This window comes from Oncorhynchus mykiss, chromosome 17 (assembly GCF_057628025.1).
Source record: "Oncorhynchus mykiss isolate SJ-2025 chromosome 17, ASM5762802v1, whole genome shotgun sequence".
Classification (NCBI taxonomy): domain Eukaryota; kingdom Metazoa; phylum Chordata; class Actinopteri; order Salmoniformes; family Salmonidae; genus Oncorhynchus; species Oncorhynchus mykiss.
In genome coordinates this window covers 32,476,939-32,621,117 of record NC_143038.1, presented here as the reverse complement: position 1 = coordinate 32,621,117, position 144,179 = coordinate 32,476,939, and the positions used below count along the sequence as shown (strand labels likewise).

Genomic DNA, 144,179 nt, shown 5'->3' with positions numbered 1-144,179 from the left:
TTTGTGTCCCTGTCCATTGATGCGTTCAATCTTGGACATGTAAAGCTGCTGCCAATAGTAGTCAGATATTGTAAGAGATATGGTGTCAAAACATCTGTGGAAACAAAACTGCTTGATTTTGTTGAATTGAAAGGAGAAACAGCAGAGGAAATTGCAGCTGAGGTCCTGGTGGTCATCCAAAAATGTAACCTGGAAAACTTTCTCTGCCGACAACAAATACCAACTTTGGAGGACTGAATAGGCTGGGGAGGGTCAATGTCCATACCAAAGTTAAAAATGCTCTGCAGCGGGAGGTGATTGGCTTAGGTTGTCCTGCCCACATCATTCATAACACGGCCAGAACAGCTTTGGATGTGATGTTGAGTACCTGCTCACAAAGATATTCGGATATGTTCATATTTTCACCGTCAGAGTAGAAAGACCGAAGGGCTATTGTGAGTTTGTTGACCAGGAGTACCATAACATTTTAGGACACAGCAATGTTCGCTGGCTGTCCATGCTCCCTGCTCTAGAAAGAGTGCTGAAAATGTATGTGCCTTTGAAATCCTTTTTTATTTCTGAAGACAAATGCCCTGTTGTCCTGTGTACAATGTTCGAAGATCCACTGACTGATCTTTGGCTGGCCTTTGTCCATGGAAACTTGACCGTATTCAGTGACACGATCAAGATGCTTGGAGGCCAGGACCACTGTGCTGTGGAGTCCGCACAGAAACATTGAGGCAAAATTGACTGCAAGACGTGATGACAACTTCATTCCAGTTTTGGTCAGAGGACTTCTGAGAGAGCTGGAGCCATGTCTAAAGAGAGCTTTCTCAAAACATCCCAATCATTCTACACACTGCCTGTGTTTGCAACTATGCCTGTGTTTGCAAGCATGGGGAAAGCACACAGATAATCTAAAAGATTTACATTGTCTCCTTTTAAAAAGGCAACCTCTGCGTGAAGAGATCCAGAAGGCAGCAGGCACACTGCAGGATAAAATGCCCCAATGTGACCATCAATGAGGATTCATTGTGTGACGAGGTTACTGGCCTGCAAGAGTTCCTAAAGGGGGGGTCGCTTGATGAATGGAAAACATCTGAGACAATGCTTAGTCAAAGATGGAGCACGGTGGTTACCCACTTAAAAGAGAATCACATCCCACACACTAACCTGGCTAGATTAGCATCTGTTGTCATGTGCTTACCTGGAAGTAATGCACCAGTCGAGAGAGTGTTCTCCCAAATGAATGATCTATGGACAGCAGCAAGAAATAGGTTCACTGTTCCTACCATCAAGGCCATGCTTATTGTGAAGACAAACTTCAACCTCCTGCTAGGAGTTCATGGAGAAGCTGGCCAAAGACATTATTCTGAGAAAAATACAGATTAGGTTGGTATAAGTATATTATCTAGTTACTAATCTCATCAGCATCTTATTTCTTTATTATGTTGTTAAGTATTTCACATATACTATTGTCTGTTTTTTCAATTTTGCTCATGTTCTCTTCTGCTCTTATTCTACCAGGACCACAGAATGGCTGTTCAGATCGGACAGTTCTGTCTTGTCTATAGTGTTTCTGTAGTATAGTTTTTTTCTCTGCCTATCAGAATGTGCCTGCTAGACTCAATACATGAAACCGGAATTGTCCCCCTTTAGATAATAACATTATATATTTTAATTATGTCACGAACCTCGCCGAAGATGGTGCCTCTTCCTGTTCGGGCGGTGCTCGGCGGTCGTCGTCGCCGGCCTATTAGCTGCCATGGATTCCCTTTCCGTTTGTTTTGGGTTATTGGGTAATTGGGTACACCTGTTTAGTATTAGGTTTTGTTTGTAGGGTATTTAAGGGCACTAGGCCCGCTGGGTATTTGTGCGGGCTTGTCATTGTTACTCTGTGTTTGATGGTGTGATTTATTTTTGTGTATTTATTCTCCGGACTATTTTGTCCTGTTTTTGGACTGGCAACATATATACGCCCTGTGTGTTGGCGTGACTGTTTTGTTGTGCTGGGGAATAAATTGGAAGAAACGACTGAACCTTGCTCTCTGCGCCTGATTCCACCCACCACACCTAGTTGTCCGTAACAGAAGCCCGCACCACAGAAATGGAGTCAGCAGGAGCAGCGACCACCCCTCTCCCCACTATGGAGGAGCGCGTCCATCACCATACAGCGGTTCTCCATCGGATTGGTACCGCGATGGACCAGATGATGGAGAGGATGGAACGATGGGAGAGGAGTGGTCTACCGACGTCTACCCCAGCTCCACCACTGCCGACACCACCTATTTCGTCCTCTGGGTCCGGCGCACTGCGTCTCTCCCCCCCGAGGGAGTACGATGGAGCAGCGGCTGGGTGCCAGGGATTTTTGCTCCAGCTAGAGCTCTACCTGGCTACCGTGCGTCCGGCTCCCTTGGGTGAGGAGAGGGTGAGCCTCCTCGTCTCTTGTTTAACGGGCAGGGCCCTGGACTGGGCTAACGCGGTCTGGAACAGTCCAGATTCGGCTCGGGACAACTACCTGGAGTTCACCCGCCGTTTCCGAGCAGTGTTCGATCATCCACCAGAGGGTAAAGCGGCGGGTGAGCGACTGTTCCACCTCAGACAGGAGACGAGGAGCGCGCAGGACTTCGCGTTGGAGTTTAGGACCCTAGCTGCTGGTGCTGGGTGGAATGACAGGGCCCTGATGGACCATTACCGGTGTAGTCTCCGGGAGGACGTCCGCCGGGAGCTAGCTTGCAGGGACACAACTCTCTCCCTGGATGAACTAATAGACATGTCTATTCGATTGGACAACCTGCTAGCTGCCCGCGAGCGTTCAGAAGGGGTCCTGTTAATTCCACCTTCCAGCTCTCCCACTCCGATGGAGTTGGGAGGAGCTGCATCTAGGGGGATCAGAGGGGGCTCCTCCTGCTCCTAATGTGGACGGAGAGGACACACTTCGGACCGGTGTTGGAGGAGTCCCTCTGGGAGTCGAGATGGTCGGCGGAACACTCCTCGGCCACCCCAGGTGAGTAAGCACCAAACTCATCCAGAGCTCCCTGTTGGTCACATGTTTTTGTTAATTTTTTTCCCTGTGTTTTTCCCCTCTCTTCAGCATAAGGTGCTAGTCGATTCAGGCGCAGCTGGGAATTTTATGGATCGTGGACTCGCCCGTAAATTGGGTATTCCGTTAGTGCAGATAGACCCACCTGTCCCCGTGCACTCCTTAGATAGCCGACCGCTAGGGTCAGGGCTGGTCAGGGAGGCCACGATTCCGCTGGACATGGTAACGCAGGGGAATCATAGGGAGAGGATCAGTTTCTACCTTATTGATTCACCTGGGTTTCCGGTGGTGTTGGGGGTTCCCTGGCTGGGTATTCACAATCCCCTTATTTCATGGAAACAGGGGGCTCTTAAGGGGTGGTCAGACGAGTGTTCAGAGAGGTGTATAGGAGTTTCCATCGGTGCCACGACGGTGGAGAGTCCAGACCAGGTTTCCACCGTGCGCATTCCCCCAGAATATGCCGATTTGGCTATCGCTTTTCGTAAGAAGAAATCGACTAAATTACCACCCCATCGACGGTGGGATTGCGTGATAAACCTCCTGGAGAACGCTGCACTTCCCCGGAGTCATGTGTACCCACTGTCACAGGAGGAGACGCTGGCTATGGAAACATATGTCACGGAAGCTCTGAGACAGGGGTACATTCGGCCCTCCATGTCACCCGTCTCCTCAAGTTTCTTTTTTGTGAGGAAAAAGGAGGGAGGTCTGCGTCCGTCCATTGATTAACGAAGTCTCAATTCGATCACAGTGGGTTTTAGTTATCCGCTACCTCTCATCACTACGGCGGTGGAATCATTCCACGGAGCGCGTTTCTTCACAAAACTGGACCTCAGGAGCGCGTATAATCTGGTGCGTATTCGGGGAGGAGACGAGTGGAAAACAGCGTTTAGTACCACATCAGGCCACTATGAGTACCTCGTCATGCCGTATGGGTTGAAGAATGCTCCAGCCGTCTTCCAATCCTTTGTAGATGAGATTCTCAGGGACTTGCACGGGCAGGGTGTGGTGGTCTATATTGATGACATCTTGATTTATTCTACCACACGCGCCGCGCATGTTTCCCTGGTGCGCAGGGTTCTTGGGCGACTGCTGGAGCATGACCTATACGTTAAGGCTGAGAAATGTGTGTTCTCCAAACCAGTCGTTTCCTTCCTGGGTTATCGCATTTCCAGCTCGGGGATGATGATGGAGTGTGACCGCGTTAACGCCGTGCGTAATTGGCCGACTCCGACCACGGTAAAGGAGGTGCAGCGGTTTTTAGGGTTTGCCAATTACTACCGGAGGTTTATCCGGGGTTTTGGCCAAGTAGCGGCGCCCATTACCTCACTGCTGAAGGGGGGCCCGGTGCGTTTGCGGTGGTCAGCAGAGGCTGATGGAGCCTTCAACCAGTTGAAGGCACTGTTCACTGGGGCTCCCGTGTTGGCGCATCCGGACCCTTCGTTAGAATTCATAGTGGAGGTGGATGCGTCTGAGGCTGGGGTTGGAGCCGTGCTGTCTCAGCGCTCGGACACGCCACCGAAGCTCCGTCCCTGCGCTTTCTTTTCTAAGAAGCTGGGTCCGGCGGAGCGGAACTATGATGTGGGGGACCGGGAGTTACTAGCTATGGTAAAGGCCCTGAAGGTGTGGAGACACTGGCTAGAGGGGGCTAAACACCCTTTCCTCATCTGGACTGACCACCGTAATCTGGAGTATATTCGAGCAGCGAGGAGACTGAATCCGCGTCAGGCTAGGTGGGCCATGTTCTTTACACGTTTTAGATTTACGATCTCTTACAGACCAGGTTCCCTCAACACTAAGGCCGACGCGCTGTCCCGTCTCTATGACACAGAGGACCGGTCCATCGAACCCACTCCCATCCTTCCAGCCTCTCGGCTGGTGGCCCCAGTGGTATGGGAGATGGACGCGGACATCGAGCGGGCGTTGAGGGTTGAACCTGCGCCTGCACAGTGTCCAACTGGTAAAAGTTACGTACCGCTTGGTGTCCGTGATAAGTTGATTCGGTGGGCTCACACACTACCGTCTGCGGGTCATCCGGGGATTGATAGGACAGTGTGGGGTCTTAGGGGGAAATACTGGTGGCCCACCTTAGCTAGGGATGTGAGGCTCTATGTCTCTTCCTGTTCGGTATGCGCCCAGAGTAAGGCTCCTAGGCACCTTCCTAGAGGGAAGTTACAGCCCCTCCCGGTTCCACAACGGCCATGGTCCCATCTCTCGGTAGATTTCCTTACTGACCTTCCCCCATCTCAGGGGAACACTACTGTTCTGGTCGTTGTGGATAGGTTCTCTAAGTCCTGCCGTCTCCTCCCATTGCCTGGTCTCCCTACGGCCCTACAGACTGCAGAGGCTCTATTTACCCACGTCTTCCGGCACTATGGGGTTCCAGAGGATATCGTTTCCGATCGGGGTCCCCAGTTCACGTCTTGGGTTTGGAAGGCGTTTATGGAGCGTCTGGGGATCTCGGTCAGCCTTACCTCTGGTTATCACCCCGAAAGTAATGGGCAGGTGGAGAGAGTAAACCAGGAAGTGGGCAGGTTTCTGAGGTCGTATTGCCAGGACCGGCCAGGAGAATGGGCGAGGTACGTCCCGTGGGCAGAGTTAGCCCAGAACTCTCTTCGGCATTCGTCCACGAATATGTCGCCATTCGAGTGCCTACTGGGCTACCAGCCGGTCCTGGCTCCATGGCATCAGAGTCAGACCGAGGCTCCTGCGGTGGAGGAGTGGGTACAGCGCTCTAGAGAGACCTGGCGGGCAGTCCAGGATTCTCTCAGGCAGGCCAGTGAACGGCAGAAGAGAGACGCTGACCGCCACCGCAGTGAGGTCCCGGTGTTCGCACCAAGGGACAGGGTCTGGCTCTCGACCCAAAACCTGCCCCTCCGCCTGCCCTGCCGGAAGCTGGGGCCGCAGTGTGTGGGGCCATTTAAAGTCCTGAGGAGAATAAACGAGGTGTGTTATAGATTGCAACTTCCCTCTTATTATCGTATTAACCCCTCGTTTCATGTGTCTCTCCTCAGGCCGGTCGTAGCTGGTCCCCTACAAGACAGTGAGGTCCCGGAGGTCCCTCCACCCCCTCTGGACATCGAGGGGTCCCCGGCGTACACAGTACGAGCTATTCTGGACTCGAGACGCCGGGTGAGGGGCCTGCAGTACCTCGTGGACTGGGAGGGGTACGGTCCGGAGGAGAGGTGCTGGGTTCCGGGGAGGGACATTTTAGATCCTTCCCTCTTGATGGATTTCCATCGCCTCCACCCGGATCACCCTGCGCCTCGTCCTCCGGGTCGTCCTCGAGGCCGGGGAAGGCGCGCTGCGGGAGCCGCGCGTCAGGGGGGGGGGGGGGGTACTGTCACGAACCTCGCCGAAGATGGTGCCTCTTCCTGCTCGGGCGGTGCTCGGCGGTCGTCGTCGCCGGCCTATTAGCTGCCATCGATTCCCTTTCCGTTTGTTTTGGGTTATTGGGTAATTGGGTACACCTGTTTAGTATTAGGTTTTGTTTGTAGGGTATTTAACGGCACTAGGCCGTATTTGTGCGGGCTTGTCTTTGTTACTCTGTGTTTGATGGTGTGATTTATTTTCGTGTATTTATTCTCCGGACTATTTTGTCCTGTTTTTGGACTGGCAACATATATACGCCCTGTGTGTTGGCGTGACTGTTTTGTTGTGCTGGGGAATAAATTGGAAGAAACGACTGAACCTTGCTCTCTGCGCCTGATTCCACCCACCACACCTAGTTGTCCGTAACAAATTATATATTGACCGCCGAACTGGAAATGTCCCCGGTTTTCATTTCAGAAATCTGGTCACCTTAAGTTATACTGAACACTAACTGCAGTTAAACTGCAAAATTACTGCAGTTTATACTGTAGTGTACCATATGAATCACCATAATTAAATAAAAAATCTCAACAGCAAATTATTGCAGGATGTCCAAGGATATGCAGTAACACATTTGCTGTTGGAAACATCCACTGAAGTAGTTAACAAGTTTACTAGATAGCTACAGAGATAGTTACTAAATAGCTGCAGTAGCTGCCTTGGTAACAGACTTGCTAGAATAGCAGAGTACTCACTGCAGGACTTGCTACAAAAGCAGAGTACTCATGGCAGGAGGACACAGATCTAAAGACCTTCCTACTGTACAGAAGCTACACCAAACAGACAACACACAAAAGGACACAGAAAAAGCTTTGTATGTGTGTAGATTACGTCTCACATTCCAGTTTTCAAAATAAATTGAATGGGTTTTTCTCTTCATGTGGGAAAGGGGATACCTAATCAGTTGCACAACTGAATGCATTCAACTTAGATGTATCTTCTGCTTTTAACCAGAGAGGAGTGGGGGGGGGGGGGGTGGCTTAATCAACATTCGAACCAGCGACCTTTCAGTTACTAGAATCCAATGGCAATGTGCATTTTAGGTATAATTCCAGGAGCCGCTAGTGGATTTGACAGCTCTAACGCAGTTCCACCTCTGACACGTGAAAACATCAGCTATGTGGATGTCGGCTAAAGCAGATCTGATTGAATCGGGCCCTAGGTTTGTTCCACCAGAGCAAGTCTGACCACAAGTCAAAGACCACTATGACACACCAAATGCATTTCATGGATCCGTTTTGTCTTCTTCTAATGCCTCTTAAGGGGAAAGTAGTCAGATTATGTTACAATTTTGGACAGGTAACTAGTAATTGTAATGGATTACATTTAGAAAGTAACCTACCCAACCCTGATCTACAGTGCCATTTATTTAATTCAAATTTAAAAAGCAATAACTCCACTTTAGAGGGGAAATCTGCAGTATTAACAAATTTAATCATTCTTAAATTCATAGACATATCTATGGATTTAAGGACTGACCATCCATGATATCAACATTTTGGATTCTGATGGGGAACGACAGTTGATATGACGGCTCTATTCAATTCGTATCGCATAAATTCAACTTTACAGCGTGATTGAGATTTAAAGGCAATGTTCCCACATCAGATGGCACTGCATTCACGGTAAACTGCGCATGTGTCTGCTCAATCAGAAATCACCTTTACATTTCAATCGCACAATCTCTAACGCTTCAGCGATACAGGTTGAATAGAGTCCTGAACTCATAAGGCATTGAAATGCTGGGTCATTCTAGGACTTGTCTCTGTGCTGCTGTGCTGTTTGTGGCTACTTGGCTACCTGCCAAACTTTCGGTTTCAATCAAAATCTGCATCTAACACATTTACCAATGTCTTAGTTTTCCCTCGCTCAACTTTTTTCATACAACTTTATCTGGACATGGTTCTACAGGACCTTCACCAGCCAAAAGAGCTAAGTAGTAACATTAACACTCTGCAATCCAATTGCAGTTGCTGTTCTCGTAATATACAGAACTATCGCCTTATGGTGAGGATAGCCGTGTTGCAAGCCCAGCTTCAGATGCAATCGTTTGGCAAAAAACGTTCAACCGGTTCTCCCCATTAAGCCACAAGTTAGAAGCAGAGGTCGAGCCTTCTCAGGTCTCTCCTACACCCGTTATGGGGTCTGAGCCGCCGAAACCTCCCACCATTAGCTCTGACAAATGTAAAACCCTAGTCATTGGCGATTCCATTCCCCGCAATATTAGACTTTAAAAGAATCATCCACGATCACACACTGTTCACACCAGGGGGCAGGGCTACTGATGTTAAGGCTAATCTGAAGATGGTGCTGGCTAAGGAAAAACTGGTGAGTGTAGAGAGTATAGGGATATTGTTATCCACATCGGCACCAACAATGTTAGGATGAAACAGTCAGAGGTCACCAAGCGGAACATAGCTTCAGCGTGTAAATTAGCTAAAGAGATGTGTGGTCATCAAGTAATTGCCTCTGGCCCCCTCCCAGTCCCAACCATCAAAATAATAGAACATTTTGAACATTTGTAAAAAATTAAACACAAATATCTCTTAATTAGAATTGTATTCACACTCCTGAGTCAATACTTTGTAGAAGCACCTTTGGCAGCGATTGCAGAGGTGAGTATTTCTGGGTAAGTCTCTAAAGCCGGGAGTACACTACACGACTTTCAAAATCGTAACATCGCTAAACCTCTCACATTATAAATGACCATCTTTCCTGTAGTTTGTTTTGTCTTGCCAACGTAGTAGTGTGCACACTAAACAATGTGGCACAGACGGTGGTCACACACTACAAGATTCTACACTTGGTCTTGACGAGTGTCGATACAACGCTGTCTGGCAAAAACAATGATGTGATTAGATTTAACGTGCTGTAGCTACAACGAGCTGTGGCTCAAAGCAGCCTAAAATGTTTTCTGTCAGACATTCATGCTTGCCATAAAGAGTTGAAATATCTAATCAAAATTTTGAATTGAATAACATCGTTAGCTATCTTCACAGCTGTAACAATGTGATGCTTTAGCTATGATTAAAGGCAAGTACAAACGCAGACTAGTTATAGTCATCGCTCCTTCTCGAGAGTCTAGACATTATGGGTGATGCGAATCAAAGTCATCTTACTGGCTTCATCTCTGGCGAGCTCTCATTGGTTATTGCTCATCACCGTTCTAAAACCTGCCGTTGCACATCTCACACAAGAGCATTGCAGAGACAAGAGCATTGCAGAGACAAGAGCATTGCAGAGACAAGAGCATTGCAGAGACAAGAGCATTGCAGAGACAAGAGCATTGCAGATTTTGTGCTGATAAAATATTGGGACTTCTGGGACTGTTCAAAGACAAAATCGATAGCCCACAGACTGCAGACTGAGCCTCTCACATTAAATGAGCCTCAGTGATGGCTGAGCGCCCCAAGTTGACAACGACATGGGGATTTTTTTCTCCGATCTCAAAAACTTGTCTGGGACAGATTAATCGGGTGCAAAATCATGTAGTATGTGTGCACCTGGCTTGAGCTTTCCACACCTGGATTCTGCAACATTTGCCCATTATTATTTCCAACGTTTTTCAGGCTTGGTCAAAAGATTTTCAAGAACATTTAAGTCAAAATTGTAACCCTGCCACTCAGGAACATTCACTGTCATCTTGGTAAAAACTCTAATGTATATTTGGCCTTGAATTTTAGGTTATTGCCCTGAATAAAGGTGAATTCATCTCCCAATGTCTGGTGGAAAGCAGAATTAACCAGTTTTCTCTAGGACTTTGCCTGTGCTTCGCTCCATTCAGCTTCTTTTCTTTCAGGAAAACTCCTCAGTCATTAAACCCCCTAAGGTTGATGTCTGTGCCCCCGTGGAAATCTAATTAGGATAATAAAAACATCCCCATAAAAATGTGTCAGTTTAAGCAAGAGATATATATTGCAATGGATGTCTCAATCCACCACATCCGCCTATGTCACACTTCCGCATCTGTTGTGAAAGGTGACAGAGGTAGAGTTGTGTTTTTCAGACCATTAGACAACCTAACAGTCAGTGTTGACGAGTGTCCTGATGAGAAGGCAAACTTTTCTAGCTATGCCAGGCAAAATTGGGCATTATAAGCTCATTGTTATGGATGTATTCAAATGAATGTCAACAGATAACAGCTACTTTGCTGTTATTCTGGCTGCAGAAGTTGTGACTGTGTTAGCCGTGGCTAGCTAGCAAGCAAGGGATAAGAACGTTGCCAGAGAGCATGGCAATTGAACATAAAGAACAAACGACTGGGTCGCATCCATAAATATCAATCTAATCGAACGAATGACTGGGTCGAGTCTCTAGCAACTAAAATATGAGAAAGTATGATTTCTCTTATATAAATGAAAATATTAACAAAAAATGTCAATTCTACCAGTAAATGTGTGCTTTGTTTATTGTTTACTTTGGCAACTGTGGTATAAGTGGAATAAATGGCTTAAACAAATGCAACGGAATGAACTTCAATGTTATTCTGGCTGCAGAGAACGTGACTGTGTAGCCGTAGCTAATTGGCTAGCTAGCAGCAAGCAAGAGATTAGAAAGTTGCCACTAAGCATGGCAACAGAACATAAAGAACAAACGACTGGGTCACGTCTGTAAATATTGAACACCTTAGAACAAACGACTGGGTCTTGTCTCTAGCAACAAAGAGATTAGAAAGTATGAATTTTCTTATAGAAAGAAAATATAATGAAAAAAATATATATATACCGGTAAATGTTTTCTTTGGATTTTTGTTATGCTAATTAGATTTTCACGAGTGCACAGACATCGACTATAGGGGGTTAAAGATAAATATTTTTGCTAAGAGTATAATTGTTTTGTTGATGAATTGACTGTCTTTTCAAATCTTCCAACAGTGGTATTTGTAGGGTTCATTTTAAATTAATGTTGTGATTTTTCAGCCATTCCTGAAATTATTTTTTTCTCATCACAGCAAAATCTGCAAGGCTGAGATGGTATATGCTGCATATATTTAACATTCTGTTCGTAGCAAGAATTTTGAAAAGCTGAAAGTGTTGAATCTTGCACAGCTGTCAAAATGTTGGTCTTCAAATGAAACTGGTATATAGTTCTATTTATGCAAATGATTTTCACCAGTTTTGGTCCTTGATATAGAGCAGACAGACCAGTTCCCTACTTCCTCCCCCTTCTACTTGCCTCCTCCATTTCTGCGTTTGTGCTGCAATCAATTGGTTGTAAATTTAGATTGAGCAAACCTTCTCATATATTTCCAATAGCTGCAGGTGTGACATAACTTTACGATTCCTATTCATAATTTCTTAAATATAATTCCCTTTTAATAATTTTTTCCATATGGAGAGTTTCTTTTATCAATCATTATTTGAGTTTGGCTATAATATTTGTTATAATGTACTTTGAAGAAAGCTTCATTTACAGTTAACCCGAAAATGAGAGGTAGCATTCTGTTTAAAGGCAAAAAGGTATAAACAGACTATTGCATATTATTTGTGAACAAATAATGATCCCTGAGACAAAGTTTTATTTGAAAAGCTTTAATAATTAACAGTGCTGTGTGCAACTTGCCTTCAACACTATCATGCAGTCAATTTCAACAAAGATAATAGAAAGGAAACCTGATCACATAAAACAGTGTTAAATAAAACATTTAAAATAAAATGTGTGTGTGTGTGTGTGTGTGTGTGTGTGTGTGTGTGTGTGTGTGTGTGTGTGTGCACTGAGTGTACAAAATACTATGAACACCTGCTCTTTCATGACATAGACTGACCAGGTGAATTCAGGTGAAAGCTATGATCCCTTATTGATGTCACTTGTTAAATCCACTTCAAGCATTGTAGATGAAGGGGAGGAGACAGGTTAAAGAAGGATTTTAAAGCCTTGAGACAATCGAGACATTGATTGTGCATGTGTTTTACTCACAGGGTGAGTGGGAAAGACAAAACATTTAAGTGCCTTTGAATGGGATATGGTAGTAAGTGCCAGGCGGCACCAGGTTGTGTCAAGTACTGCAACGCTACTATGTTTTTCACTCTCAACAGTTTCCTGTGTGTATCAAGAATGGTCCACCACCCAAAGGAAATCCATCCAACTTGACACAACTGTGGGAAGCCTTGGAGTCAGCATCCCTGTGGAACGCTTTCAACACCTTGTAGAGTCCATGCCCCTAACACTAGTTAGTAACTTACTTAAGACTGGGGTTTTGTACAGTCAACGAATGAATGTACATTAAGTTATCAACTTGCAACACCATCTGTCACGTTGTGTGAAGAAATCAGGAGACAGGCTCAGGAATGTGTAATAGGGTTATTTATTGTTTACCCAAATAATAGCATGTCATGTAAGGTACGGGGACGAAGACCAAACAAGCATGTATACAAAACACAGGGTTGAGTACCAAAGGAGCATCTCAACTAAACACACGTGACGAGACCCGAAAACACAAGTGCACAATGATACAAGGGACGAGATCCGTAATCATCTGCACAATACAACCGGCCTCGAATGCCTAAACATCAAGGCACCAATGCCATGATTACTGTATATACGTGATAACCTTTGTATGCTTGCAATGCGCAAAGATGGAAAAGTACTGGGTAATAGAGATGTACTGCTTTAGTTCTCAGGCTGAGAACTGCCTGCACCTGCTGACAGTCACGCAGCCTCAAGGCTGGTTTACAGAAGATTGAGAAACCACAGTCTAGACATGTTTTTCTCATCGTAGATAAATTGTATCTAATCCAATGCAACAATGTTAAGGTATGATTGACGGTAGGTTGTCCACATCCAGTAGTATAAAGAGCGTTGTCTCCTGTTTCGCCACACAGATCTTTCCTATAGAATACTGAGGTATTCTGTACGTGAATCTCTGTCTGCAATTGCATTTTATTACTAAAGATTTGTATTCCAAGGTGCCTGTGTCTGTGTCATCTAAAATACTGATTGTTAAAGGAAACTTACATCAAAGGGCCACCCAACATTTGGCGAGCTTGCCTGGAGTGAGTGATCTTCGTCCCACTGTGCAGCGCATCAAGTTATAAGGCGAGCAGACGCCTGTTAATCCAGAAGTCTGAAATGTGTGATTGATGACTCATTCCAGTATGTAAGTGGCACCTCACTCATGGGGTTGATAATTACAGGAACAGTCGATGCCACAACGTATGTTCAAGCCCGTAATATGATGTATATGTAAAAATGACAGAGAACCTCTGGTGTAATAGTAAGAAATTCCTGAGGGTCTAATGGAAGCTTGTGTGAGGAACTTGGTTATATACAGTGCCTTGCGAAAGTATTCGCCCCCCTTGAACTTTGCGACCTTTTGCCACATTTCAGGCTTCAAACATAAAGATATAAAACTGTATTTTTTTGTGAAGAATCAACAACAAGTGGGACACAATCATGAAGTGGAACGACATTTATTGGATATTTCAAACTTTTTTAACAAATCAAAAACTGAAAAATTGGGCGTGCAAAATGATTCAGCCCCCTTAAGTTAATACTTTGTAGCGCCACCTTTTGCTGCGATTACAGCTGTAAGTCGCTTGGGGTATGTCTCTATCAGTTTTGCACATCGAGAGACTGAAATTTTTTCCCATTCCTCCTTGCAAAACAGCTCGAGCTCAGTGAGGTTGGATGGAGAGCATTTGTGAACAGCAGTTTTCAGTTCTTTCCACAGATTCTCGATTGGATTCAGGTCTGGACTTTGACTTGGCCATTCTAACACCTGGATATGTTTATTTTTGAACCATTCCATTGTAGATTTTGCTTTATGTTTTGGATCATTGTCTTGTTGGAATACAAATCTCCGTCCCAGTCTCAGGTCTTTTGCAGACTCCATCAGGTTTTCTTCCAGAATGGTCCTGTATTTGGCTCCATCCATCTTCCCATCAATTGTAACCATCTTCCCTGTCCCTGCTGAAGAAAAGCAGGCCCAAACCATGATGCTGCCACCACCATGTTTGACAGTGGGGATGGTGTGTTGCTTTTACGCCAAACATAACGTTTTGCATTGTTGCCAAAAAGTTCAATTTTGGTTTCATCTGACCAGAGCACCTTCTTCCACATGTTTGGTGTGTCTCCCAGGTGGCTTGTGGCAAACTTTAACCGACACTTTTTATGGATATCTTTAAGAAAAGGCTTTCTTGCCACTCTTCCATAAAGGCCAGATTTGTGCAATATACGACTGATTGTTGTCCTATGGACAGAGTCTCCCACCTCAGCTGTAGATCTCTGCAGTTCATCCAGAGTGATCATGGGCCTCTTGGCTGCATCTCTGATCAGTCTTCTCCTTGTATGAGCTGAAAGTTTAGAGGGACGGCCAGGTCTTGGTAGATTTGCAGTGGTCTGATACTCCTTCCATTTCAATATTATCGCTTGCACAGTGCTCCTTTGGATGTTTAAAGCTTGGGAAATATTTTTGTATCCAAATCCGGCTTTAAACTTCTTCACAACAGTATCTCGGACCTGCCTGGTGTGTTCCTTGTTCTTCATGATGCTCTCTGCGCTTTTAACGGACCTCTGAGACTATCACAGTGCAGGTGCATTTATACAGAGACTTGATTACACACAGGTGGATTGTATTTACCATCATTAGTCATTTAGGTCAACATTGGATCATTCAGAGATCCTCACTGAACTTCTGGAGAGAGTTTTCTGCACTGAAAGTAAAGGGGCTGAATAATTTTGCACACCCAATTTTTCAGTTTTTGAAGTTTGAAATATCCAATAAATGTCGTTCCACTTCATGATTGTGTCCCACTTGTTGTTGATTCCTCACAAAAAAATACAGTTTTATATCTTTATGTTTGAAGCCTGAAATGTGGCAAAAGGTCGCAAAGTTCAAGGGGGCCGAATACTTTCGCAAGGCACTGTATTAGGATGAATCAAGTCAGTACTGAGGTACTGGGTGACAAGTGATTGGGGGAAGGCACAGGTTTTTAAATACTTAATGTGTATGGTGTTCTTACCTGAGGGAAGACACTGGATTTATGTATGGTGTTCTTACCTGAGGGAAGACACTGGATTTATGTATGGTGTTCTTACCTGAGGGAAGACACTGGATTTATGTATGGTGTTCTTACCGGAGGGAAGACACTGGATTTATGTATGGTGTTCTTACCTGAGGGAAGACACTGGATTTATGTATGGTGTTCTTACCAGAGGGAAGACACTGGTTTTATGTATGGTGTTCTTACCTGAGGGAAGACACTGGATTTATGTATGGTGTTCTTACCAGAGGGAAGACACTGGTTTTATGTATGGTGTTCTTACCTGAGGGAAGACACTGGATTTATGTATGGTGTTCTTACCAGAGGGAAGACACTGGTTTTATGTATGGTGTTCTTACCTGAGGGAAGACCCTGGATTTATATATGGTGACCTTACTGAGGGAAGGCATTGGTTTTGTTTTGATATATGTATAATTGCTGGGAGTATAGATTTGGTGTGGGACAATTGTTGTGTTAGATGAGTGTATTTGATAACAGTGAATGTATATATGCTAGTCAATATCAAGAATTTCTGTACTGAAATAAATCTAGACTGGTATAGACAGCAACTAGTACAAGAAGGGAAACATTTGTTAATTGCGTTTTGGTAGAGTTTACTCTTTCATTACATCCACAAGAGAGGAGACAGGGAGACCACCGTACTGAAGTTAAAATACAATTGAAACTAATTGTGGTTATTTACCAAACAGACAGTATGTGGAACCTATTTACAGTAGTGTGGTTAGTGAATAAATGTAGTGAAACTAAAGAAGAAGAGGGGTTAGAGAAAATAGAACTGCGTTGGGTATATCATCCTATATTAGGTTCTACTACCCGTATACGGGGATAGAACTGGGTTTTTATACAGTACCATACAGATAAGTCACTCAGTCCATATTACATAGAACCTGATTAAAACAAAATCATGGGGCACCATGACAGATTCAACCATGGGCAGTGCAGAGACAGTGGGTCCCACACCAATGAAAAACATTCATCCTAAACAATATTTACAGGACAAATATCCCTACTTGAAAACCGACCTGGACTGGGTGTTTTGTAAATGGAATAAATGCACAAAGAAATTAGAAAAGTACAGATATCCGGTCACAGGAGCATTTGATAAAACTAAGTGTGATGTTATAACTGACATAGTCAAGGGAAGGCAAGCCAGTAAGAAGAAGAGTAATAAGAAGGTTACCATACTGTCAGCCACTCGGGACTAATTCAGACTGAAGGACAGACGTTTTATGCTCAAAGTCAGTTGAAACAGTTGAAGAGTCAATGGGTGGCTGGAACAAGGGAAAAAGGGAGACCCAGGATATGTGATACTTCACCCTACAGCTCCCCTACCTTATGAAGATAAAGAAGGAGGTGTGGAAGTGAGAGAAGGTTTACACCCTTTAGTAGCTACTGGTACACAGGTAATTATTAAGTGGGAACTAATGAAAGAAGATGAAGAAGGAGAAAAGGCTGATAGTCTACAAACGGAAAAAAAATAATAGAACTAGGGAGAACTGCCAGAAATATGATGAAAGAACAAAGTTTGGAACGAGTAAAAGGATACTGTGTTTTCAAAGCACAATGGAAAGACTTAAGGCGTAAAGTCCGCGAACAGCAAAAAACAACTGAGGGAACTACAGGATGATGATTCTGAGGAAAACAGGAGACCATATGACGAACTAAGAGAACAACTCATGGAAGAGTAAAGAATGGAAGGTGATATAGAAGAGAAAATGGAAAGAATGAAACTGGAAAAGGAAACATTTAGAAGTTATAGAGCAAGAAGTTCAGATGATGACCCAAAGGGCGTGTTCCTTCTAGTGTTCAAACAAGGGGGGACAAATGTATGCTGAATACAAGCCCCGGAGTTTCGGAGATATTGCAATTGCTGCTAAATCCCTACCAAGAATGTCGAAAAGAGCTGAAGTCTGGATAAGATCATTTGAAACAAGGCACGGCCACCAGATCCTGTGCCTTGGAGATATGAAGGACATTTTATCCCGGGCACTCACCCATGGACAGTTCACTGATGTAATGATTCGATGTGATCCGATGTGGGTTACTGATGTTAACTCCCGCTGAGCTGGCGTTAACCTGTGGGACTGCTTGAGAGATATGTTCCCTACCATGCGAGACATGAGTAGAGTATCAGACTATACATTTGGACCCGACTCAGATTTCGGAGATTGGATAGATAACATGAAACAAAAATGGCTTGAAGAGTTGGGAAAGGAGGATTAGAGGATTATATGAGACACCCCTGCCAGAACTGGCTTTGTGATAAAAAGGCAGAGCAATGAAGAAAACAGGGGCTTGATGGTGCAGTAAAAAAGTCCCAATTGGCTCAATTGAAAAGTAATAAAGGAGGTGAGCCTGACATGGTGATGATGAACACTCCTGCTCCTACACCGCCCCCAAGTGGACATATGCCGCAACCACAGCCCATACTACCTTTTGCACAATTTCCCCCTCAGACCTGTGGGAACCCACAACCATAGGGCCTACCATCACCCAGAATGCCACCTATGCAATGCTGGGGGTGTGGACAATTTGGACACATGAGGAACCAATGTCCACAAAATTCTCAATATCAAGGATGGGCTACAACACCTGGAGTGAACCAAAGAGGGAGAGGACATTTCAGAGGAGGAAACAAACGAGGATACCAACAACAAGGTGGACATCAGCAGCAACCCAAAATCTATGGAGCACCTTCCCAGCAGGCACAAGGAGGTTACCAGCCTGGTCCTGGCCACCAAGGAGGATGCGGAGGAAATCAACCACAGAGAGGAGGAAGAGGAGGTGTCTGGTCACAAGGAAATCAGAACACAGATGGGAAATCAGATGGGAAAAAGGACATGACCTCTCTGACACTGTCCTGACTGATGCTGACTTGGACCTTTCCGTTGATGGTTCTGCATATATAGATCAAACTACAGGGAAGGAACATGTAAGGGTTTGGTATTGTGACAATTGATAGAACCACTCACATACAACAACCATTGCCAGATACTTTCTCAGCTCAACAGGCTGAACCTTTGGCACTAACCACTGCCTGTAAAATGAGAGAAGGGAAAAGGGTTACAATTTTCTCTGATTCTGCTTATGCAATAGGGGTTTGTCTCTCCTGGTGTGGTGTCTGGAGGAGTAGGGGTTTTTACAATGCTTGTGGAATTCATAATAGAACTATGGTTTTAGATCTCTTGGAGGCTATGATGCTGTATTCTGCTTTGGCTATTGTGAAGGGTGCTGCTCACACTGGGGGGAAGATTTTGTGAGTATGGGTAACGCCATGGCAGATGAGGCTGCTATATTGGCTGCATCAAAGTGTCTAGCCACTCCATGTTCTTCTCTGCTCCTCAACAACAAGTGTATCTTTAAAACGCTAGCGTCCCACATACCCTAGTGAGGTTAATGGACATATTGGAGTACCAACAGAAGAAGATCTTCAAAGGTAAGGCATGAATTATATCGTTATTATTTCGACTCTTGTGTCGAACCTGGCGGGTTGAAATATGATTTTCATGTGTTTGTTTGAAGGGGTGCTGTCCTCAGATAATAGCATGGTTTGCTTTTGCCGTAAAGCCTTTTTGAAATCAGACACTGTGGCTGGATTAACAAGAAGTTCATCTTTAAACCAATGTATGACACTTGTATGATTTATCAATTATTATTATGAGTATTTCTGTTTTTGAATTTGGCACGCTGCTATTTCACTGGGTGTTGTCAAGGGATTGGCGCGCGAAGGGATCACTAAGAAGTTGAAAATTCAGGAAACTAGATCCTAGCCTGAAGAAGTTTTAATGGTTGATTATTCTGTCACATCGTGGGAAGGAATCGGGAGACAGGCGAAGGAATGCGTAATCGTTAAAAAAAAATGATTTACCCAAATTACAGCGTGCCATATAAAGGCACGGGGATGAAGAACAAACACACATATATATACAAAACACAGGGTTGAGACTCAAACAAAAGAGCGAGGAGTACCTCAAATAAATACACGGGACGAGACCCGAAAACACAAATGTGCAATGATACAACACAGGACGGGATCTGTAATCATCTGCACAATACAACTGGCCTCGAAAGCCAGAACAACAAGGCACAGGTACTCACACGACCAATGGACGTTAGAACAATAAATCGACAGGCCAATGGTGAACCAAAGGGCACATTTATACCATAAGTGGTGGATTCTTAAATTCAGCAGGCAAAGCTGGGTCTGGTGATAAAACATTCCAGTGTTTCTTGACCGCATCTCCCACTTTTCGCAAGTTCAAAGTATATGTGGTTGTGAACATTACAGAGTGTTCTTTAGCTTTAGTGGGTCTTGTTTGTAGCAGTTCATCTCGTGTTTTCCCCAATGCCAAATTAAGAGCTTCATCCACACAATGGAGAATAGCCTCTTCTTAGAAGCCTATTGCGCATCTCCTCTGCTTCTTTTAGAATGAGTTGAGGGGGGAAGGGGGTTAACACCAAGCTCAAGTTGGGAAGGGGAGTGGAGGGGGGGTTCACACCTAGCTCAAGTTGGGCAAAGGAGGGGATGGGGGTTCACACCAAGCTCGGCTATTAGACAATTCTTTTTGTAAACGTTGAATATTGTTCAGCCAATAGCCCATCCTGCTATGCTTGTGAGAAATGAATAATAATACTTTTTCCCCTTTCCACGTTAAAGATTCCAATTGATAAAGTGTTTTTAGCCACAATCGGCCCCAACCACAATTAATACATTTGGGCACAGTCGATAGATAGCGTGCTGGACTTCGGGCAAGAATGTAGAGGGTTCGAAACCTGCTCTCTGCTTGTTTCACTACATTATTATGCTTGTCTCAGAGAAAATAGCCTGGATTGTTATTCCCATCTCATTCCTCGCTCTCTTCCACGCGTCATTCAACACTCTTGTGGGCGTGCTGGCAGGATGTACTGTTTTATATTCTGTATATATGAATTACAAATCAGTCTTAACTTAAATCATTTTTGCAGTCGCTGTACTCATAACATACAGGATAACTTTTGCTTCATGGTGAGGATAGCCGTTCTGCAAGCCCAGATTCAGATGCAATCGTTAGGCAAGAGCAATTTTAGTGTAGGAAATTATGAAACAGCGTCTGTGTCACCAGTAAGTACAGATAGTAGTATAAGTCCATCCGCACAGTCCCCATAGATGGAACATTTTCTCAAGGCTTCTGGAAAGAAATGCTGTCTTCATGCTCAACCTGTCTGTAATGCTCCGGGTGTCGTGGGTGTGGAGTCAAACGCAGGAGACAGAGAGTGCAATGCTGTGCTCTTTAATTGCACCAACGCTGACAGGGTGCTCACAATAATAACGGCCCCAAACACAGGGAATGAAAAATGTACAACTGAAAAATGCACGACCAGGCACTAACACGTACCTCTACTACAGAGCCGAAGGTTACAATGAATAATCCCGCACAACAAACAGGCGGGCAGGCTGTCTAAAGAAGCCCAACTAATCATCACAAACAGGTGCTACCAATAAACATACAAGGAGGGGGAGGAAAGACAATCAGTGGCAGCTAATAGGCCGGTGACGACGACCGCCGAGCGCCACCCGACCGGGAAGGGAAGCCACCCTCGGTCGGACTCGTGGCACTGTCGCTCATTCAGCCAACAGAAATGTTCAACCTGCTGGTGTAGAGAGTATAGGGATATTGTTATCCACGTCTGCACCAACAATGTTAGGATGAAACAGTCAGAGGTCACCAAGCGCAACATAGCTTCAGCGTGTAAGTTAGCTAGAAAAATGTGTCGGCTGTCAGCCAGCCTGCCAGCTTAGTGGAGTCTACCACTAGCACAGTCAGTGTTGTCAGCTCACCTATCCCCAGACGATGTCTGTTCCTCGATCTAGGTTGAGCAAAACTAAACATGGCAGAGTGTTCCCCTTAGCAATCTCATTGGAATAAAGACCTCCATTCCTGTCATTATTGAAAGAGATTGTGATCTCTCACTTCTCAAAATAGGGCTACTTATTATTAGATCCCTCACTTCCAAGGCAGTCATAGTCAATGAACTAATCACTGATCATAATCTTGATGTGATTGGCCTGACTGAAACATGGCTCAAGTCTGATGATTTTACTGTGTTAAATGAGGCCTCTTCTCCTGGTTACACTAGTGACCATATTCCCCACGCAGCCCTCAAATGTGGAGGTGATGCTAACATTTACTACTGAACAAATCTGTCTTTTAAAAAAAAGATGAATGTGTTTTCATCTTTTGAGCATCTAGTCTTGAAATTCCCTGAAATCCTATCAGACTTTGTAGTCATGGCAGATAATATTCACATTTTTGATGACTTTAATATTCACATGGAAAGAATAGAGACCCACTCCAAAAGGATTTCGGAGTCATCATCGACTCAGTGGGTTTTGTCCAACTTGTCTCTGAACCTACCCACAGTCATACCAAAGATCTAGTTTTGTCCCATCTGCTCAGACCCCAACCAAGAACCATCAAAAGCCTACCCAAGGACGTCAGAGTATAAAAATCTGTTAACTTCAGTGTTTTCACGTCCGGATGAAAAGCATGCCCAGAGTAAATGGCCTGCTACAAAGCCATAAAAGTTAGATTATGCATATTATTGGTAGATTTAGATATCAAACACTCTGAAGTTTCTAAAACTGTTTGAATGATGTCTGTGAGTATAACAGAACTCATATGGCAGACAAAAACCTGAGAAATGTTTTATTTGGACATAAATGATGGACATTAGCGAACAAAACAAACATTTCTTGTGGAAGTTTCAGTCCTGGGAGTGCATTCCGACGAAGATCAGCAAATGTAAATGAAGATTTATAATGTTACTTCTGACTTCTGTTGACTGCATTATATAGCGGATATATTTGTGTCTTGATTGGGCTCTGAGCACCGACTCAGATTATTGCATGGTTTGCTTTTTCCGTAAAGCTTTTTTGAAATCTGACACTGTGGCTGACTTCTGAAAGTTGACTTCTGAAAAACTCAAAAGGAGGTAAAAACAAGTGGAAAGAGGAACTGCTAACAAGGGGATCCACCAAAAGGGCAACACAGAGTATCTTTAAAATGGTGTAAAATACATGTATGTTTGAGGGATTTTAATTATGGGATTTCTGTTGTTTTGAATTTTGCGCCCTGCTGTTACACTGGCTGGGACGCTACCCTCTCACCTACCCTAGAGAGGTTAACCACCTAACTGAGGATCTACATTGAACCTTGCGAAATACCCTAGATGAAGTCGCATCCCCAAAAAATATAATTATTTGTCAAAAGAAATTTGCTCCCAGGTATACAGAAAATACCCGAGCCTTGAGGCAATCTTCCAGAAAACTGGAACGGAAGTGGCGCTCCACCAAACTGGAAGTCTTCCGACTAGCTTGGAAAGACAGTACCCTAATTGAGGAAAATAAAAACAATCCAAAATGTATTTTTGAAACTGTCGTAAAGCTAACTTAAAAGCAGCATTACCCAAGAGAGGATGCCTTTAACTTCAGCAGTGATGAAATCAATACAGGAAGACAACAAACTCACGCTACTTTTCAAGTCATGCTCCTCTCTCAAAAAGTAGATTTCAAATGGCACTCATTCAAGATGGCCGTACTTCTTCATTACACAAAGGAATAACCTCAACCAATTTCTAAAGACTGGTGACATCCACTGGAAGCGGTAGGAATAGCAAACAAGGCCCTTAGAAATCTAGTTTCCCAATGCAAACACATTGAATAGACAGTGTCCTCAAAAAGAAAATCTGAATGATTTGTCCTCAGGGTTTTGCCTGCTACATAAGTTCTGTTATACTCACAGACATGATTCAAACAGTTTTAGAAACTTCAGTGTTTTCTATCCAAATCTACAAATATGCATATCTTATATTCTGGAGATGAGTAGCAGGAAGTTGAAATTGGGCACACTATTTATCCAAAAGTGAAAATGATGCCCCCTATCCCGAATAAGTTTTTAAGGAGAAGTTTATCTAAAGTTCCATGTGTAATAGTCAAATCTTTATCAATGTTTATTAGGAGTATTTCTGTAAATTGATGTGGCTCTCTGCAATATCACCACATGTTTTAGAACTACTGAACGTAACGCGCCAATGCAAACTCAGATTTTTTTAAATAAATAGGAACTTTATCAAACAAAACATAAATGTATTGTGTAACATGAAGTCCTATGAGTGTCATCTGATGAAGATCATCAAAGGTTAGTGATTCATTTTATCTCTATTTCTTCTTTTTGTGACTCCTCTCTTTGGCTGGAAAAAATGGCTGTGTTTTTCTGTGGCTTGGTGGTGACCTATTGTTTGTGTTGCTTTCGCTGTAAATCCTTTTTGAAATCAGACACTGTGCCTGGACTAACGAGAATTGCATCTTTAAAATGGTGCAAAATACTTGTATGCTTGAGGAATTTTAATTATGAGATTTGTTGTTTTGAATTTGGCACGCTGCCCTTTCACTGGCTGTTGTGGGAGGGTTCCGCTAGACAGTTTAAACAACAATGCCGTCTAAAACAAATACCCCCCCAAAAAAGTACTACAGCCCCGTCGATGTTATTGGGGGCCTGTTCTGCCCACCTTTTCCTGTAGTCCACGATCAGCTCCTGTGTCTTGCTCACATTGAGGGAGAGGTTATTGTCCTGGCACCACACTGCCAGTTCTCTGACCTCCTCCCTATAGGTTGTCTCATCGTTGTCGTCATCAGACCCACCACTGTTGTGTCGTAAGCAAACTCAATGATGGTGTTGGAGTCGTGTTTGGCCACACAGTCGTGGGTGAACAGGGGACTAAGTACACAACCCTGAGGGGCCCCCGTATTGAGGATCAGCGTGGCAGACGTGTTGTAGCCTACACTTAAAACCTGGGGGCGGCACGTCAGGAAGTCCAGGATCCAGTTGCAGAGGGAGGTGTTTAATCCCAGGATCTGTAGTGATGAGCCTCTTTGGCACTATGGTGTTGAACGCTGAGCTGTAGTCAATGAACAGCATTCTCACAAGGTGTTCCTTTTGTCCAAGTGGGAAAGGACAATGTGGAGTGCGATTGAGATTGCGTCATCTGTGGATCTGTTGGTGGCGGTATGCAAATTTCATTTCTACCGATGTGAGTGCTAGGGATAGTAATCATTTAGGCAGGTTACCTTCACTTCCTTGGGACTATAGTTGTCTGCTAGAAACATGTAGGTATTACAGACTCAGTCAGGGAGAAGTTGAAAATGTCAGTGAAGTCACTTGGCAGTTGGTCTGCGCATGCTTTGAGTACACGTCCTGGTAATCCATCTGGCCCCGAAGCTTTATGAATGTTGTCCTGTTTAAAGGTCTTACTTATATTGGCTACCGGGAGCATAATCACACAGTCATCCAGAACAGCTGGTGCTCTCATGCATGCTTCAGTGTTGCTTGCCTCGAAGCGAGCATAAAAGGCATTTAGCTCGTCTGGTAGACTCGCGTCACTGGGCAGCTCGCGTCTGGGTTTCCCTTTGTAGTCCATAATAGTTTTCATGCCCTGCCACATCCGACGAGCGTCAGACTAGGTGTAGTAGGATTCAATCCTAATCATGTATTGACGCTTTGCTTGTTTGATGGTTCCTCTGGGGGCAAAACAGTATTTATTTTAATCAATCAATCAATCAAATGTATTTTCATCAGCTGATGTAAATGTTGCCTGTAATCCGTGGCTTCTGGTTGGGGTATGTACGGTCACTGTGGGGACGATGTCGGCGATGCACTTACTGAAGAAGCCGATGACAGAGGTGGAATACTCCTCAATGCCATTGGATGAATCCCGGAACATATTACAGTCTGTGCTAGCAAAACAGTCCTGTAGCGTAGCATCCGCGTCATCTGACAACTTCTGCATTGAGCGAGTCACTGGTACTTCCTACTTTAGTTTTTGCTTGTAAGCAGGAAACAGGAGGATAGAATTAGAGCTTTGTATACATCTCTGTGTGTGGAGTAAAGGTAGTCTAGAGTTTTTCCCCCTCTGGTTGCACATGTGATAAGCTGATAAAAATGTGCAAAAACAGATTTAAGTTTGCCTGCAATTAAAGTCCCCGGCCACTAGGAGCGCCGCTTCTGGATGAGTCTTTTCTTGTTTGCTTATGGCCTTATAGAGTTGGTTGAATGCAGTCTTAGTGCAGGCATGGTGGTAAATAGATGGCTATGAATAATATAGATGAGAACTCTCGTTAGATAGTGTGGTATACAGCTTATCTTAAGGTACTCTACCTCAGGCGAGCAATACCTTGAGACTTCTTTAATATTAGACATCGCACACCAGCTGTTATTGACAAATACACACACACCCCCACCCATCGTCTTACCAGCTTCTCTGTTCTGCCGGTTCTGTTCTGCCGGTGCATGAAAAATTCCGATATCTCTATATTATCCGTGTTGTCGTTCAGCCACGACTCTGTGAAACATAAGATATTAATTTTAAATGTCCTGTTCGAAGGATATTCTTAAATTGGAGGTCATCAATTTTATTTTCCAATGATTGCACGTTAGCCAATAGAACGGATGGCAGTGAGAGTTTACTCGATCGTCTACGGATTCTCAGAAGGCAGCCCAACCTGCCCCCCTTTTTCCTCTGTCTTTTCTTCACACAAATGACGGGGATTTGGGTCTGTCCCGGGAAAGCAGTATATCCTTCTCGTTGGACTCGTTAACTTTTTATGGCTGCAGGGGCAGTATTGAGTAGCTTGGATGAAAAGGTGCCCATTGTAAATGGCCAGCTCCTCAGTCTCAGTTGCTAATATGTGCATATTATGGTCTCTCTCTCTGATGACTGGAGGACACACTGTCAGACTAGGCTGAGGAAGGTCTGTGAGATTAGAGGAAAATAATATTTCGCACTACGTCAATTTGTTAAATCTCCAATATTGTCTAAGACTTAGGTTCACTTCTTTAATATCATTGTATCCACAAACAGAGAACACAGAGAGACAGTGAATCTCCATATTAAGTTAACTAGCCTTTTACTAAACAGATGAGTGACTGACTAAAATATTGTTTGCACATTTCATTTAATGGGGAAACGAAAATCGTTAAAATCAAAAAACTACTGTAAAACGAAAGTGTGTGGACATCTTACTATGTCACCCGTAACAATGTTATCTCACGAACCTTGAGCTTGGAGAGACGAAACAGCATCTAGCAGTGACAAAAAGTCAAACGAGCATCTTACTCATTCTGGGAGAAAAAAAACATATTTTATGTGTCTTCTGTTGTCCAATTACCTTTATACAGATGCAGTATATTAGTAAAATGGAGATTGTTCATTAGCAGTAACACCTCAATCACACAGTACACAATTACTTACATTCCACAGGCTGATCATGTAATTGTTTTATATACAGTACCATGAATGCACATTTGTACAGCATGGTCAACCAACCAGCAGGTTAGTTTTCTTAGGTGACGAGAGGTGGCTATAATACCGTAGGAGAGGTATCATAGCTATGATACATAGTGAAAATATGCATGTGTTCTCAGTTCTTCATGTGTAGTTTATAACCAGACATACAGTACTATATACATAGAGACCAGCCCTCATACACGTCTGAAAGAAAGTCACCTTTATTGAATGAATATAAACAAGCTGGCCAACACTCATTAGTAATATTCTGATACAGCACATACAATAGCAAACGTCTGGGGCAGTGGACACAGCCTCCTACAGTAGGTTTTAAAACACAGTATCCATGCTGAACATAACATTCTCTCTCTTTCTCTCAGGGCGTTTCCTGCAACAGAGTGTTTTGATTCTCTCTCACTATTTCTTTAGCTCTTACACATGCGCGCACACACACCTACAGTACACATACACACGTATGCATGCGCACACACACACACACACACACACTTCACAGATTTACACGCGTAACACCCCAAAAATATGCCGCCTCTCTCATAACACTGCACAGGTTGTCTACTAGGGGGACACGGAAGGTGAGGAGACACACACCACTCTCAAACACAACATCACACTGTCACGATGCAGAGGCAATTCATGTATGAGAACTGGAGCATCATGGGAAATAAGCCCACGTTCACACAAGTAATCATTCAGCATGCTGGACACACATTTATCTTGTTCCTAAATCTTTACTGTACAGCAGAAAACATTTACTATTACAAATAGTACAGTCCCAAACTGACATATTCAATAAGCCAAACTGATAAAAAAAATGTAATCAAGAAAAACTTAAATACAAAAAATTAACGCAATTGTTCAGTAAAAAAAGAAAAATCTGCCGTTGGTCACAGTGTTTTGTTTCATCCAAAGGTTTGCATTTTCAACATCATACAATAAATCAAATGCAACTTGTACATGACAAAGAAAGTTAATCTGTTTTCCTGTATTAGGCTTCTCATACTCTGAACCAGGTCTTTTACTCCTTCAATTACTATTGGTGATGTCTGTTGGCCTTCAACTCCTGGGTCGTGTTCATTAGGCACCAAACAGAAAAAAAATGCACTGATACAGGGAAGGATTACTTGGGACTTGTCCGATGAGAAAGGCTCATTCTCATTTTCCATTGCTAAACATTTTAAAACATTGCGTGCCCTAATGAACACAACCCTGATGTATGTTAACTGATAGGCCATTGATGAAACCTTAACAGTTTGATTGTACCTCAAGATCTCACTCTGCATAGAGGATAGGAGATTCTCCCCAACCTTTCACACTCAGTTGGCACATTACGTAAAAATCTGCATGCATCAGCACAATGAAGTGTTCCACGTGTTCTACCGTGTTCTATATACCAAGTGCTGGATATTCACTTCTCATAGTAGGAGAACCCCCTACTTCAAGTATTCAGTTGTAAATGACCTGAAAATTGAGGATTCTGAATCCGTTCCCCATGATGGTAAAGTCAGAGGTTATTCGCGCCTCCATCCGTGTGCTCTTCTGGATTGCCTTTCCTTTTACAGATCATTAGTACCAATCTCTGACATTGAAAACACAAATACAACATCCACACAACGCCTTTATTTTCTTCAATTTGATTTAATCCGAACTGGTGATTGTTAGTCAATCGGAGGAGGAGTTGTGAGGCAACTGTCCTGTCTGTATTCTGTGTTGAGGTGACGATCGTATAGGGATCACTTCTGTTTGGATCCCAATGGAGGATGGGGCACTTTTCTACAACAGTTATGATATCAGCCACAAGGAGGGAAACACACACACACACACACACACACACACACACACACACACACACACACACACACACACACACACACACACACACACACACACACACACACACCATGGAGGACGGAGGGGGGCAGGTGGTGGTGGTGGTGGTGGGAGTGGGGGGATGTAACAGTCTTGGATGTTTTCTCACTAGAAGTGTGGTTTTCTACACACTCAACTGTCACATATGTCACCACATCTGGGTACACAACAGCATGAAGACAACAACAAACAAAACACAGAGACCGCTGGACAATGCATATGCAACGACAGAGTCACTCCAAACCTCCTTTTTAACAAAGGTAGTGATAGTCCTCACTCACAAGTGCAAATTTCTATCCGCTGTGCTGCAGAAAATAATATCTTTGCTACTTTAGTGAGCTGCAAAAATAGAATGTCTTCCCCTCTGTGAGAAGACTAAGGTCTCACTAACCCAATTGTGTGTGTGTATGTATGTATGTATGTATGTATGTATGTATGTATGTATGTATGTATGTATGTATGTATGTATGTATGTATGTATGTGTGTGTGTATGTATGTGTGTGTGTGTGTGTATGTATGTGTGTGTGTGTGTGTGTGTGAGAGAGTCTCAAAATAGATTTCTCACACTGCAACAGGAATGTAACATTAGCTCTTCTAAATGAGAATGGAATCATTTTCTCACTGCTTTGCATTGGGCTGTGTCTCAAGGTTTCTTAGGCCAGACTATCCTTTGTGAGAACCACAGACAGGGAATGTTGCTTGCTGCTAAGGAGTTTTTTCTTGTACAAACAGAGGAAAGTCACATACGTCACTTCACACACTGAATAAGGGTTTTCTCTATCCTTTGGACAGTTAGAAAAATTAAATAAAACATGTATTTTTATCCTCAATATGTTTTGTTACTGACAATATTCTGACCACACATAGACACACTACATAGACCTTTCTGTCTCTCTCTCTCTCTCTATATATATATATATATATATATATATATATATATATATATATATATATATATATATATGAATGAGGCACAGGCCACCTTGTTGAGAAGGACAAAACGAGTCACTAGGTTTGGATTTGGGTTAGCATAGACTGCTGAAAGAGAAGAAGAAAGGGGAGATGAAGAAGTTGAGGAGGAGGAAGGAGGCAGTCAATGAGCAGGAGAGATGGCTGTAAAGGTATGGCAGGAAATCTCATGGGTGTCCATGGATGGCATCAAACATATAAAATCTATAGCCTCCTTGCACCATTTCCTCAGAGTCTCTCCAGCTGATTCTATGTACAACACAGTCTTCTACAGTTTATAAGCACATCAGGTTTTGGGATCAACTCCCTATTGAATGACATGGATGCACAATGTCCAATGGCCATGTCTCTCAGCTGTTTCTCTGGTTGGACACCATGTTGTGTGAGCACCAGTGATCTAAAGCACCATTAGAAGTATCCCTGCAACAGGGGAGGAGGAGGTGCATAGGTGCATATCACGCTGAGAAACACATTATAACAACGTTATCTGATTGGTGTATGTTCTGAATAGACCATTCTGATTGGTACTCGTGCTGCTTTAATACATCTAAACACTTTTTGATTGGTGCCCTTGACTCATGACTGGATTCAAAGTGGCATTATTAGTTCTGACGTCTGCATAGATTGGAGTTCTGACTGCATCTGGTTCAACTGAGGTAACAGGAGAGATACACAGATGGCAGCCCTAAGCCCAAAGTCCCTGCGACACCCCCAAGACAGGGCCCTGCCCATAAGGCCATGCCAGACTGCACATTAACGGCACAGGGAAACCTTCAGTAGTCGAGGCAAGGACCGTGGCTGCCCATTGGTCAGATTAGAGCTCTAGTGGCTGCTTCGTTCAGATAAGAGCTCTTCCTTGTTCTGATTCACTTTGCACAAAGCACTCATAGCCATGGTCAAGCACTGCAAATGAAACAGACTCAACAGATTAAAAAAATAAAAAATAAGTAGCACAACTTCACTTTTAGACATACAGCAAAGGAACTTCCTCTGAAGTAGGTTAGCTGTAACGCATATGTAAATGTGAACTAAAGCTGTAACTGTACGGCACTTCATTAAATATGTGGAAAGAGAGCAGGCTATCTCTGACAAAGAGAAAACAACAAAACACAACATAGTAAAAGAAGCACTGTGAAGCTGCTGTGTTTGACTGTCAGTAGGGTGGAGCCTGCCAGGCAAGGGAGCCAATCACAGCCAGCCGGGGGTCAGCAGGGTGGGGCCAATCAGGTAAACAGGGCGGAGCCAGTCAGGTGAACCAATCAGAGAAAGGACTGTTGATACAGAGGAACTAATCAGGTGAAAAGCTCAGGTAAGCAAAGCAGGCGGAGACAGGAGAGTGAACCAATTAGATGCAGGTTGGTGAGAACGGGGGAGCAAGCCAGGACTGGGTTTAGTACATTTTTACGTTCTGGAACGTTCCATTGAACAGAAACAGTGCTGTACTGAATGACTGCTGTCAACATGGCCACTTCCCTTTAAATATGTCACTCATTGCTTCAAGCCACACCCGCCCAAACGGGAGGAAACGTACCTAGAAGTCTGTTCAAGAACGTACAAGAATGTTTTGGGGAAACGTTTTGTTCAGTACAAACTGTTCCGCAATGTAGCAAATGTTCAATTGAACTGAACGCACCTCATGTAAACAGGGCAGAGCCAGTCGTTAGATCTTAGCCAAGTGGGTGAAGAGTGCAGCTAGTCTTATGAGAGTGGGTGGGGCTCTGTAGGGACGTCAGGTGACAGACAGGTGAGCTGAGCATCTTGACAACTATACCAGAGTGGTTGTGTGAGTTTGGCTGTGTGAGCAGAACCACAGAGCTGAGACCAGACAGCTCAGATATCTGTCTGTCTGAGTGGGGCCCAGTCTGTCCAACCCAGTCTAACTTCACAACACCTATGTGTCTGCTGGAAGACTCCTCCTCCCCAGAGTCACTCTCAAAGAGCTGTAGCTGCCCCTCTTCACATGATGGCTCTTCAGTCACCTGTAAAAACACACACAATAGTACAATCAGCACTACGGTCGTTACTGTCCACTTACAGTGATCGTCGACTGAACACTAACCAGTAACTCACAGTGCTTTATTCTACATCTATAAATGTATCCCGGATGGAAGATTCCTGGAATCAGGAAAGAATAAGCATTTCTCAAAAACCTGGGAATTTTGCAACCTAAAGAGGACTCTCCACATTAAGTTGGTCTGAATCTAGAACTGGGTTGTACCTCAACTATCAGTCTCCTCATCTGGCCCTCCCACCTGCTTCATCCCTCCTCTTCCTCCTCCTCCTCCTCATCAAAAAATAAAAATAAAGGCCCCATTGAAGTGTGGATTGTATGGTGGTAACAAAAGGTTGGTAGGTAGTCAATGTATTTCAGCATCATGGAATGGCTGTGCTCCTCCAACAGTAACTGAATCATCTACAAACGAGAGGGGGAGGGAGGGAGAGTTACTTATCAGTCAGCAAAACATGTTTTTACCACAGCACACTCCTAACACAGAAAAGGCAGGAAGTTGTTTCAAAACATCTCACCCCTCCGAACGTCAGAGCTTTGGTTGTCATGGACACGATTACGCCCAAATGCCCTCCTCGTCATCCTATCGGTGACAGTGTTATATGGCCGGCAGGGAAGGTCAGCAGGAAGTAAAGAGAGTAGAAAGAAGTTAGTATAAGTCAAAGGTTATGTATTAGTCAACGAGGGGATATGCATTCTATGGAAAATAATGAATGACGTGGAACGTGTGTTCCTCGACGCACCGGCTATAGCTCCGTAGTGATCCTGTACAAAAAAATGAGTTTAAGTTTAAAACTGCAGTAAAAGCGCAGTAACTGCAGTCGACTGTGGTATTTTGGACTCAGCAATTGCAGAATAACTGCAGTTGAACAGCAGTTATACTGCGCTGTAAATGCAGTTAAACTGCAAAATTACTGCAGTAAAAATTGTTTTATTTTGGACGGAGTATTTGCAGCATACTGCATTTATACAGCACTCTAACTGGAGTTATTACTGCACACTAACTGCAGTTATACTGTAGTGTACTGCAGTTATACTGCTCTCTGACTGCAATATATTTTTCGTAAGGGTGAATTACCATGAATAAGAACTGTCTAAACAGAAAATTATTGCAGGATGTCCAAGGATATGCAGTAACACATTTGCCACTAGAAACATTCAAATGAAGTAGTTAACAAGTTTACTAGATAGATACAGTAGTTGCCTTGATAACCAAACAAACAGCCTTGCTAGTTTAGCTAACCAAACCATAAATCCATGCTTGGTATCATGAAAATCAAATCCCACAATGCCAATAATGTTTTCAAACGTATAACATTTAAGTGCTAACGCCCGAGAAGCCGGTGTTTGAAGGATATATTGGCACGGGTGTTGTTAGGCCCAAGACCAATGTTACCAACGTATTCAAATAATGATTGACATGTTTTAATAAAAAATTTGAATTCTAATGAATTTATTCATACTATTTCATCCTTTCACAAGATATAGTCCCGAAACAAATCTAAGGTTGCTATCCCAGCCGGCTGGCCGTTCGTTCTATTGGTTCGATTGCCAGAGACACGACCAAGTCATTCAGCTTTTTTGTTCTATATATATGGATGTGACCCAGTCTTTCATTCTAAATGTTCCATTGCCATACTGGCTGGTAACGTTCTTGTCCCTTAATTGCTAGCTAGCCAACTACGGCTAACTTATAGTCAAATCCAACAGTGCAGACAGAATAACAACAGTTGCTGCATTTGTTGAAGATGTTTTAAGGTGATATTTATTTGGATACATCCATAACAATGAGCTAATGAATCACAATTTCGCCTAGCATAGAAAATATGCTCTCTCGTTAGGACACTGTTGTTCTGAAGAGTTAGCCAATAACACAGCTAACACAATAACTTCAAACTGAAGCTGGAAAGACTGCAAACTAGCTGTACTTCGTTTTACCTTTTTTTCATTTCACATTTCTTTGTATATATTGGTCTATAAAAAAGTGATCAGATGAAGCAGATGCTAAACTACAGGACTGTTTTGCTATCACCGACTGGAACATGTTCCGGGATTCTTCCGATGGCATTGAGGAGTACACCACATCAGTCACTGGCTTTAACAATAAGTGCATTGAGGACGTCGTTCCCACAGTGACAGAACATACCCCAACCAGAAGCCATGGATTACAGGCAACATTCGCGCTGAGCTAAAGGGTAGAGCTGCCGCTTTCAAGGTGCGGGACTCTAACCCAGAAGCTTACAAGAAATCCTGCTATGCCCTGCGACGAACCATCAAACAGGCAAAGCGTCAATACAGGGCTAAGATTGAATCATACTACACCGGCTCCGACGCTCGTCTTATGTGGCAGGGCTTGCAAACTATTGCAGACTACAAAGGGAAGCACAGCCGCGAGCTGCCCAGTGACACAAGCGAGCTGCCCAGTGACACAAGCCTAGCAGATGAGCTAAATCACTTCTATGCTTACTTCGAGGCAAGCAACACTGAGGCATGCATGAGAGCATCAGCTGTTCCGGACGACTGTGTGATCACGCTCTCCGTAGCCGACGTGAGCAAGACCTTTAAATAGGTCAACATACACACGGCTGCGGGGCCAGACGGATTAACAGGACGTGTGCTCCGGGCATGTGCTGACCAACTGGCAGGTGTCTTCACTGACATCTTCAACATGTCCCTGATTAAGTCTGTAATACCAACATGTTTCAAGCAGACCACCATAGTCCCTGTGCCCAAGAACACAAAGGTAACCTGCCTAAATGACTACAGACCCGTAGCACTTACGTCCGTAGCCATGAAATGCTTTGAAAGGTTGTTAATGGCTCACAACACCATTATCCCAGAAACCCTAGACCCACTCCAATTTGCATATCGCCCAAACAGATCCAAATATGATGCAATCTCTATTACACTCGACCCTGCTCTTACCCACCTGGACAAAAGGAACACTTATGTGAGAATGCTATTCATTGACTACAGCTCAGCATTCAACACCATAGTGTCCTCAAAGCTCATCACTAAGCTAAGGATCCTGGGACTAAACACCTCCCTCTGCAACTGGATCCTGGACTTCCTGACGGGCCGCCCCCAGGTGGTGATGGTAGGTAGCAACACATCTGCCACGCTGATCCTCAACAATGGAGCTCCCCAGTGTTGCATGCTCTGTCCTCTCCTGTACTCCCTGTTCACCCACGACTGCATTGCCAGGCATGACTCCAACACCATTATTAAGTTTGCAGTTAACAGTGGTAGGCCTGATCACCGACAGCAACGAGACAGCCTATAGGGAGGAAGTCAGAGACCTGGCCGGGTGGTGCCAGAATAACAACCTATCCCTCATAACCAATACTAAAGAGATTATTATGGACTACAGGAAAAGGAGGACCGAGCACTCCCCCATTCTCATCAACAGGGCTGTAGTGGAGCAGGTTGAGAGCTTGAAGTTCCTTGGTGTCCACATCAACAACAAACTAGAATGGTCCAAACACACCAAGACAGTCGTGAAGAGGGCACAAGAAAGCCTATTCCCACTCAGGAAACTAAAAAGATTTGGCATGGGTCCTGAGATCCTCAAAAGGTTCCACAGCTGCAACATCGAGAGCATCCTGACTGGTTGCATCACCACCTGGTACGGCAATTGCTCGGCCTCTGACTGCAAGGCACTACAGAGGGTAGTACATCACTGGGGCTAAGCTGCCTGCCATCCAGGACCTCTACACCAGGCGGTGTCAGAGGAAGGCCCTAAAAATTATCAAAGACCCCAGTCATAGACTGTTCTCTCTACTATCACATGGCAAGCGGTACCGGAGTGCCAAGTCTCGGACAAAAAGGCTTCTCAGCAGTTTTTACCCCCAAGCCATAAGACTCCTGAACAGGTAATCAAATGGCTAACCGGACTATTTGCACTGTGTGCCTCCCCCACCCCTCCTTTTACGCTGCTGCTACTCTCTGTTTATCATATATGCATAGTCACTTTAACTATACATTCATGTACATGCTACCTCAATTGGGCCGACCAACCAGTGCTCCCGCACATTGGCTAACTGGGCTATCTGCATTGTGTCCCACCCACCACCCGCCAACCCCTCTTTTACGCTACTGCTACTCTATGTTCATCATATATGCATAGTCACTTTAACCATATCTACATGTACATACTACCTCAATCAGCCCGACTAACCAGTGTCTGTATGTAGCCTCGCTACTGTATATAGCCTGTCTTTTTACTGTTGTTTTATTTCTTTACTTACCTATTGTTCACCTAATACCCTTTTTGCACTATTGGTTAGAGCCTGTAAGTAAGCATTTCACTGTAAAGTCTACTACACCTGTTGTATTCAGCGCAAGTGACAAATAAACTTTGATTTGATTTGATATATCCATAAAAATGATGCCAGCTGATTCATGATTTTGACTGGCTGAGAAACACTGCCTTCCCCTCTCTCTCGTCCCGACTCCCAACCCCTACACGTTCATTACTATGGAACAGTTGGAGATCTAATTTGAATATTGAAAGAGTAAGGTTTATACAAATCTCAGCCATTGAAAACTAAATTTTAGTTTAAAAAAACTTTTTATAGTGGAGATAAAGTTTATCATTTCAATTCCTGATGAAATATTGGATTGCGCAGTCAGAAGGAACAAAGTAAATACGCATTTTATCGTCCTAGATTTTGCCGGTGGTAAATTGTGCAATAGACACAGGCTGGAATGCGCTTTTAACCAATCAGCATTCAGGATTAGACCCACCTGTTGTATAAGTAAGAATGAACTATAACCATTGAACTCTACCTTGCTGATATACCATGTGGTGTAGGGAAATAATGCACAAAAGTACTTCACTACTGAATAGGGTGCCATTTGAGACACCGTGTAGATTTAGACCCACAATGCAACACTCTAGCTATTAGACCACCACACCACAGAGAGGATAGTTCCAGGCCCTGATTGTAAACACAACAGAGAGAGACATCTGACCTGGTCGGGGGAGGGGCGATGGCCGGCATGGGGGGGTCCTCTGGCAGGCCCTGGTCCTCCGCGGTGGTGTGGGGGTGGGTGGCGGGGGTGTCCGCCGTGCTGTTGCGGAGCGTGTGGAGGGTGGTGGGGGTGCTGCTGGGGATGTGGGTGCTGGGGGTGGGGAGCTTGCAGAGGGGGGCCGTGGGGGTGCTGCTGTGGATGCTGTTGTGGGTGCTGTTGGAGGTGCTGTTGTAGGTGGGGGTGCTGCTGCTGTGGTGGAGGCCCATGGGGGTGCTGTCCTGGGTGGGCGTGTTGTTGTTGTGGGTGTGGGTGCTGCGCTTGTTGCGGGTGCTGGGGCCGTGGTTGGTGTTGTTGGTGCTGAGGCGGAGGCTGTTGGGGATGCCCCTGTGGATGCTGCTGTGGATGAGGGGGGTACTGCTGTTGAGGCTGCTGGGGGTGCGGGTGTTGTTGGGGTGGGGGCTGGGGGTGCTGGGAGTGTGGGGCATGGGGGTATGGAGGCTGTTGCTGCTGCTGGGGGTTAGGAGGGTGCTGATACTGTGGCTGGGGGAGCTGAGCCTGGGGGCCCGGGTGGGGTTGCTGGGGTTGGGTGTGGTGAGGAGGATGGGGGTGGTAGTGGTCATCTTCATAGTTGTCAGCAATCAGCTTCATCCTGCTCTGTGTCTGTGGAACAAAACACAAACATGTCAGTGCTACAATTTAACACGAGAGACCAAACACTGACTTAGTCACTATGAGAACCTAATGACAAGGAATGTATCTAGTTAGAAGAGAGAGAGTAGCAACTAAGTAGTTGAAATAAAGTTTAAAACGGACCACTGCTGCTATCGTGAGCAAGTCCTTCCTGCAAGATATACATGTTGGATCTCCTGTATACATAAAAGCAGGGTTGGGGTCAATTCCATTTAAATTCAGTCAATTCAGGAAGATAACTGAAATTCTAATTAAAATTTAAAATACTATTTCATGAGAAAGAAAGGGAATTGGAATTTTAATTTTGCTTACTGAATTGACTTAATTGAAATGGAATTGACATCAACCCTGAATAAAGGTTGAATACAAGGTCCACCTGCGTTTTGTCACCAGTCCTGACCTGCTGTTTGAGTTGGTGCATCAGTCTGTCCTTCTCCCTCTTCAGAGCCAAAACCTCTTCCTGGGTCTTCTTCTTCCCAGAGGCAGACAGCTCTAGCAGAGCAATGTTAGCGTCCTTCTCACTGATAGCTGCCAACAGGGCCTGTTGCCTGAGGAGAGAGAGGAAGAGTGAGAGAGTGAGAGAGAGCGAGAGCAAGAGATACAGAGAGAGGGGAAGGGAGAGAGAGGCAAGACATGCCTCTTTCCACATCCAAAGATTGATCATGAGATGGCTTTAAAGCATTCACAAGGCCAAGCAAGTTCTGCTTTATATTATTGTACTACATGAATGATTTGACCCTAGCCCCTCTTGAAAACTCTAAATGAATATAACACGAATATGAAGAATATCAATAGTTTTCATTGCTCTGCTAATGTACAGTATGATTTTCTGTGGCATACTTCATTTCCAGGATCTCCTCCAACTGTTTCCTGCGCTCCTGCCTCATGTTTGTCAGGTGACCGTCTCTCTCCTGCAGGGACTGCTGGGTAGACGAGAGGCGCTGCTTGGTGGCGTCCAGCTCCTGTCTGGTCCTCTCCAGGGTGTTCATCATCTCCTCCAGCTGATACACAAACAGAGGATGTGATTACTCTCTCTCTCTCTCTCTCTCTCTCTCTCTGTCTCTCTCTCTGTCTCTCTCACTCTCTCTGTCTCTCTCTCTCTCTCTCTCTCTCTGTCTCTCTCTCTCTCTCTGTCTGTCTCTCTTTCTCCTCTCTCTATATCCCCTCACGTTCTTTCGCTCCTCTACATGCACTACCATGTTAAACTATGATGAGAAATCGTTCTCTTTCTGTCTCACACACACATACTATACATATATAAACACACCTTTACATGCTGTCCTGAGTCCATGGTGTTGTCCTTTCGAGGATCCCCCACTATCTGACCAGGCTTCTTGTCCCCTTGGGGGCCTAGTTTGAGGTTGGGACCCCCCTTCTTAGTAACTTGCTCCTTGGCCTGCCTGGATGGAGTACCACAGAGGAGGTCAGAGTTCAACCCTCTACAGTCATACTACCCATCTTTATACTGCACCACTACCAGGACAACTGATACCAATCGTTCCTGATCATTTCCCTTTGTGTTGGGGAAACAACTTTTGAGGCATTACTAATACTTTGTCTACTGCACGTTGTCTGTAAATACAGTATAACACTTGAACAAGACATACAGAACTCCAACAGCATAACACACGTATAAATGTTAAATACAAGGTGACTGTGAGACTCATTAGAAACACGTAGAGATGGACACAACATACCACAGGAAACTCAGGTTAGACATACAGGTACTGTCAATTACACTGACATTTTGATATAAAAATCAATGAAAAACATTCTGGAGACATACAGGAAAAATAATACAGGAGACAAAAATGAGACACAGATGAGACATAGACAAGTCCATGTTAATATGTTCAGAAATGACTCACAGGTTTAGGCAGCAAGAGTTAGATTGGAGGGGGGTAGTTGCACCTCTCAGGTGGAGGAATGGAGGTGTAGGGTGTTGGTGGGGGGGGGCATGCCAAAAGGGGTTCGCTACTTACCTGGGTGCTAGGCTGCAGGTGGAGGAGAGGAAGAAGAGGAGGAGGAAGAGGAGGAAGGAGGGATGGTACGACAAGAGGAAGCAGCAGCGCACACAGGAGACAGGAGGAAAAGAGGAGGAGAAGAGTAAAAGAAACCATAGAAACGTTAGAATCATAACAGAAAAGAAGAATGACAACAGAGGACCCGACAACAGAGTCTATTCAGAGACAGACAGGGGAGATCATCATCATCAGAAGCACCAATGAGAGTCAGTCACTGAAGGACACAGCAGCCTGACAGACAAAGCTAATGAAGGATGCACAGGATACATCTTCTCCTCTGACAGCCAGGTTAGAACCCTGCCTGTGTATTAGTTGTTGGCTGCACAGCCTGTGAGTGTGGGCCGGGCATGCAGTCAGGACACCAGCCGGGCTAGAGAGAGGGGGAGCGAGCGGGGGTAGGCTAGAAGGAGGGAGGGGGACAAGAGAGCTGGTATAGCTAGACAGCAAGGCGGAGAGGAGCCCAAGTGGGCAAGGCAGCAAGGGAACCAGTCAAGGGAGCCATGGCAGCCAGACAGACAGAGGGGTCCAAACAACTGACTGACACCCCTCTGGACCAAAACAAACCAGGCTCTGTGTGGGTTCAATAGAGGACATACAGACCCTACCTACTAAAGCAGCTCACTCATTGAGCAGGGCACAGTTGACCTGGAGCACTGCAGCTCTAGTCATGCAGGCCAGGCTACTAGGCTGAGAGCTAGCCTTTACATCTGGCACAGCAAGCTGGGCAGGGGAGTGGGCAGGGGAGAGGGCAGGGCAGGACCGGGCAGGGGAGAGGGCAGGGCAGGACCGGGCAGGGGAGTGGGCAGGGCAGGGGAGAGGGCAGGGCAGGGCCGGGCAGGGCAGGGCAGGGGAGTGGGCAGGGAGACCAAGGGAGAGCAGGGGAGAAGTCAGTTTAGAGAGGATGGGTTTCACTGTGAGTAGTAGGGTGGAGGTATTGAAGTATAAATTGTGAGACTGGTTGTGGGGGAGGATTAGGGGGCAAGCGGGCAGATGGGGAGTTGGAATGAGCAGGGGAAGCAGCGTGCTCATGGCAGGAGAAGGACACAACTCCAAAGACCTTACTGCTGTACACAAGCTACACCAAACAGCCAACACACAAAATAACACATAAAATGGTGTGTGTGTGTGTGTGTAAGGTACATGTACAATATGTGCATTTTCTACAGTACAGATCCTATAATGGTATTCTGTTGTAATGAGAGAACTCATGTTAAAGGATGTGAACAGGGCATGTATAATTGAAAAGGAATACATATGTTGTATATACCAAAACTGACATATATAAGACATATACAGTATATGATATCATTATGGCTTGTATATGTACAATTGTATTTGTTAAATGTGTTTTTGAACATATGGACAAGTTCATTATTAGTACAATATACTGTATGTTTCTGGTCATTCATACATCAACTACAGATGATTGATTCGTTTGTGATATAGTTAGTTTAGTCATACACAATGCCGTCAGTATTCACACCCCTCTACTTTTTCAAATTGTGTTGTGTTACAGCCTGAATTTAAAATGGGTTAAATGGCGTTTTCTTGTCATTGGCCTAAACACAACATCATGTCAAAGTGGAATTATGCTTTTCAACATTTTTACAAATTAATTAACCCCGTTGTTATGGCAAGCCTAAATAAGTTCAGGAGTACAAATGTGCTCAATAGGTCACAATAAGTTGCATGGACTCACTTTGTGTGCAATAATAGTGTTGAACATGATTTTTGAATGACAACCTCATCTGTGGACCCCTTACATACAATTATCTGTAAGGTCCCTCAGTCGAACATTTCATTTCAAACACAAATTCAACCACAAAGACCAGGGAGGTTATCCAATGTCTTGAAGAAGGCACAGTGATGCCGAACACATTGGTGATTTACTCAATAAATTACTGGGAGTTTATATATAGAGTGTGCGACTCTATTTTTTTATAGCTTATAGTTTATTCGCCGTTAGTCAGCACCTCTACATAAAATCATTTTCTCTGGGTGTGCGCCAGCTAATTGTTTATATTTGAGCATTCAATATGAAAAAAAGTAAACATTGAATTTCCCTTTGAGCATGGTGAAGATACACTTTGGATGGTGTATCAATACACCCAGTCACTACAAAGATACAGGCGTCTTTCCTAACTCAATTGCTGGAGAGGAATGGGGACGGCAAGAAAGAATCCTGTACAAAATACAAATATTCCCAAACATGCATCCTATTTGCAACAATGCTCTAAAGTAATAATGCAACAACTGTGGCAAAACAATACACTTTTTGTCCTGAGTATTATGTTTGGGGGAAATCCAATACATTACAGAGTACCACTCTCCATATTTCCAAGCATAGTGGTGGCTTCATCATGTTATGGGTATGCTTGTAAGTGTTAAGGACTGGGAAGTGTTTCAGGATAAAAAAAGAAACGGAATGGAGCTAAGCACAGGCAAAATCTTAGAGGAAAACCTGGTTCAGTCCGCTTCCCAACAGATACTGGGAGAGGAATTCACCTTTCAGCAGGACAATAACTAAAACACAAGGCCACATCTACACTGGAGTTGCTTACCAAGAAGATATTGAATGTTCCTGAGTGACCGAGTTACATTTTTTACTTAAATCTGCTAAAAGAAAATCTATGGCAAGACCTAAAAATGGCTGTCTAGCAATGATCAACAACTAATTCGACAGAGCTTGAAGAATTTTGAAAAGAATAATGGGCAAATGTTTCACAATCCAGCTGTAACCCAACACAATTTGGAATAAGTCAAGGGGTATGAATAATTTATAGGAGGCACTGTATAACGTTTCTTTTTTTCAATTTCCCATTCTCACCTTAGTTACTGAATCATAAAGGGTGTGCAGACAGACACGGGTGGAGAAACAGGTTGAAGACATGCACACAATGATACAAACACATGCACATGCAACATAACACACACTCACACACAAAGCATGCACGCACACACACACACACACACACACACGGACACACACACATTCACACATTCACACACACACACACACACACACTCTCACACACACACACACACACACTCACACACACACACACACACACACACACACACACACACACACACACACACACACACACACACACACACACACACACAGATGCAGAATTTTGCAAAACTTCTGCCATGAAAGTTGCAAAACAGATCCAGTGATCTTTACATAACATGGATGAGCTGATGGGCTTCCAAATCAAACCAAAGAAATGAACAGATGAGAGCAGCAGAGAGCCCATAGCGTTGGTATAAAGATCTGTGGATCTCTCAGTCGTACAGACTGACAGCAGGCAGACCCGGACAGACAGACATACGGACAGGTGAGACCAGATGCAGGTGCAGTCGCAGTCGCAGACGTAAACCACGAGGGCAGCCGAGCTGAAGTGCCAGGGGCAGAGCACTCACTTTCCCAGGAAATCCCACACCATTCCCCCTATCTGCTGGGGGGCAGCGGGGGCAGCGGAGGACACAGGGGGGAGTGGGTCAGGGGGGGCTCTGCCACCGGGACCGTGGCGAGGGACAGGGCCGAGGCCGGGGCGAGGAACAGGGGCAGAGTGAGGGGGGCTGGGCCAGGGGTAGAAGGAGGAGGATGAGAAGGGTAAAGTGTTGGGTAGATACAGAGAGAGAGAGAAAAGAGGGAGAGATAGTTGTAAGAAGAGGACGAAAGAAAGAAATGTGGAGAAAATGTTTAAGGGAGAGGAGGTGGATTGCCAGGAGTGAAGGGCAGCAGGAAAGAAGACATGGAGACACGGAGAGAGGAAAAAGGAAAGGTTGGCGTGAACAAGGAACATTTAAAACAGGAAGATTTGGGAAAAGACGGTAAAGAAGAACAAAAACACTGTTAATTAATCCAACAGTCACATCATGAGTTTGGCACACGGAATATAATGGCACCGTATCACCGCCAGGGGGTGCTCATGAGACAATAATTTACAGTTTGACCCACCTTGAGTGTCAGAACAGACCCTTTTCTGCAGTATTTTACATGACCACTTGGGTTCTTACTAAAATGGCCAATCCAAAGTCTAAAGATGAAATGTTTGGTTCATTAATGCTCTATGAACTATAAGTAGGACGCAGGTTGCCACCATTGGCTAGTACAGAACCCAGGCAGGGCAAAACATAGGAGGGCATGGATGGACACCAGAGCAGCACAGTACAGTCACAGACTCACAGGATGATGTAACACCCAATAAACCATCACCACCAACAATAACAGCAACAGGATGAGCGACTACGTCAACTGCACAAGACCACGTGCACATAGAAAGCTCCCCTACACAGAGGAGCAGAAACAAAACGTAGCAACGGTATTACCTCTCCAGCTCGGCGATCTTCTTGTCCTTGTCGTTCTTCTCGCTCTCTACCTCTCGGAGGATGGTTAGTAGCCTCTCCACCTCCGCCTGGGCCTTGCCAGACTCCTCCTTGTAGTAGGACACTTCCTTCTCCAGGAGCTTTACCCGCTGTTCCCGCTCCCGCTCCACGTAGTCTGGGTTCCCCCTGGAGCCCAGCCCCGCCATCTGCTGCTGCTGTTGGACCTCGTGGACCTCGTGGGCCTTCTGCATGGTCATAGACATGGGGAAACAGACACATACACACACACGCACACACGCACACACATGGACGCAAGTATGAACTCACACACACACACACACACACACACACACACACACAGAAAAGGGAGAGAACACAGAACAGGCAAACTCCACAGTCAGTCAGTTTCTTATATGAACTACTCGTCTCCTCTCCTCTCCCTCTCCTCACTTCTCTTCTTTCTCTCTCTCTCTCTGTACTATTTGAATAGAGCATAGCGAACAGGTGGCATCAGAACCACTACTGGCTCATCAGCTCTGACTGACTGTCATTTGTTCCATTAAACAGTCCCGTGATCACAACTGAAGGCTGCTTATGCCTGTTACTATATAAAAATGCTAACAGGAAATACAAGCGATATGGAAAAGTTGAGATTCGCAATTCTGTCATTAGTGTCATTAGTTTGCCTCCTAACAGACTCGCTGACCTCATGACAATAACTTTTTAGTAGCCAAAGCAGACTGTTTCCCATACACAGATTAATAAGCCTAGTCCTGGACAAAAGAGCACTTTCAAATGGAGATTCAACATTTAGCGTGAATGACTTTTAGTCCAGGAGTCAGCTTAATCTGGGTTGGGGGAAACAGGCCCTGCGTGTACAGGACGGACTAGGGCCTGTATACACAAAGCATCTCAGAGTAGGAGTGCTGATCTAGGCTCCTCACCTGTCTATACGATCTTATTCCTTATGATCTCAAAGGTTAAACTGATCACAGATATGCGCTCCTACTCTGGGATGCTTTGGGTATTTAGGCCCTGGTTATAATCACTAGGTATAATCACTGTCATCTCTCCTCTCTTATCCCTCCGGATAATCACACCGTATCACCTGTGGTGTGTCCAAGTCACTGAACTAGGATAGGGTTTTGACCATCATACAGTGCAAATTGAACAGCTCGAGTCCTCTTCTAAACACACAAAACAGATCAGAAGTAGACGTCACCTCTGAGACATCATATGGCCACGCTGACAGTCACAGAGCCACACCACAGACCCAACACAAGAGCTAATGCAACGAGAGAGCATACTGTATCCAGACAAACATACGCCACCACAGTAAGCCACTTCAACCACTGCCAATGTTAGAAGGGCAACGTTACGCCTCTATTGAATTGACCACTTATCAACGTGTAGACAGTGAAGCGAGCCAAACAGTGACGACAAAACGAAGCATGCGATACTCAGGAGGACCAATCACAGCATGCAAAGCCCAAGTCCAACGCGGCAGGGAAGACAGTCTTTGCAATGCTTTCCCCATGAAGAGAGTCGGGTCAATCCAGCAGTGACAGCAAGTGACATATTTCAAGCATGAGGAGTAAGGTCAGAACTAATCGTTTGGGGGAATCTAATGCTCTTAGCTGAGGGTGGGGTTTTGGCGCGTACCTCTAACTGACATGAGAATTGAGAGTGAATCCCAAATGGGACCCTATTCCCTACAGTGTACTACCCTATAGGCCCTGGTCAACGGTAGTGCAGTATAGGGAAAGGGTGCTGTTTGGAACACACAGTATGCACGGCCTATTGCTACACTAACATTGGTTAGTTATTAAATCCAAGTTTGTTTAAACAGAGTTGTACAGAGCTGATGGATATCTTGGTATCTTACTATTAATCAAGTCATGATGACGGATGTGAGAACACGATAGAAGAAGAAGAAGAAACTGTCCATAACTTTCAGCTAATTCTCTTTTTTTTTTTTGCTAGGACTATTTGTAAGAAAATCACATTATACCACCATTGCACTGGTCTTAAAACAATTACTTCTTACAGAGAGCAAGGGTCGAGCATCAACAATAGAGTAGGCCTACTGTCAAGACACAAAAGAAACTAGCCCAAACTGTATAGTCATACAGACATCTAGCAATGCTTAGCTAAGCAAAAATGGTAAGCTAAATGCTAAGTTAAATGCTAAGCTTGAAGTGGAACTGACAGCTTTTTAACTACTTTACAGATATAAAACAAACAGACAATGATAATACCAGTAAAAAAAAATATCAAATTCCCAATTTATGCTACAAAACCAACTTTATAAGAGGTTTTGAAAAATAGGTTCTATTTGACTCAACATTCCAATGACGTACACTAAAGCCTTGTTGGCAGAATAGACAGTTGTTGTTCAATGCATGATTCATATAATTCACCAATACACAGCTTGGTAGTCCAAAAAATATTGCTATTAGTTTTTAAATCACAGCTGGCCTGGTAAATTGTTTGCTGCCTCCATTCGAGATGCACTGTTTCAGTTTCAATCACTCTATTTTGGAAAAAAATGAATGAAACTAAGGCTGGGAATGTCATTACAATCAAACGAGCAAAAGGCAATTGATCACAAGTCAGTCATAACTTGGTAAATAGGCTAGCGTATCTATTTATGTAGCAAGCTAAAAACACGCAGTCTAACATTAGCTAGATAGCTAGCTAGCTGCTAGGAGGATGTCATGTCATTGGAGGAGAGGGTCTGACTTGCTCCCCTCATATCGTTTTTCGGTGGCTATACAAAGCTAGAGATGTAGGTGTCATTTGGTTAGCTAGCAAGAATTTGAGTGACTGTTATCCAGATTGCATATCTCTTTCACTTGCACATTCACTCTGGCTATCTACTCCGATTTCAGAGCGCTCTCGTATGAGTGTGCCAGAGCAGAGAATAACTGATGAATTTACGCAATACACACTGAATATGACCGGTGTCAGTAAACACAGACAAAACAAGTAGTCACGAATGCTCTAGATAACATTGTAAACAGCCTAGCTAACCAGCTCTGCTAGAGGTGAGTAAAATGGTCAGAGTGAGGTGTTCTCTCATTTCTGTCTGGAAGTAGATAGCTAGCAAGCTAGACAACTTTAGCCAGGCAGGCATAGCCTGCAGAAGGACGAGTAGGCTATAATTCCCCATCATTTTTCAGTGGTATTTTGACGGCCAACTAGCTGAAAAAGTTTGAGAGGGTTTATGTACTTCATTATATTTTAGCTCATCTTGCTCTGGCGAGCATTAGTTGTTGATCTTGTTGTTGTTGATGTGCCTAACTGAGGGACAGAGAGACTACCTTTTAATGGTTGTGAGAGCTTCAAGTTCCTTGGTGTCCACATCACCAACAAACTAACATGGTCCAAGCACACCAAGACAGTCGTGAAGCGGACACGACAAAACCTATTCCCCCTCAGGAGACTGAAAATATTTGACATGGGTCCTCAGATCCTCAAAAGGTTCTACAGCTGCACCATCGAGAACATCCTGGTTGCATCACTGCCTGGTAATGGCAACTGCTCGGCCTCCGACCGCAAGGCACTACCGAGGCTAATGTGAACCGCCCAGTACATCACTGGGGCTAAGCTTCCTGCCATCCGGGACCTCTACGCCGGGAGGTGTCAGAGGAAGGCCCTAAAAATTGTCAAAGACTCCAGCTACCCTAATCATAGACTGTTCTCTCTGCTACTGCACGGCAAGCGGTGCCGGAATGCCTAGTCTAGGTCCAAGAGGCTTCTAAACAGCTTCTACCTCCAAGCCATAAAACTCCTGAACATCTAGTCAAATGGCTACCCAAACTATTTGCATTGCCCCCCTCCCCTCTCCACACCACTGCCACTCTCTGTTGTCATATATGCATAGTCACTTTAATAACTCTACCTCAAATAACCGGTGCCCCCGCACATTGACTCTGTACCGGCACCCCCCTGTATATATAGTTATTTTTTACTGTTGCTCTTTAATCACTTGTTACTTTTATCTCTTATTCTTTTCCGTATTTTTTGAAACTGCATTGTTGGTTAGGGGCTCGTAAGTAAGCATTTCACTGTAAGGTCTACTACACCTGTTGTATTCGGCGCATGTGACTAATACAATTTAATTTTATTTGATTTGCTTGACTCCCGTGGTATTGACGCATTTACAGAAATCCATTCAGGTGTATTTTGTGTCTTTTGGCGAATGCGTTTTAATGATCTAAAGTTGCACTGTTGCAACTGCATGTAAACACACAGTCCAGATCAAAGTGAATGATGGTAGGCCTGTTTGCACAAAGGCCTACTGTAGCTCTGATTGGCCATGGTGCTCTGATCTGCGTAGAATCCGGTCCTGGACGAGACAGATGCTTTTATTCGGTTTTATTTACTGCTGTCTCTGTTAATTGTCCAAATCCCCACTCTATGTTACTATAGAATTTTCACAAATGCCTTAGTATACAGTTAAAGTCGGAAGTTTACATATACTTAGGTTTGAGTCATTAAAATTCATTTTTCAACCACTCCTCAAATGTCTTGTTAACAAAATATAGTTTTGGCAAGTCGGTTAGGACATCTACTTCCTGCATGACACAAGTAATTTTTCCAACAATTGTTTACAGACACATTATTTCACTTATAATTCACAGTATCACAATTACAGTGGGTCAGAAGTTTACATACACTAAGTTGACTGTGCCTTTAAACAGCTTGGAAAATTCCAGAAAATGATGTCGTGGCTTTAGAAGCTTCTGATAAGCTAATTTACATAATTTGAGTCAATTGGAGGTGTACCTGCGGATGTATTTCAAGGCCTACCTTCAAACTCAGCGCTTTTTTGCTTAACATCATGCGAAAATCAAAAGAAATCAGCCAAGACCTAAGAAAAAAAATTGTAGACCTCCACAAGTCTGGTTAATCCTTGGGAGCAAATTCCAAACGCCCGAAGGTACCACGATCATCTGTACAAACAATAGCACGCAAGAATAAACCCCATGGGACCACACAGCCGTCATACTGCTCAGGAAGGAGACGCGTTCTGTCTCAAAGAGATGAATGTACTTTGGTGCAAAAAGTGCAAATCAATCCCAGAACAACAGCAAAGGACTTTGTGAAGATGCTGGAGGAAACAGGTACAAAATTATTTTTATCCACAGTAAAATGAGTCCTATATCGACATAACCTGAAAGGTCGCTCAGCAAGGAAGAAGCCACTGCTCCAAAACCACCATAAAAAAGCCAGACTACGGTTTGCAACTGCACATGGGGACATACTTTTTGGAGAAATGTCCTCTGGTCTGATGAAACAAAAATAGAACTGTTTGGCCATAATGACCATCGTTATGTTTGGAGGAAAAAGGGGGAGGCTTGCAAGCCGAAGAACACCATCCCAACCGTGAATCACGGGGGTGGCAGCATCATGTTGTGGGGGTGCTTTGCTGCAGGAGGGACTGGTGCACTTCACAAAATAGATGGCTTCATGAGGCAGGACAATTATGTGGATATATTGAAGCAACATCTCAAGGCATCAGTCAGAAAGTTAAAGCTTGGTCACAAATGGGTTTTCCAAATTGACAATGACCCCAAGCATACTTCCAAAGTTGTGGCAAAATGGCTTACTGACAACAAAGTCAAGGTATTGGAGTGGCCATCACAAAGCCCTGACCTCAATCCCATAGAAAATGTGTGGGCGGAACTGAAAAAGCGTGTGCAAGCAAGGAGGCCTGACCTAACTCAGATACACCAGCTCTGTCAGGAGGAATGGGCCAAAATTCACTCAACTTATTGTGGGAAGCTTGTGGAAGACTACCCAAAACATTTGACCCAAGTTAAACAATTTTAAGGCATTGCTACCAAATACTAATTGAGTGTATGTAAACTTCTGACCCACTGGGAATGTGATGAAAGAAATAAAAGCTGAAAGAAATCATTCTCTCTACTATTATTCTGACATTTCACATTCTTAAAATAAAGTGGTGATCCTAACTGACAGTCAGGAATTGTGAAAAACTGAGTTTAAATGTATTTGGCTAAGGTGTATGTAAACTTCCAACTTTAACTGTATGTAATTCCCAAACATTCCAAGATTTCATGACAATTTGAAAATGACCATATATAAGTGCTCGCTTGTCAGAAAATGTTTTTAAACGTGTCATATTCTTCCTGGGGGTGTATTTGAACTGATTTTAATACGATTTCATGTTGCTAAAATGCTGTCAGTTCTACTTTAATGTCAAGCTCACCAAGAACAGAGGTGAATTTCCAACTCCAAAAAAAACATATATTTTTTTACATTAATATTAAATGCCTAACTCATAATATGAGTGTAGTTGGAAAGCTAAATCATACTCATTAAGTGCAAAGGTCAACATGCATACTACATGATGTGAAAGATACACCAGTGACAGTGTAACTGGGTCCATGTGACCATGACATGATCTCCCACAAGTTAGATAGCACGTTCCAGGATTTTAAGGTGGATTTTGGTGGGCGGAAGGTGTCCTCATGCTTTCAATATGTGCCACCACAGAGAGCTCCGGGGCGGAGAAGGACTTACAGGGTTGTTCATCTGACTGAACAGCTGCTCTGCTTGCTACATTGCAAAGGAAAGTGGTGAAGGGGGGGAGACGGGGGAAACGAGGTGGGAGGGGGAGGGGGGAGACCCGGGGAAGATAGCATTAGCATGTAGCTCCATTAGCCAGAGGAGAGTGGAAACAGCAGGATCAGGGTAGAACAGACTAGCCTGGTGCCAGATCTGTTTGTGCTCTCTCGAAAACTCCTATATGGTCAATGTCATTCCAAACAGACAATGACCAAGGGAGTTGGCGAGACAGCACAAACTGTTCCTGGACCAGGCTAAGAACAGACATGTTACATGTTAAATGTTACATGTTAAAGCAGTATCAATACAGAGAACACCTTTACTGTATATGTTGAACAGTATGTTGAGACCATAGAAACAGAATTACACACAATATGGCCGCCGGTCCAACCATCGTGGAACATTGACTTGAAAGGGGATTCCCGTTCTAGTAATTCTATTTCTATGGTTGAGACAGCCAGGACCACTGGAGAGGAACAGAGGGAGGAGGAGGACACAGTATGGGTGGTTATGGGACAGAGAGACACACGGGGGAGATCTGATGGACATCTTTGCTCCCCATCTCAGTGGTTCTACGGTGTTGTAGGATCCTTATCTGAACGTTATTAACTCTGATCCAGTTTTCGCATTCTATCACTAGAGGAATTTATATGAACAGGTGTTTGTTGTCGCTGATGAGAGGGTTTAAACAAGCAGCATATTCAAATGAGGGATTGGACATTTTCACAATGTTACTGGAGCGTTGTGTATGTGTGTGCTAATAGTAGCAGCAGCAGCATTGTGAAAAGGGTGTGTGTTGGCAGGGACTGGGGTATATATCAGACATGCTTATTAGTAGAGAATGCTTCAGAGTTATCCTCCATGACAGATAAAACATGGCAGGTTTTACCACACTCAAGTCCAGTAACCAGCAGGGATAGCACATATAACCAGATTTAAACCAAAATGGTCTTGGATTGAGGATGATGTTGTTGTATTATACAGTAGCATTTAAGATTAGTGAAGCAATTTTTCCATAATGGGATATGCTTGAATAATAATTGATTTAAAGGGGAAATTGAGTATTTTCCAACTTAATGTTAGATGGTTCCTAATAGTGAATGTCGTCTATGGGCCAGGAGAATCTGTAATCCATGGTTCGGTTTTCTTTAAAAAGCCACTACAAACTTACACTGACTTGGCCACAGCTAGCGAAATCAAATAGAATGGATGTGATAGGGACAACTGTGCAATACTGAACATCACCTTTCGTGTGACTATGCCTACCAGCTGGACTTGATGCATGGTCAATTAAAAGTCTTCATCAGATGTACAGGCATAACACTGTCTACATACTGCAGGTTTAGATTGAATTGTAAGAATGCAACCGAAGAGAAGCAGATTAGTAAAGGAGATTATGATAGTATAAAAGAGATCTCTTCCACTTGGTTCACTGAACCATTTAACCATTTACTGGCAGAACTGTGCACAATGGACTTTAGTTTCTCTCAAATATCAAACATAAGTAAGCTTTTGTACCTAACAATGTTCATTTAACTCCTTGTCATCGCTTTAACAGGGATTCTAACAGTGATTTTAACTGTGACGGACTTAAACATTGAGGCCGTCCCAAATGAGTTGTTCAGGTTGTCATCGCTAGTTTGCATAATAAACATCAATGTACACCAGTGGAGGATGCTGAGGAGAGAACAGCTCATAATGATGGCTGGAAAGGAGCGAATGGAATGTTATCAAACACATGGAAGGTGTTTGGCGTATTTGATACCATTCCACTAATTCCGCCCCAGCCATTACTATGAGCTCGAACTCCCAAAATAAGGTGCCGCCAACCTCCTGTGCTGCACACTGTAAAAAGTGGGACGGCACTGCTGTTCATCTGAAGTGCTTTTTCTGATTGGTGTGGTCCAAAATGTCACTTTGGGTCGTTATTTTTGTACTTTTTACCCCTTTTTCTCCCCAATTGGTAGTTACAGTCTTGTCCCATCGCTGCAACTCTCGTACGGACTCGGGAGAGGCGAAGGTCGAGTGCCATGCATCCTCCGAAACATAACCCAGCCAAGCCGCACTGCTTCTTGACACGCTGATTGCTTAACCCAGAAGCTAGCAGCACCGATGTGTCATAGGGAACACCTTACAATTGGCGACCCGAAGTCAGCGTGCACGCGCCCGGACCGCCAAGCTCATGGGTCTCCCGATCGCGGCCGGCCGCGACACACCCGGGTCTGTAGTGACACCACCTCAAGCACTGCGATGCAGTGCCGTAGACCACGGCGCCACTCGGGAGGCCCACCGTTCAACCTATTCTATTAAATTTGTCTGAAATCAAATAACAATTTTGACAGATCACTGGGATTTATTTAATTGAATGAAAGCTTCTAAATTGCTTTCAACACCTCATGCCCATTCGCATTACATAGCGGTGGGTGCAATATAGAGGCAGCAATCTGTCAGAAGAGTTGTGGGCGTGGCCTATTGTGGGCGTGACTTTACGTTTGTTATTTTTGCCCGCCCGTGAAAGTGAATGTCATTACATGTAATGTGTTCCGTTTTTTAAAAATTTTGTATGATTGAATGTTCACTGCCAGCACTGAATCTTAAATTATATCTGCATAAGTACTGTGATACTAAAGAACCTGGAAAGGTTTCTATTGGTGAGTTGGTCACTATTTGGTTGTAAAACTTAACTTAATACCTTGATGAACAGGAAATTGATTTAATTGCTTGTAACACAATTTAAGACATTTGGATAGGGAATTCCAATGTGACAAATCTACTCGGTACAACATGATAAAATGGGTTGTATATACAGTGCATTCGGAAAGTTACATTTTGTTACGTTACAGGCTTATTCAAAAAACTTTTTTTTTTTTAAAGGCTCATCATTGTACACACAATACCCCATAATGACAAAGCGAAAACAGGTTTTTAGACATTTTTTGCAAATATATATAAATATATATAAATGTTTTTAAATACTTTATTTACATAAGTATTCAAACCATTTGCTATGAGACAAAATTGAGCTCAGGTGCACCCTGTTTCTATTGATCATCCTTGAGATGTTTTTACAACTTGATTGGAGTAGTCCTGTGCTAAACTCAATTGATTGGACATGATTTGGAAAGACACACACCTGTCTATATAAGGTCCCACAGTTGACAGTGCATGTCAGAACAAAAACTAAGCTATGAGGTTGAAGGATTGTGTCGAGACACAGATCTGAGGAAGGGTACTAAAACAGAGGAAACCTGGCATCATTCCTAGGGTGACGCATGGTGGTGGCAGCATCAGGCTGTGGGGATGTTTTTCAGCGGCACCTACTGGGAGACTAGTCAGGATCAAGGGAAAGATGAACGGCGCAAAGTACAGAGAGTTCCTTTTTTTGAAAACCTGCTACAGGATCTCAGACTGGGGCAAAGGTTCACCTTCCAACAGGACATCGACCCTAAGCACACAGAAAAGAATGGGAGAAACTCCCCAAATACAGGTGTGCCAAGCTTGTAGCATCATACCCAAGAAGACTCAAGGCTGTGATCACTGCCAAAGGTTCTTCAACAAAGTACTGAGTAAATGGTCTGAATACTTAAGTAAATGTGATATTTCTGTTTTTATTTGTAATAAATTTGCAAAGATTTCCAAAAACCTGTTTTTGCTTTATCATTATGGGATATAGTGTGTAGATTGATGAGGGGAAAAAAACAATTTAATCTATTTTAGAATAAGGCCGTAACATAACAAAATGTGGAAAAGGTCAAGGGGCCTGAATACTTTCCGCAAGCAATGTATATTAATTTACATTTATGTTATTTATTAAGTTTATTCAAAGGGGGGAAAGTAATTTGAGTGTTGCAAGAAATAGGTTTCAACTTGAAATATAGGTTTGTTAATGATCAAATCTAACAATTGGTATTGAATCAAACATTTGGTTTCAACAAATGTCATTTAGTTGTAATCAGTTAAGAAGAGTCATTATTTAGAGTGCATCTTTGAATCCCAGCCATGTAAACCCAAATTCCATTAACACTTTTACATGATGAAGTGTTAGGAGACCTACCTTCTGTAACTGTGTCTCCAACTTACTACACTCCTCTTTCTTCTGCTCGATGGCCATCTCCAGAGACTTGAGCTTGGACTCCTTCTTCAGGCTGGAGGAGGCCAGGGATGAGGCGTGCTCCTTTAAGTCAATGAGACTGGACTACATGGGGACAAACAGGAACAGCGAGGACAGTCAGTACCAGACCAGGAGGCACAGCACAGTAGAAAAATAGAGAACAGGCCAAATTGGGTCATACTTCCAGAGAGAACAGCATCCCATGTATTTGAAATGTCTTTGTGTTTTTATGCATGCCCAGAGCCGCAACAAAAATGTACCCCATGGGGATAATACAATCAATTATCTTATTTTACACTGACCTCCTTCTCTGTTAATTCCAGCTGCAGGGTGTTGACCTTCTCCTTGAGGTCCTTGTTCTCCTTCTTATAAGACTCCACTTCATCCATCCTCTCGTTGTCCTCCCTCGCTCTCTGCTCCTTCAGTCTCTCTATAATACGCTCCTTAGAGACACACACACATGGACATTAGTTCAAAGTTCATTGTTTGGGTTCTGGTTCTAAGTCCTCCGGGTGTAAAGCTCTGGGTCTTTCTGTACCTTTTCAGAGAGTGCCTCCTCCAGGGTGGCCAGGGCCGTGTCAGTGTTACTGGAGTCAGTCTGTAGGGACTTCACCCTGTCCTTCAGGTTCCCCAACTGCTTGTCCTTATCACGCAGCTGCTCCTGCAGATTCTCAATCTGGGCGAGAGGAGGAGGGAGGGAGGGAATTAGCATGAGGTCAAAAGAACTGTAGATAGAGAAACTGCATTAAAAGCTAGGAGTGTGAGTTAGGGGTTAGTGTGTGTGATGTTTGCAGGGTAATTGTGTCTCCTTAAAGGGACGCCTGGAAGAGGAAGCCTTTATTATTTTAGCAAAATACATCAAATACAGTCTAATCTCATCTAGTAGAAGCTTTTTAAGATTGGCTGGTATTTGGGAAGAGAGAGAGAGAGAGAGAGAGAGAGAGAGAGAGAGAGGGTAAGAGCGAGAGAAGCAAGGAAAAGGGAGGACAGAAGACAGAGTAGTGTGTTTCGACGTTAATGGCTACGTGTAGTGTCTGTTTTCATATGGGACTATAAAGGCTACAGAGAAACATATGGTAGAAGGTTATGAGCTCGTTGTTGTTGAGCAAGAATAGCAGAGAGATAGCTAGATGTCTCTCAAAGATAGTAAGAAATAAAACAAGATAGTCTAGCCAGAGGTAAAGAAAGCGAAAGAGGGATATCTGAGAAAGAAAGATCAAAAATACAGAGAGACGGGGAGAGACAGTGCACTGACAGAGTAGAGAAACATCAGAAGAAGAGACGGGGAGAGCCAGTGCACTGACAGAGTAGAGAAACATCTGAAGAAGAGACAGGGAGAGACACAGTGCACTGACAGAGTAGAGAAACATCAGAAGAAGAGACAGGGAGAGACACAGTGCACTGACAGAGTAGAGAAACATCAGAAGAAGAGACGGAGAGAGACACAGTGCACTGACAGAGTAGAGAAACATCAGAAGAAGAGACAGGGAGAGACACAGTGCACTGACAGAGTAGAGAAACATCTGAAGAAGAGACAGGGAGAGACACAGTGCACTGACAGAGTAGAGAAACATCTGAAGAAGAGACAGGGAGAGACACAGTGCACTGACAGAGTATAGAAACATCTGAAGAAGAGACAGGGAGAGACACAGTGCACTGACAGAGTAGAGAAACATCAGAAGAAGAGACGGGGAGAGACAGTGCACTGACAGAGTAGAGAAACATCAGAAGAAGAGACAGGGAGAGACACAGTGCACTGACAGAGTAGAGAAACATCAGAAGAAGAGACGGGGAGAGACACAGTGCACTGACAGAGTAGAGAAACATCAGAAGAAGAGACGGGGAGAGACAGTGCACTGACAGAGTAGAGAAACATCTGAAGAAGAGACAGGGAGAGACACAGTGCACTGACAGAGTAGAGAAACATCTGAAGAAGAGACAGGGAGAGACACAGTGCACTGACAGAGTAGAGAAACATCAGAAGAAGAGACGGAGAGAGACACAGTGCACTGACAGAGTAGAGAAACATCTGAAGAAGAGACAGGGAGAGACACAGTGCTCTGACAGAGTAGAGAAACATCTGAAGAAGAGACAGGGAGAGACACAGTGCACTGACAGAGTAGAGAAACATCTGAAGAAGAGACGGAGAGACACAGTGCACTGACAGAGTAGAGAAACATCAGAAGAAGAGACGGGGAGAGACACAGTGCACTGACAGAGTAGAGAAACATCAGAAGAAGAGACGGGGAGAGACACAGTGCACTGACAGAGTAGAGAAACATCAGAAGAAGAGACGGGGAGAGACACAGTGCACTGACAGAGTAGAGAAACATCTGAAGAAGAGACAGGGAGAGACACAGTGCACTGACAGAGTAGAGAAACATCAGAAGAAGAGACGGGGAGAGACAGTGCACTGACAGAGTAGAGAAACATCTGAAGAAGAGACAGAGAGAGACACAGTGCACTGACAGAGTAGAGAAACATCAGAAGAAGAGACGGGGAGAGACAGTGCACTGACAGAGTAGAGAAACATCAGAAGAAGAGACGGAGAGAAATATAAAGTGAAGAGAGAGAGAGATGGAGTGTGTGTGTGTGTGTGTGTGTGTGTGTGCATGCTCGCTTCGTATCCTCAGAGACCAACCAACTAAGGTGTGCATCCCAAATGACACCATATTCCCTATTTAGGGCCCAAAGGGCTCTGGTCAAAAGTAGTGCAATGTATTGTGAATATGATGTCATTAGGGAAGCAGCCCGGGTCTCAGGAATAAGACAGGGAACCAAACATCCATACAACCTAACCTAACCTATACCTAACCTATACCTAACCTATAACCACACACAGCAAGCTCTCATTTAGGTTCTACATTATGTAACAATTCTGATGAATTCTTCTCAATCCAGAGGTGAGTTTTCTTGTAAACCTAAGTCTACAAGTGTATCCCTTTTTCCAGTGTTTCCCTCAAATTTGCTCATAGGCGAGTCGCTGAGGCCCCCGAGTCAGCATCCGTTACCAGTATTTCTACTACCAAACATGTTATGCCTAAAAGCTTTTAGCGTGGAACAGCAGAGCTAGGCTGTCCCATCTATAGTTCTGTAAGCAATGGTAGGAGAACACAGTGTTGGTCAGAGATGTGTTTTTTAAAATCAATTTATTAAACAAACTTGTGAGCATGCCCAGGCTACCCTTTACTACTTTCCACCTAAATACACCCTTGACACTTAAACCCCTTATCCCCTGACCCTTAACCCTTGACCCCTAACCTTCTTCTGCAGGACGTTGATCTTCCTCTCCTTGACCTCCAGCATGTCCTTCATATCACGGATCTCTCCGGCCAGCGTGCCCTTCTCCTCCGTCAGGTCCTGCAGCTGCTTGGTCTTCTTGTTCAGGAAGGATTCCTTCTCCTCCAGACGCAGGCGCAGGGCGTCCACCTGGGAGGGGAGCGGTCATAGGTCAAATGTCACAGTTCGGAGGTCAAATTCCATCAAATGTGTTTTATAAAGCCCTTTTTACATCAGCAGTTGACACAAAGTGCTTTTCCAGTGACCTGGCATAAACCCTGAATTGTACATCTCTCCGAGATGCTTGACATTTGCAATACAAGCTTCATGCTCCACTAAAGGGTAGAAAGCAAGAGGGGAGGGGGTATGTAAGTGTATGCAGCAGAATACAGGGAGACGGTGATACAGTGTTTCCTTAAATGTGTAAAAAAACAGTGTACAAGGACCAACATACATCTGGTGTATCAATGAATACAAGGAGATTCTGTGCACATCCGGGAGTGTATCTTACTGTAAGCATGTAGGCGTCTTCGTTAGGCATACTGTATGTGTGGGCGTGTGTGTGTTCATATGCGTGTGTGCAGGAATGCGTGTGTGGGCTTATGTGTGCACACGGGTGTGTTCATATATGCATGTGTGCAAGGATGTGTGTGTCTGTGTGTGTGTGCTGTAGCCACCTCTGTCTGCAGAATGGCGGCGCGCTGCTCCTTGGCAGTGAGAGACTCTTTGAGCACCTCTATGTGCTGTTTGCAGTCCGAGTTCTGGTTGTTCAGGGTCTCCAGCTTGGTCTGCAGGGCCAGCAGCTCAGACTCCTTCTTAGACAGCTCCTGCTTCAGCTGGTCAATCTGTCGGGGGGGGGGGGGGGACGCATGCGAATGCACGCACGCACGCACACACGCACACAGGCAGGCAGGCACGCAGGCAGGCACGCACACACACACACACACACACACACACACAACAGGGTTTGTCACAACTAACTCGTGTGAAGTTGGCAGCTAAAAAGTAGGACCATGAGTGCAGGGAACTCCCTTCCAGTGCAAGTGAACAGCAAACCTGGTTTAAGAAACACCTCACGGCACAACGCCTCTCCAACCCATGTGACCTGCTTGTTGTGTGTACATACTGACATGTATGTGTAACTGATAGACACACACACACACATTACATGTTGATGTTTTTTTTGTCTGCAATGTCTTTTTCGTTACGCATCGGACCCCAGTAGGACTAGCTGTCGCCATCGGCGTCGGCTAACGGGCATCCTGGCAGGTGTGTTTGTGCCTTCGTACCTGCGTGTTGGTATTAGGTGTCTGTGCACGGGTGAACTTTGTGCGGTGGACACTTGGTAGAAACGCCTCTCACCATAACAGAGGGACAGTGGGTAAAGTGAACCTTCATCCACTGTGTTCATTGTAGCCAGGCTCTCCTCTCATTAAAGATGCATCTGGTTCCCTGCATTATTCATGTATTATACATCAGACCCTATCTATGATTGATGAATCATTTTCTAAAAATAAAACAACAAAACTCCCGCTGGTTTAATCCTCACATGGATGTAAACACACAGACACAATACTCCAGAGAGGCATGGAGGCTGGGAGGGAGGCTGGGAGGGAGGCTGGGAGGGAGGCTGGGAACCTGACCGTAAGACGACTGATGACGGACTGTGTAATATGACTGAGCAAGTCAAAGCTGGACTGACTGGATAAGATGTGCAACGGTTGATGAGGAAATTAAATGTAACCAGAGTTTCTGACAGTGGGATCCAATGGTAATACAATCAATCACGCTAGATGGATACGAACATATTGACAAGGCTACGGAGGACAATAAAATATCAATTTTAACAACATAGGAATGGTTTTCTTTATGGTCTTCCTCTGCTCTCTCTGCTAAGTGTACAGTAACAAAACAACGCGTAAGCATCTCCCAGTCAGGTATAGCTGCCAGCGAAGCACTTCCCTGATGAAAACAGTTAATGTAATGCTAAAGCTAGCTCATTTACTGTCAGCCAGACAGACAGCTCTAATCTGTTCTGTTCACTTTGAACGTGCACAGCAAACCCTAGATTGTGTGAGTGACTGTGTTTGCCACATTATAGACTACTACAGTACTGTACGCACGTGTGTCTGTGTGTGTGTGTGTGTGTGTGTGTGTGTGTGTGTGTGTGTGTGTGTGTGTGTGTGTGTGTGTGTGTGTGTGTGTGTGTGTGTGTGTGTGTGTGTGTGTGTGTATGTGTGTGTGTGTGTTTTCCTGTGCATATAGTGTGTCTGTGTTTTCCTGTATGTGTGTGTACCTTGGTCTTCATGAACTTGGAGTGGTTCTTGTAGACCTCCATCTGTTTGATCTCCTCCTCTCTGTCCTCGGTGTTCAGCAAGCCGTTAGCCTTCAGTATCTGGATCTCATCCTCCAGGTCCCTGATGTTGCGCTCCAGAGATGCTATCTTGGTGTCCTGCACAACACACACACACCAGCTGTAAGATGCTATCTTGGTGTCCTAAACAACACACACACACCAGCTGTAAGATGCTATCTTGGTGTCCTAAACAACACACACACACCAGCTGTAAGATGCTATCTTGGTGTCCTAAACAACACACACACAGCAGCTGTAAGATACTATCTTGGTGTCCTGCACAATACACACACAGCAGCTGTAAGATGCTATCTTGGTGTCCTGCACAACACACACACACCAGCTGTAAGATGCTATCTTGGTGTCCTGCACAACACACACACACCAGCTGTAAGATGCCATCTTGGTGTCCTGCCCAACACAGACACACCAGCTGTGCTGTACTGTTGCTGAGCCACACTTATAATTCAGTACTAGAACATCTCCAAAGCTTGACCAGTGAACAAAACACAAAACACCTGAAAAAGAGGGAGAGAGAGAAGAGAGAGCGAAAGACAGTGAAAGAAAGAGGGAAGGAGAGAAGATGGGTAGAGAGAGAGAGACGGAAGACGAGGAAAGAGAGTAAGTGTCAGAGAAAGGAAGAGCTCTTTGAGGTAGTACAGAGGAGAGCCTCTGCAGTATCTTGGGGTAAAATCAAAAGCCTCCTCCTTCTCCGGCTGCAGCAGCTCCCTCACAGCCAGCCTCTCAGTGGATTAATCACCATTTGGAAATACTGAGCGGCACACATCACAGCCAGCCTTTTGAGAGGGACCAGCCCAGAGAGAAACGCCTGGAGAAGAAGCAGAAGCAGGAAGAGGAAGAGGAGCCGTGCTGCTCTGTAGTCGCTCGCACATCAATGCAGGAGCCAGTCCATGGACTGCGACTGCACCTCCGAGTGGAGCTTTGGCTTTGCAGAGTTTTTAAATAAATAATACAATGTCTTTAAGATTAGCCATGGTCTATCTCACATGCACTTCACCTGCAGAGCAACGAGCAAGAACCTGGTTTCACTCCCTCTCTCTCCTTTCTGTCTCCCCTCCTTCTTTCCCTCTATCTATACCTTTGACTGGTTCTGAACTTGTGAACTTGTGGTTCTGTGGCTAGAGCTTTAGCAGGGTCATCCAGCAGGCAGTGGAAAACTAGGAAATCCAGCTCTGTATGCGAGGCTGTCCCTAGGTCGACTGAGAGTTAACAACAGATGGTCCTGGATCTAAGGGGTTAACGTGAGCGTGTGAACGCTGTTATCATGGCCATGTGCTTCGTCAATGCATCGCTATTCTATGACTTGTAGCAAGACGCTAACTAACCACCGGAGAGAACATAGCATAGTATACAGTGGAGACGACATAGTGTAGACGACAACATACCGTAGCTCAATGGGTCAGAGATGCTATGCCATCCAAATGATTTCACTGCTACGGCAGATCAAGCTGATCAAGCAGAGGATGTGACGCTCTCATGAACACTCTCTCTCTCTCTCTCTCTCTCTCTCTTTCTATCTGAATCCCTTTCTCTCTCTCCTCCCTGTGCCACTGGCCTCGCTGTCGTAAACAACCACACCTGTTTCCATGGTAGCAGCAGGCAGAATGTGCTCTCCCTCGTGGGTGAGGGAGGGAGGGAGAGAGAGAGATTGAAAGACAGAGTGAGATAAGGAGAGAAAGAAATTGAGAGAAAGAGAAAGAGATCCTAGAGACAGCGAGAGTAGAGAGAGGGGGGTTAGCATTACTCATGCTAACATCAGCACCAACACGTCTGTTGGAGAGAGCAGAGAGAAGCGGGGAGGTCCTCCACCGAGGATGGAAGGGAGAGGGGCTCTGCTCTGTACGAAAATCCAGAGCCTCCAGGAGCCAGCGTGTCATGTGACCACGCTAGAGGAGAGTCACGTGACCGTGCTAGGGGATGCTGGGGTTTGCTCAGCACCAATCCAGCTCCGTCTGATGATGTGGTGTGTGAGCGAGAGGCATGCTGTCGGGCTGTGAGCGCATGCTTTATATTTAGAAGTGATATCACAGCTCTGCAGCTACAGTGGGCCGATGGGCTCTGCAGTGGGCCGTTGGGCTCTACAGTGGCTCAATTAGTGCTTTGAATACATTTTTCATAGCTTTTGCATGTGATGTAACATTACAACATCATCCACCGACTAGTCTCACGAGGTCATCCTTCCAAATCTTGTGTCGTTGAATGAGCCTGGGCGTCTGAAGCTATCGACAGACTCAAAGTTAATTCAATACAAGCTAAATCTGGCTTTCCCGAACTCTAAGGTTTTCATATTTCATCTGATTACATGGTTGGTCTCAGCAATGGTGCCAGCCAGGTGTACTACACTACCCATAATTCCCCATGGTTCTTACCTTCATCTCTATGATGGTCTGGAGGGCTTTGGTTTTGCCAGGGTCCTGGTGCATCTGGTTTCTCCTGTGCAGTTCCTGGGAGAACACCAGTTGATATGAAATGGACAAGACAAGCATCAAATGTCGCCTCTTTTAGGACCTAGTGCAAATGGGCCTGTATTTATGAACCATCTCAGAATAGGAGCGCTGATCTAGGTTCGGTTCTGCCTTTTAGATCACAATGAATAAGATCACCATGGACAGAAGGAACCTGATCCTAGATCTGCACACCTACTCTGAGATGCTTCATAAATATGAGCCCTGAATCTCTCCAAATGCATGGGTAATGACTTAGCTTAACCTAGCTCAATACTAGAGCGACAGCATTGAAATGAGTTACATTTACTTGCACTACCATTACATCAGTCATATATATATACTTCTCCCCTGGCAATAACACTGTACACAGATTGAACACTGCAGTCAGAGCACTGTAGGTACACAAAGAGAAGGCCAGTATTGCCCTCTAGTGTTGATGGGCATACACTGTAGGTTAGAAGAAAATTGTGGAAATTGCCTGGAAGTCCCAAAAACCGTATGCTTTAAAAGCAGTACCGAACAATCAACATGTCTCTGCGCTTTCAGTAACACCTCAAACACAGGTGAGACCAGGTCTACTGTGGCCATATAATAACTACATAGTTTTGGCTATTTACAGTTTTCTTTTTAATCACTTTGGTAGTATTTCCTGAATTTTCTCAACTCTTAGTGCAAAACTCCAACCTGGTAACACTTGTAAACACAGCCGGTGTTACATTCAACACTTTTCATTGTGCATTTTGTTTGTAGACCTCTTTCAACACACAGCCATTGGTCTGACATTTGACTGTGAAATGTCACGAGTACATTGGCTTAATCACCAAAACACAACATGATGATGTGTTCTCAATGTCGTTGTTTTAACATTCAGTTAATCCAATAGCAAAATATTGAAGATACATATTTTAAAATTGCCCTTTGAATGCAAATGGCAGTACATTACACTGTTTTCACATTAGGCAATCAATTCAAATCAAATCAAATGTATTTATAAAGCCCTTTTCGCATCAGCCGATGTCACACAATGCTAAACAGAAAACCAGACTAAAACCCCAAACAGCAAGCAACACACGTGCACTAGCCATTCAAATTGAATTAACACAAAATATCCATCATTTCTATCCCATGTGTGATCAATGGTGTGATCCTTGAAGACAACTTTCACAGTGTAATCAAATGAAAGAAACAGCGTGTTTAGCTGGCATTAGTTTGCATCAAACCTGTCTTGAGCACTTGGCCAAAGGTCCTCATTGTTCATGCACCTGGGGAAAGCCTTTTGGCATGGTGAATCCAAGCCTGACATAGGTCTTCATACGAGTACGGTACTAGCAACCGCAGAGTTGTGGGTTCAATTCCCACTGGGGTCACATACCAACATGTGTAGACTCTTGTGTAGACACTTTGGATGAAAGTGTCTGCTCTGGGAAAGGGCATGTATTACAGTACTGTATTGGCCAATGCAATTTTAGTAAAGCAGTGTGGGATTTCTGAGACTAGACACTTAGCCGTTTAATAGCACTACATATACTCTGAATCTGCTGTGGCCATACAGTAGTATAAGGGCATATACTAACCGTAAGCACTACATCCCAAACAGCACCATAAACCCTACATAGTGCACTACTTTTGACCAGAGCCCTGTTCAGAAGTAAGGCACTACACAGGAATATGGTGCCATTTGGGACAGACATGTACTCTTGTACCTCTCGGAGGTGGATGTTCTCCTTCTCCTTCTGGTCCAAGATGACCTCCAGGTGTCCAAGTTGAGCCTCGGCCTCAGCAATGCGCCTGGCTCTCTCCTGCTCCTCCTCCTCATTGACCCTGCCTGGCCCCCCAGGCAGACCCTTACTCTGGAGCATTTCCAGCAGCTTCTTGATGGACTCGTCCCTGGCCCCCAGTGTCTGCTTCTGGGTCTCGATCCGCAGCTCCATCTCCTCCAAGGTCTTCCTCAGGAGGAACAGCTCCTTGGCCTGCCGGAACGCAAGGAATTGTAAGGAATTTTAAAGGAAGGAAGTGTCAATTGGGTCATTTTTAAGGTAGCTAAAATTCAGGAACATTCCAAAATGTCCAGAATGGAAGAAGATACAGAAATCCCAGTTGGAAGATTCTCTAAATTTCCAGAGGGAAGTATCACGGAATTCAAAATCCTACAACCAAGATCCTGGTCATAAAAACCTGGAACTAACGCCAAACTCATTTATTTAATCACTCATTTATTATGAGTAATTTATTAAGATTCCTTGCCTGGCGGTCGTGCTCGGCTTGTAGCCGTCTGAAGTTCTCCTCGGTCAGCTCGATGTTGGTGTAGTGGTCCCCAGAGCGGCCGCCGCTCTCCTGCTGCAGTAGGTGGTTCAGGTCCCTTTGGGTCCGCAGCTCGTCCTGTAGGGCCTGGATGGTCAGCTGCAGGTGCTGTGGGGGTCACACACACACACACACACACACACACACACACACACACACACACATGAAAGCACATGCACATGCAAGCGCACACATACACACACACACACACACGTCAAGGAGTCTCAATCTGGTAGGGTCGCAGCACGTAGTCTAGGGTGGATTCAATTAAATGACAGATCAGACTAGGATGGGTCACTGAATATGTACATATGGAGGGACATTTTCAGACACACACGCAAACTCACAGACACCAATACATCTTATAGAGAGGGGGGGGGGGGGATTTTGAAGGTGGCCCTGCGGAAAGGAGATGTGTATTACGAAGAGCACACACAAACTCAGAAACACACGCCGTAATCTATTCAACCTCTGGGGAAATACAGTTCCCGCCAAACACACTTGGAGAGGAATTTGAGGACTTACCTCACTATGGCATGAAAGACAAAAAGAAAAAATACAAATGACACAAAGTATGGCAGTATGAGAAGACGTTAAATAAAAGGCAAGTGGTTTTTACATACTATCCGTGATCGACTTGCTTTCCACCTTCTGTAACTATTTTCAGGGTGAGTAAGGTGTACTGTAAACGGTTATCTATGTGCAGTACCGTGCATCAGCAATCTAATCTGTAGGAATCTCTCTTGAAGCTTTGACGGTAGGAATACTACGAGAGCCACATTTAAACAAAGCCATCCAGTGAATGACTGAATCGTTGTGTTGCTGGGAGAGACCGATTGTGCAACTGAAAGTGCACAATCCTTCCCTGTATCGTGGGGAACGTGAAGAACTTGTAGAACCGTGATCCTTCGATAACAGTTTTGACCGATCCCTGTCAAGTGTTCAGAGTTGGACGGCTCGCGTTCAACAGCTTGCACTTTCAACACAACGCTTGATTGTTGCAGCATTAGTGATCATTATCTATCATTACTGTAGGGGGTGTGTATGTGCTGTCCGTGCTGCCGAGTGGCGAGCAGCAGAGATCCGTGCACAGCGCAGTAAACAGTGTTCCCACTGAGAGCTGGTAGCCACCCAACAGCAGTAGACTCAGTGGACCTCTGGGTCCATGCCCATCCATTATGCTGTGTGTTAGGGAGGCGGGTGCGCGTGTGTACGTGTGCCACTGGTGGCTGCTGAGAGGAGGACAGCTCATAGTAATGGCTGGAATGAAGTCAATGGAACGGTGTCAAACATGGAGTTCCATACCATTCCATTATGTCCCTTCCATCCATTACTATGAGCCCGTCCTCCCCAATTAAGGTGCCACCAACCTCCTGTGGCGTATGCATGTGTGTGCGCATACAAAGAGACAAAGACATTACTTGTACATTACTTGAGAAGAAAAAAAAAGACACATCCACTATAGGAAGAAATAAGAAGGAGATAAGTGGCTCTGTTCCAATATCCACCCTAGCATGCCACTATACACTGATTGGGCCATGCATTCTTAGTGCTACACTAGTATGGATATTGGAACGTAGCCTGGGTGTTGAGGTTTAGGGGGCAGGGAAATTGAACAAAACACAGCCTATTTTAGAGTATACTATAGGGTCACAAGGGTCACACAGCAGCCACACCCCTATAGTAGAGCCACACCCAGTAAAGGCAGAACACAGAAGAATTCTACTCGGCAGTGTGTAAGAGCAGGGAGAGGGTCTGACGGACGCGGGTAGGGCTTAGGGAACAGTGCAGGCTAAACCAATCACACTTCTTGCTGGTGTGTGTATGGGGGTCCACTTCGGAGCGTGTCCAAAATGGCAACCCTACTCCCAACATAGGCCTAGTGTACTACTTTTACCCAGAGCACACAAGTTCTGGTCAAATGTAGTGCACTACATTGGGAATAGGGTGCATTTCCGACACAGCCCAGGGGGGTGGGGGGGGGGGGGCAGAGGAACAGGACTGCCAGGTCTCTGGGGGCACCGAAGACACACGACGACGTCACTCTGGTGGTGACTCTATGTTGTGCAGACACGGCAGCCAGGGCAGCGGTTGCAAACATAGGGACAAACCTTGGTTCTCCTGGCGTCCAGCAGCTGGAGTAGCACGGGCGGAGCCAACAGAAGAGAAACATAGCGCAACGGAGAACACAGCGTCAGAACAGTACAAAGCATGAAGCGCACGTGGAGACCGTGAGCTACAGTGAGAGCTCCCGTGAAGGACACGAGGAAAATGTGTGAGGAACATGTGAGGATGTGTCTGGTTATCCCATCCATCCAACCCTCAAATCATTTATCTCTATCCATTCTGATGGAATTGGTACACTAAGGAACCTCATGGTACAGCAGAGAACCTCATGGTACAGTGTAGAACCTTGTGGTGTGGTGAGGAACGTCACAAACTCACACAAAGACATTTCAGTCTAATCAGTCTAAAACATAAAGGAAACCTTGTTGGAAAAAGAAGGTGAGGTTATTTAGTGGTGAACACTTTCGGCATTAAGTCTCACCAAATCAAATCTAAATCAAATCAAATGTGTATTTGTCCCATGCTTCGTAAACAACAGGTGGAGACTAACAGTGAAATGCTTGCTTACTTCCCAACAACGCAAAGATAATTCAAACAAATATACATAATAGAAACATGAAAAAAAAAATTACAGAGGGAATAAATGCACAATGAGTAACAATAACTTTGCTATATACATGGAGTATCAGTACCGAGTCGATGTGCAGTGGTACGAAGTAAATTATGTTGATATGTATGGGATACAGTGTTTCGGCAGGATAGATAATAAACAGTAGCAGCAGCATACATGATGAGTCAAAAGAGTTAGTGCAAAAATGGTCAATGCAGATAGGGAGGTGTTTAATCCCGGGGTCCTGAGCTTAGTGATGAGCTTGGAGGGTACTATGGTGTTGAGCGCTGAGCTGTAGTCAATGAACAGCATTCTCACCAGTGGAAGCTCCTCAAATGAAGGGGAGGACCATCCTCCTCAGTGAATTTCAGAAAAATGTAAATAATGAAACATTAAAAAAGTTATAATGTTTTGATAAAAATTTACTAAATATATTAATGTCACCAAATAATTGATTAAATCACACTGTTTTGAAATGAAGGTCCACAGTAGCCTGAAAAGCACTCTGTAGGGTAGCACCATGGTGTAGCCGGAGGGCAGCTAGTTTCCATCCTCCTCTAGGTACATTGACTTCAATCCAAATCCTAGGAGGCTCGTGGTTCTCACCCCCTTCCATAGACTTAAACAGTAATTATGACAACTTCCGGAGGACGTCCTCCAACCTATCAGAGCTCTTGCAGCATGAACTGACATGTTGTCCACTCAATCAAAGAATCACAGAATGAATCTCGTACTGATAGCAAAAGCTACAGCTAGCTGTAACTACAGTACATAAAATGTGATGAGTAGTTGACTCAAAGAGAGAGAAAGACAATAGTTGAACAGTTTCAAACAAATACATTTCTTCAAAAATTAAGGAGAAGCAAGAGAGAGTGAGAGAGAAATAGAGAGCGAGCTAGCTAGATTTAGAATTCCCAACGTTAGCTAATATGTTGGCAACAATGTAGGCTGAGTGTAGTGATTAGCGGTTAGGAAATTAAAGCTTGGCTTGGAAAGGTTTTTTCACCTGGTCACAGACAGCTGGTGTATTGTGCACTGAAGTCCACAAGCGAAGGGAAAAGGTAAGTTGGGAAAGGGCAGTAAAGAGTGCAATAAAGATTGCCACGTCTGAGGATCTGTTGGCGTGGTATGCAAATTGGAGTGGGTCCAGGGTGTCTGGTATGATGGTGTTGATGTGAGCCATGACCAGCCTTTCAAAGCATTTCATGGCTACAGAGGTGAGTGCTACGAGGTGTTGGTCATTTAGACAGGTTACCTTGGTATTCTTGGGCACAGGGACTATGCTGGTCGGCTTGAAACATGTAGGTATTACAGACTGGGTCAGGGAGAGGGTGAAAATGTCAGTGAAGACAGTTGCCAGCTGGGCAGCACATGCTCTGAGTACACGTCTACGTAATCTGTCTGGCCATGCGGCCTTGTGAATGTTAACCTGTTTAAACCTCTTAGAGCTCTAGGGGCGCTATTTCATTTTTGGATAAAAAACGTTCCCGTTTTAAGCGCGATATTTTGTCACGAAAAGATGCTCGACTATGCATATTCTTGACAGTTTTGGAAAGAAAACACTCTGAAGTTTCAGAATCTGCAAAGATTTTGTCTGTAAGTGCCCCAGAACTCATTCTACAGGCGAAACCAAGATGATGCATCATTTCTGAAGCAGAATTTCTGAAGCTCTGTTTTCCATTCTCTCCTTATATGGCTGTGATTGCGCAAGGAATGAGCCTACACTTTCTGTCGTTCGCCCAAGGTCTTAGCAGCATTGTGACGTATTTGTAGGCATATCATTGGAAGATTGGCCATAAGAGACTACATTTTCCAGAGGTCCGCCCGGTGTCCTTTGTCTAAATTTGTGCGTAATCTTCAGGTGCGGTCATTTTCTCCTGGGATTCAGGAGAGAAAGCATGTGTCCAAGAACGATGTATCAATGAAGAGATATGTGAAAAACACCTTGAGGATTGATTCTAAACAACGTTTGCCATGTTTTCAGTCGATATTATGGAGTTAATTTGGAAAAAAGTTTGCGTTTTGAGGACTGAATTTATGGATTTTTTTTGGTAGCCAAATGTGATGTATAAAACGGAGCTATTTCTAATACACAAGGAATCTTTTTGGAAAAACTGAGCATCTGCTATCTAACTGAGAGTATCCTCATTGAAAACATCAGAAGTTCTTCAAAGGTAAATGATTTTATTTGAAGGCTTTTATGTTTTTGTTAATGTTGCGTGCTGGATGCTAACGCTAATGCTAACGCTAAATGCTAACGCGAAATGCTAACTCTAGCTAGCTACTTTTACACAAATGATTGTTTTCCTATGGTTGAGAAGCATATTTTGAAAATCTGAGATGACAGTGTTGTTTACAAAAGGCTAAGCTTGAGAGATGGCATATTTATTTCATTTCATTTGCGATTTTCATAAATAGTTAACGTTGTGTTATGCTAATGAGCTTGCTGATAGATTTACACAATCCTGGATACAGGGGTTTTTTCATAGCTAAACGTGACGCAGAAAACGGAGCGATTTGTCCTAAACAAATAATCTTTCAGGAAAAACTGAACATTTGCTATCTGAGAGTCTCCTCATTGAAAACATCTGAAGTTCTTCAAAGGTAAATGATTTTTTTGAATGCTTTTCTGTTTTTTTGTGTAAATGTTGCCAGCTGAATGCTAATGCTAAATGCTACGTTAGCCATCAATACTGTTACACAAATGCTTGTTTTGCAATGGTTGAGAAGCATATTTTGAAAATCTGAGATGACAGTGTTGTTAACAAAAGGCTAAGCTTGAGAGCTAGCATATTTATTTCATTTCATTTGCGATTTTCATGAATAGTTAACGTTGCGTTATGGTAATGAGCTTGAGTCTGTAGTCACGAACCCGGATCCGGGATGGGGAGATCAGAAAGGTTAAAGGTCTTACTCACATCGGCTACGGAGAGCGTGAGCACAAAGTCGTCCGGAACAGCTGGTGCTCTCATGCATGATTCAGTGTTTCTAGCATACAAGGTATTTAGCTTGTCTAATACTCTCCCTTCACTGGACAGCTTGCGGCTGGGTTTCCCTTTGTAATCCGTTATAGTTTGCAAGCCCTGCCACATCCGACGAGCGTCAGAGCAGGTGTTGTAGGATTCGATCTTGGTACTGCATTGATGCTTTGCCTGTTTGATGGTTCATCAGAGGGCATAGCAGAATTTCTTATAAGAGTCCGGATTAGTGTCCCACTCCTTGAAAGAGGCAGCTTTATAAAAATAAATAAAACAGATTACAGCAGACAGAAAGTACAGCAGTAGTGACATCAATAACATCAGCTCTAGCCTTTAGATCAGTGCGGATGTTGTCTGTAATCCATGGCTTCTGGTTGGGATATGTACGTACGGTCATTGTGGGGACAAGTCGTCAATGCACTTATTAATGAAGCCGGTGACTGATGTGGTAAACTCCTCAATGACATTGGATGAATCCCAGAACATATTCCAGTCTGGAATACATACAAGGCATTGCAAATTGACACTAGTAACCACACACCAGGTGAATCATTACACAGTACTGTGATTTATAAAGAATAGGTGTGGTACAATGGGGCACGGTTTCCGGGGAAAAGATTTAGCCTAGCCCTGGATTAAAAGAAAGCTCAATGAAAGTACTTTTAAATCCAGGGCTAGGCTTAATCTGTGCCTGGGCCACAGCCCCTATATCCTGTGCTGTGGTAGTGTGTTATTCCACCCAGCAGAGGGCAGTGATCACTCTAGCAGGGTGCTGTCTCTTAGTCTGTCTCTACTGGACTGTGCCAGTGCCTTTCACTTCCACTGCATTGGGCAACACTCACTTATGTAAGCATCGCAGTCTTTTTGGGCCAGTACGCTCAAACCACTTAAAGCCTCTCAAATCTTTACTCGTGCTCACAAAACTACATTCACACACGCTCACCCTACCATCCTCTCTTACTCACACTCTTTATCTCCCTCAATCTCTCTCGCCCTCTTTTCCTCCCTCTCTTTCTCCCTATGTTATTTTTTCTCTCTTTCGAACATTGATACACAAACACACAAGGCAGCAGACACCATGATAGACGTAATATGGATTACATATTGTTGCTAAAACGCCAATTAAAGGGGACAATTAAAGTAAATATGTAGAGAGAGTGCTAAATAAGATTTATGTTTAAACATAAGTCATGTGCTGAATAATAATCCATTGAATATTCAACATATCAAAATGATGCATGTTTTTAACTACAGTGTCATCGGAAAGTAATCAGACCCCTTGACTTTTTCCACATTTTGTAAGCCTTATTCTAAAATAGATTAAATTATATATTTCCCTCATCAATTTACACACAGTACTCTATAATGACACAGCAAAAATTGTTTCAGAAATATTTGCAAATGTATACAAAATTAAAAAAACAGAAATACATGATTTACATAAGTATTCAGACCTTTTGCTATGAGACTCAAAATGATGCTCAAGTGCATCCGGTTTCCATTGATCATCCTTGAGATTTCTACAGTTTGATTGGAGTCCAACTGTGGTAAATTAAATTAATTGGACATGATTTGGAAAGGCACACACCTGTCTATATAAGGTCCCACAGTTGGCAGTGCATGTCAGAGCAAAAACCAAGCCATGAAGTTGAAGGAATTGTCCATAGAGCTCCGATGCAGGATTGTGTTGAGGCACAGATCTGGGGAAGGGTACCAAAACATTTCTGCTGCATTGAAGGTCCCCAAGAACACAGTGGCCTCCATCATTCTTCAATGGAAGAAGTTTGTAACCACAAAGACTCATCCTGGAGCTGGCTTCCCGGCCAAACTGAGCAATCAGGGGAAGAAGGGCCTTGGACATGGAGGTGATCAAGAACCCAATGGTCACTCTGACAGAGCTCCAGAGTTCCTCTGTGGAGATGGGAGAACCTTCCAGAAGGACAACCATCTTTGCAGCACTCCACCAATCAGGCCTTTATGGTAGAGTGGCCAGACGGAAGCCACTCCTCAGTAAAAGGCACTTGACAGCCCACTTGGCGTTTGCCAAAATGCACCTAAACGACTCCAAGATTGAACTCTCTGGCCTGAATGCAAAGCGTCACGTCTGGAGAAAACCTGACACCATCCCTACAGTGAAGCATGTTGGACAGATGAACGGAGCAAAGTACAGAGAGATCCTTGATGAAAACCTGCTCCAGAGTGCTCAGGACCTCAGACCGGGGTGAAGATTCACCTTCCAACAAGACAAAGACCCTAAGCACACAGCCAAGACAACGCAGGAGTGGCTTCGGGACAAGTCTCTGAATGTTTGAGTGGCCCAGCCAAAGCCCGGACATGAACCTGATCAAACATCTCTGGAGAGACCTGAAAATAGCTGTGCAGCGACACTCCCCATCCAACCTGACAGATCTTGAGAGGATCTGCAGAGAAGAATGGGAGAAACTCCCCAAATACAGGTGTACCAAGCTTGTAGCGTCATACACAAGAAGACTTGAGGCTGTAATCTCTGCCAAAGGTGCTTCAACAAAGTACTGAGTAAAGGGTCTGAATACTTATGTAAATGTGATATTTCAGTTGTTTTTTTTAAATAAATTTTCTAAATTTCTAAAAACCTGTTTTTGCTTTGTCATTATGGGGTATTGTGTGTAGATTGTAGAGGAAAAATAAAATGTTTATACATTTTAGAATAAGGCTGTAGCGCAACAAAATGTGAAAAAAAGTGAATGGGTCTGAATGCTTTCCGAATGCACGGTAAGTAACATTCACTCGCTGAGTTGAAATGAATTTCTCCTGATTTCTGACGTTTTTTAATTCATATTAATATTCCCAGCTAGTCAGTAACATGATGTATTAGCCGGGGAAAGAGGTTGATGAAGTCGTGGCCTTGCAGTGAAGCAACAACGCCTGGAGTCGCTGCAGCAGCTATGTGAATCATAATCTATGACACGCACACACACACATACACAAACACACACACACACATTATGTGCCATCACTTAGGACTGTACAGTATGACTGTCTGTGACCATTTGCTTTCTCTGACTATGCATTATATCACATGTTGTTACACAAGCAAGCTGAACAATGGACTACACATCCACATACTATATTGGATGAACAGCACCCCCATGCAAATCAATCATCCACCTAAACACTCAAAGACTCGGACCTCCTCTGTACACACAGTCATTGATTCTCCTACCATACAAGTACAGACTCACACACAGCAATTTTCAAATAAACACACACAACTACACAGAAACACAGAAAGCCAGAAGAGATTATATTTCTCTCTGTCAGGGGGTTCAGCAGGGCCATTGCACATTTATCTTTCTCTCTCTCTATCCCTCCCTCCCTCCACTTTGTCATTTCTTATTTCATTCTATATCATTCTCTCTTGCTCTTTATCTCTCTAGCTCTCTTTACTTATCTCTCTCCCTCATGATCAATATTCTGACCTGTTGGAACAGAATTGGAGGATGCGGTCCAATAAAACATTTTTCATACAGGGTTAAAACAAACATCCTCTCCTCTCCCCTTCATCCCTTCCCATACATAACCTCCCCTCCTTTCCTCCCCTCCTCTTCTCTCCTCATCCTCCCTTCCTATACCCATTCTCCCCTCCTTTCATCATCCTATCCTACACTCCTCTACTCCAACCATCCTCTCCGTCCCTTCCCCTCCTCTCCTCCTCCATCCCCCTTCCTCTCCTCCCCCATCCCCTTTCCTCTCCTCCCCCATCCTACCCTCCACTCCTCCCCCATCCTCCTCTCCAGTCCCCATCCTCCTCTCCTGTCCCCATCCTCCTCTCCTGCCCCCATCCTCCTCTCCTATCCCCATCCTCCTCTCCTGTCCCCATCCTCCTCTCCTGCCCCCATCCTCCTCTCCTGCCCCCATCCTCCTCTCCTGCCCCCATCCTCCTCTCCTGTCCCCATCCTCCTCTCCTGTCCATATCCTCCACTCCTCCCCCATCCTCCTCTCATATCCTCATCCTCCTCTCCTGTCCCCATCCTCCTCTCCTGTCCCCATCCTCCTCTCCTGCCCCCATCCTCCTCTCCTATACCCATCCTTCTCTCCTATCCCCATCCTCCTCTCCTGTCCCCATCCTCCTCTCCTGTCCCCATCCTCCTCTCCTATCCCCATTCTCCTTTCCTGCCCCCATCCTCCTCTCCTGTCCCCATCCTCCTCTCCTGTCCCCATCCTCCTCTCCTGGCCCCATCCTCCTCTCCTCTCCTATCCCCATCCTTCTCTCCTATCCCCATCCTCCTCTCCTGTCCCCATCCTCCTCTCCTGCCCCCATCCTCCTCTCCTGTCCCCATCCTCCTCTCCTGCCCCCATCCTCCTCTCTTATACCCACCCTTCTCTCCTATCCTCATCCTCCTCTCATATCCTCATCCTCCTCTCCTGTCCCCATCCTCCTCTCCTGCCCCCATCCTCCTCTCCTATACCCATCCTTCGCTCCTATCCCCATCCTCCTCTCCTGTCCCCATCCTCCTCTCCTATCCCCATTCTCCTTTCCTGCCCCCATCCTCCTCTCCTAACCCCATCCTCCTTTCCTGCCCCCATCCTCCTCTCCTGCCCCGTCCTCCTCTCCTGCCCTATCCTCCTCTCCTGTCCCCATCTTCCTCTCCTGTCCTCATCCTCCTCTCCTATCCCCATCCTCCACTGCTGCCCCCATCCTCCTCTCCTGTTCCCATCCTCCTCTCCTATCCCCATCCTCCTCTCCTGCAACCATCCTCCTCTCCTATCCCCATCCTCCTCTCCTGCCCCATCCTCCTCTCCTGTCCCCATCCTCCTCTCCTGTCCTCATCCTCCTCTCCTATCCCCATCCTCCACTGCTGCCCCCATCCTCCTCTCCTGTTCCCATCCTCCTCTCCTGCAACCATCCTCCTCTCCTATCCCCATCCTCCTCTCCTGCCCCCATCCTCCTCTCCTGTCCCCATCCTCCTCTCCTGTCCTCATCCTCCTCTCCTGTCCTCATCCTCCTCTCCTATCCCCATCCTCCTCTCCAGCCCCCATCCTCCTCTCCTGTCCCCATCCTCCTCTCCTGTCCCCATCCTCCTATCCTGTCCCCATCTTCCTCTCCTGTACTCATCCTCCTCTCCTATCCCCATCCTCTCCTATCCACATCCTCCTCTCCTATCCCCATCCTCCTCTCCTGTCCCCATCTTCCTCTCCTGTCCTCAGCCTCCTCTCCTATCCCCATCCTTCTCTCCCGTCCCCATCCTCCTCTCCTGTCCCCATCTCCCTCTACTGTCCCCGTCTCCCTCTCTACTCCAGGCTCTATCTCGGGGCCAACTTCAATACAGGTAGACCAGAGAAGCCACACCCAGATTGGCAGATGAGTGGCAAACCTGATTAGAAGCACGTGCTGCTCATCGGTTGCTCATCTGTGTTCCCTACATATGCTGTTTTGACTGAAAATGTGTACCTACACGCTGAAGCAGGATGCAAAGCCGAGATGTCTGTGTACACTATCCCTGACGTGGGGAAAATCACACAAAAAAAATACATTGAATGAAGTAAGCACTATGCAACATACTTTTGAGTGCAGACCCATTACACCTGTTATTTGTCTGAATTTGCAGGTTTTACAAACCAGCCAAGCTTCTGGGAGGGCGCAATGGTCCTCTTTTGATTACCCACAGGGGCCCTGGCCTGTCAGTCGTGACTCAGCAGATATTGGAGGAGGGAGAAGGCTGGGAGGAGGGGACAGGGAGGAGGCATGTCAACATACACCTTACTACGGCTCAGTTGGTGGAGCATGGTGCTTGCAACAGCAGAATTGTGGGTTCGATTCCTACTGGGGCCACCCATAAAATGTGTTTTCGCTTTGGATCAAAGAACCTGCTAAATGGCATATATTGTTATTATTATTATTATTATTATTATTATTATTATTATTACTACTTTACTGGGTCTGGGTGCTTTTCTATAGCACCTTTTTGAGCCAACGTGATCATCAACAACAGAGATAGAACATTTCTCCTTAAAAACGGCTCATAATTGGCAACGGAGTGTAAATGATTGGTTAGCGTTTGGACATGGGCTAAGGGGGCAGACACACGTAAACACACTGACGTGGTTGTGCCAGGCAGCAGAGACGGTAGCAGCTGCGTCCCCCTGAGAGTGTGTTGGGGGGGTAGTGTGTGTGTGTGTGTGTGTGTGTGTGTGTGTGTGTGTGTGTGTGTGTGTGTGTTCTCCCTCTGTTCATATCTGACACATGGACTGGAGCTAAAGCGCTGAGTCAGAGAGAAACACAAATAAACCGCTCACAGCAGTGTGGTTGTGTGGGTGTGTGCGTGTTTCGAACCCACTATCAGCCCTGCCATGTAAGCATTGCATGAATAATCATTCAGCCTGCGTTGGCCAACAGGGAATGGCAGTGGAATGGGGAAGAGGAGATAGTGAAGTGAGGGAGAGCCGAGGAGAGAATGACATAAAGGGTACTGAGATAGTGGAGGCACAGAAGAGTGAAGGCAAGGGAAGTATGAAAGATACAGTTGAAGTCGGAAGTTTACATACACCCTGGCCAAATACATTTAAACTCAGTTTTTCACAACTGCTGATATTTAATCTATACAACTGCTGATATTTAATCCTAGTAAACATTCCCTGTTTTAGGTCAGTTAGTATCACTTATCATTTATTTCAGCTTGTATTTCTTTCATCACATTCCCAGTGGGTGAGAAGTTTACATACACTCAATTAGTATTTGGTAGCATTGCCTTTAAATTGTTTAACTTGGGTCAAACGTTTCAGGTAGCCTTCCATATGTTTCCCACAATAAATTGGGTGAATTTTGGCCCATTCCTCCTGACAAAGCTGGTGTAACGGAGTCAGGTTTGTAGGCCCCCTTGCTCGCACACGCTTCTTCAGTTTTGCCCACAAATTTACTATGGGATTGAGGTCAGGACTTTGTGATGGCCACTCCAATACCTTGTTTTGTCCATTTGGAAGACCCATTTGCGACCAACCTTTAACTTTCTGACTGATGACTTGAGATGTTGCTTCAATATAGCCACATAATTGTCCTGCCTCATGATGCCATCTATTTTGTGAAGTGCACCAGTCCCTCCTGCAGCAAAGCACCCCAACAACATGATGCTGTCACCCCCATGCTTCATGGTTGGGATGGTGGTCTTCGGCTTGCAAGCTTCCCCCTTTTTCCTCCAAACATAACGATGGTCATTATGGCCAAACAATTCTATTTTTGCGACATGTTGAATTTTTTTAAAAGTCTCATGCTAGAAAAGGTTGAAGACTCCTGTCCTAGATATACTGTAGCAGAAAAATGACGCTACATGACATGGCCATCATCTATACCGGGTTAACCGTTTGTCATACTACACAAACGCACATACACACATACACACACACACTGTCATACTACACGAATGCACACACAAACACTAATATCTCTCCCTCCCACTAAGTGTAAAATCATCATCTCACTCACAAATCCCTCGACACCTATCGCTCGGCTCCCACCTCATTTACGTCATTGATGTGAGGAAGGTGTGTGTGTGTGTGTGTGTGTGTGTGTGTGTGATGAAGCAGAGGCCTTTGAGGATCAGGTGAAAGACACAGTCATCTGCTTCCACATAGCTATTCATGCTTACCACTTGACTTCTACTCAGCAGTATAATCCTCACCAGCGGAAGGAATCAAAAATACAAGTAATTTCCCTGCCTTGGCTCAGCTCAAAGAAACTGACTAAAACTAGATATCTGTAATCAGTGAGATGACAAATCTTATATACACACAAATGGCTGAATTAGCCTAAAAGCCATGACACGCGTTGTGACTCTGTTGCTGTGGCGACGGCTGGCTGATCATTCGCTAGGAGCCGACTGGAACGTCGGACCGGACACAGGGGAACGTTACCATCCGGAACACACTGACAGCTCCACTCCACCTCGTTAAGCCAGGGAGCTCTGGGAACGCTGAGCGCCGCTCCAGGATTGATAATCCCAGATCGGGATTATTGGCTCTAGGAATGTACTGTTCAGTCCAATTGTCTCATGTCTCAGCTATACTGACTGGATAGATGGACAAGGAGATGCTGTACACCTAACACAAGCTGATCTGGCCTGCTTGGACTAATCTGCTCTTATATCCAGTCTATATATCTAGCCGATTTATCTTGTATATCTCTCTCCCTCTCTCCCTCTCTCCCCCTCTCTATCTCCCTCTCTCCCCCTCGCTCTCTCTCCCCCTCTCTCTCTCCCTCTCCCCCCCTCCCCCTCTCTCTCTCCCTCTCCCCCCCCCCTCTCTCTCTCTCTCTCTCTCTCTCTCTCTCTCTCTCCCCCTCTCTCTCTCTCTCTCTCTCTCGCTCTCTCCCCCTCTCTCTCCCCCTCTCTCTCTCTCCCTCTCTCTCTCTCTCTCGCTCTCTCTCTCCCCCTCTCTCTCCCCCTCTCTCTCTCTCCCTCTCTCTCCCTCTCCCACTCTCTCTCTCTCTCTCTCCCCCCGCTCTTTCTCTCTCCCTCTCTCTCTCTCTCTCTCCCCCTCTCTCTCACTCTCTCTCTCTCTCTTCCTATTTACACTCTTCTCATATATCATCCTTAGTGAACTGTCAACTTTCCCCCCTCCTCTCCACTCATCCTCTCCTCTCCTCTCCACTGATTCCCTCCTCTCCACTCATCCCCTCCCCTCCCCTCCCCTCCACTCCTCCATCCATCTTCCACTCCTCTGAGCCACACTAAAACCCTGTCTGTGATATGGGGCCAATATGTTACTCTAATAAGGCCTCTCCTCTAAAGCTCAGAGAGAAATTGGCCACATAATATTTCCCAAGCAAGCAGTGGGCACAGCAACACATTTGTCACCAACCTGCTCCCACATACACACAAACGCACACGCACACAGACTCACGCACAGACACACACACAAACACCAAACCCACAAATACACACTCCAAACACACACGCACTCTCTCTCTCTCTCACACACACACACACACACACACACACATTCTCACAGCCTGGGAGGAGGATACAGGCTGTTTGGATCTAAGGAGCTCTGAGGCTGAGCTAGGGGGCTGGCTGGCCATTAGAATGCAGAACTCCCAACAGGAGTGAGTAAACCAACAAGCTCTCACAGTCTCACTGCAGAATTAAACGTTCATCCATGTTCCCCAAACATAACATTTTAAAGTTCCTCCAAATTTGTCAGTGTTTTTGTTGCTCCTGCTGCTATATCATTCCATTTCTCCAAACATCACATTTCTAAGTTAGGGGTGAAGTTTAGGCACTCATTAAATAATGTACACGACTGTGATCGAACACACAACCTTTTGATCCAGAGTCATGGGATTACGACCATCCACCACCCCCAAAACCCAAGCCTACTTGATGGTAATAGCACTCACTGTTGCCCCTAGTGGATAGTTTTGAAAGCATTTCCCAACCTCCTCTGGACATGGATAGACGTCCATTTCAACATCAATATTGAATGACCTGGCTGGAAAAAATAGCTCCAACTGCTGTAAGACTAACACTGAGAGTGTGCATGCGTGCGTGCGTATGTCTGTGCATGTCTGTGTGTTTGCGGGTGTCTTCACCAGAAGAGATGAGACGACTAACAGAAGATCAGAGATCAGAAAAATGGCTGTTTAGCAGGAACCAACAATCTCACACCTGTGGAAACTGCGTCTCTGTGGCGTGTCTGAGCATAAACACAGCAGTGATGTGGGGATGTGAGTCTATGCCTCCATTGCTCCTGACTCAGTCGGATATCACACGCTAAGGCCGAGAGCAGCCTCCAGCCCAGCTATCACATCGCATACACACACATTCACACGCGCGCACAAAAACACACACCGTTATGAGTTGGGATGGCAGTGTTTGACTGCGTGCTCAACTCAACTGAATGACAGTCAACCAAGCCGATGCTAAACAACGATCACACTGGTCCGTGTTCAAAATGCCGTCTCCAAAGCAGCTACAGTAGCAGTGCCTTTCAGGTCAGCTAAGATCATCAGCCAACTGCATGTTTTAATGACAAGATACCGTTAGTAGAAAACTAGCAGTTCAAATAAACAGATATAGGCTAATTGTGAGTCGTTTAAGTGGGTTTGAATCTTGCGTCGGGGCGTTGGAGTAGGTTTGAACCTTGCATTAAGTCGTTTGAGTGGCTTTTCTCCCCTAAAACTGTCACGCAAGAAAGATCACGCTCTTGCTATATTTTCAGTATATAAATAATGTTGGATATTTGCTTCGGCTAATAGTAGATGTAGGCACCTGGGGCGATTGCAGTGGGCTGCTGCCAGAGTAGACAGACTGAGCTGGACGCAGACGGGTCAGAAATGAATACTTCATAATTAATATGGTCATTTTCTCTTCAGTCAGAGGCTCAACAAGCCTACCATTATTTGGGGTGAGGAAACCTTCCCCTCTCCAGAACCTTTGGATTGGTGCGCGTGTGAGCGCAGTTCAATGCACACAATAACACAACTATTGTGGACAGTCAGATTCATGTAATAGTTTGATGAAAACATGCACATCATTTGCAAGAACAATCTCCCTAAGAATGTTATGGTGAGTGAATGAGGACCCAAAAGCGAACTAACTTAAACAGAGCTTCTTTAATAACCAAACATAGGTAGGCTCAGATAGACCGGCAGATTCCGACAGGACAAGGTTACAGCAAACATGACGATAGTCTGGCTCAGGCATGAAACACAAACAAGAATCCGACAAGGACAGGAACAGAAACAGAGAGAGATATAGGGACCTAATCAGAGGGAAAAAGGGAACAGGTGGGAAACGGGGTGAATGGGTAGTTAGAGGAGACAAGGAACAGCTGGGAGAAAGCGGGGGAGAAAAGGTAACCTAACAACGACCAGCAGAGGGAGACAGGGTGAAGGGAAAGGACAGAGACAAGACACAACATGACAGTACCCCCCCACTCACCGAGCGCCTCCTGGCGCACTCGAGGAGGAAACCTGGCGGCAACGGAGGAAATCCTCGATCAGCGCACGGTCCAGCACGTCCCGAGAGGGAACCCAACTCCTCTCCTCAGGACCGTACCCCTCCCAATCGACAAGGTACTGGTGACCACGGCCCCGAGGACGCATGTCCAAAATCCTGCGGACCCTGTAGATGGGTGCGCCCTCGACAAGGATGGGGGGGGGGGGGGGGAGACGAGCGGGGGCGCGAAGAACGGGCTTAATACAGGAGACATGGAAGACCGGGTGGACGCGACGAAGGTATCGCGGAAGAAGAAGTCGAACTGCGACAGGATTAATGACCCGAGAAATACGGAACGGACCAATGAACCGCGGGGTCAACTTGCGAGAAGCCGTCTTAAGGGGAAGGTTCTGAGTGGAGAGCCAAACTCTCTGACCGCGACAATATCTAGGACTCTTAGTTCTACGCTTATTAGCAGCCCTCACAGTCTGCGCCCTATAACGGCAAAGTGCAGACCTGACCCTCTTCCAGGTGCGCTCGCAACGTTGGACAAAAGCCTGAGCGGAGGGGACGCTGGACTCGGCGAACTGAGATGAGAACAGCGGAGGCTGGTACCCGAGGCTACTCTGAAAAGGAGATAGCCCGGTCGCAGACGAAGGAAGCGAGTTGTGGGCGTATTCTACCCAGGGGAGCTGTTCTGACCAAGACGCAGGGTTGCGAAAAGAAAGACTGCGTAAGATGCGACCAATAGTCTGATTGGCCCGTTCTGCTTGACCGTTAGACTGGGGGTGAAAGCCGGAAGAGAGACTGACGGAAGCCCCAATCAAACGGCAAAACTCCCTCCAAAATTGAGACGTGAATTGCGGACCTCTGTCCGAAACGACGTCTGACGGAAGGCCATGAATTCTGAAAACGTTCTCGATGATGATTTGTGCCGTCTCTTTAGCAGAAGGAAGCTTAGCAAGGGGAATGAAATGAGCCGCCTTAGAGAACCTATCGACAACCGTAAGAATAACAGTCTTCCCCGCTGACGAAGGCAGTCCGGTGACCAAATCTAAGGCGATGTGAGACCACGGTCGAGAGGGAATAGGAAGCGGCCTGAGACGGCCGGCAGGAGGAGAGTTACCGGACTTAGTCTGCGCGCAGACCGAACAAGCAGCCACGAAACGACGCGTGTCATGCTCCCGGGTGGGCCACCAAAAACGCTGGCGAATGGAAGCAAGCGTACCCCGAACGCCAGGGTGGCCGGCTAACTTGGCAGAGTGAGCCCACTGAAGAACGGCCAGACGAGTAGGAACGGGAACGAAAAGAAGGTTCCTAGGACAAGCGCGCGGCGACGGAGTGTGAGTGAGCGCTTGTTTTACCTGCCTCTCAATTCCCCAGACAGTCAACCCGACAACACGCCCCTCAGGGAGAATCCCCTCGGGGTCAGTGGAGGCTACTGAAGAACTGAAGAGACGAGACAAAGCATCAGGCTTGGTGTTCTTAGAGCCCGGACGATAAGAAATCACGAACTCGAAACGAGCGAAAAACAGCGCCCAACGCGCCTGACGCGCATTAAGTCGTTTGGCAGAACGGATGTACTCAAGGTTCCTATGGTCAGTCCAAACGACAAAAGGAACGGTCGCCCCCTCCAACCACTGTCGCCATTCGCCTAGGGCTAACCGGATGGCGAGCAGTTCGCGGTTACCCACATCATAGTTACGTTCCGACGGCGACAGGCGATGAGAAAAATACGCGCATGGGTGGACCTTGTCGTCAGAGAGGGAGCGCTGAGAAAGAATGGCTCCCACGCCCACCTCTGACGCGTCAACCTCGACAACGAACTGTCTAGAGACGTCAGGTGTAACAAGGATAGGAGCGGATGTAAAACGATTCTTGAGGAGATCAAAAGCTCCCTGGGCGGAAACGGACCACTTAAAGCACGTCTTGACAGAAGTAAGGGCTGTGAGAGGAGCTGCCACCTGACCGAAATTACGGATGAAACGACGATAGAAGTTCGCGAAGCCGAGAAAGCGCTGCAGCTCGACGCGTGACTTAGGGACGGGCCAATCAATGACAGCTTGGACCTTAGCGGGATCCATCTTAATGCCTTCAGCGGAAATAACAGAACCGAGAAATGTGACGGAGGAGGCATGAAAAGTGCACTTCTCAGCCTTCACAAAAAGACAATTCTCTAAAAGGCGCTGGAGGACACGTCGAACGTGCTGAACATGAATCTGGAGTGACGGTGAAAAAATCAGGATATCGTCAAGGTAGACGAAAACAAAGATGTTCAGCATGTCTCTCAGGACATCATTGACTAATGCCTGAAAGACAGCTGGAGCGTTAGCGAGGCCGAAAGGAAGAACCCGGTATTCAAAGTGCCCTAACGGAGTGTTAAACGCCGTCTTCCACTCGTCCCCCTCCCTGATGCGCACGAGATGGTAAGCGTTACGAAGGTCCAACTTAGTGAAAAACCTGGCTCCCTGCAGGATCTCGAAGGCTGAAGACATAAGAGGAAGCGGATAACGATTCTTCACTGTTATGTCATTCAGCCCTCGATAATCTATGCAGGGGCGCAGAGACCCGTCCTTCTTCTTGACAAAAAAAACCCCCGCTCCGGCGGGAGAGGAGGAGGGGACTATGGTACCGGCGTCAAGAGCTACAGACAAATAATCTTCGAGAGCCTTACGTTCGGGAGCCGACAGAGAGTATAGTCTACCCCGGGGGGGGGTGGTTCCCGGAAGGAGATCAATACTACAATCATACGACCGGTGTGGAGGAAGAGAGGTGGCCCTGGACCGACTGAACACCGTGCGCAGATCGTGATATTCCTCCGGCACCCCTGTCAAATCACCAGGCTCCTCCTGTGAAGAAGAGACAGAGGAAACAGGAGGGATAGCAGACATTAAACATTTCACATGACAAGAGACGTTCCAGGAGAGGATAGAATTACTAGACCAATTAATGGAAGGATTATGACAAACTAGCCAGGGATGGCCCAAAACAACAGGTGTAAAAGGTGAACGAAAAATTAAAAAAGAAATGGTTTCACTATGATTACCAGAAACAGTGAGGGTTAAAGGTAGCGTCTCACGCTGAATCATGGGGAGAGGACTACCATCCAGGGCGAACAAGGCCGTGGGCTCCTTTAACTGTCTGAGAGGAATGTCATGTTCCCGAGCCCAGGTCTCGTCCATAAAACAGCCCTCCGCCCCAGAGTCTATTAAGGCACTGCAGGAAGCAGACGAACCGGTCCAGCGTAGATGGACCGACAAGGTAGTGCAGGATCTTGAAGGAGAGACAGGAGTAGTAGCGCTCACCAGTAGCCCTCCGCTTACTGACGAGCTCTGGCCTTTTACTGGACATGAAGTGACAAAATGACCAGCGGAACCGCAATAGAGACAGAGGCGGTTGGTGATTCTCCGTTCCCTCTCCTTAGTCGAGATGCGGATACCTCCCAGCTGCATGGGCTCAGCACCCGAGCCGGCAGAGGAAGATGGTAGTGATGCGGAGAGGGGGGCGACGGAGAGCGCGAGCTCCTTTCCACGAGCTTGGTGACGAAGATCAACCCGTCGCTCAATGCGAATAGCGAGTTCAATCAAGGAATCCACGCTGGAAGGAACCTCCCGGGAGAGAATCTCATCCTTTACCTCTGCGCGGAGACCCTCCAGAAGACGAGCGAGCAAGGCCGGCTCGTTCCAGCCACTGGAGACAGCAAGAGTGCGAAACTCAATAGAGTAGTCTGTTATGGATCGATTGCCTTGACATAGGGAAGACAGGGCCCTGGAAGCCTCCTCCCCAAAAACAGATCGATCAAAAACCCGTATCATCTCCTCCTTAAAGTCCTGATACTGGTTAGTACACTCAGCCCTTGCCTCCCAGATTGCCGTGCCCCATTCACGAGCCCGTCCAATAAGGAGAGATATGACGTAGGCGACACGAGCAGTGCTCCTGGAGTAAGTGTTGGGCTGGAGAGAAAACACAATATCACACTGGGTGAGGAACGAGCGGCATTCAGTGGGCTCCCCAGAGTAACACGGCGGGTTATTGATTCTGGGCTCCGGAGATTCGAAAGCCCTGGAAGTGGCCGGTGGATCGAGGCGGAGATGGTGAACCTGTTCTGTGAGGTTGGAGACTTGGGTGGCCAGGGTCTCAACGGCATGTCGAGCAGCAGACACTTCCTGCTCGTGTCTGCCTAGCATCGCTCCCTGGATCCCGACGGCTGAGTGGAGAGGATCCGAAGTCGCTGGGTCCATTCTTGGTCGGATTCTTCTGTTATGGTGAGTGAATGAGGACCCAAAAGCGAACTAACTTAAACAGAGCTTCTTTAATAACCAAACATAGGTAGGCTCAGATAGACCGGCAGATTCCGACAGGACAAGGTTACAGCAAACATGACGATAGTCTGGCTCAGGCATGAAACACAAACAAGAATCCGACAAGGACAGGAACAGAAACAGAGAGAGATATAGGGACCTAATCAGAGGGAAAAAGGGAACAGGTGGGAAACGGGGTGAATGGGTAGTTAGAGGAGACAAGGAACAGCTGGGAGAAAGCGGGGGAGAAAAGGTAACCTAACAACGACCAGCAGAGGGAGACAGGGTGAAGGGAAAGGACAGAGACAAGACACAACATGACAAAGAATCCGGTTTGCATGGACACACCTGAAATCCGGCTACCCCGATGGCAGAAAAACGGCGTCGAAAATAAACGTTCTACCACAGCGAACGTATTGTTTCGGGGGTCAGGTCATACAAAGTTAGTCTGTGAAAACCACTTCTAAGACGCTTACATTCAGTTGTTCCTAACACACTTCACGCGCGCTGAAGAGGCTCTACATCACCAGAACGCTACATCACCAGAACGCCGACGAGGGCGTGTACATGTCCTAATGATTCAAAAGATTGCTCAGAATGCTGGGTTTTCAAATCCACGCGTGCCTTCTTACAATTATGACCTCACACTGATTACGTGTGTGGGCATGTTCCTGTGCATTCCTCCTATGCACATACGCGTGCACGTGTGTCTGGGTGGGTGTTTGCCTCACAACGCCCTAGCTACGCCCAAAAGACAACCCTGTGAATCGAGATACAAGTGAGCAATTACAGTAAGAGCTAGAGTGGCAAGACACAGCTGCTTTGTGTTAGCCAAACGCACATTTATTAATGTAGGCTTATTCTGCCTCTAGGGAGGGAGATATCATTCACAGCAATCAGAGCAAGACCGAACTGTCATGAGGGCAAGGCAGAGAATCAAAATGGACTCCTGTCCCCCCACACTGTATTTCTTCTCACACGTTACTCAGTCACACAGACCAAACCTGATGTTACCACACGTGCTCCATTTTCTTCACATTCTCTATGGAAGGTACAGCGGGACTTTCCCCTCTCACCATAGGGCCCTAGGGTCAAAAGTAGTGCACTAGATAGGGAATGGTGTGCCATTTGGGACGCAGGCTTGGTCCTCTTATACTTGGGCGGGTCAAATGAAAAGACCTTCAACTTGTGCAACGTAAAACCGAGGGTACTACCCCCCTACCCCCTCTCCCCTCCAGTTCCCTTCTAGTGATCCCAGACTGAGGATGGAGGGTGGTGATACCATCAGGTCAGGATGTTGGGTATCTCTCCCCCAGGCAGCGTGGCAGCGTGGCACAGCTCCAGAGAACCGTGGAGCCACTGAGCCAGGGCACTGCAGACTCTCCTGGCTCCACTGAACAGCACAAAGAGACTTCCTTCGGTTTCAATCTCAACCTCAATGGGATACTATAGCGCACGCACACACACACACACACACGCACGCACACACACACACACACACACACACACACACACACACACACACACACACACACACACACACACACACACACACACACACACACACACACACACACACACACACAGACAAGACAATCACACAACTCTAGAGGTTAAACTAAATGGGTGCAGAAACACAAACTCATTTGGGCACAAGGCACACACAGAAACGCACAAGCACGTTCACGCTCACACACACACAAACACACAGGTTGGAGCCCCAGCCAGTGGGAGACAGGCAGACAGCGTCCTGCTGTAACCTTGAGACTGTGTGGCTGTATCCTGTCTGTGAGTAATGATGAGGGAGGGACCTGTTGGCCGCTAGGAGAGAGCATCAGAGGAGCTCACTATGACACACACACTGCGTCTAGGGTGACCACATTTCGTCAAAACTTGTGAGGCTGTCCAATGCTCATTGCTCATTCGACATATTTGCTGCTACTTCATTCAATCCAGTTTCCAAAGTCTCCCTTCCTAACTGTTCTACCTTCCCCGAGACCAACCAGAAATGTTTCCTTGGCCAAATATTCCCAGATTTTCAGAAAACACATTGGTCTCCCATTTCACAAATTCATCGGAAATTCGGAGAGCTTCAATGCAGAGGGAAGGAGGGAAGGAGATTTTTGTGTGGTGGAGGTGGTGCTGCCCAAAACATGTATATAAGCTGTCCCACATAATCAGCTATTTTTCCCGCATTTGGGTATTTTAAATGTGGTCAGCCAGTCTGCCTCCCAAATGGCAACCTATTCCCTACATAGTGCACTACTTTTGACCAGAGGCCTATGGGCCATTTTTTAAGTACTGATTTTATACAACGGGTTAACAACATATTCAAATAATGATTTACATATTTTCATTAAACATGTTATTTTGAAGAATTTATATATACTATTTCATCCTTCCATAAGATATAGGCCCGACAGAAATCTAGGGTTGCTACCCAAGCCGGCTGGTCGTTCGTTCTATTGGTTCAGTTGCCAGAGCCGTGACCTAGTCGTTAAGTCTTTTTGTTATAAATCGATGGACGTGACACAGTCGTTCGTTCTAAATGTTTCCGTTACCATGACGGCTGGCAACATTCTTATCCCTTGCTCGCTAGCTAGCCAACTTCGGCTAACAGGGTCACATCAAACAGTGCAGCCAGAATAACAGAAAAGTTGCTGCCTTAATGTTTGTTTCAGCTGTTTTCAAGTGATTTTTTTGTATACATCCACAAACAATGAGCTAATGATTCGCGATTTCGACTGGCATAGAACATTTGCTCTCTCGCCGGGACACTGTTCAGAGGAGCTAGCTAACTACACAGCTAACACAATCAATCAATTGATTGATCAATCAAATTGAAGCTGGAATGACAGCAAACTAGCTGCATTTCGTTTTTTTTATTGACATTTCTTTGTATATATCCAACAAAATGATGCTGATTCATGCTGCCTGCCTGTCTGTCTCGTCCCAACTCCTGACACGTTCATTACTATGGGACAGCTGGAAATCTAATTTCAATATAGAAACAATGTTACAAATGTCAGAGTGACAAACAATCGAGGTTAATACAAATCTCTGATGTTGAAAACCAAACGCCAGTATAAAAGAAATGGGAGATAATGTCTAGATGCTTTTTAAAGTGGAGATCAAGTTTATAAATTGCCTGGCTGGGCTAACGGAACAGTGGATCTCGCAGTCAGATGAAATAGTGAATAGGCATTTCAACATCATAATTTGTGGATTAGACACCGGCTGGAACGAGGTTTTAACCTATCAGCATCCAGGAATAGACCCACCCATTGTATAAAACAGAAAGAAATTGACTGGTTAAGTTAAGGGCTGAGGTTTGGATAGATAAATTATAATAACGAGTGCCTAGCAATGTATGCTCGCGGCGTGCTAGAATGTTATGGACGGGGATGGCGGATTGGTCTATGCCCGACCTCTGGCTGCCAGGCACTAGTTTTGAGTCTGTTTTGCTCCTAGTGGCCATTATTCACGTCATCTCCCGACGTTCTGGGAACCTGGATGAACGTCAATTTCTGACTCATAATAATGGCTGAAGCGGAATGAGTGAAATGGAATCCAAGTGTTTGATGCCATTCTATTTGCTCCATTCCGGACATTATTATGTGCCGTTCTCCCTTCAGCAGCCTCCTTTGATCTGGTGTGACTTCACTGGGGTCCTATACATCACTGTACAATATGTCAGATACTATAGGTGGGCCTCATTTTCAACTATACATTACACACACACACACACTATACATCACACACACACAAACACACACACACACACACACACCACACACACACACACACACACACACATACACACACAAACATACACACTATAAATAACACACACACACTATACATCACACACACACACTATACATAACACACACACACAGAGAGAAACACTATACATCACACACACACACACACACACACACACTATACATCACACACACACACTATGCATCACACACACACACACAATACATCACACACACACACGCTATACATCACACACACAAACACACTATACATCACACACACACGCACACACTACATGTCACACATTGTGGATGTTACTAATGTTTAACTATACAGCACACACTGTATGTAAGCCTAACTTCTACCATAATGGACCCTATTCATCTTATACTGTGCCTTCTGTATAAGTTAAATCTATACAACATACAAGTGTGCCTCCCTTGTCCACTTTCATGTCAATGCCCTACTGACAAGGTCACCACATCCATCCTCAAAGCACTGTATCAAGACAAGACATCCTATCCGGTATGGTAGATATTATGTAATTACCATCTAGCTTTGCCTGCCTAATTAGGTATACAGATCTATCTATTTCCATCTAATCAACCTTCATTTGATAATGTATGTCAGAGAAATCCCATATGGTGCCCTGCAGGACACAGAGAAAAGAAAGAGGGAGAGGGGAAAGGAAAGGGGCGATATAGAGTGGTAGAGAGAGAGAGAGAGAGAGAGAGAGAGAGAGGGAGGGAGACAGAGAGAGGGGGGGGGGGCAAGAGAGAGAGAGAGAGGGAGAGAGAGAGCGACGGACACGGAGACAGAAGAGAATGGGGGGGAGATAGATAGGGGTAGACAGGAAGAGAAAATGAAAGACAGAGCGAGTGAGAGTAAGCTAAATAGATCGAGAGGGAGAAGGGCAGACGGGGAGAGACAGAGATAGCGAGAGACTCTCAGACAGTGCTTTGTCCTTGACATTCCTCTCCAGGCCCTGAACCTCCTGCAGACTGCAGACTGGAGACGTGTGAGTGATTTAACTAGGCCGCTCACTCCACCCCCTTTACAACTAACACACAGAGACGCAGGGGAAAGGCACAGAAACAAAATGAAATTGCGTGTGACTGTGGACAAAGCCCGAACAGGATCGACCTGTGGCCCAGTGATGGCTTGTGGGCAAAGATACAAGGGGACAGGCTCATTGTAATGGCTGGAATGGAATGTATTGAAAAGAAACCATGTGTTTGATACTGTTCCATTCATTCCATTACAATCAGCATGTCTTCCTATATCTTCGCCCACCAGCCACCACTGAGGTGGCCATAGCCCTGAAATCACCTCTGGCCTTTCTGTAGCCACTTGTTGTCTTATCACTTGTTGTAATATTGTTGTTGTAATATTCACATTTCACCTGTGGACGCAACCTAAATAAGCCACCGAAATGATAAACCAGGGTAAGCATTACGCTTTTACAAAGGGCGGAATTTGATGTGTTAATACACTGTGCGGTGCGCTGCGCTAAGACGGGAGCGTTGTACTGAATGATGATTTTTTACCACAGTAAGACACAGTAGAATCTAGATCATTTGAAAAATCACATGAATATTTCATGTATGCTTCTTACAGTATTCGTTTCAACCTCCCTCTCTTCCTCCATCCCTCATTCCCTCCCCCTCTCTTATTCATTCTGGGGACTATTAGAAATGAGGTATAGTACGAGTGGAAGATGAAGCATTTATGACCACCAACACCTCTTTCCAAAAAGGTTTCCAGATGTATTAAATAAACATGACAGTGGGATAATTCTTCGACATCAGGGAGTGGAGACAGTACCTTGGGAGGAAAATAGAATAGTTAGAGTGACGAGACAGGAGGGAGTACAGTGAGAGACTGTGACAGGAAGGGAGAGAGATAGAGAGAGAGAGAGGAGACATATGTCTGTGTGAGTTGTAAAAGGGAGATTGACTAGTGGCGGACTTTAAAGGAAAACTCCACCCAAAAACGATATTTTGGTATTTGTTTCAATAGTCCATTGTTGATATTGTCCTAAAATGTTTTGCGTGTCAATGATCAAGTTTTCATGATACACTACAAATACAAAATGTGGGCACGGCTTCAAATTAGTGGATTTGGCTATTTCAACCACACCCATTGCTGACAGGTATATAAAGTCGAGCACCCAGCCATGCAATCTACATAGACAAACATTAGCAGTAGAATGACCTTACTGAAGAGCTCAGTGACTTTCCGTTATAGGATGCTACCGTTCCAACAACTGTAAGCGCTGTTGTTGTGGAAACATCTAGGAGCAACTACAGCTCAGCCGCTAAGTGGTAGGCCACATAAACTCACAGAACGGCACCAAATGGTGAAGTGCGTAAAAATCGTCTGCCTTTGGAACGTCAGCACAAGAACTGTTCGTCGGGAGCTCCGTGAAATGGGTTTCCATGGCTCAGTAGCTGCACACAAGCCTAAGATCATTATACGGAATACCAAGGGTCGGCTGGAGTAGTGTAAAGCTTGCCGCCATTGGACTCTGGAGCAGTGGAAATGCGTTCTCTGAAGTGATGAATCCCGCGTCACCATCTGGCAGTCCGACGGATGAATCTAGGTTTGGCGAATGCCAGGAGAACACTACCTGCCCCAATGCATAGTGACAACTGTAAAGTTTGGTGGAGGAGGAATAATGGTCTGGGGCTGTTTTCATGGTTCGGGCTAGGCCCCTTAGTTCCAGTGAATGTAAATTGTAATGCTACAGCATACAATGACATTCTAGACGATCCTGTGTTTCCAACTTTGTGGCAATAGTTTGAGGAAGGCCCTTTCCTGTTTCAGCATGACAATGCCCCGTGCGCAAAGCGAGGTCCACACAGAAATGGTTTGTCGAGATCAGTGTGGAAGAACTTGACTGGCCTCCACGCCTTTGGGATGAATTGGAACGCTGACTGTGAGCCAGGCCTAATCACCAAACATCAGTGCCCGACCTCACTAGTGTTCTTGTGGCTGAGTGGAAGTCCCCACCGCAATATTCTAACATCTAGTGGAAAGCCTTCCCAGAAGAGTGGAGGCTGTTACAGCAGAAAAGGGGGGACCAACTCCATATTAAAGCCCATGATTATGGAATGAGATGTTCGACGAGCAGGTGTCCACATACTTTTGGTCATGTAGTGTATATAACTTTTAAAATACAGAAATACAGCCAGTATGATGCTGCGTTTTGTATCATATGGTGCAAAAAGCATCATACCGTCTGTATTTCTGTATTTTGAAAGTTTATATATCTTCAAAACTTGATTGCTGACAACAATGGACAATCAACAATGGACTACTGAAACAAATACCAAAAGATTTTCCTTTAATCCAAGTACACACTATCCAGTGTGCACTACGAAGTGTACACTATCAAGTAGCAGCATAGGGGGAGACGAGGGGAGAAAACATGTTGTGTTCTAACCTGGTTCTCCTCGTGAGTCACCCTCATCTGCTCCTTGAGGACGGAGGTGCGCGCCGCCTCCTCCTTGCGTATCATCCTCTCCTTCTTCAGCTCGGGGCTCCAGAAGCTCTTGATGCTGTTGGTGGACGAGCCCAGCTTGCTGTCCTTCAGGTCCAGCTCTCTCCTCAGCAGGTCGTTCTCCCGCTGCATGTCCCGGAGTGTGGCCTGCATCTCCAGGAGTTCCCCCCCACTGCCTCGCACAGCCTGCCGCAACAGGGCTGACGGCACCCCCTGAGGGTGGTGGTGGTGGTGCTGCAGCATGGACAGGGAGCCCAGGTCGCTGTAGGACAGCAGGTCAGCGTGGTGGCCCAGCCCCACCGAGGCGATGTTGGGGCTGCTGCCCATGGCCGTGACGCGGCCCCCGTACATGGCCCGGTTGGAGGCTCGCCCCAGCGTCATGGTGCCCTTAGGGTAGGTAGCGGTTGAGCCCACTCCCTCGTGGTCGCTTAGGTACATGGGCCCGGACGTGGCGTAGGCAGCGTTCAGTGACTGGATGTTCTCCATGGAGAGCGTCTTACCCCCTCCACCGCCCCCGCCCCCACTGTTGGCCCTCCGGTGGCCCAGCCTGGGGGACCTAGGCAGGCGCGGGGACCGTGCAGGGCTGCTCTCGATGTGGCCGACCGCTCTGGCGCTGCCGTACATGTCCTGGGTGTGGGAGGTGTGGCCTGGGCCGGCCGGACGCTTGCCACGGAGTCCTTACCAGGGGCACGCTGCGACGATCACAGTGCACCCTCACTCTGTAACACACATGGGCGGCTCACTGCATGCCTGTGTGGGTGAAGGACCTCGACATCGACAGATCTGGGGAAAGAGCAATTTGTCATAATAATGACAAGAAATATGCTGCATATTTTATCTGTCAAGAACACACAGCATACTCTCTCTCTCTTGCTTTCTCTCTCTCTTTCTTTCTCTCTCTCTCTCTCTCTCTCTCTCTCTCTCTCTCACACGCACACACACACTCCACCCACACACACACATCCCACACTCCTTCTACAGCATTTGGTAGGTGTAGTGTCATAAGAAGCAGCTCCTCTCCTCCTGTTCACATTGAGAGCTGGGTGAGTGAGTCACACCAGCCTGTGGCTCTGTGGGCTTCTTTTGCAGGGAGGGATTCCAATTCTAAGTGAACCCACTGGGAATCGCAGCATCACCCTGGCTTCCCCCGGCCCAGGCACTCATCCCAGTCCTATTAGTGCTGACCCCATCAGGAAGCAGAGAACACCTACCTCACTGTGCATAGTATTTAGTACATCTAGTATAGCAACCACAATATCACATATACTCTATGCATAGAACCAAGTATCATGCCCATCTGGCATGCCAAGGCAAATGCTCAAAGTATTTGAAGAGATTTCAAATGCAGTACTATTAAATCCCAGGATTGCTCTATATCAATACACTAATACAAACACTATATTCATATATAATACATGTCAATAAGCAGGAACCTCAAGAATACATTCCCCAGAGTTCAGCTGTGCATGCTTCCATTTCCTCTTCTGGAGCACTTAGCCACATGTAATCACACAATCACTCCTATCATTCCACACACCAGGGTCATATTCACTAGACCCCAATATGAAGCAAATGGACTGAAACAGGGAGGGACTACCTTGATCTTGTCCAATAAGAAACACTCATTTTCATTTTCCGTTTCAAAACGCTTTGCTACATTTTGCACTAATGAATATGACCCAGGGGGAGGCAGAAAGTATACTGTACATACAAATGGAACTTATGCTGTTGTATTGACTCCTTATCATCAAAGAGCAGAACAACTGTATTTTCATTGTTCAACTATAGACCTACATCATACAGGTGTGCCTTAGGGGCGGCAGGGTAGCCTAGTGGTTAGAGCGTTGGATTAGTAACCGGAAGGTTGCAAGTTCATATCCCTGAGCTGACAAGGTACAAATCTGTCAATCTGCCCCTGAACAGGCAGTTAACCTACTGTTCCTAGGCCATCATTGAAAATAAGAATTTGTTCTTAACTGACTTGCCTAGTTAAATAAAGGTAAATAAAATAAATAAATATAGCATCCACCTCTTATGTTATAGCTACATTTATGTGTATTGCAAATCATTTGTATTTCCCATCCATGAAACCGTACAGAGCAGTGTGTGTATAATACTTATTGTGTAGGCTACTGCTAAAGTTGGCCAGATTGTGTTGCCCAGTAGGAGTCAACTGCCTGTGGAGTCACTAAACACCAGAGACTTTAAAATGGCAGTCACGTTTCTGGCCATCGCATACATGTATGTACATTGCCTTCGGAAAGTATTCAGACCCCTTGACTTTTTCAAAAATGTTGTTACATTACACCCTTATTCTAAAATGTATTAAATAAAAGAAAATCCTCGGCAATCTACACACAATACCCCATAATGACAAAGTGAAAACAGTTTTTATTTTTATTTTGCAAATGTATAAAAAATAAAAACAGAAATACCCAATGTACGTGAGTATTTTGCTATGAGACTCAATAATTGAGCTCAGGTGCGTCCTGTTTCAGGACAGGTGCTGTCCATTGATCATCCTTGAGATGTTTCTACAACTTGATTGGAGTCCACCAGTGGTAAATTCAATTTATTGGACATGATTTGGAAAGGCACTGTCTATATAAGGTCCCACAGTTGACAGTGCATGTCAGAGCAAAAACCAAGCCATGAGGTCGAAGGAATCGTCCGTAGAGCTCCGAGACAGGATTGTGTCGAGGCACAGATCTGGGGACGGGTACCAAAAAATGTATGCAGCATTGAATGTCCCCAAGAACATAGTAGCCTCCATCATTCTTAAATGGAAGAAGTTTGGAACCACCAAGACTCTTCCTAGAGCTGGCCGCCCAGGCAAATTGAGCAATCAGGGGAGAAGGGCCTTGGTCAGGGAGGTGACCAAGAACCCAATGGTCACTCTGACATAGCTCTAGAGTTCCTCTGTGGAGATGCGAGAAACTTCCAGAAGGACAACCATCTCTGCAGCATTCCATCAATCAGGACTTTATGGTAGATTGGCCAGTCGGAAGCCACTCCTCAGTAAAAGGCACATGACAGCCTGCTTGGAGTTTGCCAAAAGGCACCTAAAGACTCTCAGACCATGAGAAACAAGATTTTCTGGTCAGATGAAACCAAGATTAAATTATCTTGCCTGAATGTCAAGCGTCACGTCTGGAGGATACCTGGCACCATCCCTACGATGAAGCATGGTGATGGCAGCATCATGCTGTGGGGATGTTTTTTAGCGGCAGGGACTGGGAGACTAGTCAGGATCAAGGCAAAGATGAACGGAGCAAAGTACAGAGAGATCCTTGATGAATACCTGCTCCAGAGCACTCATAACCTCAGACTGGGACAAAGGTTTACCTTCTAACAGTACAACGACCCTAAGCACACAGCCAAGACAACACAGGAGTGGCTTCAGGACAAGTCTCTGAATGTCATTGAGTGGCCCAGCAAGAGCCTGGACTTCAACCCAATTGAACATCTCTGGAGAGACCTGAAAATAGCTGTGCAGCAACGCTCCCCATCCAACCAAACAGAGCTTTAGAGGATCTGCAGAAAATAATGGGCGAAACTCCCCAAATACAGGTCTGCCAAGCTTGTAGCTTTATACCCAAGAAGACTTGATGCTGTAATCGCTGCCAACGGTGCTTCAAAGTACTGAATGAAAAGGTCTGAATACTTATGGGAATGTGATATTTACATTTGCAAAAATGTATAAAAAACGTTTTTTTGCTTTGTCATTATGGAGTATTGTGTGAAGATTCATGAGGAAAAAAACAATTTAATACATTTTAGAATGAGGCTGTAATGTAACAAAATGTGGAAAAAGTCAAGGGGTCTGAATACATTCTTTTTTCTTTTCATTTTTACCAGGGCATATATGGCCCATAGGGAATAGCTGCCCTTTGGGATAAAACCCCAGTGTTATCAGAGGAGGACTCAAGAGGGTACAGCAGGATACAGGATGGTACTGGATAGTACGGGAGGGTTCTTTTGAAAAAAAAACTAATGATGAACGTCTGTTTTTAAACGGATAGTGGTGGTGCAGCGTGTCTTTGGGGATAGCTGGGCTGTATTCTTCCTTCCTTCCGGGCCACCCTTGCATCGTCTTCTCAGAAGACACGGTTTCCATAGAGACTGCAGTGTCTGGGCTCACAGAGATAAAGCACCTGGTTTTGGCAGTCCTCTTAAAAACTTAAGTTTCAAAAGGGGAGAAAAAAAATGTATTCCTATGAATTCCGGTGCGGGTGGATAGAGGAAGTTAAAAGGAAAAGTGATGAGTGACTGACAACAGATGGTCTGCTCATCGGTGCCACACACTCTTGTCTCCATGCCAGGGCCAGGGTGAGGGTGAGGGTGGGGACAAGATGGCCACTAGCTTTTTGGAGCCATTATCCGCATGTCCTACAGCCAGACCTGACTTTGCCTATAGAACTGTGCCACCTCTCCCTTTCAGAATCAACGATGTGACATGGCTGAATGGCTGTCTTATGAACTCACACAATACCTGACTTTGCCAATATCTTTACAGGAACACTCCACCATTCAGAGTCAGATAGCTTTGTGATATGACAACCCACCAGTCTATAAAGGGTATTTGAGGTAAGGAAAGCATTTTGTAGCCAATTACAATGACCATGGGAGTTGGCAAGATGGCATAAACAGATCTGGGACCAGGCTAAGCATTTTTGGGACAAGAAAGAAATGCTGAAGAAATACCTGCGAGAAAACACTTCAACAGAAGCAATTACAATGATACAATGACAGGCGAGAGCAGACAGGGAGTTCAGTAATAACTATAATTTCAGTTTGTTGCAACAAAAAACTTTAAAATGGGACAGGAGTGTTACAAATACAAAATGGCAGAAGTGAATGAAAAAAAATCCGCTGGAAGGGATGTAATATGTCAGCCTACATTAGCTGAAAGAAGTGGAGCGGGTGTAACATTAGCCAAACAAGTTGCTTTTTCAGTAGCCAGTCCCTCTGAGAGACTGTAGCTCATTAAACTCAAACGAATTATACAACACACATACTGTATCAGGAAGTTCTGCAATTATTATCTTCAATTGGTTGGCAATGGCTGCAGTGTTTGTGAAGTCTGGAGTGAAAATGTTGGGAAAAGCGGCAAGGACTGCATGTGGCCGGCTGAGTTTAGACCCCGGGTCTCCTGGGCCCAACAAGACTTTTCAATCCCGCTGAGCTAAAGCCAACACTCTTAGAAGTGAATGAGCCTGGAAGAACCTTTTGCGAATTGGTAAATTGTCACTCAGGGGGGAACCTATTCTGGTCACAAAGGTTCCTCGAGGAACCCCTGTGCCATGATGCATATATTTTCGCAAAAATGTCACAGATTGACGTTTATATGCTGATACTGGGCTGCCTATGTAAAGGTTCAAACAGGAACCTTTTTGTGATGGGGAAAAAAGTTAAATATTTACCTTTTTAATAAAATATTGCAGCAGCAGCAGCCTATCAGAAGATTAGAGGCACGGCTTTCAGATAGTTATTTTTGCCTACTGGTAAGAATAAATGTCATTTCTGTTTATCATATAAAGTTGAAAGTTTGTACAATACAAATGTCTATTTTCCTTGAATGTTTATGCATTTTTCATAATCCAATATTAACATTGCTGACTACATATAGAGCATTGACAGTCATCCAAATGCAATAACTTCTTTATATAGTAATAAAGTGGTAACAAATCCAACATTGGGATTTGCATAGGCTCTTGAGGAACTCATACATGTCTGTAAGCCTCATTGATGCTACAAAAACATTAGTGTTCAACCTTAACATGAGATGACAATACAACAGAAAAGATTAACAGGAAGGAATTCACTCTCACGGGTGGCCAAACATAATTATGTGAATGACACGCCCTTACTAAGCAACGCCCCCATTCTTCTCATCTGAACCACTGAGTCATATCTTATGCTGTGTTTACAACCAAGTGGGAAGGTGGCAATTTTCAGTTGTGAAGTAGTAAATACAATTTGGATGCATTCACGTGCTTTGAACTTGATGACGTACAACGATTGGCTAATAGAAAACAAGCTGTGTCAACCATAAACTAAAAGTACAGCTATCATGCTTGTAAACAAATTCTAATGTTTAAAAAAACTGTATAATAGATTGCTTGCCGAAAATTCTGTTTTCGAGGTAATTTCCTTTTTAGGTGATGTCAAAGGTTTCCCACTAGTGATTACCAGTTGGAGGGGCGTTCAAGTGGATGTTTCCCAGTCGTTTGTGGTAAATACCACATTCCCACTTGGTTATGAATGCAGGGTTAATAATCCAGCATCAATAACCTAACATCAACCACCCAACCTGGCTCTTTTTAAAGAAAACAACCCAACTAAGTGAAACAATGCCTGCAACCCAGATAGGTCATCCAAACAACCAATCCAAACAACCAAGAGTGTAGGCTAGGATGAAAATACTGTAGCTAACTGGTGACCTAAGACAACTCCAAATAAATATCATCATAAACAAACATCATTACCATCACAACAAACTTTTTGGAAGTAAAACAGGAGGCTACAGTCATATAATACAATTGGCATGACAGACAATGTTGTATTATTCAACATTGCAATTCAAATAGTATTCAAATAGGAATGGGATATTGTTTACAAGTTGCTAGCTATCGCATAAAGCCATCACCAAAAGCCACATTTTTCCATTTTCTTCTGAGTCTGGCAGCACAACAAATCCAATGATGAAATAATGTTATATATGGATTTATTTATAGTGCTTTGCATGTGCCAGCAAAAAGGTTCCTCCAGGAAACATTGAAAACATGAAAGGTTCCTCCAAGAACCCCTCAACTAACCAATGGTGCAAAAATTAACCCATTGACTGCAATGGTTCCTTGAGAATCTCCAGGGTTCCTCGAATGACACCAAATTCTAAGAGTCTAGGCTTTCTGTCTGTGAAGCCACACCAACACAGTGATGGACTGGGACCATAAATTGGCTCTGTAACACACTGGCCCATTTTTTCCCTTGAGGCCCCCATTATTAGCAAGATAATTATCATTTTGCGAAACAACAAAAAAGTTAGACCCACCCAGCTGGCAAAAACAAAATGGACCAGCCCATCTGGCTTTTTCAAGAAATGCTGGATGGCCGGTCTGCCCCTTGGTGCAAACATCCTCTCTCATGTATTGCTGTCCAGGGCTGTGGTGCTGAATCGCCCAAACATAGCGCTGAATCCACCAATTGCCGTGCTGTCCATGGTGCTGAATTAAGACTCAATCAACACATTGCATAGTAGCCTACCGTAGTAACTGCCGTCCCCGCGCTTATATACATTGTGTGGATGAAGGGCGGGTCGGTTGAATAAAGACATAACACCCTGGGTTTATAACCGCGGATATCGACGGTGTCAAATAGGCCTATGGCACGTTAAGAGAACTGTAGCCTACTGTTCAGATGGGTTAAATGGAAACTAAAATCTGGACACTGACTCTAGGTCTATACCCTCTCACATAGCCTTAACATTAACTCTTGCAAAAAATAAGCATTTCTTGCAGTAAAATGATACTCGGGAACAAGAGTGGAGAAATATGATATATTTCAGCATCTTGAGAGAATGCGACTGCGCAGTTCAATACCGGCTGATAGTATTTCAACCACATAAAATATCGCGGGAAGTATGGGTGCTGCATCACCCACTGAAAAATCAGAATACAGAATACTTTTTTATTCTTAATTTTTTTTCTTCACAAAACTAGTGCACTGGGCCTTTAATATTGCTCTATTTGCGGACCGATATAGATGTCTACAGCGGGGACAATAACTTTTTCCCACCACTCCACAAAATCCATACTTCAATTGTCTCGAGGCTTAAAAATCCTTCTTTAACTTGTCTCCACCCCTTCATCTACACTGATTGAAGTTAATTTAACAAGTGACATTAATAAAGGATCCTAGCATTCCCCTGCACACTCCTGGTCAGTTTATGTCATAGAAAGAGCAGGTGTTCCTAATGTTTTGTAGGCCTATATGATCAGTGTGTAGTGCGGATGGGTTATTTACAATTGCGGGCAGGTGTTGGTGAAAAAAACAGCTGATCTGCGCACCACTAGCCTACTGGTATTTGTATATTTACACTTTTTTGGGGTTCAATCAACCTGCCCAACGATGATAATATTGTTGGACTAGTAAATGCACGTGGGATAAATAAATATGGGGTAGATAAGCGTAACCTGCTGTGATTGCGAGGGGCAACATAACTATTAGATGGGCCTAGTGGCATGGACATTTTCGCGCAGATAGGCCTTACAGATGCTCTGAAAGCATGACTTTCACCCTTTCTGTGCCAATTAATAGCGCTTTAGGTTCTGGTGCTGGCTGCATTTCTATAAGGCCATGTCATTTCCCTTTAATCAACCAAATGCAACCTTTAAGTCCATCCCTTAGAAACCCTTTATTAGGCCTATAGTGTCCTTTATCTTTGCCATCTTGTTGGAATCGAAATACACAAAAGATCATAGCAGTGTCTCTCTAAATGTCATTAGAAATCAATAATTATACACATCAATTATACACATCAATGTGGCATCATCATTGCAGTCACAAATGGTCCATCTTTCATACATCAATACAGTGTCGTGGGCTAGAGTGCGAAAACAAACTTGTGCACGCACACCTGAACATAATTTCAAATTCACTCCACATCCGCACAACTCTTGCGGCAAAAGGTCAGCTGCATAGGCTAGTGTGCAGAATGGTCATGAAGGAAATCCTATCTGAGCGGAGGCAGGGACATGTTTGGAGATCAATCATTCCAATGAGACAGTGCAGCAGGTTGTCACTTGACCATAATAACACGGGGGAAATGATGCATATGGTCTACTTAAGTAGAAAATACTGAATGACCATCAACAAGCCCTGCTGCTGACAAGACACCCCACAATTAAAATCCCTCCCCTTGCCTTTCATGATTGGTTGAGAGGATCAGATAGTACAAACATGCTTTTCCGAGTGGCTGTCGCCTCTGTCAGTTAGCCAAAATGAAACGTCAATTTCCGAAGGGGGTTTCGTTCGTTTGAAGGGGACACATGTAGCTGAGGGTTTTTCGGGTTCTTCTCAATCGATTATTGAAATTATTGGAACATAACACGCTAATGTTTAGTAGCCGAATAGCCTCAATTATTTATAAATATGATCCTGGTGTCGATATTGCATAATATTTCTTATTCATAATGACAGCATCTCCGAAAATGTTCCTCTTGAATTCCCCTAATAAGGAAATATATTACATAATGTAAGCCTGAGGCATTACAGACGTTTCTTATGTCGAATTGTTACTGCCCTTGATGTCTCGTGTTTCATGGGAATACATCATTCTTCTCCAATGCAATGTGAGAATCTATGACAGCTGGCCACTATAGATAACGTCACATACATTCCATAGGATTAGGCGCTTTTAGGATGAAATACGACTCTAAAGCCCTAGAAATATTTTATATTGAAAATTAAATAGAGATATGTAATTCGTTTCAGCTTTCCTTGATATCAATTCTACTTGAAATGAACTCACAAACCAATTCGATTTTCAACCGAATCGAATGACTGAAATATACAAGATAAAAACACATATTGACTTCTACAAATTAGCTTACAGTATGTTTTTCCCATGCATTCATCTACTATGCAATCCAACGAATGAATTGGGAGTGATATTTTACGCACAGATGCATTCCCTCAATCCGTCTAATCGAAAGAGAACCGTCAACCCCATAATATCGAAAACACTTCACTATTTCGGGCATGTGGGGATTCGGTGCCGTTCTCTATCATACGTATTTGCGTTGATCTTGAATGAATCAAAATAGAAATGTACCTTTTTCTACCATTAGTTCCTCTCCATCACCATCCAGAGACAGTGGCGTCTTCCAGCCTCCATTCACACCGGTCTCAGCATCCTGCACTGTCATTGGGTAGCGGACACGCGATTTCTCCCCCTACCCGCAAGGGAGCTGCACAGTCTGATTGTTAAAGGGACAGCCAAGAGAGTCTCGAGCAGAATGGATGGACTCAATCATAGAAACGTGACTTTAAGTGTGGAATCACAACATCGAAATCTCACAATTCAACTCACAAACTCAGACTTCCATCCTTATCCTCCTAGCTCTTTGTGGTCACAGTCCTCACGTTTGTATGGATGGTGAAGGTTTCAGGAGTTTCAGCATTGAAAATCCAGTCTAATTTCAGGTTTAATTGGTTGAAGTATTAGGTATCTGAGAGGTGGAAAATGTGACAAAATCTGAACCCACTCCGAACCAACACCCCTCATGATTACATTTACATTTCATTTTAGTCATTTAGCAGAAGCTCTTATTTATAGCAACTTACAGTTAGTGCATAAAGGTAGCTATAGTTAAGACAACCACATTTCACAGTCTTAGTAAGTCATCCTCTAGTCTAATTTCACAGCCGCTGTGCCATCATCTACCATTAAGCACCATCATTAACTGTGTTCAACCAGAGATTGCAATTCATCAAGGCATGCCATCCCCTATAACTCTTGTCATTTGTGTGCTTAATTATATGACCTTTTCTAAATGTCACAGATGCAGAATAGTCTGTGGTGATTGGCTGAAGGATCTCAGGCCCATTTTATTCTAAGCTCCTGCATTGTGAGTGCTCTGATTGGCTTGGCTGCCTTTTGCATTCTAAATGAAACCCTATTCCCAATACAATACAATACAATATATACAGTGCCTTGCGAAAGTATTCGGCCCCCTTGAACTTTGCGACCTTTTGCCACATTTCCGGCTTCAAACATAAATATATAAAACTGTATTTTTTTTGTGAAGAATCAGCAACAAGTGGGACACAATCATGAAGTGGAACGACATTTATTGGATATTTCAAACTTTTTTAACAAATCAAAAACGGAAAAATTGGGCGTGCAAAATTATTCAGCCCCTTTACTTTCAGTGCAGCAAACTCTCTCCAGAAGTTCAGTGAGGATCTCTGAATGATCCAATGTTGACCTAAATGACTAATGATGATAAATACAATCCACCTGTGTGTAATCAAGTCTCCGTATAAATGCACCTGCACTGTGATAGTCTCAGAGGTCCGTCAAAAGCGCAGAGAGCATCATGAAGAACAAGGAACACACCAGGCAGGTCCGAGATACTGTTGTGAAGAAGTTTAAAGCCGGATTTGGATACAAAAAGATTTCCCAAGCTTTAAACATCCCAAGGAGCACTGTGCAAGCAATAATATTGAAATGGAAGGAGTATCAGACCACTGCAAATCTACCAAGACCTGGCCGTCCCTCTAAACTTTCAGCTCATACAAGGAAAAGACTGATCAGAGATGCAGCCAAGAGGCCCATGATCACTCTGGATGAACTGCAGAGATCTACAGCTGAGGTGGGAGACTCTGTCCATAGGACAACAATCAGTCATATATTGCACAAATCTGGCCTTTATGGAAGAGTGGCAAGAAGAAAGCCATTTCTTAAAGATATCCATAAAATGTGTCGTTTAAAGTTTGCCACAAGCCACCTGGGAGACACACCAAACATGTGGAAGAAGGTGCTCTGGTCAGATGAAACCAAAATTGAACTTTTTGGCAACAATGCAAAACGTTATGTTTGGCGTAAAAGCAACACAGCTCATCACACTGAACACAACATCCCCACTGTCAAACATGGTGGTGGCAGCATCATGGTTTGGGCCTGCTTTTCTTCAGCAGGGACAGGGAAGATGGTTAAAATTGATGGGAAGATGGATGGAGCCAAATACAGGACCATTCTGGAAGAAAACCTGATGGAGTCTGCAAAAGACCTGAGACTGGGACGGAGATTTGTCTTCCAACAAGACAATGATCCAAAACATAAAGCAAAATCTACAATGGAATGGTTCAAAAATAAACATATCCAGGTGTTAGAATGGCCAAGTCAAAGTCCAGACCTGAATCCAATCGAGAATCTGTGGAAAGAACTGAAAACTGCTGTTCACAAATGCTCTCCATCCAACCTCACTGAGCTCGAGCTGTTTTGCAAGGAGGAATGGGAAAAAATGTCAGTCTCTCGATGTGCAAAACTGATAGAGACATACCCCAAGCGACTTACAGCTGTAATCGCAGCAAAAGGTGGCGCTACAAAGTATTAACTTAAGGGGGCTGAATAATTTTGCATGCCCAATTTTTCAGTTTTTGATTTGTTAAAAAAGTTTGAAATATCCAATAAATGTCGTTCCACTTCATGATTGTGTCCCACTTGTTGTTGATTCTTCACAAAAAAAATACAGTTTTATATCTTTATGTTTGAAGCCTGAAATGTGGCAAAAGGTCGCAAAGTTCAAGGGGGCCGAATACTTTCGCAAGGCACTGTATATACAGCTGAAGTCGGAAGTTTACGTACACTTAGTTTCGAGTCACTAAAACTCGTTTTTCAACCACTCCACAAATGTATTGTTAATAAACTATAGTTTTGGCAAGTCGGTTAAGACATCTACTTTGTGCATGACACAAGTAATTTTTCCAACAATTGTTTTACAGACAGGTTATTTCACTTATAATGCACTGTATCACAATTCCAGTGGGTCAGAAGTTTACATACACGAAGTTGACTGTGCCTTTAAACAGCTTGTACAATTCCAGATAATGATGTCATGGCTTTAGAAGCTTCTGATAGGCTAATTGTCACGCCCTGACCTTAGTTATCTTTGTTTTCTTTATTATTTTGGTTAGGTCAGGGTGTGACAAGGGTGGTTGGTTTAGTTTTTGTATTGTCTAGGTGTTTTAGTCCTGTTTAGGTGTTATGACCTGTCTAGGGTTTTTGTATATCTATGTGGTTTTAGTATGTCTAGGTATATGTAGGTCTATGGTGGAGGCAGCTGTTTATCGTTGTCTCTGATTGGGGATCCTATTTAGGTTGCCATTTATCATTTTGGTTTTGTGGGTTATTATTCTATGTTTAGTTGCCTATTTGCACTAGTCATATTGCTTCATGGTTCGTTTTGTTATTTTGTATAGTTTTGTTCAGTGTTGCATTCGTTTAATAAATAGAATGTACGCTTATCACGCTGCGCCTTGGTCTCATCGTTATGACGAACGTGACAGAATAACCTACCAAACCAGGACCAAGCAGCGTGAAAAGAAGGAACAGCACTTAATGGACCTGGGAGGAGATATTAGATGGAGCAGGACCATGGACACAGCCGGGGGAGTATCGCCGTCTTAAGGAGGAGTTAGAGGCAGTGAAGGCGGAACGACGATACTACGATAAATACCGGAGAATAGAGGAACAGCGACGATATGAAGGTACACGGCTAGCACGGAAGCCCGAGAGGCAGCCCCAATAAAAAAAATTGGGAGGCACATGAGGAGATTGCATGAGTCAGGTAGCCAACTCCTCGTGCTTACCGTGGGGAGCGTGTAACCGGTCAGGCACCGTGTTATGCAGAGATGCGCACGGTGTCTCCAGTGCGCTATTCTAGCCCGGTGCGCTCTATTCCAGCTCCTCGCATTTGCCGGGCTAGAATGGGCATCCAGCCAGGACGTATTGAGCCACCTCTATGTTCTGGATCTCCAATGCGTCTCCACGGTCCAGTGTATCCTGTGCCTCCTCCCCGCACTCGCCCTGAGGTGCGTGTCCTGAGGTGCGCACCACGCACCAGGCCTACAGTTCGTTATGACATAATCTACATAATTTGAATCAATTGGAGGTGTACCTGTGGATGTGTTTCAAGGCCTACCTTCAAACTCAGTGCCTCTTTGCTTGACATCATGGGAAAATCAAAATAAATCAGTCAAGACTTCAGAAATAAAATTGTAGACTTCCACAAGTCTGGTTCATCCTTGGGAGCACATTCCAAACGCCTGAAAGTACCACGTTGGTCTGTTCAAACAATAGTATGCAAGTATAAACACCATGGGACCACGCAGCCGTCATACTTCTTAGGAAGGAGACGCGCTCTGTTTCCTAGAGATGAACGTACTTTGGTGCGAAAGTGCGAATCAATCCCAGAACAACAGCAAAGGAACTTGTGAAGATGCTGGAGGAAACATGTACAAAAGCATCTATTTCAACAGTAAAACGAGTCTTATATCGACATAACCTGAAAGTCCGCTCAACAAGGAAGAAGCCACTGCTCTAAAACCGCCATAAAAAAGCCAGACTACGGTTTGCAACTGCACATGGGGAAAAATATCTTACTTTTTGGAGAAATGTCCTCTGGTATGATGAAACAAAAATAGAACTGTTTGGCCATAATGACTATCCTTATGTTTGGAGGAAAAAGGGGGAGGATTGCAAGCCGAAGAACACCATCTCAACCATTAAGCACGGGATGGAAGCATCATGTTGTTGGGGTGCTTTGCTGCAGGAGAGACTGGTGCACTTCACAAAATAGATGGCATCATGAGGCAGGACAATTATGTGGATATATTGAAGCAACATCTCAAGACATCAGTGAAGAAGTTAAAGCTTGGTTGCAAATGGGTCTTCCAAATGGACAATGACCCCAAGCATACTTCCAAAGTTGTATTAAAATGGCTTAAGGACAACAAAGTCAAGGTATCGGACTGGCCATCACATAGCCCTGACCTCAATCCCATAGAAAATTTGTGGGCAGAACTGAAGAAGCGTGTGCCAGTAAGGAGGCCTTTAAACCTGACTCAGTTACACCAGCTCTGTCAGGATGAATGGGCCAAAATTCACCCAACTTATTGTGGGAAGCTTGTGGAAGGCTACCGGAAACGTTTGACCCAAGTTAAACAATTTAAAGGCAACGCTACCAAATACTGAGTGTATGTAAACGTCTGACCCACTGACGTGATGAAAGAAATGAAACCTGAAATAAATCATTCTCTCTACTATTATTGTGACATTTCACATTCTTAAAATAAAGTGGTGGTCCTAATCGACCGAAGACAGGGAATTTTTACTACTAAATGTCAAAAACTGAGTTTAAATGTATTTGGCTAAGGTGTATGTAAACTTCCGACTTCAACTGTATATAGTTCACTACTATTGACCAGGGCCCGTAGGGTCCAACCCCACACGCTCCAATGGGGCTCTGTGTGGAGGTGTGGGGAGAATCCTCACTGTGGGAAAATGCCTCTGGAGATATGAGTCTTTAACTCAGTGAATGGAAAAAGCAATGTCCCTTTGGGAAACTGTTCAGTCGTACTGGGAATGGATGGAGGTGGGGCAAAGACAGATGTTTTGCCACCCACTTTAGCAGGGAGAGCAGAGAGAGAGAAAACGGAACAGGAGAAGAGAGAGATGCAGTGAAGGACAGGAATGTTCTCAAAGCAACCCCTGTATGGAGGAGATGAAACATCTTGTTGGGATAGGAGGATGATCTTTTTCCGACACCAAGGAATCACAATCAACACACAATACAATCTGGTTGTTTGTTTATGAGGCATGGGTGGTCGTTAACGTGCGTGCAAGGTGTAATAGGATGATGAAATACATTCTTTCTCATGGGTTGGGTTGGAGGTGGTTCCTGGCTGTGGTTGTCCTTGTCCTTTAAGCCAGTGACTCAGCCAGCGCCTCTCTCTCCCAGCCATGCCTTGGCATCGTTAATCACATGATGGCTTCTCCCATCGTCATGGTGATGTCAGCCCAGGTTCCTTCCTTCCTGTGTACATCCAGGACTGACTGAGAAACTAAGCTGCCTTTGCCACGGCAACCCAGCACACGTTAAATCAATCTGAGTGCATTACTCTTACATCACACATAATGACATCACTATAACTGAACCTTCCTGGCTCTCCTGAGGATGTGAGATATGTTGATGTTGAAAACAAAATACAGCCTAAAATACAACCACCTTCACCCCTCCAATACAGCCAGACACACACACACACACACACATACACACACACACACACACAGACACAGACACACAGACACACAGATACACACACTGACAGACACACTCACAGACACACACACTCTCTCCGTCTCTCTCTCTTTATGAGCTGTCCCGATATGCTAGGGCCTGGAAGGCCCGAGGGCTATAACTGTGATGCAAACATTGACGATGAATGGCGGTGACAGGGACAGGCCCAGGAGAGAGGAGCATCAGCAGCATCAGTTTAACACACACATACACACACACACACACACACACATGCACGTACACACGCACACATGCTAGCATGCAAACACACACACGCACACACACACACACACACACACACACACACACACACACACCACAGAAGTGGAGAGGGACCTGTTCATTAATCACACATTCATTAATCTATTAGAACCAATTAATCAAAACAGAGCTGACAGCTCACAGGCTGACAGTAAAAGGCACGCTGGTCACAATCTATAATGAAATCTCAATCAGGAAACACAGTGCAATAGCATTGTACTGTTTGTATATAGTCAGGTCAGAACTTTCTTTAGCTCCCATCTATTACAGGCCCTATGGAGTTATTCAGAGTGTGCATCCCAAATGGCACCTTATTTCCTACATAGTGCACTACTTTTTACCAGGGCCCATAGGGCCATTTGGAATGTAGACAGTGAGATTTTGCAATGTATCCCCGTCCACATTCTGTCACCGGCCCCGTTAATCCAGTTCTTTTTCACTTCCTTGACATGACGATCAATACATTGCAGAGGGCCATTAAACCCCCCTGCAGTCCAGACAGCAATGATTCCCATTTCCGGGGTAAAACAAGCCTCTTAAGAAAGCGTAGAGAAATGGGGAGAACGGGGGTAAAGGATTGTTTAATTATCATAGCGATAGGCATTGATTATCAAATCAAATCAAATCAAATGTATTTATATAGCCCTCCTTACATCAGCTTGTCACACCCTGGCCATAGAGAGGCTTTTATTCTCTATTTTGGTTAGGCCAGGGTGTGACTAGGGTAGGCATTCGATGTTCATTTTCTATGTTTTGTATTTCTTTTTTGTTTGGCCGGGTGTGGTTCTCAATCAGAGGCAGCTGTCTATTGTTGTCTCTGATTGAGAACCATACTTAGGTAGCTTTTTCCCACATGGGTTTTGCGGGTAGTTGTTTTCTGTTTTGTGTATTTCTGCACCAGACAGAACTGTTTCAGTTTTCTTCATTCTCTTTGTTGTTTTGCGATTCAGTGTTCAGTTCTAAATAAAAGCATGAACACTCAATCATAGGACCTAAATGAAGAGATGAGTCTTCGATAAAGACTTAAAGGTTGAGACCAAGTCTGCGTCTCTCTTATGGGTAAGCAGACCATTCCTGCCTCCAGCTGTTTGCTTAGAAATTCTAGGGACAATTAGAAGGCCTGCGTCTTGTGGCGGTAGCGTACGTGTAGGTATCTACGGCAGGACCAGATCGGAAAGATAGGTAGGAGCAAGCCCATGTAATGCTTTGTAGGTTAGCAGTAAAACCTTGAAATCAGCCTTTGCCTTAACAGAAAGCCAGTGTGGAGAGGCTAGCACTGGAGTAATATGATTAAAGAAATATGGTTCTAGTCAAGATTCCAGCAGCCGTATTTAGCACTAACTGAAGTGTATTTAGTGCTTTATCCAGGTAGCCGGAAAGTAGAGCATTGCAGTATTCTAATCTAGAAGTGACAAGAGCATGAATACATTTTTCTGCATCAATTGTGGACAGAAAAGTTCTGATTTTTGCAATGTTAAGTAAATGGAAAAACCTGTCCATGAAACAGTCTTTATATGCTCGTCAAAAGAGAGATCAGAGTCCAGAGTCACGCCGAGGTCCTTCACAGTTGTATTTGAGACGACTGTACAACTATCAAGATTAATTGTCAGATTCAACAAAATATCTCTTTGTTTCTTGGGACCTAGAACAAGCATCTCTGTTTTGTCCGAGTTTAAAAGTAGAAAGTTTGCAGCCATCCACTTCCTTATGTCTGAAACACAAACTGCCCTCGCTGGAAGCCTTGGGGCTTTACCATGTTTCATTGAAATGTACAGCTGTGTGTCATCCGCATAGCAGTGAAAGTTAACATTATGTTTTCGAATGACATTCCCAAGAGGTAAAAATATATAGTGAAAACAATAGTGGTCCTAAAACGGAACCTTGAGGAACACCGACATTTATAGTTGATTTGTCAGAGGACAAACCATTCACAGAGACAAACTGATATCTTTCCGACAGATAAGATCTAAACCAGGCCAGAACTTGTTCGGTTCGTGTAGACCAATTTGGGTTTCCAATCTCTCCAAAAGAATGTGGTGATCGATAGTATCAAAAGCAGCATTAAGGTCTAGGAGCACGAGGACAGATGCAGAGCCTCGGTCTGACGCCATTAAAAGGTCATTTACCACCTTCACAAGTGCAGTCTCAGTGCTATGATGGGGTCTAAAACGAGACTGAAGCATTTCGTATACATTGTTTGTCTTCAGGGAGGCAGTGAGTTGCTGCGCAGCAGCTTTTTAAAAAAAAATTGAGAGAAATGGGAGATTCGATATTGGCCGATAGTTTTTAAAATATTTTCTGGGTCAAGGTTTGGCTTTTTCAAGAGAGGCTTTATTATTGCCACTTTTAGTGAGTTTGGTACACATCCGGTGGATAGAGAGCCGTTTATTATGTTCAACATAGGAGGGCCAAGCACAGGAAGCAGCTCTTTCAGTAGTTTAGTTGGAATAGGGTCCAGTATGCAGCTTGAAGGTTTAGAGGCCATGATTATTTTCATCATTGTGTCAAGAGATATAGTACTAAACACTTGTGTCTCCCTTGATCCTAGGTCCTGGCAGAGTTGTGCAGACTCAGGACAACTGAGCATTGGAGGAATATGCAGATTTAAAGAGGAGTCTGTAATTTGCTTTCTAATGACCATGATCTTTTCCTCAAAGAAGTTCATGAATTTATTACTGCTGAAGTGAAAGCCATCCACTCTTGGGGAATCCTGCTTTTTAGTTAGCTTTGCGACACTATCAAAAATATTGTTCTTATTTTCCTCAATTAAGTTGGATAAATTGGATGATCGAGCAGCAGTGAAGGCTCTTCGATACTGCACGGTACTGTCTTTCCAAGCTAGTCGGAAGACTTCCAGTTTGTGTGGCGCCATTTCTGTACCAATTTTCTGGAAGCTTGCTTCAGAGCTTGAGTATTTTCTGTATACCAGGGAGCTAGTTTCTTATGACAAATGTTTTTAGTTTTTAGGGGTGCAACTGCATCTAGGGTATTGCGCAAGGTTAAATTGAGTTCCTCAGTTAGGTGGTTAACTGAGTTTTGTCCTCTGACGTCCTTGGGTAGGCAGAAGGAGTCTGGAAGGGAATCAAGGAATCTTTGGGTTGTCTGAGAATTTATAGCACGACTTTTGATGCTCCTTGGTTGGGGTCTGAGCAGATTATTTATTGCGATTGCAAACGTAATAAAATGGTGGTCCGATAGTCTACGATTATGAGGAAAAACATTAAGATCTACAACATTTATTCCATGGGACAAAACTAGGTCCAGAGTATGACTGTGGCAGTGAGAAGGTCCGGAGATATGTTGGACAAAACCCACTGAGTCGATGATGGCTCCTAAAGCCTTTTGGAGTGGGTCTGTGGACTTTTCCATGTGAATATTAAAGTCACCAAAAATGTGAATATTATTTGGCATGACTACAAGGTTTGATAGGAATTCAGGGAACTCAGTGAGAAACGCTGTATATGGCCCAGGAGGCCTGTAAACAGTAGCTATAAAAAGTGATTGAGTAGGCTGCATAGATTTCATGACTAGAAACTCAAAAGACGAAAATTGCGTTTTTTTTGTAAATTTAAATTTGCTATTGTAAATGTTAGCAACACCTCTGCCTTTGCGGGATGCGTGGGTGATATGGTCACTAGTGTAAACAGGAGGTGAGGGCTCATTTAACACAGTAAATTCATCAGGCTTAAGCCATGTTTCAGTCAGGCCAATCACATCAAGATTATGATCAGTGATTAGTTCATTGACTATAACTGCCTTGAAGTGAGGGATCTAACATTAAGTAGCCCTATTTTGAGATGTGAGGTATCACGATCTCTTTCATTAATGGCAGGAATGGAGGAGGTCTTTTTTCTAGTGATATTGCTAAGGCGAATACCTCCATGTTTAGTTTTGCTCAACCTAGGTCGAGGCACAGACATTATGCAGTCTACTGGAATCTCACACAAGACAAGCACATCGGACGAGCCGGGGTCTGTGATTGACAGGCGGGAGAGGCAAACCTTTGTTTCTCTCTTCCACTTTTTCATTTTTCATCCCCTCCCTTTTGCTTACTAAAGTTAGTGTAATTCATGTGGACATATTTAGGGCTGCTGGCTGATTCAATGTCTGTGACTGTTTCAATTAGCTCTCTGCTGGCCTCTGGTGGTTGACGATGAGCTCCCCTGAATAGTGTGTTCTTCACTGAACATTCTCAGCAGGTTCTCTTGGGTAGTAATTATCTTCAGTAATCAGTGATAATGATAGGATACACACACAAACAATCACACATCGTCCTGGTTTCTGTTAATGCATCTCTCCATCATCTCGTTGTTTTTTACATTTTTTATTCAACCTTTATTTAACTCTACAAGTCAGTTAAGAACCCATTCTTATTTACAATGACTGCCTACCAAAAGGCAAAAAGGCCTCCTGTGGGGACGGCGGCTGGGATTAAAAATAAAAATATAGGACACACATCACGACAAGAGAGACACCACAACACTACATAAAGAGAGACCGTAAGCCAACAACATTGCATGGCAGCAACACATGAAAACACACCATGGTAGCAACACAACATGACAAAGACACGGTAGCAACACAAAACATGGTACAAACATTATTGGGCACAGACAACAGCACAAAGGCAAGAAGGTAGAGACGATAATACATCATGCGAAGCAGCCACAACTGTCAGTAAGTGTCCATGATTGAGTCTTTGAACGAAGAGATTGAGATAAAGAGGTCTGCTCTCCCAGTGTCTGAGCAAATAACAAGCAAACAGACGGGAAAGAAAGACACTGTTAGAGATGGTACCTCAGAGACATATAAAGAGAAAGGGTGTAGGTATTAGCCTGGTCCCAGATCTTTTTATGCTGTCACACGACAATGAAATTAGGAGTTGGCATGACAGCACAAACAGATCTGGGACCAGGCTAACGGAATCTAAAGACAAATCATCACCTGGATCGTGAGCCCTGCTGTTGAACCTTCGAGCGTGAATGACAAAAATAATTGTCTTAGTCATTCAGTCATAACCCGTAAATCCATAGACTTAAAATGAATTATCTTTCCATTTCTATGAGTAAATCAGTCAGTAAATCAATAAAGTGACATCATTACTGCCAGGCAGTGAGATGCTTGGAACCATCACTACAGACAGGGCGAGTCAGAACACAACACATCGTCAACATCATCCCCCAGTGGGGTTGTCAGCACAGAGCATGGATGGAGGGGGGCTGATGGGTAACAAACATGAGCCTGATTGTGTCCCTTGGGTTTCAGGAACTGGCTATGATGACTTAAACATCGCCATGTTAAGGCATTTCAGAAACACTTACTGTATGCCCATAACCTGGGTCATACCTGGGTCAAACCTCTGGGCCAGAAGACTTAACTCTGATAGAGCAATTTGGACAATATATTATTATTCTACTACAGAGTTTAGAAAGCCTTGTCCAAGCCAGAATGGTCCATAGACCACAACATATACAATAACAAATGCCTTTGTTCACATGTTTAGCAAGAGAGTTGGGGTCATGTTTAAAAGGAGCATGTGTGTAGAAGGAGAGCCTGAAAAAAATAGAAAGAGAGACAAACTATGGAGAGAGACAGAATTGTAACTGACAAGTAACCTGTAAGTCTATGTAGTTTTTTTTTTTAATTGTTTACGTGTTCGCTATGCGGGGGAAATGATAAAACAAGCGGAACTACGTAGCTAATAACTGTCGTAACGGGGACAGTATTGTAGCAACACACTTTTGGAGGGAAGGCAATCCCACGCTGTGTTAGCTAAATTGTCATGTCATCGGGTGTAGTTCATAAAGGTTGAAGCGTGTATGTTAGGATGGTGACGTTATAATAATTAAGGATGAAGTGTGAATTCATGCCAGGAATAATAAGTGTGAAGTTTGATTTCCTCCCTTCTGTAATAAGCAGCCAATGAGGTATTTTTCCTTTATTCATGTGTTTAATCTGATACTGTTGAAGCGCCACTGTTTATGTATGTAAGCACTTCAGAGTTATACCACGCTAAGAAGTCACTCGTAAGATAAGGAGGTTGGTTGTAAGAGTGTGCTCAACTGCATTTTTCATTTACTTTATAGTTCTCACGGAAGGTGATAATTCTGACTAAATCTACAGAATAAAGCCGCCAGTTAAAATCAAGGAACGGTTGTGCTTGTGGTTACTGGAGGGAGCTACAAGAATATAATCTGTAATAGGCAGTTAGGTGTCTGTCTGTCTGGACATACGTACAGTACCAGTCAAACGTTTGGACACAACTACTCATTCAACGGTTTTTCTTTATTTTGACTGTTTTCTACATTGTAGAATAATAATGAAGAATCAAAACTTTGAAATAACACATATGGAATCATGTAGTAACCAAACACGTGTTAAACAACTCAAAATGTATTTTATATTTGACAATCTTCAAAATCTCCACCATTTGCCTTGATGACAGCTTCGCACACTCTTGGCATTCTCTCAACCAGCTTCATGAGGTAGACACCTGGAATGAATTTCAATTAACAGGTATGCCCTGTTAAAAGTTAGTTTGTGGAATTTCTTTCCTTCTTAATGAGTTTGAGCCAATCAGTTGTATTGTGATAAGGTAGGGGTGGTATACAGAAGATAGCCCTATTTGGTAAAAGACCAAGTCCATATGTCAAGAACAGCTCAAAAAAGCAAAAAGAAACGACAGTATCATTACTTTTAGACATCCGGAACAGTCAATCTGGAACATTTCAAGAACTTTTAAAGTTTCTTCAAGTGCAGTCGCAAAAACCACCAAGCGCTATGATGAAACTGGCTCTCATGAGGACCTCAACAGGAAAGGAAGACCCAGAGTTATCTCTGCTGCAGAGGATAAGTTAGAGCCTGTAGCCCAAATAAATGCTTCACAGAGTTCAAGTAACAGGCACATCTCAACATCAACTGGTCAGAGGACACTGCGGGAATCATTCCTTCATGGTTGAATTGCTGAAAAGAAACCACTATTAAAGGACACCAATAATAAGAAGATACTTTTTTGGGCCAAGAAACATGAGCAATGGACATTAGACCGGTGTAAATATGTCCTTTGGTCTGATGAGTCAATATTTGAGAATTTTGGTTCCAACACCGTGTTTTGTGAGACGCCGTGTAGGTGAACGGATGACCTCCGCATTTGTGGTTCCCACCGTGAAGCATAGAGGAGGAGATGTGATGGTGTGGGGGTGCTTTGCTGGTGACACAGTCTGTGATTTATTTAGAATTCAATGTACACTTAACAAGCATGACTAACACAGCATTCTGCAGTGATACACTATTCCATCTGGTTTGGTCTTAGTGGGACTATCATTTTCAACAGGACAATGACCCAACCCACCTCCATGCTTTGTAAGGGCTATTTGACCAAGAAGGAAAGTGATGGATTGCTGCATCAGATGACCTGCCCTCCACAATCACCCAACCTCAACCCAATTGAGATGGTTTGGGGTGAGTTGGACCGCAGAGTGAAGGATAAGCAGCCAACAAGTGCTCAGCATATGTGGGAACTCCTTCAAGACTGTTGGAAAAGCATTCCAGGTGAAGCTGGTTGAGAGAATGCCAAGAGTGTTCAAAGCTGTCATCAAGGCAAAGAGGGGCTACTGTGAAGAACACTTTTTTGGTATGTTATTTCATTGTTTTGATGTCTTCGCTAGTATTCTACAATGTAGAAAATAGTGCAAATAAAGAAAAACCCTTGAGAAGGTGTGCCCAAACATTTGACTGGCACTATATGTACAGCTTCCAGAGCAGCAGTCTCAGGCTGCCCATCAGCAGAGCTCCGGTGAAGGCAAGGAGAGCTATGAACAAGGTCTGATGCCTCCACTTTAGCACCCTGAGAGTCAAAACCTCAGCCTGAGCATCAACTGTTCCAGGCGACTGTGTGATCATGCTCTCCGTAGCCGACGTGAGTAAGACCTTTAAACAGGTCAACATACACAAGTCTACGGGGCCAGACGGATTACCAGGATTACCAGGACGTGTGCTCCGGGCATGTGCTGACCAACCTGATTAATATAATGACTAAGTTGGATGACAAATCAGCAGAACTCATTGAAGTCACTGACCTATGATGAGAGATTGATGAGAGACCTATGATATGAGAATGATGAGAGAACTCAGGTGATGGAGATGGAAATATTGATTTCTAAGCAAGCGGCGGAAATCTCATCACTGAATCTCTCGCTCCCTACTCAAGACCTCTATCTCTAAACCATGACAAATAAGTATGAGACCGAACGGAGCAAGTTTGACACTCACATGTCTAAAATCTGTACTCTAAGCACTCAAGTGGACTCTGCTATGCACCAGTATACCACCCTTAGGTACCATCTGGTGGAATTCCAAAACGGTCACGCGCTACAACGTGACTACCCAAGCCCGGTACTCAAAGGAGTGACGATGATAGAAGGTTTCAGACATTGCCTCCCTCATGTGTCCCTCAGACTTCTCCTCTTGGCCATTCGGCACTGAATAATATGCGCCTCTTCGCCAACAAAGCCAAAGCTTTGCTTCTCCTCTTGGCCTTTCGGACACAATTTCCACACAGGATGAAGCAAACCCTCTCCACCCGCTTGGCAGGGAACGCCTTGACAAACTCGTAAAAAATGTCCCAACCCCTTTGAACACGTTCTAAGTCAGCCAAACGATACTGAGACGTTCCTAGCTGATATAGAGGACGCATTGGATGGCTTTTGAAGTTTGACCAGGAGCACTCACTCCAATTAGAGGGTGCATTATCAGGTATTGGAGCGTTGAGACACAACAACTGTTTCTACCACGAAACCACAACTCAACCACCACAGTTGAAATAACTGTAAAGTACGTCGCCATCGAAACGACTACAGCTACAATTGACCTGTTCGCTACGTTCAGTGGAGGATTGGCCGTCAAGAGCACCGGGACACTCCGAGGGGTCACTCAGACTACCACGCCTCTCACATTTAGACTCATGCTGAAACTACACTTCCAGGACGTATTGCTTGTTCATCGTGTGTATGTCAACAGCCTCAAATCTGAACCCCTGCTACTCGGAGCAGACTTGATTGATCGGTTACTCCCACTGATGGATTGGAAAACCAACCATGTATGGTCACAGGTCACACTGCCTTCTCCACTGACCACACTGTCTTCCCCCAATGCTAGCTGCAACACAGTCATCCATTTATTTGTATTTATTTCACCTTTATTTAACCAGGTAAGCCTATTGAGAACAAGTTCTAATTTACAACTGCGACCTGGCCAAGATAAAGCAAAGCAGTGCGACACAAACAACAACAAAGAGTTGCACATGGAATAAACAAACATACAGTCAATAACACAATAGAAAAGTCTATATACTGTGGCAGACCAGGGGGTTTGGTCAAGACGTTTACACAGATCAGACACTGACAGAGTAGGATAAACTCAGTTTCAGGGGTATTTATTTGAATAATAAATCAAAACAAAAAGAAAAGAAAAGGATAGGTCTCCCCTTTGAGACCCTCTCTGGGATACCGTCTTCTGGGCTCCGGATCTTGCTGTATCCTGTCGGGATCGCAACTGCACTCCTGTTACCTCTGTAACCATCCCCTTCCCTCACTCTCCTTGTGTGTTGCCCTTCTGGCAGCTTTAGGGGCCTTGATTACTCACCAACTCCCAATCAGCCCCAATTAGTTCTGGCCGGAGAACCAGTCGAGACCTGGCACATCCAGCAGATGGAGCCATCGCCTCGTGACGTATACACCGTCTGTCACCAGGCCTCGACGAGTCTACCCCTGGTGGCTGACCTGCTATATGCCACAATACAGTGTGTGCAAATTATGTAAGATTAGGGAGGTAAGGCAATAAATAGGGCCATAGTGGCGAAGTAAATACAATTTAACAACTAAACACTGGAGTGATAGATGTGCAGAAGATGAACGTGCAAAGTAGAGATACTGGTGTGCAAAGGAGAAAGAAAAAAAACTAACAATATGGGGATGAGGTAGTTGGATGGGCTATTTACAGATGGGCTATGTTCAGGTGCAATGATCTGTGAGCTGCTCTGACAGCTGGTGCTTAAAGTTAGTGAGGGAGATATCAGTCTCCAGCTTCAGTGATTTTTACAATTCATTCCAGTCATTGGCAGCAGAGAACTGGAAGAAAAGGCGACCAAAGCAGGAATTGGCTTGGGAGTGACCAGTGAAATATACAGTGGGGAGAACAATAAATTTGATACACTGCCTATTTTGCAGGTTTTCCTACTTACAAAGCATGTAGAGGTCTGTAATTTTTATTATAGGTACACTTCAACTGTGAGAATCTAAAACAAAAATCCAGAAAATCACATTGTATGATTTTTAAGTAATTAATTTGCATTTTATTGCATGACATAAGTATTTGATCACCTACCAACCAGTAAGAATTCCGGCTCTCACAGACCTGTTAGTTTTTCTTTAAGAAGCCCACCTGTTCTCCACTCATTACCTGTATTAACTGCACCTGTTTTAACTCGCTACCTGTATAAAATACACCTGTCCACACACTCAATCAAACAGACTCCAACCTCTCCACAATGGCCAAGACCAGATAGCTGTGTAAGGACATCAGGGATAAAATTGTAGACCTGCACAAGGCTGGGGGGGGATGGGATACAGGACAATAGGCAAGCAGCTTGGTGAGAAGGCAACAACTGTTGGCGCAATTATTAGAAAATGGAAGAAGTTCAAGATGAAGGTCAATCACCCTCGGTCTGGGGCTCCATGCAAGATCTCATCTCGTGGGGCATCAATGATCATGAGGAAGGTGAGGGATCAGCCCAGAACTACACGGCAGGACCTTGTCAATGACCCGAAGAGAGCTGGGACCACAGTCTCAAAGAAAAGCATTAGTAACACACTACGCCGTCATGGAATAAAATCCTGCAGCGCACGCAAGGTCCCCCTGCTCAAGCCCAGCGCATGTCCAGGCCCGTCTGAAGTTTGCCAATGACCATCTGGATGATCCAGAGGAGGAATGGGAGAAGGTCATGTGGTCTGATGAGACAAAAATAGAGCTTTTTGGTCTAAACTCCACTCGCCGTGTTTGGAGGAAGAAGAAGGATGAATACAACCTCAAGAACACCATCCCAACCGTGAAGCATGGAGGTGGAAACATAATTCTTTGGGGATGCTTTTCTGCAAAGGGGACCGGACGACTGCACCGTATTGAGGAGAGGATGGATAGGGCCATGTATCATGAGATCTTGGCCAACAATCTCCTTCCCTCAGTAAGAGCATTGAAGATGGGTCGTGGATGGGTCTTCCAGCATGACAACGACCCGAAACACACAGCCAGGGCAACTAAGGAGTGGCTCCGTTGGAAGCATCTCAAGGTCCTGGAGTGGCCTAGCCAGTCTCCAGACCTGAGCCCAATAGAAGATCTTTGGAGGGAGCTGAAAGTCCGTATTGCCCAGCAACAGTCCCGAAACCTGAAGGATCTGGAGTGGTCTGTATGGAGGAGTGGGCCAAAATCCCTGCTGCAGTGTGTGCAAACCTGGTCAAGAACCACAGGAAACGTATGATCTCTGTAATTGCAAACAAAGGTTTCTGTACCAAATATTAAGTTCTGCTTTTCTGATGTATCAAATAAATCTAATTGTTTTAGATTCCGTCTCTCACAGTTGAAGTGTACCTATGATAAAAATTACAGACCTCTACATGCTTTGTAAGTAGGAAAACCTGCAAAATCGGCAGTGTATCAAATACTTGTTCTCCCCACTGTACCTGCTGGAGAGCATGCTATGGGTGGGTGCTGATATGGTGACCAGTAAACTGAGATAAGGTGGGATTCTACCTAGCAAAGACTTATAGATGACCTGGAGCCAGTGGGCTTGGCGACGAATGTGAAGTGAGGGCCAGCCAACGAGAGCATACAGGTCTCAGTGGTGGGTAGTATATGGGGTTTTGGTTACAAAACGGACGGCACTTTGGTTACAAAACGGATGGCACTGCATCCAATTTGCTGAGTGTTGGAGGCTATTTTGTAAAGAACATTGACAAAGTCAAGGATCGGTAGGATTGTCCGTTTTACAAGGATATGTTTGGCAGCATGAGTGAAGGATGCTTTGTTGCAAAATAGGAAGACGATTCTAGATTTCATTTTGGATTGGAGATGTTTAATGTGAGTCTGGAAGGAGAGTTTACAGTCTAGCCAGACACCTAGGTATTTGTAGTTGTCCACAAGTCAGAACCATCCGGAGTAGTAATGCTGGACGGGCAGGCAGGTGGGGGCAGCGATCGGTTGAAGAGCATGCATTTAGTTTTACTTGCATTTAAGAGCAGTTGGAGGCCACGGAAGGAGAGTTGTATGGCATTGAAGCTTGTCTGGAGGTTAGTCCATAGAGACTGCCAGAGGTCCGGACAACAGACCCTCCGATTTGACATACTGAACTCTATCTGAGAAGTAGTTGGTGAACCAGGCGAGGCAGTCATTTGAGAATCCAAGGCTGTTCAGTCTGCCGATAAGAATGTGGTGATTGACAGAGTCGAAAGCCTTGGCCAGGTCAATGAATACGACTTCACAGTATTGTCTTTTATCAATGGTGGTTATGATATCGTTTAGGACCTGGAGCGTGGCTGAGGTGCACCCATGACCAGCTCGGAAACCAGATTGCATAGCGGAGAAGGTACAGTGGGATTCGAAATGGTCGGTGATCTGTTCGAAGACCTTAGAAAGGCAGGGTAGGATAGATATAGGTCTATACAGTTTGGGTCTAGAGTGTCTCCCGCTTTGAAGAGGGGGATGACCGTGGCAGCTTTCCAATATTTGGGGATCTCAGACGATACGAAAGAGAGGTTGAACAGGCTAGTAATAGGGGTTGCAACAATTGTGGTGGAAAATTTTAGAGAGGGTTGTCTAGCCCAGCTGATTTGTAGGGGTCCAGATTTTGCAGCTCTTTCAGAACATCAGCTATCTGGATTTGGGTGAAGGAGAAATGGGGAGGCTTGGGCAAGTTGCTGTGGGGGTGCAGGGCTGTTGACCGGGGTAGGGGTAGCCAGGTGGAAAGCATGGCCAGCCGTAGAAAAATGCTTCTTGAAATTCTCAATTATTGTGGATTTATCGGTGGTCGCAGTGTTTCCTAGCCTCAGTGCAGTGGGCAGCTGTGAGGAGGTGCTCTTATTCTCCACAGACTTTACAGTGTCCCAAAACTTTTTTGAGTTTGTGCTACAGGATGCAAATTTCTGTTTGAAAAAGCTAGCCTTTGCTTTCCTTAATGCCTGTGTATATCGGTTCCTAACTTCCCTGAAAAGTTGCATATCGCGGGGGATATTCGATTCTAATGCAGTGTGCAGTGTTTTTGTGCTGGTCAAGGGCAGTCAGGTCTGGAGTGAACCAAGGGCTATATCTATTCCTGGTTCTACATTTTTTGAATGGGGCATGCTTATTTAAGATGGTGAGGAAAGCACTTTTAAAGAATAACCAGGCATCCTCTACTGACGGAATGAGGTCAATATCCTTCCAGGATAACCTGGCCAGGTTGAATAGAAAGGCCTGCTCGCTGAAGGGTATAAGGGAGTGTTTGACGGTGATGGTCATTTCAGTGATCGCTGAGTTCCTTTTTGAAGACAACAGAGGTGTATTTGGAGGGCAGGTTAGTCAGGATGATATCTATGAGGGTGCCCGTGTTTACGGATTTGGTGTTGTACCTGGTAGGTTCATTGATCATTTGTGTGAGATTGAGGGCATCTATCTTAGATTGTCGGATGGCCGGGATTTAAGCATGTCCCAGTTTAGGTCACCTACCAGCACGAGCTCTGAAGATAGATGGGAGACAATCAATTCACATATAGTGTCCAGGGCACAGCTTGGGGCAAAAGGTGGTCTATAGTAATGTCACGCCCTGGCCAAAGAGAGGCTTTTTATTCTCTATTTTGGTTAGGCCAGGGTGTGACTACGGTGGGTGTCCAATGTTCTTTTTTCTATGTTTTTGTATTTCTTTGTTTTTGGCCGGGTATGGTTCTCAATCAGGGACAGCTGTCTGTTGTTGTCTCTGATTGAGAACCATACTTAGGCAGCCTGTTTTCCCACTATAGGTTGTGGGTAGTTGTTTTCTGTGTTTCACCATACAGAACTGTTTCGGTTTTAATTTATTCTCTTGTTCTTTTGTATTTAGTGTTCAGTTTATGAAAGGCAAAATGAACACGTACAACGCTGCGCTTTGGTCTACTCCTTCTTCTCCCGACAACAGCCGTTACAAGTAAGCTGCAACTGTGAAAGACTTGTTTCTGGAAAGGTGGATTTTTAAAAGTAGAAGCTCAAATTGTTTGGGCACAGACCTGGATAGCATGACAGAACTCTGAAGGCTATCTCTGCAGTAGATTGCAACTCCGCCCCCTTTGGCAGATGTTATAGTTAGGGATGGAAATGTCAGGATTTTTGATGGCCTTCCTAAGTCAGGATTCAGACATGGCTAGGACATCCGGGTTGGCAGAGTTTGCTAAAGCAGTGAATAAAACAAACTTAGGGAGGAGGCTTCTAATGTTAACATGCAGGAAACCAAGGCTTTTACGGTTACAGAAGTCAACAAATGAGAGCACCTGGGGAATGGGAGTGGAGCTAGGCGCTGCAGGGCCTGGATTAACCTTTACATGACCAGAGGAACAGAGTAGGTGTAGGATAAGGGTATGGCTAAAGGCTATAAGAACTCATCGTCTATTGCGTTCAGAACAAAGAGTAAAAGGAGCAGGTTTCTGGGTGCGGAACAATAGATTCAAGGCATAATGTACAGACAAAGGTTTGGTAGGATGTGAATACCATGGAGGTAAACCTAGGCATTGAGTGACAATGAGAGAGGTTTTGTCTCTGGAAACAATGAGGGGTATCTGTCGAAAGCACCCCTTTGGAAATAGACGTTTCTAAACTTCTTGATGCAGAATCCGATCCAAGGAGATATCAGCAAAAAAAACATTGATGTGCAGAGTGTACTCTGCTTCCAATGATACATCTTCCGCTTTGTGGGGGACTGTCACCCCTTACAATGACACTAATGGCATCAGTCCCTCAACTGACCCGATGACTCCCACTGGTGAAACACTTGCGATATCACAGACAGATATCCTCGTCTCAGTTCGCAGGTACTGAAGATGTTGCAACACGCGGATGCTGTGGTGACTGACAGGCCTCGACAGCCACTGAGCGGTTTGAAGCACAAACACCAGGAGATTTTGTTGAAAGGTTACAGTCATTCTCATAACAACATGGCCATTGACAACTCGTACATAAGGGTCCGACCTTTTCGTTTGTGCCTTGGATACCAACACCAACCACTGTTGGGGGGTCCATGATGAGCCTTATCGAGGCCGGTGGGGGAGGGGGGGCGAGACTACGTGCAACACTGTATGAGGCCGCTAGAGCAGAAAACAAATCTAGTTGTAAACTCCCCTATAAGAACAGTGGGATAACTGGGATAACCTTAGAACACATCTAAAATAATTACTGAGTTGTACCACACTGGTCATCCAGTGGATGCTGCACCTCCAAAACAAATGGCAAAAATAATAATTCCTTGCCATGTGTGGTTTCCACTACAATGCAACTAGTAACATGCTTTGTGGTTGGCATTTCAGAATAAATTGATAGGATAACTGGTCCCCTTGAGTACCAGTACCAATGCCAGCACAGTCAGTCCAACCACAATCAGTAAGAATGTTAGAGACCTCAAGGTGCATCTAAATTGCCGCGTGCCGAGTAGGCCACCCATTGTGACTCGTTTGTGGGCGTGCTAGCGGCATATGGCAGCACAGAGCAGCTTTTCGGTTGTGCGTCAAGAATTCATCATAGCAAGTTTGTATGAAGGTCTGGTTATTAAATGGGTAGATAGTTCAATAGTAATGTGCTCTAAACGCTCTGGTGACAAACCAACTTTGCTGCCCTGTTTCCAGTTGTCCACATGGCTGGGAGAACCTATTCAAGTTAATAAATATATTTCGAAAATGTAAAAAACCAATGTATTATTAGCTAACTAGCTAAGGTGCAGGCTAACTCAAATGAGCTGCTAAATGAGCTAGCTAGATAGCTATCTAGCCAACTTCAGATACTGTATAGATAGCTAGCAAAGTGAATTAAATATCACCAGCTACCTAACTTCATTTTAGCTAGCTATCTTGATGTATTTATCACTGTAAAATAACTAACTACAAATGCATTTGTAGGTAGCTAGCTAATTTGACTATAATGAAGTCCGTTTCTTGTGAGGTTTTCTGTCCTCAGATAAAGAGAGCTATGAAAGCCTGTCTACATATGAAGAGGTCCCAATTAAGTGGTTCTCAGTCCTGGTTCTGGGGACTCAAAGAGGTGCACATTTTGTTTTTGCGTTAGCACTGCACAGCTGATTCAAATAATCAACTCATCATCAAGCTTCAAGTGGTATTTATGTATTCATTTGTGGTGCTATCCTTGATATGATCCTGTTAATGTCACATGCACATATGTGTGCCCATGCATCTATCAATCCAATGTTATCATGATTTGTTATCAGGGATATCATACTTTAGTAATCCACAATGACCTGGTGTTGTAAAAGTCTAATAATCTCATTGTCTTCCATATTCCTACAGATACCTTGTAATTGGAGATTCCTTCAAAACGATTGCCTACAGTTAATGTGTAGGGCACTGCAAGGTTGGGTGACCAGGGCCCCGCCTGAGACTGCCTCCTGGAGGAATTCAGGTGTATGAAAGCTACCTGTGTCCTGCATAACTTCATGAGAATGGACACAAGGACCAGGAGGGGATCTGCAGCTCGCCGTCCTGTGCCAGAGGAGTCTGCTGCTCTGCAGGATGTTAAAAGGATGGGGTCCAACAACGCAGCAAGAGAGGCAATCTGTGTGCAGGAGATCTTCACCTCCTACTTCTTCGAAGAGGGCGCTGTTCCCTGGCAACACCACAGACTACACTATGCACACCCAAAGGCTCTTTTAAGAGCCATTCACAATGCAATAAGAGTATTATTCCATTTACTTAGCTATGTTAACTGCAGTTATTCAACTCCCAGTTTCTCTCCCTTTGATCAGGTGAGGGTGCTGTTTAGGTAAGGGTGTGATGTCTGTACAAAAACAAAACAGGCTATTTTAAATCACCCATATTGAAAAAATGTAGTACAATTGGACACCCTTTAACCCACACCTACACAGTCATGTATCTGATTGATTGATGGATTGTTGTGCAGTAAGCAGGCTCAGGTGTGGCTTCTTCCACCTTCAAAGAATAGGCAAGAGGGCCAACCATGGAGAATAGTAAGACACTTCATTATTTCCATAACTACGCAATATTGTTTGTCCTTGTGTGTCCGTTCATGTTTTTCAGCATAAAGTGCTCTGCTGCCACTTAGTGTGGTGTGGATACCAGGTGAGGCCACACACACAGATTCCTGTTGAACACTGTCTCTTTAACTATCTTATTTTCTCAATAAGTCTCTCTCCACTTCATCCCTCTCTCCTCTTCTCCCTAAATCCTCTAGGTTATATCAGCTGTGTTGGTGAACCACTCCCGCATCTGAACTGGCAACATAGAGGGTACAGCATGTTCAGAGGTGAGAGGTCACTTGGTCAGTTCAACAGAAAGTATTATTAAAGACATGCTTTACATTGAAATACAGATAGAGATGCAGTAATCCCAGAGTTAATGATCCAAGGTCAGTTTTGCATTTCACCTGATTAGTATGATGACTAACAATGTTAGAATAAATTTAAAAAACAAGGCTTAACATGCTATCTCTCTCTCTCCATCTGTCTCTCTGCAGGTATGTTTTGATGTGAGAGAGGATGCCAACCCCCAGACCCATCATCGCCACCTCACCCACTTTTAAGATAACCTTCGGGTCGACTAGAGACACTTATGTAATTGTGATGAACTGAGAGAATATTTGGGTAGCACTGTGATTCATTAATCATATCGTCACTCTCTGACCTTAGTGATCCTTTTTATGTCTCTATTTTGGTTTGGTCAGGGCGTGAGTTGGGGTGGGCATTCTATGTTTTGTGTCCTATGTTTTCTATTTCTTTGTTTTTGGCCGGGTAGGGTTCTCAATCAGGGACAGCTGTCTATCGTTGTCTCTGATTGGGAACCATACTTAGGTACCCTTTTCCCCACCTGTGGGTGTGGGAAGTTGTCTTTGTTTGTAGCATTATAGCCCTTAGGCTTCACGGTTGTTTTTTTGTATGGTTATTGTTTTCGTCCGCGTCATCCGAAAATAAAGGAATATGTACGCTCCCCACGCTGAGCTTTGGTCCTCCTCATTCAACGATCGTGACACATATGCTACCTTCTCTGCTCCTATGTCCTTAGCACTTTCCCTTCCTGTCTTTTACACCTCTCGCCACCTCCTCTTTCTTCCTCTGTTTTTATAATGCACAGCAGATGTGCATTGAAGTACAGATTGAACTTGTATTTATAATACTACTATTATAATATTTATAATGCATGTATTTATAACACTTGGATAATAAACTTCTTTCAATAAAGCTTTTCATGTTCTCTCGTGGTTGAAATGAAGTCTCTCATTTACACCTATCCTGTGTTTATCAGATCAATGCAGATAAAGAGCATTAGATATTGAGATGAACCAGTTTTACATGATGCATAGGAAGTGTAGTATACAGTTTTTTTAAATTCTATTTCTGAATATATGAATTACAAATCAGCCTTTAACTAGTTAAATCCTGTTTGTAGTCTATTAGTTACAATGAGTAACCACGGATGTCACACTGAAGTGTATAATTGTAATAGATACTTGCAGACAGAGCATCATTCAAAGACTGGATTTTATACTCCTGGTATTGCATATGACTGAAAAATTATCTCGAAGAGATTCATACCTGTACTGCACCTGTATTTGCCAAGATAGAGTACATGATCAGGGAATACATTAAATTGGCAGGCTACAATGTGGGGATCTCATGCATGGTAATAACTACATGCATATTCAACTTGCATCCTTGGCACAAAGTTAGATTATATTCTACTCAATCCATTGGCTTCATTAATGTAATTCAGACTGTTTTGAAGTTGAGGTTCATAGCTAGGTTCTGAACTAATATGTATACCAAATGTTTGGGTCCATACACAGATCGGCTAGATAGCTAGCTACACATCTATAGGCATACAGGTATTTTTATCCTCCACTGCACAATAAGTAAGAACATAGTTATTTAATACATCTGCATTGCATAGCAAATATCAGCAAATATCAGCAAGACAAGCTTACAAAATTGCACATTCAATTTGTAGTAAATGCTTTAGCTAGCTAGATTCTTTACATCCACTGTTTCACAAGACGACTGCCTGGTTGGTCAGCGGTCGCCGCTGGTGATTTGCATAAAGTTGGGAAAAGTTCACCTTTTTCACGGCCTCCCACACCTCCTTCACACCGCCCAAAGGTCCCCCGCCCTATCCGCTTCTCGCCGCTTTCCTTCCATTGAAATTAATTGGAAGCAGTGTTTCACTGTGCGGCATCATGTGCTAGTGTATCATGAAGGTCACAAGTCAAATTGCTATTGAGAACAGCAATAGAGGAGTTAGTAGTGACTCAGATCGCAACACGTGTAAGGGAATCTCCAGAACACTCTTCTGACGGTTAACACACATGCCACTAATAAATAGAACCCTCCATTCAGGAGGAAAGTTATTAGAAGTCATGAACCGTGATCACACCACGTACGACTGGTTCAGTGCTTAGAGAGTACTTCCGTCGTGAGGTTAGCTCCCCCGTGGATAACTTAGCTATGAAATAGATTCCGTCATTCCTATCGCCACTACAATGGTGTAAGACACATTGGCGTGTAATAAAAACTACTACAGGTCCCCTTAACGTAGGTCGTGAGGTTGGCATCAATTGTTACTAAACCTCCAGGCATTGACCCGGAAATGATCTGATGATGTCAGACTCAATCGGAACAGGTTGCAGCCTACCCGGACACTTGGCTTATTTCCCTTGGCGTGTGCGCTTGTGTAAGCACAAATGGATCACTTTAGGGTCAGAACAAAACACCAGCCTTAGTAAAGTTGAAAATGTACTCTGAGGCATTTGACTCTACAGCTACAATACTCATCAGTTTCTCCACAGAGGTCCATAGGTCATCCCTGTAGACTGCCCCAAACTGGTGCCTTACAGATGTAGACTTATCATGTAGTTATCAACTTAGGATAGTGCTCTAGCAACACACTGCAAATTAGGAACGCCCTAGATATGACATTAGACAATGCCATGATAGGGTCATTTTGCCAAAACGTTGGACGTATATAGAATACAGTCCAATTAGATGATTATGGTGTGATAACTATATTTTGTATATCTTTGTTTATGCTTTCATTCCTTTTAATTTAATTTCCTTTGACACTTAGGAATTGATAGAGCCATAAACAAGTTCCCCATACAACCATCCCTTAGTGCCACAACACCACTCATTTGGGAATAAATGTAATTATGTATTTTGTGAGTGTGTGTGCGTTGTTAACATCTGCCTAAATTACTGCCTAGATCCCAATCCGATTGGCGATCCCAATCCGGACATCCGCTGCCCATCCTTGTGGCGGCCTGCTCCATTTGCAGAAATCCTACCCGGGTCAACCACCAGAGGGGGACTGCTACGCTGATCCCCAACCAGGATATCCGAGATTCATTCTTATGGTGGGTGGCAACTTGCAGGATCCTTTCAACTTGACCCCACCAGAGGGGGACTGTCATTAATTTCCTGTAAAGATCTGAAGAATCAGGCTACAGTGGGTCCACTCTACAGCGACTCTCTCTCCCACAGAGGGGGAGAGGGGGAGAAGGTCGCTTTATGGAGGTTGTAAATACTCGGCCCCTGGGCTCTGGACACAGAGAGAGACTTGCCAAAACTCCTACATCCCCAAAATTGTAGAACTAAACAATATTTATATTTTTGAGAATGTGGAATCGGTTGGTGGGAAATCTAGGAAGAGTCATGTTGAGTTTGTTTCATTTGATGACCTCATGAAGGACAGGAGACACATATTACTGTATATCTGTTTGTATACACTCCTCAGTTATGGGGTTTGCATCTGAATGTTGTATAAAATAAATGATTAAGCATAAGAATACTTTTGCAAAGATAACAATGTGATTTTAGTATTCTAATGAGAATAGTTTTTCCTAGTAATGTCCATATTTACGATGAACCTATTCAACTGTATGTATGCAGTGGGTCCATTCTGTTCTCCACCTCTTTATTACCTGTCCTCACCCCTTTCCTTTGTCTACCAAGCCGTCATATCGGATATCAGATATCCAAGGGTTTGCGACGTTCAGGAATGAGACTGATGAGGTAATAAGACATTAATAAGTGACTGTAATGGATAAGATTCGGGAAATAGAGACTCTTTCAAAAAAAATCCTGTGATGCCCCGACTTCCTAGTTAATTAAAGTTGACATGATTAGTTTAGTCACGTAAGGAAGAATTACACATAGAGAATTGATTTGATAATATAACCGTCTTCATTTAATGATGGTCACGTTACGACACACATATAACACACAACATGCAGAGGCACTCACACTATGTTTGTTTATACCTACTAGCTGCAGGTAAGATAGACCGTGTAAAAGTGGTGAGTTACCTTGATCGTGGTGGTGGTTGTTGGTCGAGTTGTGGTCCAGGGAACCACATTGGCAATGACCGTAACAGTAGTGGAGCATACAGGCATGCCATGGTCCTGAGCCCTGACCAGCAACTCATAAACCATGGGGTGTGATAGGAGAACTGGGCACTGGACACCAGCTGTGCTCCATCCGTGGTAAATCGGTTGTTTAGTGTTCCCTGGGAGAACAGGAATGCGGTAGTTTGTATCTAATCAAATGTACCTGCAATTCAAGCAGATGGTGAATTACATTCCCTCTGATTCATTCTGTCTTGGTTTGGAGGTCTTTGTTCCATCTGGGCTGAATGCTCTGTTTTCTCTCTGGGCTGCATTTTCCATCATTTGTATGATTTCTCTCTGGGCTGAATGTTCTGTGTTCCGTCTGTACATGGGGTTCTATCGTGGTATGCCAGCAGCATACCCACCCTGCATACCACTGCTGGTTTGCTTCTGAAGCTAAGCAGGGTTGGTCCTGGTCAGTCCCTGGATGGGAGCCCAGATGCTGCTGGAAGTGGTGTTGGAGGGCCAGTAAGAGGCACTCTTTCCTCTGGTCTAAAAATATCCCAATGCCCCAGGGCAGTGATTGGGGACACTGCCCTGTGTAGGATGCCGTCTTTCGGAAGAGACGTTAAACGGGTGTTCTGAGGTCATTAAAGATCCCATGGCACTTATCATAAGAGTAGGGGTGTTAACCCTGGTGTCCTGGCTAAATTCCCAATCTGGCCCTCAAACCGTCACCTAATAATCCCCAGTTTGCAATTGGCTCATTTCTCCCCTGTAACTATTCCCCAGGTCGTTGCTGCAAATGAGAATGTGCTCTCAGTTAACTTACCTGGTAAAACAACAGATAAATAAAAAATTGTGTATGTCCTTTCTAGACAATGTGTTCTGTCTGGGCTGAATGTTCTGTGTTCCATCTGTACCTGGGGTTATATCTTGTGTGTTCTGTCTGCTTAGAAAAAAAATGGTTCCACGGCTGTCCCCGTAGGAGCAACATTTTGGATCCAGGAACCCAAAAAGGTTCTACCTGAAACCAAAAGGAGTTGATCACTAGTAATAGAGCACATTATGTGATATGGGATGTGTCCCAAATGGCACCCCATTCCCTATATAGTGCACTACTTTTGACTGGAACTCTATGGGCCTTGGTCAAAAATAGTGCACTACATGTGAAATGGGATATTTTCTCACCTCCCACAATGCTGTAGGTGAGGCTCTGTCCGGGTGTGTCCAAATCCTCACAGTTGACAGTCAGTATCCCCACTCCCTCAGCGTGGAATATATACCGGCACTAGTATGGAGGGCTACACTGAGGCGGGTCATCATTAGAATTCTACAAAAACGAGACATTCTATTACTTCACTATAATATATTGTGTACATATAAGGTTAGTATTTCATTTTAAGGATATACATTGTCTTCTGACAGATAGTGTCATTTTAACATGACTGCGTTGCCATGAACTCAGTAGAGACCGAGTCGTCAGGCTATCTTAAGTAAGACAATGATAGCTACAAGGTTAGTATTTAGTATTTAGTTACAGGGTTAGTATTTTGTTACAGGGTTAGTATTTAGTATAAGGTTGTATCTACACTGAACAAAAATATTAATGCAACATGTAAAGTGTTGGTCCCATATTTCATGAGCTGGAAGAAAAGATCCCACAAATGTCTCTCAAATGTTGTGAACAAATTTGTTAACATCCCTGTTAGTGAGCATTTATCCTTTGCCAAGATAATCCATCCACCTGACAGGTGTGGCATATCAGAAATCTGATTAAACAGCAGGATCATTACACAGGTGCACCTGATGCTGGGGACAATAAAAGGCCACTCTAAAATGTGCAATTTTGTCACACAACACAATGCCACAGATGTCTCACGTTTTGAGGTAGCGTGCAATTGGCATGCTGACTGCAGGAAATGTCCACCAGAGCTGTTGCAAGAGAATGTAATATTAATTTCTCTACCATTTCTCCTCCAATGTTGTTTTACAGAATTTGGCAGTAGGTCCAACCAGCCTCACAACCACAGACCATCCGTATGGCGTTGTGTGGGCGAGTGGTTTGCTGACGTCAACGTTGTGAATAGAGTGCCCCATGGTGGCGGTGGGGTTATGGTATGGGCAGGCATAAGCTACGGACATTTTATCAATGGCAATTTGAATGCACAGAGATACTGTGACGAAGTCCTGAGGCCCGTTGTCATGCCATTCATCCGCCGCCATCACCTCATGTTTCAGCATGATAATGCACGGCCCCATGTCACAAGGATCTGTGCACAATTTCTGGAAGCTGAAAATGTCCCAGTTCTTCCATGGCCTGCATATTCACCAGACATGTCACCCATTGAGCATGTTTGGGATCCTCTGGATTGATGTGTACGGGCAGCTTGTTCCAGTTCCCGCCAATATCCAGCAACTTCACACAGCCATTGAAGAGGAGTGGGACAACATCCCACAATCAACAGCCTGATCAACCCTATGCGAAGGAGATGCGTCGCTTTGCATGAGGCAAATTGTTGTCACACCAGATACTGACGGATTTTCCGATCCAGCCTCCTACCTCTTCTTAAGGTATCTGTTACCAACAGATACATATATGTATTCCCAGTCATGTGAAATCCATAGATTAGTGCCTAATTTATATTTAAATGGACTGATTTCCTTATATGAACTGTAACTCAGTAAAACCTTTGAAATTGTTGCATGTTGCCTTTCTATTTTTCTTCAGTATAGTATAAAAACTTAATGGAGGCCTCACTGTTTGTAAGGAATATCTAAAGGGTCATGTTACTTCCTCTTTCATTTGAATAAGGGCTTGCATGAATATTCATTTTACTGACCCCATGAACCTCAACCCTGACAGATGTTGAGTCTATTTAAACCAGGACGTTGACAAACAGGAGTCACCTGTTTGTCAACTTAGGCTGTCCTCAGTAGGCTGTCCTCTGGTTCAGTGGGTTATGGTCTTGGTTGAGATCCACAACTTCAACCGTAAGCAGAAAAGGGGAAGTAATCAAGGTAATGAGGGAGACCATGTGTGCATGACGATGAGGAGCAGGTGTGTGTAATGATGGTTGCCAGGTGTGCGTAATGTGAGAGCAGGAGTAGGCGTGACACTACTTCCCAAAGTCCAGTTGGAATAGCAGGTGGTGGCTCCTGTTCACAGAGTTAAACAAAGTTGGAGGGTTTGAGAGGCATACTAAATGGTGGGGCTACAGTAACTGGGTGGGGCTACAGTAGTACAGGGTTTATTGGAGTTGGAGTCTTTTTTCATTTAACAAGGTAGGATTACTAGTTTTAACATCAAAATTAGGGCTGCCAAACGATTAAAACATTTATTCGCATATTAAGAATTTTGTATATGTATTAAAATAACATCAAATTGATCAGAAATACAGTGTAGACATTGTTAATGTTGTAAATGATTTAGCTGGAAATGGCTTTTTTTTTTGGGGGGGGGGATTTTTAATGGAATATCTACAGCCGTGGCCAAAAGTTTTGAGAATGACACAAATTAATTAATTGCCACAACGTTTGCTGCTTCAGTGTCTTTAGATATTTTTGTCACTATGTTACTATGGAATACTGAAGTATAATTATAAGCATTTTTATAAGCATTTCATAAGTGTCAAAGGCTTTTATTGACAATTACCCGAAGTTGATGCATAGAGATAATATTTGCAGTGTTGACCCTTCTTTTTCAAGGCCTCTGCAATCCACCCTGGCATGCTGTCAATTAACTTCTGGGCCACATCCTGACTGATGGCAGCCCTTTTTTTATTTTATTTTTCCTTTACCTCCCCTATCTCACCTCATTTGCTCACATTGTATATAGACTTATTTTTCTACTGTATGTTTGTTTAATTCCATGTGTAACTCTGTGTTGTTGTATGTGTCGAACTGCTTTGCTTTATCTTGGCCAGGTGGAAATTGTAAATGAGAACTTGTTCTCAACTTGCCTACCTGGTTAAATAAAGGTGAAATAAATAAAATAACAATTATTGCATAATCAATGCTTGGAGTTTGTCAGATTTTGTGGTTTTTGTTTGTCCACCCGCCTCTTGAGGCTTGACCACAAGTTCTCAATGGGATCAAGTTCTGGGGAGTTTCCTGGCCATGGACCCAAAATATTGATGTTTTGTTCCCCGAGCCACTTAGTTATCACTTTTGCCTTATGGCAAGGTGCTCCATCATGCTGGAAAGGGCATTGTTCGTCACCAAACTGTTCCTGGATGGTTGGGAGAAGTTGCTCTCGGAGGATGTGTTGGTACCATTCTTTATTCACGGCTGTGTTTTTAGGCAAAATTGTGAGTGAGCCAACTCCCTTGGCTGAGAAGCAACCCCACACATGAATGGTCTCAGGATGCTTTACTGTTGACATGACACAGGACTGATGGTAGCGCTCACCTTGTCTTCTCCGTCTGTTATTCGTCTCAATCAGAACTCAATCAGCAGCATGACAGAGTGATATCCAGGTTTGTCCTCATCAACACTCACACTTGTGTTAATGAGAGAATCACTGACAAGATGTCAGCTGGTCGTTTTGTGGCAGGGCTGAAATGCAGTGGAAATGTTTTTTGGGGGTTAAGTTCATTTGCATGGCAAAGAGGGACTTTACAATTCATTTAAATTCATCTGATCACTCTACGTAACATTCTGGAGTATATGCAAATTGCCATCATACAAACTGAGGCAGCAGACTTTATGAAATTGAATATTTGTGTCATTCTCAAAACTTTTGACCACGACTGTACATAGGCGTACAGAGGCCCATTATCAGCAACTATCACTCCTGTGTTCCAATTACACGTTGTGTTAGTTAGTCCATATTTATCATTTTAAAAGGCCAAATGATCATTTGAAAACACTTGCAATTATGTCAGCACAGCTGAAAACTTTGTCTGATTAAAGAAGCAATAAAACTGGCCTTCTATAAACTATTTGAGTATCTAGAGCATCAGCATTTGTGCGTTCGATTTCAGGCTCAAAATGACCAGAAACAAAGAACTTCTAATCAATTTGATGTTATTTTAATGGACCAAAAAATGATTTTCTAAGTGACCCCAAACTTTTGAACAGTAGTGTATATTCTTAAATTATTTGCCATACTGCACTAGACCTGAATCAGGGAAATATAGAACTTGTGTGGGTTGTTTCCGGCATTGCCTGTAATCTTCCACCTGACAGTCTCTGTCTGTGGATCAGACTATGGTTACCATGGGACCCAGAGGAGCATTCGCATTTACACCCACAGATACACAGGAAGTGAAGCAGGGATCATGTTCATTCACCTGAGTCACCATCACAAACACTGGGACTGTCGCTATGGAGCAGAGGCACATTTAAATATTTTACAGTTAACTGCTTTTGGCTTGATAATACTACAATAGTATTACAGTATTATATAAAGACAACAGTGTTGTCTTTATTTGAATACTGTTTGGATATCAAATTTGAGGTCCCTCAACATTTTATTCAAGACTAGTTTTGCTGTAATACATGTGTAATCATAACCACATAGACAGGGTAATTTGACAGAGAAGGTACTTCGTTATCCGATACAGCAAAGTCTGCTGTGTAGAGATGGTCTCTGCAGTCAGTAGTCATAATCCAGAGTGTTATTAATCTGGTACACATTTTTTTCTTTCATTTTATTACATTTTTACAGCACATCAATTTTCCGGCTCCACCTGTTATCTTGTATCTGACCAGGTGGGGGCAGTCTCGGTCTGTGGCTCGGACTATGGTTACCACGGTAACCCGATGAGCATTCTCCTTCAAACCCACAGATACACAGGAAGTGAAGAAAGGATCCTGTTGGTTCACCTTACGGAAGATAACTGCACAGCCTTTCACAAGTACAGGCAAGGGGAAATGAAAAAATGAAAAGTAGTGTTGTGGCTGTGGAGAATGGTAAAGGAGGGGCGGGGAATCAAAGCAGAGGGGAGAGGACATGCACAAATGGAAAGACAGAAGAGAAGCGAAGAGACAACAGTTGAGACAAAGGAAGTGGAAGTAGGCCTGTAGACTCCTCTCACAATATAAGAGATGGCTGGCACTCTGGGCCGATGTCATTGATGTCCAGAACAGAGACTGATGGTTGCCGTGGCACTTACCTTGTGGACGTAGGTCATCACCAATAGACGGGTCTGATTCAGAGAGGGGCTGGACTCTACATTATAGGTGGTTCTGGTGTGATGCCTTTCCCTGGATGCATGGAATAATAGTACCCTGAGAATCAACACTCGCGGGCGTTTAGTTCAATTGTTAGCTAACAGATATCAGCTAAAGCTAATCTGAAGAAATACAACTGGATGTGATGCTGAACCTGCATTTCTGTTCTTAAAGTTTAAATTACATAATTAGCTGTTTCTTACCAGGTTCTAAGGATGTCATTTCAACCAGTTTGCATCTTAAAATTGTATTGTCAAGAGAGATGGAATAATGCAGACATGTTGATAGTAACCTAGACAGCGCCTGTGGAGTAGAAACAAACCCGAGCTGTACTTGATGAGTGCAGTGCCTTGATATATCTGTGCCGATGTCAACCCTAGCATGCTACTAGCATTCTAAATAGCTAGCACAGATGTTGAGAGTCTGTGGTTGGACATACAGTATTAGTCATAGAATCAACAAAGGGGCCTGTCGGGATACTACTGTAGAGGAGTACTAATATCATAGAGAGAACAATACGGAAAACAGGTAGATAAGAGGGACATGACAGGGAGGGACATAGGGACATGGACTGGAGCATGACACACACCTCCATCCCTCTCCATCCACAGCGTGCATGCGTGCGTGTGTGATGCTACAGTCCAGAAGCCAGTGTTGATAATATTGTCATTTTGTTCTCATCAACAGAGATATTTCAACTGGCTGGCTGGACTGGCCTGCCCATACGGTGATAATTCAACACAGCCTCCCTAATATTGTCATATTGTCTTTCTTTGCACCAATATTTAATTTTAAGTTTCACCATCATGTTAAAGCCCTAGGTGCTCCGTTCTATTTAAAAAAAAATCTGCTTTAGCCGAAATCCGCATGGCAGTTGTTGAGGGGGTGTCGGAGGTGGAATTGCGTTAGAGCTGTCAAATTCACAAGCGGCTCCTGGCATTATACCTAAACCGGGCATTGCCATTGGCTGCACAGAGTTGCATTAGAAGAAATTCCATGCAGCCTTGTTTACAAGTTCAAATGTGAGATGTAATCTACACCTCAATTAGGCTGATAGAAATCCTAATTATTTAGTTTGAGCGTAACTATTTCTCATAGCTTACACTATCTCATAGTGTAATGGGTGTGGCTTCATGACAATGATCGAGAGCAGCTGCTCACCGATTTGACAGCTCACCGATTTGACAGCTCCAACACAGTTAAACTTACGACACCACCAAAACATCACCCAATGCGGGTGTCGGCTATCGCCGGTTAATAATTGATCGGACTGAATCTAGGCCTAGTTATTTTGTTGCATTGACAAAGTCATTTCTGAAGATTATTATTTATTTAATGTGATTAGTGGAGAGAAAAAAACCTGTCCCTCATTTTAAGGTCTACCCCGTTATGTGAACTGAACTGTCATCTAATAGTCAAAACATATCGGAAAAGCAGGTGAGCTGGTTCTAGTCTCTCTGGACATTTTCTGCAGTTTTGTGATGGAAAAGTGGTTTGTGCATAACACATCAACCCTGTTCCCCATAGATAGACAGACTAGACAATTATCAATAAAAAACAATGTCCCTCCCTGTTGCACATAAAACGTTTCCATGCACCCTGTCATAAGGGGATTTATGGCTGATTTAAGATGAAATCGTCAACCTTGTTACTTTATTTGGCACTTAATAGGCACTTCTATTGTAATTGTTTGATTTAACCTCCTGAGATGGGATTTTCTTTTCTAATTAAAGATCCAATACAGCCATGTTTTATTCAATATCAAATCAGTTATAGGTAACAATTAAGTACCTTTCTGGGATTGATTTCAATGAAAATGCAATATTTTTTCACTTTCAGTTTCACATGCTTAGCTAGCAAATGCAGCTAGCTAGTTTAGCCTACTGAAACACCCTGCTCAAACACAGGGATGCCATGTTAGATAGCTGGCTATGACTATCCAACACAACACTGGAACTCTTCCAAGGTAAGCTTTTGGTTTTACTAATTTATTGCCAGCGGGGCTCGCCGGTGTAACTGCTTACTGTGTAAGGTGTAACTGACTGTACACTGTAATGTTAAAATCAAATCAAATTTTATTTGTCACATACACATGGTTAGCAGATGTTAATGCGAGTGTAGCGAAATGCTTGTGCTTCTAGTTCTGACAATGCAGTAATAACCAACGAGTAATCTAACCTAACAATTCCAGAACTTCTACCTTATACACACAAGTGTAAAGGGATAAAGAATATGTACATAAAGATATATGAATGAGTGATGGTACAGAACGGCATAGGCAAGATGCAGTAGATGGTATCGAGTACAGTATATACAGTGGGGGAAAAAAGTATTTAGTCAGCCACCAATTGTGCAAGTTCTCCCACTTAAAAAGATGAGAGAGCCCTGTAATTTCCATCATAGATACACTTCAACTATGACAGACAAAATGAGAAGAAGAAAATCCAGAAAATCACATTGTAGGATTTTTAATGAATTTATTTGCAAATTAACAGCCTGATGGCCTTGAGATAGAAGCTGTTTTTCAGTCTCTCGGTCCCAGCTTTGATGCACCTGTACTGACCTCGCAATCTGGATGATAGCGGGGTGAACAGGCAGTGGCTCGGGTGGTTGTTGTCCTTGATGATCTTTATGGCCTTCCTGTGACATCGGGTGGTGTAGGTGTCCTGGAGGGCAGGTAGTTTGCCCCCGGTGATGCGTTGTGCAGACCTCACTACCCTCTGGGGAGCCTTACAGTTGTGGGTGGAGCAGTTGCCTTACCAGGCGGTGATACAGCCCGACAGGATGCTCTCGATTGTTCATCTGTAGAAGTTTGTGAGTGCTTTTGGTGACAAGCCGAATTTCACCAGCCTTCTGAGGTTGAAGAGGTGCTGCTGCGCCTTCTTCACAACGCCGTCTGTGTGGGCGGACCAATTCAGTTTGTCCGTGATGTGTACGCCGAGGATCTTAACTTACTACCCTCACCACTACTGTCCCGTCGATGTGGATAGAGGGGTGCTCCCTCTGCTGTTTCCTGAAGTCCCTGTTACTGCATGATTGTATTGGTTGATTGGATGATTGGGTTTACAACCACGTTAGTTCTATTAGCTATGCTGACTGTGACGATACTTTCGCTATGGTGACAAAGATGTAGGTTGTGTGCAGCAGTTTGGCTTGGACAGTTGATGTGTTGTGCATTGAAGTCCACAAGCGAAGGGAAGAGGTGAAAGGAGGCGAGAACATGGATGCGAGAAGGAATACAACGTGGCTGTGTGTTTATGCATGATCAGGGGTGTATTGAGCAAAATGGCGCCGGAGGAGATGGCCGCCGTTTTATGGTCTCCTAACCAATTGTGCTATTATGTGGGGGGTTTTAGCGATATTTGTAAATGATTTTGTACATAATGTTTCTGCAACCGTATCTTACGGAAGGAAAGAGCTTCTGGATATCAGGACAGTGATCACTCACCTCGGAATAGACAAAGATTTCTTCAACAACAACAACAGCAGCAAGCAGGACTCACACGATTTTCTCCATACACCCCACAGGGCAGACATCCCAATTATTTGCAAAAGGAAGCGACACAGAGGACGAAGAGCCGGATGCCTCATCCAGACCCACAGAAGACATCTAGGAAAGCTGCCGTTACCGTTGTCACGGCTGTTGAAAGAACTGGACCAAGGTGCAGTGTGGTGACTGTACATATTCCCTTTTTATTTAGGATGACGCCGACAAAAACCATAAACACTCCAAAAACCAACCGTGAAGCTTAAGGCAATAGTGCCAACAAACAAAGACAACTTCCCACACAGAAAGGAGGGAAAGGGCTACCTAAGTATGGTTCCCAATCAGAGACAACGATAGACAGCTGTCCCTGATTGAGAACCATACCAGGCCAAAACATAGAAATCATAGAAAAATCATAGAAAACAAAACATAGAATGCCCACCCCAAATCACACCAAGACCAAACCAAATAAAGACATTAAAAGGCTCTCTACGGTCAGGGCGTGACAGTACCCCCCTCCCCCCCAAAGGTGCAGACTCCGGCCGCAAAACCTGAACCTATAGGGGAATGTCTGAGTGGGCATCCATCCGTGGTGGCGGCTCAGGTGCGGGACGCAGACCCCGCTCCACCACTGGCTCACCCCACTTTGGTGGCACCTCTGGTGCGGGGACCCTCGTTTCCGACACCGGACTAGGGACCCTTGTACCGGGCCCTGGACTAGGGACCCTCGTAGCGGGCCCTGGACTGGGGACCCTCGTAGCGGGCCCCGGACTGGGCGTCCTCGAAGCGGGCCCCGGACTGGGCGCTGTGTCTGGAGGCTCCGGACTGGAGGCCGTCTCTGGAGGCTCCGGATAGGCCATCTCTGGAGGCTCCGGACTGGAGGCCGTCTCTGAAGGCTCCGGACTGGAGGCCGTCTCTGAAGGCTCCGGACTGGAGGCCGTCTCTGAAGGCTCCGGACTGGAGGCCGTCTCTGGAGGCTCCGGACTGGAGGCCGTCTCTGGAGGCTCCGGACTGGAGGCCGTCTCTGGAGGCTCCGGACTGGAGGCCGTCTCTGGAGGCTCCGGACTGGAGGCCGTCTCTGGAGGCTCCGGGCTGGAGGCTGTCTCTGGAGGCTCCTGGCTGGAGACTGTCTCTGGAGTGGAGAGACACACAGGAGGCCTGGCCTGGGAGCAGGCACAGGACTCACCAGCCGGGGGAGACATAAAGGAGGCTTCCTCCTTGGCCGAGGTACCGGATACACTGGGCCGTGGAGCTGGCACAACCCGTTCTGGCTGGATGCCCACTTCCACCCGGCAAATGCGGGACTCTGGCACAGAGCACATCGGCCTGTGAATGCTCAACCGAGACACAGTGCGCATCACCCCATAGCACGGGCCTGCCCAGTCACATGCTCACCACGGTAAGCACGGGGAGTTGGCTCAGGTCTGATTCCTGACTCTGCCACACTCCCTGTGTGCCCCTCCCCAAATAATTGGGGGGGCTGCCTCTCGGGCTTTCTTGCTAGCCCTGTTCCCTCATAACGCTGCCGCTCTGCCTTCACTGCCTCCAGTTCCTCCCTTGGATGGCGATACTCGCCAGCCTGCCTCCAGGGTCCCTTACCATCCAGGATCTCTTCCCATGTCCAGGAGTCCTCTCTACCATGCTGCGTGGTCCTTTGCTGGTGGGAAGTTCTGTCATCACGGACTTTGTCACCCTTGGCCATGTCCTTAAACTTCACATTCTCTTTTGCAGACATGGTCCTCCACCACTCTGAGCATTTCTTTGAGAACTCTGAAAAAGTTTTTCTTGTGTTCTTCCCGGCACGTCGCAACAAAGAATGCATAGGAAGAAGTCTTTCCCTTCGGCTTATTAGGATCTTTACCCAGCATGGCTGCTATATTCTATTATCCAGCCACACAAATACAATGAGTGCCAACAAACAGACAACTTCCCACACAGAAAGGAGGGAAAAGGGCTACCTAAGTATGGTTCCCAATCAGAGACAATGATAGACAGCTGTCCCTGATTGAGAACCATACCCGGCCAAAACATAGAAACACAAAATCATATAAAATGAAACATAGAATGCCCACCCCAAATCACACCCTGACCAAACCAAACAGAGACATTAAAAGGCTCTCTATGGTCAGGACGTGACAACCGTCAATATTACTCGCAAACGTGCAATCATTGGACAATAAACTAGACGAGGTAAGATCATGAATATCCTACCAACGGGACATCAAAAACGGTATTATCCTATGCTTCACGGAATTGTGGCTGAATGATGACATGGATATTCAGCTACCGGGATACACGCTGCACCGGCAGGATAGAACAGCACACTCCGGTAAGATGAGGGTCTGTGCATATTTGTAAACAACAGCTGGTGCACGAAATCTAAGGAAGCCTCTAGATTTTGCTCGCCTGAAGTAGAGTATATTGTGATAAACTGCTGGCCACACTACTTGCCTAGAGAGTTCTGAGCTATACTTTTCGTGGCTGTTTATTTACCACCACAGGCAGATGCTGGCACTAAGACTGCACTCAGTCAGCTGTATAAGGAAATAAGCAAACAGGAAACCACTCACCCAGAGGAGGTGCTCCTAGTGGCCGGAGACTTTAATGCGGGGAAACTTAAATCAGTTCTACCAAATCTCTATCAACATGTTAAATGTGCAACCAGAGGGAAAACAATTCTAGATCACCTGTACTCCACACACAGAGAGACGTACAAAGCTCTCCCTCGCCCTCCATTTGGTAAATCCAACCACAACTCTATCCTCCTGATTCCTGCTAACAAGCAAAAATTAAAGCAGGAAGCACCAGTGACTCGGTCTATAAAAAAAATGGTCAGATGAAGCAGATGCTACACCACAGGACTGCTTTGCTATCACAGACTGGAACATGTTCCGGGATTCTTCCGATGACATTGAGGAATACACCACATCAGTCACTGGCTTTATCAATAAGTGCATTGAAGACGTCGTCCCCACAGTGACTGTACGTACATACCCCAACCAGAAGCCATGGATTACAGGCAACAGTCGCACTGAGCTAAAGGGTAGAACTGCCGCTTTCAAGGTGCGGGACTCTAACCCGGAAGCTTACAAGAAATCCCACTATACCCTGTGACGAACCATCAAACAGGCAAAGCATCAATACAGGGCTAAGATTGAATCATACTACACCGGCTCTGATGCTCATCGGATGTGGCAGGGCTTGCAAACTATTACAGACTACAAAGGGAAGCACAGCCGCGAGCTGCCCAGTGACAAAAGCCTACCAGACGAGCTAAATCACTTCTATGCTCGCTTCGAGGCAAGCAACACTGGGGCATGCATGAGAGCATCAGCTGTTCCGGACGACTGTGTGATCACGCTCTCCGTAACCGACATGAGTAAGACCTTTAAACAGATCAACATACACAAGGCTGCGGGGCCAGACGGATTACCAGGACATGTGCTCCGGGCATGTGCTGACCAACTGGCAGGTGTCTTCACTGACATCTTCAACATGTCCCTGATTGAGTCTGTAATACCAACATGCTTCAAGCAGACCACCATAGTCCCTGTGCCCAAGAACACACCTGCCTAAATGACTACAGACCCGTAGCACTCACGTCCATAGCCATGAAGTGCTTTGAAAGGCTGGTAATGGCTCACATCAACACCATCATCCCAGAAACCCAAGACCCACTCCAATTTGCATACCGCCCAAACAGATCCACAGATGATGCAATCTCTATTGCACTCCACACTGCCCTTTCCCACCTGGACAAAAGGAACACCTACAGTGCCTTGCGAAAGTATTCGGCCCCCTTGAACTTTGCAACCTTTTGCCACATTTCAGGCTTCAAACATAAAGATATAAAACTGTATTTTTTTGTGAAGAATCAACAAGTGGGACACAATCATGAAGTGGAACAACATTTATTGGATATTTCAAACTT

General features: G+C 44.6%; 1 protein-coding gene and 1 long non-coding RNA gene across 7 annotated transcripts; one reads left to right on the top strand and one right to left on the bottom strand.

Moving 5' to 3' along the window:
* Positions 1 to 26,920: 26,920 nt before the first annotated feature.
* Positions 26,921 to 102,907, bottom strand: erc2 (ELKS/RAB6-interacting/CAST family member 2). 6 transcript variants are annotated; one of them, XM_036950015.2, is made up of 21 exons: positions 102,684 to 102,907; positions 92,792 to 93,631; positions 64,659 to 64,823; positions 64,118 to 64,384; positions 62,337 to 62,411; positions 59,887 to 60,042; positions 58,268 to 58,435; positions 57,573 to 57,740; positions 54,850 to 54,987; positions 54,614 to 54,754; positions 54,255 to 54,395; positions 50,156 to 50,191; positions 43,607 to 43,848; positions 39,227 to 39,238; positions 38,512 to 38,644; positions 38,085 to 38,245; positions 37,645 to 37,792; positions 36,555 to 37,214; positions 32,099 to 32,163; positions 31,791 to 31,985; positions 26,921 to 31,551 (listed from the first exon to the last, which is right to left on the bottom strand). In XM_036950015.2, exons 2-19 carry the CDS (start codon positions 93,470 to 93,472, stop codon positions 32,137 to 32,139), a joined length of 3,519 nt encoding a protein of 1,172 aa, XP_036805910.1. In that variant the 5' UTR covers positions 93,473 to 93,631; positions 102,684 to 102,907; the 3' UTR covers positions 26,921 to 31,551; positions 31,791 to 31,985; positions 32,099 to 32,136. The 6 variants fall into 6 exon arrangements, with proteins under 6 accessions (XP_036805910.1, XP_036805913.1, XP_090061357.1 ...); XM_090205235.1 differs by lacking the exon at positions 39,227 to 39,238 and adding an exon at positions 42,695 to 42,853 and having other exon boundaries at positions 26,926 to 31,551; XM_036950018.2 differs by lacking the exon at positions 39,227 to 39,238.
* Positions 102,908 to 124,031: 21,124 nt separating this feature from the next.
* LOC149975908 (uncharacterized) lies at positions 124,032 to 127,460 on the top strand. Its single transcript, XR_016487654.1, has 4 exons — positions 124,032 to 125,280; positions 125,544 to 126,332; positions 126,445 to 126,516; positions 126,727 to 127,460. It is a non-coding gene; the product is annotated as an uncharacterized LOC149975908 (long non-coding RNA).
* Positions 127,461 to 144,179: the final 16,719 nt, after the last annotated feature.

What these genes read in the sequence shown, in the direction of transcription:
- erc2 (XM_090205235.1), bottom strand. Translation starts at nt 93,472, where the DNA reads ATGTACGGCAGCGCCAGAGCGGTCGGCCACATCGAGAGCAGCCCTGCA. An exon ending in CCAAGTTCATGAAGACCAAG is followed by an intron (nt 58,436 to 59,886) that starts GTACACACACAT and finishes CCCCCCCGACAG; the next exon opens with ATTGACCAGCTGAAGCAGGA. An exon ending in GTGTGGGATTTCCTGGGAAA is followed by an intron (nt 38,645 to 42,694) that starts GTGAGTGCTCTG and finishes TACTCCATCCAG; the next exon opens with GCAGGCCAAGGAGCAAGTTA.